Here is a 137,964-nt window from a genome sequence, read left to right on the forward strand (position 1 = left end):
CCAAATTATATTTGTAATTCTGGACTGAAATCTTTGTTTTTGGACTTATTTCTAGGCCTGGGCAAAATTGAGTGTCTACATCTACTCCTCTTTGCTCATTGCTGTGTAACAGGAATAGAGCAAAGACTATAAAAAGACCAATTTTTCCCGGTCTTGCCGAGTCTTGATTTCTTGATCTTCTTTAAATGGCCTCTTGACAGCTTCAATCTGCTTCTTGCAAACTCATGACTGTCATGTTGATATCTTCGATCTGCTCTCCATCGAACACAGAGACGCCAAACCTGCTTCTTCAATTTGTTCTCTGACAATACAGAGATGTCAAATCATCTTAGATGAGATGTCAAATCATCTTAGATTTGCTTCAGTGTAAACACGCGAAAGCCAAATCAGCTATGTCTTCGATTTGCTCCTTGTAAGCACAAGGATACCAAACTATCTTGGATCTGCTTCAGTCTAATCATCTGAAGGTTAGATCTGATATATGTCTCTCCTCCATCGAATATGGAAACGATAAACTTCGATTTGTTCTCTGACAATACAGAGATGCCAAATCATCTTAGACTTGCTTCAACATAAACACGTGAAAGCCAAATCAGCTATGTCTTCAATTTGTTCCTTGTAAGCACAAGGATGCCAAACCATCTTGGATCTTGCTTCAGTATAAACATCTGAAGGCTAGATTTGCTATGTGTCTGCCCTCCATCGAATATGGAGACACCAAACTTTGATTTGTTCTCTGACAATATAGAGATGCCAAATCATCTTAGACTTGCTTCAACGTAAACACGTGAAAGCCAAATCAGCTATGTCTTCGATTTGTTCCTTGTAACCACAAGGATGCCAAACCATCTTGGATCTTGCTTGAAGATAAACATCCGAAGGCGGATCGCTATGTGTCCGCCTCCGTCGAATATGGAGACGCCAAACTTCGATTTGTTCTCTGACAATACAGAGATGCCAAATCATCTTAGACTTGCTTCAACGTAAACACGTGAAAGCCAAATCAGCTATGTCTTTGATTTGTTCCTTGTAACCACAAGGATGCCAAACCATCTTGGATCTTGCTTCAGTATAAACATCTGAAGGCCAAATCTACTATGTGTCTGCCCTCCGTTGAATATGGAGACGCCAAACTTCAATTTGTTCTCTGACAATACAGAGATGCCAAAGCATCTTAGATTTGCTTCATCATAAGCACATGAAAGCCAAATCAGCTATGTTTTCGATTTGCTCTCCGTCGAATATGGAGATGCCAAATCTGTTTCTTCGATTTGTTCTCTGACAATACAGAGACGCCAAATCATCTTGGATCTGCTTCAGCATGAACACCTGAAGGTCAGATCTACTATACTTTAACCTATTACCCTACTGCTTAGGGGGTTGAGGCGCATCTTCGATCTGCTCCACTACTGCTTAGGGAGATAAGATCTGCAATTTTGACCTGTTACCCTACTGCTTAGAGGGTTAAGGCTATTCGTCGTTGATCTGCTCTGCTACTACTTAGGGAGATAAGATCTGTGAACCTGTTACCCTACTACTTAGGGGGTTAAGGCGCTGAATTTTGAAATTTTCAATCAATCTTGCTACATTGTCCACTGGGGAATCAACTTGTAGAATTGATTTCCTGGAATTTATGCTTATGCCAAATAATTAAGATGCCATAATCGAAATGAGTCAAATGCTCCTAATTAGACATATTATGATGCAAAATGTTTATGAAAATAACTCCTATTTCGGACGTCATCACTCATTCATCTATCGAGCTTTCCACCTCATTCTTCTCGACATATCAATCATACTCTGCTCGTATGCCTCGACTCTTCTCCATCAATTTGGTCTACTGTACCATTCCCCAAATGTTACGATGCATTGAAGATGTTTATGAAATGATCCTTTCTTAAGATCAATATTGCTTAAAACGTGTAACCACCTTTTGGACTGAAGAAGAAAATCTCTCGAGTATCTCCAACCCATACATATGAGAATTCCTTAAACAATTGTCTTGTTTCAGTTTCTTATATTATCTAGAAATTCCAAGAGTAATATGCAAAATTTCATTTGTAAAGATATTTTAGTTCATCCATCATTATTTCAATGCAACATGCTTTATGAATAATGGGAGACAAATAAATGGATCCTGAGGATAATTAGATTTGGACAAATTATTGGAAGGAATACGAAAAGATTAACCTGAGAACATATCTTTGCGAAGAAAAGGAATCCAAAGATAGTAAATAGGATGTAAATCGATGCCCCAGATATCGCCGCTTGGCGTCTATACACCACTCCATGAAGACTTTTTGAGTTCAACATGTGTTTAAAAGATCCAAAGTAATTCGTTGATGCCTCGATAAGTAACATACATCACTTCTCGTCGAATCCAGTATAGCAAGGTCATTGCATGACTTTCCAAATTTGAGCTGCCCTTTCGGGTTTTCAACTCAAAACCCCTTTGGTCTCAAGCCGCCCTTTGCTGGTTTTCACCTTGGCCTCTCCATTTTTCTTTTTTTCTTTTTTCTCTTTTTTCTTTTTTCTTTTTTTTTATTTTTTTCTTTTTTTTTTCTTTTTTGTTTGAAATAGAAGTCCCAAAGTGCCCTTTGCGGGTTTTCACCTTGGCTTCCCTTCTCTTTCAGACAAAGCACTCAGTGCACCTCTAGAGAAAGCCCTCTTCGCAACATATGGCCCTTCCCAATTCGGCATCCTTTTACATGGGAAGGATCTCTTTCAGCACAAGGTTTCCTTTATGAAATCCTTTTGGACGAACCTTCTTCGTTATAAGTCTGTGTCATCCATTCTTGGTACGTTTGCTTAGGATGAGTACTTTCAAGTTAAGTTTACTAGAGGTATTCAATTCTTGACTCCATCAAAGCTTGGAGGAAAAATCTTGATTCATAAACCCATGAGCAGCCCTGGCTGTTGTTTGTCAAACCCTACAAAAAGATGGTTCAATGATTCTCAACAGACAAGAATGAAGTTGCTGACTTTATCCTTCAACCTGGAAAGCTAAGGTACAGAGATTACTCTCGGAGCATACATCCCACCATGACTCGATGATGTTTCTGGAAAGCTAAGCCCCCAACTGTGAAGCTGCCAAATGAGCGTAGAAAATAGGAGCCACAACAAATATGGCTGTGGTACTCCTTTGATACATATAGGATAGAGAATGAATAAACTCTTGCAGATCATCAGCCGAAAACCCAGCCTGGTCTAAGAGAACATGATAGTGGGTCTACCTCGTGATTCCAATCATTCCAGCAAGGGCACCAAGGTAAAAAAATCATTGTTCTTTGGATGGCATACTTTGTTGTCAATGATAGTATCATGTAGCACATTGTCAGGAGATCCCTGCTGAAAAAAATTGGTATGATGGTTTTTCGTACAACAATAACCACAATCTTTAGGGTTCCACTTCTCGTCAAGGAACTTGCAAACCTCAATAACTTGATCAAAACTTGATTGAATTGAGACTCGCTAACCCCATCCTTGAAAATAATGATTTGATCAGGTTTCCTCTTCCTTAAACTTGTATAGAAGTCTAAGAGAGCTTCCTTCATGATACCGTCATCCACTTTGTTAGAAACTGGTTTTGAAGAAAGAATCTATCCTTTTAAGCTTCAGAGACTATGTACGGCCTGATGCCCCATTGCTGGAAATCAATGGCCACCGCTTGGAGCTAACCATCGCAGCTATTGACGGCACATCAAACTGCTCAGGAAAGCCAAACAATGCACCCATTCCAAGGATAATGGTTGGAACCTTTGAAATAACTGGAATTGAAGGTGTTTGCCCCAGCGTAAGCATAGAGAGTAGGTGGTAGTTTTTTATGCCAATTTTTACCAGTCTCGGTCATCTTCTGTAATTTGTTTTTTTCTTTTTCTTTTCTTTTGGCAACCTTTGTTGTACTGTGGTATGGCGCATTATCTTTGAAAAGACTGCAAACTTTTGGCATTGTGCATTTATATATAATCTTTTTTTCTTTTTTTCTTTTTTTTAAATGGATGACTTTTGACTTTGTAATATTGGCATATGAAGCCATCTCCCCTCCTCATGGAGCAGTTAACGTCCACAAAGATGAGTCATTGTCAGCTTGAAACTTTTGACGAGCTCGGGCCCATAACATACATGTCCCATAAGTCTTGACTCCCTTAAATTTTGCATTTATTGTACAACTGATGCGATCCCTTTTCATGGTGGACCAACAGTGCCCCAAAACCTCATGTTTATTCTGGCAATTGCAAATCCTCCTGCATGCATTTTTGGACCACATTTTTGAATTCCCATAATAGTCTCAACAAGGTCTTGTCTTGTCTCCTCAGCTAATTCCTATTTCACAATCTTTCCTTCCTCTAAAGCTATATTTCCTACCACCACTTCACGGGGTAAAAACCATTTTCAACAAATTCGAAACAAGTCACAATTTCATCACCTTCAAAATCTTGAGATTCCTCTAAACACATATCGCACTCAAAAGGAACTCGAATCAGAGTATCGTTGCTCGTGTCATTGATATCTAAGGATCTATGATAGGCACACAAAAAATATACAAGGAATAAATGAATTCAAAAATGACTATTTACATGAAATGAAAATTTATAAAGAATGTCAAAGGTCAAAAGAATATTTACTCGGATGAATAATAAAAGTATGTTTTATTGAAAATAAAAATGTCTGAACATGAGCCCACTTCTAAAAAGAAATATCATTACTCCTAAGCTTTAGAGCAACAAGAGTGTTCTGAATATTACTCCATAAATTTCCTAAAGATTACAGGAAGTTCTTCTGTAGTCCAATTGTTTAAAAAAATTCTCGGTTCGTAAGGGTGAATGCCCTCAAGGTTTCTTTGTTCAGTCCCTTCCTCATGTATGACATTGATGGGATGATTTTCATTTCCAAACACCCCCTTCTCCGGGTAAGCTATCCCTCCTGACACAAAAGTCGAGGATATGTAAGGGAACATTGTTAATTCCCTTCAACTTCTTTTTCACTCAACCGTGACCCTTTTTTCTCTCTCTCTCTTTTTCTTTCTCTTTTTAATAACTTTAACTAATTAGGATCTTTTAATAGATTTAAATGCATTTGATGTGATGCAATGCAAATGCATGAATGCAAAAGAAAAGGAGATGTTGATCTTGAATTCAATTCTATTAGAATAACTTTTCTAGAAAACAGATTTCTTTACATGAAAATAGATTACATATGCGTTCTTTCCGTTCATAGTCCAAGTAAACACTGATTTTTTCTTCATGGTCGAATCCTGTAAATTCTCCAAAAGATGTCTTTGCTAGCTCCTTGCTGCTTAATCTGAGCCTCGATCTCTTGCTCGCTTTTCTTCATGATATTCATCAAAAAGTGCCGGCTCTTGGATAATCTTCGTTGGCAATTAAATCAAGTCATGTATTTCTTCGTGGACTTTCGGCTTTCTCTCGTCATGCTCTTGGATAACCTTTGTTGGCTTGAATCTCTAGCAATTACATCATGTATTCCTCCGTGGACTACCAGCTTTCTCTCGTCGTGTTTACTTGGACTATATTCAGACGACCGCACTATAATCTAATTTATCAAGAAATTTGTTTCCTTATGACAAACTATTCTATTTAGGAATCGAATTTTGAATCAACACCTTCTTTTCTTTGATGTAATGTAATACAAATGCATGAATGCAAAAAGGTATCGATCTCGATTCAGTTTTATTTTAGAAAACGTTATTTAAGGAACAAAAATCTTTTCATAAAACAGATTACAAATACGCTTTCGCTCGTAGGCCCAGAGTCTTAACCCTATCTAATAACAAAGCTAACTTTCGACCACGATCTGACTGTAGCTCATATTAGTGCTCAACGTGCTTGCCCTTTCTACCAGTATCTGTAAATGATCAGCTATCTTTTGAATTTGAATTACGGCTTCACCTATGAAGTAAGCTTTACAGCCAAAGACATATCCTCCAATGTCTGTGAAGTTGCTCTGATTACCTTGAAAGAAAGATTGGCGAACAAGTAGGCATTCCAGCTCCGCAGCATACTGCTTTAAAATTATATCAAACATCCTCAGTGCTTCTTGAGTGTAACATCCCAAAATAGGGCCTAAACGGAATAGTGGTTGCGAAACCACAAATTTGAAGTAGAAAAATTTATTTTATTATTATTTTAAGGTTCATGGTATGATTTCATGATTGTGTGAAAATTTCGTGATGAAATTCCATGCATAAAGTGCTTAAGTTGAGGTTAGGGACTAAATTGAATAATTTACAAAACTTGCATTCTAGAAGTTTTTAGTATGAAATTACTTTGGAATATTAATTAGGAGGGTTTAAATAACAATTTGACCAATTTTAAGTTCATGGACAAAAATTAAGACATGGAAGGAATTTTTGAAAGTTTAGTAAGGAGGGGTAATTTGGTCATTTGGATATTAAATGAATTAAATAGGGAAAAATAACACAAAAATGGTCATCTTCTCAATTAGTTTCTGCCGATTTTTGCTCTCCTCCATAGCTGGGGTTTCTTCAACTTTCAAGCTTCATAGTAAGTGATTCCAAGCCCTGTTTTTAATGATCTTTACGTTTTTGGAGTCCCGTTAACTTGATTAAGCTTATTCTAGAAATAATTCAGCCTAGAGTTCATATTTGGAAAAATACCCATGGCTGAAATTTGTGTATTTTGGTATTTTATGATAGAATATGAGGTTTCAAATTATGTTAAACAACTTATGCTACTCGGTTTTAAGTGAAAACGAGTAAAAGGGCTTAAATTGGAAAAAAATACCAATAGTCATAAGTATATGTTAGAGTGTGATTTTGATATTGCCATAGAAGGGAAAAATGATCAGCATGTCATAAAACATAAGAAAATAGGATGAAGTTTAATTTACGAGCCTTGGGGAAAAAGTGCAAATATGTGAAAGTTTAGGGGTAAAAATATAATTTTGCAAAAGTTTGGGTCAAGGACTGTTTTAATAAATGTGAATATTAAATAAGTTAAATTTTCTATTATAGATCAAGAAGAACGAAATTCGGGAGTAGATCGGGGAAAAGAAAAAGTAAAGGACTAAATTGTAAAGTTTAGTCACATTTTGTATCAAGGTAAGTTCTGAGAAATAAATGCAATATTCTTTTATTTTACATTATTATTGTCAATTTCAGCATTTATATACTTATGTTATGAAAATATGTAAAGTCGAATTTAAGGTGGAGTAGACAGAGGAAAAGTGTTAGAAAGCCGGTTGAACCCTAGGAATGTTAGGATATTAGGGTTGTGAGACGAACGAAATGAGCCATGTAAGTCCATATTAGAAATATGGCTTTGGAGACAGATTGAGCCATGTAAGTCCATATTATATATGGCATTGGAGACAGGAATAATTCATGTAAGTCCATGTAAAGACATGGCATTGGCGGGATATTGATAGACAGAGCGACCCTAGTATCCTTAGTATTCCGAGTGGTTCAACCGGTCGATCTGAGTTAAATTACAGTGAATTAACAGCAAAGGAAAAGTAGATTATACTTATGAAAAGGAAAGGTCGTAAGAAAGAAGGTAAGGGAATAAAGAAGAAGATAGAAATTGAGAAGTAAAGAAATTTATGATGTTAGATGATATTATGCATAATTATCCATTATGTTGAATGTTGTGATTTATTTGCTTGTAAGCTTACTAAGCCTAGTGCTTAATCTCTTTATTTTCTTCTTCTTATAGTACTTATCTAGTCACTCGGGATCGAAGGAAGCGTCGGAGGCCGATCACACTATCAAAGAAATAACTCGGTATAACTAGGCGTTTTGTTTTGGGTATGGCATGTATAGAAACTTAGCTACTTTTGGTATAATATGAACAATGAATGATGTGTAAATACTTGCTAGTGATTAGCTAATAAAATAGCCGATGATATACATATTTATTAATATGTATGATTGATTGATGATTATCACATGAAAATTATGAAAAATGTGAAAGTAACCTAAAAGCAGATTCAAGTAATGTAAATGACATAAATTTTAAAAATCACTAAAAATTGTAGAAAAATATTTTGAAGATGAATAATATATTAAATTAAATCTTATTATGTATATTTTCTTATGGAATAAGCAAAACATGTAAAGGTATTATATTTTATGAGATATCTGAGTTTTAGTGAAACAGGGTCAGAGCGATTTCTGGATCCCCTGTTTCAACTTTGGAAATTCACCATAAATTGTACAAAACTAATTAGAAGGTGTAATTTATATGGTTAGAATCCTTGTTGAATCTAGTTTTGAGAGAAACAAACAGCTTAGTCATATAAATTGTTTATAGGAAGAAACATGGCTCGTAGTAAGAAGAGGTCAGTGTAGTTGAGTTTTGAAACAGGGGAAACTTTAACTAATAAACTGTACTAATTGGCCAATTCAAAAATTCTAGAAAAAAATTAGTAGATTGATATATGAGTCTAGTTTCAGGAAAAATTTACGGATCTAAATTTTGAGTTTTGAAACTCGAGAAATGAATTTTTAAGCAACCATGACGCAGAAAAATAGTTTATTCCAAAAATTAAAATAAGTGGTTTAGAGTTGTTTAAAAGGTAAGATAAGTTTAGTAACACCTCAAGCTTTACTCCGGTGACGGTTTCGGGTGTGGGGGTGTTACATTATTGGTATCAGAGCAGGTTTAGTCGGTTCTCGGAATAGTTAGTGTGAGAAAAAGTCTAGCTATACATGCCATACTTGTATTTTGATAGTGTGACAACTCCTGGCGATTTTTAAATATTTTGTTTTATAGTAATAGATCCCGGACGAGCTGGTGATGATGATGTAGAAAGTAATGCGCCTGCTCCTACAGAAGGGGCAGCGCCATCTGAGAATAGGCCAGTAATAGTTGATCAGGGAGGAGTGACTCGAGAAGCTCTCTTCCGAGCTTTGAATGATTTGTTTGCCGAGTTCGTTCGCATTTAATCCGGCAGCTAGACCTCCACCCCTCATGATTCTCGGGCTACCTATGTAGCTCAAGCTTCCCCAGTTACAGGTACAGTGGTAAGAGAAAAGCCACCAGTTGATAGAATCAGGAAACAAGGGGCAGAAGAGTTTCGAGCAACAAAAGATGATGATGTAGAAAGAGCAGAATTTTGGTTAGAAAATACAATCAGAGTCTTTGACGAATTATCTTGTACACCCGAGGAATGTATGAAATGTGTAGTATCACTTCTTAGAGACTCACCTACTCTTGGTGGAAGACACTTGTATCAGGTTGTACCAAAGGAGAGGGTCACTTGGGATTTCTTTCAGGAGGAATTTCGTAAAAAGTACATCAGTCAGAGGTTTATTGACCAGAAGAGAAAGGAATTCTTGGAATTGAAACAAGGTACTATGACAGTGACCGATTATGAGCGCGAATTTGTCAGGCTTAGAAAATATGCTCGAGAATGTGTGTCCACAAAGGCTATCATGTGTAAAAGGTTTGAGGATGGGTTAAATGATGATATCCGACTGTCAGTGGGTGTCTAGAAATAAAAGAGTTCGTTATTTTAGTTGAGAGAGCCTGTAAGGCAGAGGAGCTGTTAAAAAGAAAAGGCAAAGTTGAGATAGAGACACAAGATACAAAGAAGAGACAGATGAGTAGATCATTTCAGGCTACATCCAAGAGGCCCAAAGAGTTTTCTACCAGATCTAGCTTTTCGGCAGGACAATCTAGTCAGAATAGAGGTAGCAGAGTTAAGGATCCGAAGGCTCGGACCACCTCGACTACGAGTGTAGGTAATGTCGAGACGAGGTAGATCGTGGTGTCCACGGTGTGGTAGACTTCATTATGGTCCTTGTCGGGCAAAAGAAAATGTTTGCTATAAATGTGGTGCTCCAGATCATTTTGTACGAGAATGTCCAGAAGTGGCTAGCCGAGAAGTAACACAGAGTGCTAGATCCGGAAATGCTCCTACTAGAGGCGATTACCGAGGCAACCGGAGTAGGAGCAAATGTGAGAGGTACCTTTAGAGATTCGGTTTGTGAGACCGGATGTTAGAGCCCTGCAAGGACTTATGCTATTCGTGCACGCCAAGAGGCATCCTCCCCGATGTGATTACGGTACATTTTCTCTACATGATATTAATGTCATTGCTCTGATTGATCCGGGTTCGACTCATTCTTATGTTTGTATGAAATTGATGCCTAGTATAAGTATGCCTATAGAATCTCTGAATTTGTGATTAAAGTATCGAATCCATTAGGCAAGCATGTATTAGTAGATAAAGTATGTAGAAATTGTCCTTTAATGATTAGAGGCTACTGTTTTTCGGCTGATCTCATGCTATTGCCATTTGATAAGTATGATGTAATTCTTGGTATGGATTGGTTGACTACACATGATGTGATAGTGAATTGTGGAAAGAAATTCATTGAGTTGAAGTGTGAAAATGGTGAAATTCTTGGGTTAATTCGGAAGAGTCGATAGTTTATTTCCATAATTTCATTATGTCCGCCGTAAATGTTTGAGAAAAGGGTATGAAGCTTATCTTACTTTTGTGTTAAACACTAAAGATCCGAAATTGAAAATTGAATCGATGCCTATGGTATGTGAGTTTCCGATGTGTTTCCTAAGAACTACCGTGTTTGCCTCTGTTAGAGAAGTTGAGTTTGGTATTGAGTTGATTCCGGTACCACGCCCATTGCTATTGCTCCTTATAGAATGGCTCGTTGGAATTGAAAGAATTGAAAGCTTAGTTGCAGGAATTAACAGATAAAGGCTTGGTAAGACCCAAGAGTTCACTATGGGGTGCACCAGTGCTATTTGTGAAAAAGAAAGACGGATCGATGAGATTATGCATAGATTATCGGCAACTTAAGAAGGTAACAGTAAAGAACAAGTATCCATTTCCTAGAATTGATGATTTGTTTGATCAATTGAAGGGAGCTACTGTGTTTTCCAAGATAGATTTGAGATCCGGATACTATCAGTTGCGAGTTAAAGAGTCAGATGTCCTGAAGACTGCTTTTCAGACTAGGTATGGTCATTATGAGTTCCTTGTGATGCCATTTGGCTTGACTAATGCTCCTGCCATTTTCATGAACTTAATGAATCGAATTTTCAGATCGTATTTAGATAAGTTTGTAGTTGTGTTCATTGATGATATTTTGATTTATTCTCATGATGAGACTGAGCATGTAGAGCATTTGAGAACAATTTTACAAATTCTAAGAGATAATCAGTTGTATGCCAAGTTCAGCAAAAGTGAGTTCTGGTTACGACAAGTTGGTTTTCTTGGACATATTGTCTCAGGTGAAGGTATTAAGGTTGATACGAGCAAGATTTTAGCCATTGTTGATTGGAAACCTCCTAGAAATGTATCAGAAGTTAGAAGTTTTCTTGGTCTTGCCGGATATTATAGACGATTTGTGGAGGGATTTTCCATGATAGCTACCTCGTTGACGAGACTGCTACGGAAGGATGTTAAGTTTGAATGGACTGAGAAGTGCCAACAAAGTTTTGACAAGTTAAAGGCATTGTTGATGAAGCTCCTATCTTAGTACAAATAGGACCGAGTAAAGAATTTGTGATTTACATGATGCATCCTTGAATGGGCTCGGTTGTGTACTCATGCAGGAAGGAAAGGTAATTGCTTATGCCTCTAGACAATTGAAGCCACATGAGAAAAATTATCCGACACATGATTTAGAGCTAGCTACTATTGTATTTGCATTGAAGATTTGGAGACATTATTTGTATGGTGAAAGGTGCCGGATATTTACCGATCATAAAAGCTTGAAATACTTGATGACTCAAAAAGATTTGAATTTGAGGCAAAGAAGATGGTTGGAATTGCTTAAAGATAATGAGTTAGTGATTGATTATCACCCAGGTAAGGCAAATGTAGTTGCTGATGCTTTAAGTAGGAAACTTTTATTTACATTGCAAACTTTGAATACCAATTTAGCCATGTCAGATGATGGTTCTATTTTAGCTGAATTGAGAGCTAAACCGGTATTTCTTGAAGAGATTTGTGAAGCTCAGAAAGATGATAATGAGTTACAAGCTAAAAGAGCTCAATGTGAGTCAGGCATAGAATCAGATTTCTGGATTGGTTCTGATGGTTGTTTGATGTTTAGAGAAAAATATGTGTACCAAAGAATGATGACCTTATTCGGAAGATTTTACAAGAAGCACATAGCAATCCTTTATCTATTCATCCAGGCAGTACAAAAATGTATAATGATTTGAAAAAATTGTATTGGTGGGTAGGAATGAAAAGAGATATTTCAGAGTTTGTTTCAAGATGCTTGATTTGTCAACAGGTAAAGGCCGAACATCAGGTACCCTCAGGATTATTGCAGCCTGTGCTAGTTCCGAAATGAAAATGGGATCGAGTTACTATGGATTTTGTGACAGGATTACCGTTTACACCGAGAAAGAAAGATGCAGTATGGGTTGTGATTGATAAGTTAACGAAGTCGGCTCATTTTATCCCAGTTCGTATGGATTATTCACTTGACAAGTTGGCGGAGTTGTATATTTCAGAGATAGTCAGGCTACATGGGGTACCATTATCGATCATTTCGACGAGATCCAAGATTTACTTCACGGTTTTGGAAGAAATTACAAGAGGCTTTGGGCACAAAGTTGAGTTTTAGTCTGACTTTCCATCCTCAAACCGACGGTCAGTCAGAGAGAGTTATTCAGGTACTTGAAGATATGCTTAGATGTTGTGTATTAGAATTTAAAGGTAGTTGGGAAAAATACTTACCATTGGTAGAGTTTGCCTATAATAATAGTTACCAGTCAAGTTTGAAGATGACACCTTATGAAGCTTTGTATGGACGTAAATGCCGTACACCTTTATATTGGACAGAGCTTAAAGAAAGCTAGATTTACGGGGTTGATCTAGTTAAAGAAACAGAAGAAAAAGTGAAAGTTATCAGAAATTGTTTAAAAGTAGCTTCAGACAGGCAGAAGTCGTATGCAGATTTAAAAAGAAAAGAGATCGAATATCAAGTTGGTGACAAAGTTTTTTTGAAAGTATCCCCGTGGAAGAAAGTTCTCAGATTTGGCAAGAAAGGCAAACTAAGTCCACGTTTTATTGGACCGTTTGAAGTAATTGAGAGAGTCGGACCATTAGCATATCGGTTAGCTTTGCCGATTGAGTTAGAGAAGATTCATAATGTATTTCATGTGTCTATGCTACGTTGTTATCGTTCAGATCCGTCACATGTGATTTCTCAGACAGAGGTTGAGATTCAGTCAGACATGACTTACGGTGAAGAACCGATAAAGATTCTAGCTCGAGAGGTAAAGCAATTAAGGAATAAAAGTATTGCACTTGTGAAAGTACTATGGAATAGACACGGGGTAGATGAGGCTACATGGGAACCCGAAGAGGATATGCGAAAACAGTACCCAAATCTCTTCACAGGTAGATTTTCGGGACGAAAATCCCTAAAAGGGGGGAGAAATGTAACATCCCAAAATAGGGCCTAAACGGAATAGTGGTTGCGCAACCACAAATTCGAAGTAGAAAAATTTATTTTATTATTATTTTAAGGTTCATGGTATGATTGCATGATTGTGTGAAAATTTCATGATGAAATTCCATGCATAAAGTGCTTAAGTTGAGGTTAGGGACTAAATTGAATAATTTACAAAACTTGCATTCTAGAAGTTTTTAGTATGAAATTACTTTGGAATATTAATTAGGAGGGTTTAAATAACAATTTGACCAATTTTAAGTTCATGGAAAAAAATTAGGACATGGAAGGAATTTTTGAAAGTTTAGTAAGGAGGGGTAATTTGGTCATTTGGATATTAAATGAATTAAATAGGGAAAAATAACACAAAAATGGTCATCTTCTCAATTAGTTTCTGCCGATTTTTGCTCTCCTCCATAGCTGGGGTTTCTTCAACTTTCAAGCTTCATAGTAAGTGATTCCAAGCCCTGTTTTTAATGATCTTTACGTTTTTGGAGTCCCGTTAACTTGATTAAGCTTATTCTAGAAATAATTCAGCCTAGAGTTCATATTTGGAAAAATACCCATGGCTGAAATTTGTGTATTTTGGTATTTTATGATAGAATATGAGGTTTTAAATTATGTTAAACAACTTATGCTACTCGGTTTTAAGTGAAAACGAGTAAAAGGGCTTAAATTGGAAAAAAATACCAATAGTCATAAGTATATGTTAGAGTGTGATTTTGATATTGCCATAGAAGGGAAAAATGATCAGCATGTCATAAAACATAAGAAAATAGGATGAAGTTTAATTTACGAGCCTTGGGGAAAAAGTGCAAATATGTGAAAGTTTAGGGGTAAAAATATAATTTTGCAAAAGTTTGGGTCAAGGACTGTTTTAATAAATGTGAATATTAAATAAGTTAAATTTTCTATTATAGATCAAGAAGAACGAAATTGGGAGTAGATCGGGAAAAGAAAAGTAAAGGACTAAATTGTAAAGTTTAGTCACATTTTGTATCAAGGTAAGTTACAGTAAATAAATGCAATATTCTTTTATTTTACATTATTATTGTCAATTTCCAGCATTTATATACTTATGTTATGAAAATATGTAAAGTCGAATTTAAGGTGGAGTGACAGAGGAAAAGTGTTAGAAAGCCCCGGTTGAACCCTAGGAATGTTAGGATATTAGGGTTGACAGACGTAATGAAATGAGCCATGTAAGTCCATATTAGAAATATGGCTTTGGAGACAGGATTGAGCCATGTAAGTCCATATTATATATGGCATTGGAGACAGGAATAATTCATGTAAGTCCATGTCAAAGACATGGCATTGGCGAGATATTGATAGACAGAGAGCGACCCTAGTATCCTTAGTATTCCGAGTGGTTCAACGGGTCGAGGATACGAGTTAAATTACAGTGAATTAACAGCAAAGGAAAAGTAGATTATACTTATGAAAAGGAAAGGTCGGGTAAGAAAGAAGGTAAGGAATAAAGAAGAAGATAGAAATTGAGAAGTAAAGAAATTTATGATGTTAGATGATATTATGCATAATTATCCATTATGTTGAATGTTGTGATTTATTTGCTTGTAAGCTTACTAAGCCTAGTGCTTAATCTCTTTATTTTCTTCTTCTTATAGTACTTATCTAGTCACTCGGGGATCGAAGGAAGCGTCGGAGGCCGATCACACTATCAAAGAAATAACTCGGTATAACTAGACGTTTTGTTTTGGGTATGGCATGTATAGAAACTTAGCTACTTTTGGTATAATATGAACAATGAATGATGTGTAAATACTTGCTAGTGATTAGCTAATAAAATAGCCGATGATATACATATTTATTAATATGTATGATTGATTGATGATTATCACATGAAAATTATGAAAATGTGAAAGTAACCTAAAAACAGATTCAAGTAATGAAATGATGTAAATTTTAAAATCACTAAAATTGTAGAAAAATATTTTGAAGATGAATAATATATGAAATTAAAGCTTATTATGTATATTTTCTTATGGAATAAGCAAAACAGGTAAAGGTATTATATTTTATGAGATATCTGAGTTTTAGTGAAACAGGTCGAGGGATTTTGGATCCCTGTTTCAACTTTGGAAATTCACCATAAATTGTACAAAACTAATTAGAAGGTGTAATTTATATGGTTAGAATCCTTGTTGAATCTAGTTTTAAGAGAAACAAACAGCTTAGTCATATGAATTGTTTACAGGAAGAAACATGGCTCGTAGTAAGAAGAGGTCAGTGTAGTTGAGTTTTGAAACAGGGGAAACTTTAACTAATAAACTGTACTAATTGGCCAAGTCAAAAATTCTAGAAAAAAATCAGTAGATAGATATATGAGTCTAGTTTCAGGAAAAATTTACAGATCTAAATTTTGAGTTTTTAAACTCGAGAAATGAATTTTTAAGCAACCATGACTCAGAAAAATAGTTTATTCCAAAAATTAAAATAAGTGGTTTAGAGTTGTTTAAAAGGTAAGATAAGTTTAGTAACACCTCAAGCTTTACTCCGGTGACGGTTTCGGGCGTGGGGGTGTTACATTGAGAGTCTTCAAATTTCTGTCCCCACAGAACATTTTGAATTGCTTGCATGGGTATCTTCGCAGCATAGCTAATCTCAACTTTAAAAGTCTTTAAACAATACGATCTTCTTTAACCTCTTTCTTTCATGCTCATTTGGGTTGTCCCGATCATCAGGGCTTGCATTTCCATTATTTCTGATAAGTACAACATGCTAAAGTACCACAGTAAATTCTAGCTTGTTGTTTGGTCCTATAGTAAGTGAGCCTTTCTACCATCATAAGCAAAATTCTTTCCATCTAATTCAATTTTTTAGGTCTTAAACCCTTACCATCAACGAGGTGACTATCTTCATCTGAAATGGTAGAAGTGTCCATCAGTACTCCCCACGCTCACCTTGAATTGTTCATCTATCTTCATGTCAAGCAAATACTGCAATTCCCCATAACTGTTGTAGAACAACTGCTTGGCTTCGTTACTCCATTAATCCCATATTTCCTTTAACTCTTGGAGGTTCTTTTGCATCATACTAATGAGAGTGTAGTCCCATAATTCTGATGTGTATCCTTCGATGACACTATTTCCTTTTTCTATCTGGGTTTTCTCTGACCAAGCACAAACGAAAGAGTTGTCCTCCACTTTATTATGATATTCGTTCCCCATTACAAAACTTTCTAACTCAAAAATCGAACCTTGAATCGACACCTTTTAATGATAAATGACATGCAATGATAGCAAAATAAGAAAAACAAGTCAGTGTCACATATATAAAAAAATATAATAAATAAGAACTTATAAAGGTAGGCACTAAAGGTCATCATCATACTACCTGGGGCAAGCACTTAAAGTTCACTATATGTAGTTCGGTTCTAAAGCAAGGGTACCTAAACCAGCAGATTCCTCGATCCTCACCAATTATAGGCTCATATGGACCAAGTTCGGTTCAGGGGGACACATTTCCCTATGGCCATGCGGAGATGAAAATCTCACGAAGACATAGGTATGGATGTATCCCGGAAGCAATCCACTAGCCCATGCGGAGGTGAAAACCTCACGAAAGCATAGCTTCTCACTCCCACTTAAGGGTGTGACCACAACGGTCATGCAAATGCAATGTGTGCGTAAACAATAACAAACATATGCAACAAACACATGTAAAAAATGACGTATTTTAAAAATTTTCCAAATTTCCGACATTAAGACAGAAAATAATCAATTTTCGGCTTGACTCTCTTATAGGTCCCCAGTGGAGTCGCCAAGCTGTCGAAACTATTTTTTAACGGGATGTTTGAAAAACGGGGTTCGACTTTTTGAAAAGTGAAAATGGGAGTCGCCACCAACCTTTTTAGGTGTGATTGGATCACCTTTATAAAACATTTTGGTCTACAAAATTCAAGAAAACAGGTTCGGGAGTTGGTTATGCACAAGGAAGGATTAGCACCCTCGTAACACCCAAAATTGGTACTGAATTGATTATTTATTTCCTAATGTCGAAAATTTGAAAAGATTTTAAAACTTGAATAATTTAAAGTTGAAACTTGAGATTCCTTTGTTCCGAAAGTATACAAACATCACATCCAGCATGTTAGGACACGATGTTTTAAATCCTCGTAACTAAAATTATCTCATGATTTAGAAAATTTATTAAAAAGGATATTTGGTTATTTAGTCAAACGAAAAAAATCGCAACCCAGCGTGTTAGGGCACTATTTTCCGAATTTCTAAACACCAAACATTGCCTTATTTAAGAAAAAACTTTTTTCAATTAAATGAAATATATTTTTTTAAAACAATGAATAATATAGAATTTAATAAAAAATAATTTGATATAATATTAAAATTATTAAAAAATAAAATATAAAAGAGAATTAAAAAAATCAAGGAGATAGGGATTAAATAAAAAAAGGTTGAAAATGAAGATGAACAAAGAATAAATAAGAACAAACCGTAGAAAATAAGAACGCAAGAGGGAGAGAAATTTGAGTGAATGCTCTCAAGAATTCTTATTGCTTCCCAAAACTCAAGTGTAGTCAAGTTGTTTTACAATGAGGGGAGAGGCCTCTATTTATAGTTGAGCCTCCCCAAATCTAACGGTACAGATCAATTACATCAACGGTTAAGATTAAAGGATATCTACAAATTAAATCTCCAAGATTACAAAATAATATCTTTTAAGATTGTATATCATATCTAAGATTACAATCATATCTAAGATTGTATCATATCTAAGATTGCAATCATATCTAAGATTGTATCATATCAAAGATTGCAATCATATCTAAGATTGTATCATATCTAAGATTGCATATCACATCTAAGATTGCATATCATTGAAGATTATATTTCCATATGAGTCAAACTTGTAGATGGACCTTAAATCTTTTCAAGTAATGGGTCATTCTGATCGGGCCAAATTATATTTGTAATTCTGGACTGAAATCTTTGTTTTTGGACTTATTTCTGGGCCCGGGCAAAATTGAGTGTCTACACCGATAAGCCATTGATACTGTTTTGAGAATTCCATGGGATGCGTACTTGGTCAGCATGATGAGTCAGGAAGGAAAGAAAAAGCTATTTACTATCTTAGTAAAAATTTCACTGAATGTGAGACAAGATATCCGCCGATAGAAAAGTTGTGTTGTGCCCTGGTTTGGACAACCCGAAGATTGAGGCAGTATATGTTGTATCACACTACTTGGCTTATCTCAAAACTGGTCCCTTTAAAGTACATGATGGAGTCAACAGCTTTGAATGGAAGGATGGCCTGATGGTAAATTCTGGTCTCTGAATTCGACATAGTCTATGTGAACCAAAAAGCAGTAAAAGGGAGTGCAATAGCAGATTTTCTGGCCAGTAGAACTTTGGAAGATTACGAGCCCTTGAACTTCGATTTCTCGAATGAAGACCTGATGTGTGTTGCGACCACTGAAGAAGGTGCTCTGGAAGAACTTCCCTGGAAACTAAACTTCGATGGAGCATCAAATGCTGTGGGTAATGGAATCGGGCAGTTTTGGTATCTCCAAATGGAAATCATTATCCATTTACTAGTAAATTGGATTTTGATTGTACAAATAACATGGCAGAATATGAAGCGTGCATCATGGGTATCCGTGCAGCCATAGAACGCAAGATTAAAGTGCTAAAGGTTATGGAGATTCTGCGTTGGTGATTTAACAACTCAAGGGAGAATGGGAGACCACAGACCCCAAGTTGATCGATTATCAAAAACTGGTCCTTGAATTGGTTAAAGAGTTCGATGACATTACCTTCTGCTACCTTCCATGGGACGAAAATCAGATGGCCGATGCTTTGGCCACATTAGCTTCTATGATAAAGGTGAACAAACAAGAAGATGTCAAACCCATCCGGATGAGCATTTATGAAACTCTGGCTCACTGTTAAAATATTGAAGAAGATGAAGAAAAAGATGATCACCCTTGGTATCACGATATATTGCAATACATGAGGAATCGTGAGTACCTGGGCCAGGCAAGCGAGAATGACAAAAGGACGCTAAGAAGATTGGCCATTGACTATGTCTTGGATGGGGAGATCCTATACAAAAGAAGAAAGGATCAAGTGCTATTAAGATACGTAGACGCTGTAGAGGCTAAGAAAATCTTGGAAGAAGTCCATGAGGGCGTCTGTGGGACACACGCTAATGGCTTTACAATGGCCAGGAAAATTATGAGATTCGGGTATTATTGGTCCACTATGGAAGGGGACTGTGTCAATTACGCCAAGAGATCTCATAAATGCCAAATCTATGGAGACAAAATTCATGTGCCTCCTTCACCGCTACATGTCATGACTTCCCCATGGCTTTTCTCTATGTGGGGTATGGATGTGATTGGACCAATATCATCGAAAGCTTCCAATGGGCATCGGTTCATCTTTGTGGTTATCGACTACTTCACCAAATGGGTAGAAGACGCTTCATATACCAATGTTACAAAGTCGACAGTGAGCAAATTCCTGAAAAAAGAGATCATATGTCGATATGGAATGCCAAAGAGGATCATATCTGACAATGCATTAAACTTGAATAATAGTACGATAGCGGAAGTCTGCAGTTAATTCAAGATCAAACACCACAAATCGTCACCATACCGCCCGAAAATGAATGGGGGAGTGGAAGCGGCCAATAAAAATATTAAGAAAATTGTGGGGAAGATGACTGAGACCTACAAAGATTGGCATGAGAAGTTACAATTTGCCCTCTTTGCTTATTGAACATCAATTAGAACCTCAACTGGGGCAACGCCTTTCTCTTTGGTCTATGGAATGGAAGCGATTTAGCCAATCGAAGTCGATATCCCGTCCCTTCGAGTGTTGTTGGAGCTAAAGTTAGATGAAGTAGAGTGGATCCAATCTCGATACGATCAATTGAACTTGATTGAAGAAAAAAGGCTAAGAGCTATCTGTCATGGTCAGATGTACCAAAATTGAATGATGCGAGCTTATAACAAAAAGGTTCGCCCAAGAGAGTTTCATGAGGGAGATCTGGTTCTGAAAAAGATCCTTCCTATACAGAAGGATTTTAGAGGAAAATGGATGCCCAATTGGGAGGGGCCTTACGTGGTGAAGAAAGCTTTCTCCGGAGGAGCATTAATTCTAGCTGAAATGGATGGGAAAAACCTGCCCAATCCTGTGAAATCGAATTCCATCAAGAAGTACTACACTTAAAGAGGGAAAGAGGCCAAATTGAAAACCCACAGAGGGCGCTTTGTGACCTTCCCTAAAAAAAATGGAGAGGCCAAGGTGAAAACCCGCAAAGGGCACTTTGAGACCAAAGGGGTTTTTGAGTTAAAAACCCAAAAATGGGCAGCTCAAATTTTGAATATAGGGCATGTGGTAGCCTTGTCCTCCCAAATTAATAAGAGGGAAGAACAGTACATCTTGGAGCATCAACAAAATACGCGGGGATCTCCTAAACACATATTTAGCTTGAAATGGCCTTTGAAGAAGTTGGAATAGTGAAGCTCGTGCTACGATATCTGGGGCACCTTTTTCTCATCTTATTTTGTACCTTAGCAGATTTGCTATCCTGTTTAATTTATTCACTCTAAGTTTTGATCTCAATAAAATTCCATCTTGTGCATTATGGTAATCTCTTTCGAGCATTTTTTGTTGAAATTACGATTTTTTGACTTATAATATTCACACAAAAGAAGTTATGCATAATACTTTGGAAGCTTCTAAATAATACAAGAACCTGAAACAGGACTATTGTTTAGAACTCACCAAGCCTAAGGGTTGAAAATATTAGAGAAAGATGATTATCTCTTTGGACTTTTTTTGGTTGAACAAAAAGACAAAACATTTCGTCGGTGATACAACTTCGACAAATAACGAGCAATGAAAACCCAAGTGTAAAAGGGGATCATTCTCGAGAAAAGAAAAATGATACTCTACATTCATGCAAATATCATGCATATACATCTGGTCATTACACCTAGAGAATGGTGTAATAGATCAAATGGATTGAAGATGATACAAATCTTATACCTCTGAGTTGCAGCAGGATGGATGGAAGAAACCAAATGTTATTCCCCCGAAGTAGCAGTGGGAGGTACAAACTTTATGTCCTAGAAGGTACAATGGAAGGGACTCTGAAATTACAACGGTGCAAGCTTGCTGAGCAGAATGTGATTGTTTCTTTGGGTTTTCTGTCAAGAATACCGACTGAACAAGATGGCAGCGTAATACGTCAAAGATAAGGCCCTAATGAACAATGAGCAATAATGCCTTAAGCCTTTTAAAAAAGACCATTTTCATTTCTGCATTCATATATCATTCATAATACATCTAGTTAGGAGCATTTGATTCATTTTGATCATAGCATCCTAATTATTTGGCATAAGCATGGATACATGAAACCGATTCTACATATCATGTCTCTAGAGGACGGTGTAGCAACATCGTCAAATTCACAGCCTTATCTCTCTGAGGTAGCAAAAGAGCAGGTTAAAGATTAAAGTCTTATCTTCTCGAGGTAGCAAGGAAGCAGACTAAGGATTGAAGATCTTATCTCCCAAAGTAATAATGGAGCAGATCGAAGATGGTGAATCTTATCTTCCTGAGGTAGTAGGGGAGCAGATTTTAGCCACCAGCTTTATTTCTTTGAGGTAGCAAGAGAGCAGGTTGAAGATTGAAGTCTTATCTTCCTAAGGTAGTAGGGGAGTAGATTTTAGCCACCAGCCTTATCTCTCTAAGGTAGCGAGAGAACAAGTTGAAGATTGAAGTCTTATCTTCTTGAGGTAGCAAGGAAGCAGACTGAAGATTGTAGATCTTGTCTCCCTAAGCAGTAGTGGAGCAGATCGAAGACGGTGAGCCTTAACCCCCTAAACAGTAGGGTAACAGGCTGAAAATTGTGGATCTTGTCTCCCTAAGTAGTAGTGGAGCAGATCGAGGGCGGTGAGCCTTAACCCCCTAAGCAATAAGGTAACAGGCTAAAAATTATAGATCTTGTCTCCCTAAAGTTGCAGTAGGCAGATCGAAGCCATAATCCTTATCTCTCTAAAGTTGTAATAGAGCAGGATAAAAATACGCGAATCGTATCTCCCTGAGGTTGCAGTGGAGCAGTTGCGATAGAGCAGAATAAAAGCAACAAGGCTAGTCTCTCTAGAGTTATAGTGGAGCAGATAGGAGCAACAATTCCTATATCTATGAAGTTATAGAGGATTGGAACAATGCTACCTCGAAGAAGAAGAGCTTCAAATAAGTCATGATTCGGCGAGACCAGACAAAATTGGTCCTCTTTGAGATCTTTGCTCTATTCTCGTTACACGACAATGAGCAAAGAAGGACAAGATCTTGAAGGGGAAGGGGATACTTTGGACAAACTTGCGGCAACAATTACTTGGAGCAAAGCAGCAGCTAAATAGAGCACAACGACAGTAGCAAATAGATGGCAAAGATTTGAAGGATTTTGGTTGCTAATACTTGAGACTATCGGTTCGACAGATTGGCAATGAAAAATTATCCAATTTGGTTGCCACAAGGAGATTACAACAAGTTGCAATAGTACCTAATCGAAGCAACAAAGCTTCAATGAAGAACATGTGGTAGCGGTAATGCTTTGGCAGTTAAGGCAATCGGTGCAAGGCGAGTTGGTTCAATGATTGGAGAAGCAAATCGGTGCCCTTTGGACAACATGGCAAATTGAGTTTGGCAGTAGCAAGTTGAGGGAATCGTGGTGGCTAATTTCGTAATTGATTACAAAGCTAATTTGGTTGCGACAGCTATGGACGGTAATGATTTGTAAGCTTGTAACAATTGGAATGGTCAGCCAAAGAAAGAAAAACTAGGCTTCAAATACTTCTTATTGAATTCTAAAGAATGAAAAAGACTAGTTTGACGTAATTTCCACTTCTAATTATCAATAAAATCAAATTAACTTTAATAATAAAAATAAACTCTAATCATTCTTATAACATATCCCTAATACAACTTTAATGAAAATACTAATCAAATTAAACTAAATAATAATAACAACACCAACAACACAGAGTGACTTTACATTGTAATTTGAAATAAAAGAAACAGATTAACTACAAGAGTAGTTACACATTACTTCTTTTTTCTTAGCAATAAAACATATTTTATTAGAAAATAGAAGGCACAAATCTTTCAGAAATAGTTCGTTTACACCCCAAAGAAGAAAGAGACTACAATTAGAATAAAAACACATCTAGGACAGAACCAAAACACAGAAACTGTCGACATAAAACACCAGCCAACATAGTGTAGAGGCAACATCAGCCAACACAATCCATGTCTTCTCACCAAAATGAGCACTCCCAAACAGACAGCTCTCTTAAAATCACCCCAACATAGGCATTTAAAATGATTATTCAAGATGCAATAAGATGAGGTTGACCTTTGGGTCGTTTTTCCCTTCAAAAAAAATGAAACAAATTCGATAACAAAAAATTGAAACCACACGTTCAAATTGAACCTTCCACCAAGGCTCTTTCACAAGCCCAGTCTTCATGGATTAACTCCAAGGCCTTCAATGATAATTATATACCAATCTTTTACATCACAATACTTGCACAAGAATGTTTTTCTTTTTTCTTTTTTAACTAATCCCGGTTATTTTGGCTTGTTTCTTACTTTCTTTTCGATGCACCAATTCATCCGCCTCACCGTAGAACTTCCATTTCAGGTGATTATTCTCTTTCTTTTCTTTTTGATTCCATGCGTGCATTCTCCTTCTGTTTAGAGTTATCCTTCCCTAACTCAATCGGAACTTCCATGGAGTTATTCACCATAACAAATTCTTATATTAATTTAAAATTCTTGGATTTAACCATTGATAGAGCGTCATTCATCAAATCTCCAAAAGTATCTCCAAGCTGTACACCACTGTTAGCCCCACTTGTCCTATTTGGGAGACTAACCACTTTTCATACCTATTCTCATGAGCATTCACACCATGCAATAAACCATCTCCCATGTCACAGTTTCCTCTTTTCTGATCTCTTATATAGTTGGTCATTGTTATGCATGCTACTATTTTCGGCTCTACACTTGGAGTCGATATAAGTTTTATTCCATAATGCCACCATTCTAATTCAGCCCATCCACTTCCTTTAACTGTTGATCAGCCAACTTTTGATTAGCAGATTCATTTAGTGTATTGTTGCCCATTCTAGCTATCACAACTTCGTTTTCTTTCTTGTTCTTTGTGGAACTACCATCCCTGCAATTTCTTCAAGAGTTTAACAAAAACTGCATTTCATTATAAGAATTCACACAAAACATTTCTACACGCCACCCTATCCACAATATCCATGATACAGAATTTAGCAAGAGGCTCACATAATCCCACTAACACCATTGATTCACGTGATTAAACGCACTTAATAAGTTTTAAATCTAATCGTCTACAGTGTTCTAGTTCAATTCGATCTAGGTCTCAACTAAACCCCAACATGACTATCTAAGTCATCAAGCACTAAATACAGAAACAAATCTATCAGAACTACAATCTTAATGAGTTGGCTCAAGACATCTAGAGTGGGCGGATACTTAGCAGAAGAGTCCACAAAACCCTAGAGTTCGCCAAAACTTTGTGTTCTCGAAATGGCGAATCCCACAGAGTTCACCACTAAGCCAAAACAAATACTTTACTTACTCAATTCTACCATTGACTTTACCAACTAATACGCTAAACAGTATCTTGATATTAAGCCTCCGCCGAGCGGGCTGTTACAGAGAGGCTTTTGACAGTGAAGCGTAAAGGCAATATCTTGATGTACGGGATGGTTTTGACTCTTTGCTACAATGGTTTTCTCAGTATTTATCTCTGATTGTTGAGTCTGTTGTTTCTATTAAGCTTGGTGTCTTTTTTTCTACTTTAAGGTCATTTTGATGTTTATTTTCTGAGTTCTGAGATATATTCGGGAGTTCTCTTGTTGGGTGTTGGGGTGTATTCGAGTATGATTGCTGTGTTTTGGGAGTCCTTTTTATCTTTGAGCCTCTTTTCTTCCAGTTTCCAGGGCTTTTCTCTTTTTGATACAACATTTTAAGGCTGAGCAAAAGAATAAAAAATTATATGAGTTGATTTATGTTTTTTAAAATTAAATTATTTTTTTTGGTGTATTGAACTTTTTTCTTTTGAAGTTATAACAGTAATAATGCATTCAACCATTATAAACAATAAATAACTCAATAACTAATAACCTAGACATTTTACATCAGGTGGGACACGAACTTGAGACCTCAACTTTGCCATTGTCATTGAGCCAATACCTCGTTGAAGTTTTCATCGCATTGAATCGAAAGGAAAAACAAACAAACAAGTGTTTGATAATTATAAGGATTTAAATATACTTATCCTTTCATAATAAAGCTTTCGATAAATTTATAAATTTATTTTATTGACTTGGCTCAAGTTAAATAAGTGTCTCAGTCAATGCATAAGCTCCTCATCACAAGTATATAAACCTAAATTTAAGAAAAAAATGAATTCAAAAATTTTAGCATAAAAAAAAATTATAGTTGGGTAATCAAAATAGAAACACTCTCACATTTGGGTGAGCATTCATTTAATTTCCACCATAATCTAATATTACAGAAGTTAGATTTTTCTCGAGCAAAGTTGGAGAAACTTCACTAATTCATTATTAACGAAAAGGTACTAATGTTACAAATTTACCAGAACTTTGTGCAAGTTAGGCTACCAACATGGTTATGTAGGCTCAACTCGGCTTGAGTTGAACTTTGAATAAGGGGCATTGGTATAAAGGGCGCATTGGTCACATACCTGTCGTACATATGAGAATTTGGTGAAACTTTATCAAGTATCCATTAAAAATATGGAAAGAATATGGAAACAAATTTTATATCCAAAATGATGAAATGGAAGCAAAAGATGAGGATATTCACTAAGAAAACTAAAACTTACCATGCCTACAAAGGTGATCAATTTCATGACCTTCATAATATAACTCACCTAAATGTGGTAGATTTATCAAATAAAACTTGTAAGTACCCAAATTTACCCGGGCCCAAAACCATTAACCAGCCCAAACAATTAAAAATATATATATAAAAACAAAAAAAAATAATTAAAAGTCCAAGTCCGATTTCAGCCAATATAAGCCCAATGACAAACCCAAATACCCATTTACAACGGGGCCCAAGTGGCCCAAAATCAAAACATTTTCAGAAACCCTAGGTTCCTTAGGTGCGCCACAGCCAACACCCCCGCGTACGACCTCTGTGCGCCCATAGCCTGGCACTGTACCATCCGTGTCACAGCGCACCACATCACCTCCTCCGTACGCCACAGCTGGCCAAGCACTTGCAAGCAAATGCAAAAACAACAACACAGCAAAGAGAAAAAAAAAACAAAGGAATTTGTATTTTCTTTTCATTTTTTCTGTTTTCAGCTATAAAAGCCATGTAATAATCAATGTATTTTTTTCTACGCACACTGAAATAAAAATACCAAAAAAAAAAGAAAAAACAACCAAATTAGCAAAAGGTGATTTCGAATGCCTCATACTTTTCTCTCTTTCAAATTTCATTCATCTTTCTTGATTTTGCATGTGATTTCTTAGCATAATAAAATCAAAACGAAGACTTACTTTCATGTACGAGCCACTGGAATCTATCATCTTCGATGGCATTGAAGTTTGAGACAATTTCAAGGCTGAAATTGCCAAACCGTTGCGCTAGATTTTGAACAAGGGAAAAAGGGGCATCATCGGAGATCATCATTCATCGTTCGTAATGATGAAATGATGGCTGAGCGGCGTAAAATATTTAGGGTTCCCTTTCCTCATTGTTTAGGCCGAAATATTGAAGTTTTAGAGGCTTTGCCCTCTTTTAATTAGTGACGTAAAACGCTGACGTTTAAGGCATGTATCTATAGCCATGAAACGGTGTCGTGTAGGCCTGTCTGACCCGATCTGTTTCCTTTACCCTTGGGATTCATGTGTTCCTATGGGGAGGGATAATTTCGCATTAGGTCCTTCCCTTTTGCACATGTCTGCAATTGTGCCTTATGTATTTTGCTGTGTTTTTAATTTGACACTGTAATTTGCATGCGTTTGCAATTTGGCCCACGTTTTAACACTGCGTTTTGGGATCTGGATTATTTCTAGCTTTGGTCCCTTAGCATTTGCGCGCATTGCACATTAGTCCTCAATTTAAATTTCAAAGATTCTTAAATTCTCCCTTCTATTTAAACCTTATTTTAATTAAGTTTTTTTTTTATCATTTCTTTAAAATTCATTTCATAGTCGTTTTTTAGTTCTTGTTTAATTATTTTTATATTTTGAGTAACATCGATGATTGTATTTTGCTTTAAAATCATTGTAATAGCCCATTTTTGCCCGGCCCATTCTAGTATTTAAAATAATAAACACCCAAAAAATAAAAATAAAACAAAGTCCAAGTCCAGTACAAAATTACAAACATATAATTTGGCCCAATCAGAATGGCCCATTACTTGAAAAGATTTAAGGTCCATCTATAAGCTTGACTCATATGGAAATATAATCTTTAAGGATATGCAATCTTAGATATGATATGCAGTCTTACATATGATACAATCTTAGATATGATATGCAATCTTAGATATGATATGCAATCTTGAAGATATGATCTTGTAATCTTGGAGATTTAATTTGTAGAGATCCTTTAATCTTAACCGTTGATGTAATTGATCTGTACCGTAGGATTTGGGGAGGTCAACTATAAATAGAGGCCTCTCCATTCATAGTAACACACTTGAGTTTTGGGAAGCAATAAGAATTCTTGAGAGCATTTACTCAAATTTCTCTCCCTCTTGCGTTCTTACTCTCTGTGGTTTGTTCTTATTTTATTCTTCGTCTATCTTAGTTTTTCAACCCTTTTTATATTTGAATTTCTTCATTTTTCAAATATGTATATTTATTCCTATCTTTTATACATTTGATTATGTATTTTATATATTATAATATTTAACCTTTTATATAGTTTATTTTCAAATATATATTTTCTATGCATGTATATATATTATATTATCATTTCATGTATTTTGAACTATTGCATTATATTTTTATAATTTGTAAATGTTCTATTTATTCATTTTTTAGTGTATGTCATCTATCTTATTTGTGCATAGTTTCATTTTTTATATGCTATGTTTAATTATTTCTTTTATGTGCTATTTTATGATATATATTGTTGTATATTTTTGCATGTATTATGTTTTTCTTTTAGTTTACTCATGTTTTTATTTGTTTATTATCTTATATTTACCCTAGTATGATTTTTTCATTAAACGTATGTTCATGTTATTTAGTTTTGTCTTAATGATATTATTTATGTTTGTATGGAAATGTTAGAATATTTTGTACATCTATGCTTCATGATGCATTAATATGTCATCCTAAAACGTCATTTAAAATAATATTCCAAGGTTTTTTTTAGGCAATGCTTGATGTTTGGAAACTTCGAGAAAGGTAGTGCCCTAACTTACTAGGTTGAGACTTTTCTCGTTGAATTCGAATAGTCAAGCACCTTTCTAAGTGATTTTGAGTTTTCAAAACTTAAACAATTATTTCGAGATTTCAAAACATAGTGTTCTAACTTACTGGATATGGCGTTTTGTTGTTTCAAGATAGAAATTTTCGAAAGATGAGCTTAGTTTCGAAGGTTTTAAAATGTTGCGTCCTAACTTACTGGATATGATGTTTTGACTCGTTTAAAATAAGTGAGCCTTAATTTTCAAAATTGAGACATTCTAATTAAAAGAGGTTTGCATCTTAAAACTTTCAAATTTCCGACATTAAAGGCACTTGATAATCAATTAGGTACCAAATTTTGGGCGTTACGAGGGTGCTAACCCTTTCTCGTACGTAACCGACTCCCGAATCCGTTTTCTCGACTTTCGTAGACCAAAATTAATGTTTTGAAACAAAACATTTTATAAGGTGATCTAATCACACCTAAAAATATTGGTGGCGACTCCCGTTTTTGTTTTTCATAAAGTCAATTCCCATTTTCCAAAACTCGATTTAAAAAAATAGTTTCAACAGCTTGGCGACTCCACTGGTGACTAATAAGAGAGTCAAGCCGTGTAATTGATTATCTCCTGTCTTAATGTCAGAAATTAAAAATTTTAAAATTTAATCCTCTTTGCATTACATGTGTTTGTATTATTACATGTGTTGCTATATTCTGATACGCATTGCATTTGCATGACCGTTGTGGTCACACCCTTAAGTGGGAGTGAGAAGCTACGCCTTCGTGAGGTTTTCGCCTCCGTGCAGGATAATGGATCACTTTCAGGATACATCTGTACCTATGGTTTCGCGAGATTTTCATCTCCGTGTAGCCGTAGGGAAATGTATTCCCCTGAACTAAACCCAATTCAAATGAGCCTATAATGGGTGAGGACCGAGGAATCTGCTGGTTTGGGTACCTCAAACATTAGAAACAAACCACACATAGAAAAACTGTAAGAGCTCAATATAGATAGAATTATACTTAGGTTATCTTTGTGTTTATTAATATCATATGATACTGACTGTTTTCTTTCTTTTGTGCATGTCATTTTGCATTTAAAAGGTATCGATTTACGGTCAGTTTCTAAGTTAAAAAGTTTTATTATGGAGAATGGACTTCTTGATAGAATGGAGGGCAACGCTAACGTCCATAAATGGTCAAAGGAAACATTGAAGGATACACATCAGAATTATGGGGTTACACTCGCATCAGCGTGGCGCAAAATAATCTCCAGGAGTCAAAGGAAATATGGGATCAATAGAGTAATGAAGCCAAACAGTTGTTCTACAATAACTAATGAGACTTGCAGTATTTGCTTGACAAGAGGATAGATGAGCAATTCAAAGTGGGTGTGGGAGTATTGATGGACATTCCTACCATTATAGCATTTCTCTTTCATATGAAGACGATTGCCATGTGGATGGTAAGGTTATTGGAAGGAAAGTGATTGATAGAGTGCGTGAGACCTACAAAAATGAGTTGGATGGAAAGAATTTTTCCTATGATGGTAAAAAGCTCGTTTACTATAGGACCGCTACCAAACAACAAGCTTGAGTTTACTGTTGTACTTATCAGAAACAATGGAAATGCAAGCCCCGATGGCGTGAAAGAAAGCGATTAAAGAAGACCATATCATACAAAGACCTTTAGAGATTAGCTATGCTGCGAAGGTACCGAGGCAGGATGCTCTGCGTGGGTAGAAATCTGAAAGCTCTTAAGAAACATTGAGGATATAGGATATTATTTTAAGGTAGCACATTGCAGGACGGGATACCTACCTGTTCGCTAATCTATCTCAAAATAATCAGAACAACTTCACAGGTATTGGAGGAGGTGCCCTTAGCTGCACGGATTACCCCAAAGGTGAGGTCGTAGCTCAAACTCAGGAGGCAGCTGATTATTTACAGACATTGGCGGCACAGGCTGACATATTGAGCACCAATATGAGCTACAATCTAATCGTGGCCAAGAGTTTGTTTTGTTGTTAAAACTTTAGGCATTAGCGAAAGCGTATTTGTAATCCATTTATATGTAAAGATATTCTTTTTCTAAATAAAGTTTTCTAAATGAGATTGAATCGAGATCGATACCTTTTGCATTCATTTGTATCTTATAGCATTTCATTGCATCATTTGCATTCAAAATTATAAAAAGACCCTAATTAGTTAAAGTTATTAAAAAGAGAAAGAAAAAGAGAGAGAGAGAAGAGAGTCACAGCTAAGTGAAAAAAAAGTTGAATGGGAATTAATGACGTTCCCTTACGTATCCCCGACTTTTGTGTCAGCAGGGATAACTTACCTGGAGAAGGAGGTTTGGAAATGAAAATCATCCCATCAATGTCATACATGAGGAAGGGACTGAACAAAGAAACCTTGAGGGCATTCGCCCTTATGAACCGGGAAGTTCTTTAAACAATTGGACTACAGAAGAACTTCCTGTAATCTTTAGGAATTTTACGGAGTAATATTCAGAACACTCTTGTTGCTCTAAAGCCTAGGAGTAATGAGATTTCTTTTGAGAAGTGGGCTCATGTTCAGACATTTTTATTTTCAATAAAACATACATTTATTATTTATGCGAGTAAATATTCTTTCATTCTGATTCTTTTGACCTTTGACATTCTTTATAAATTCTCATTTCCTGTAAATAATCATTCTTGAATTCATTTATTCCTTGTATATTCTTTTGTGTGCCTATCATAGATCCCTAGATATCAATGACACGAACAACGATACTCTGATTGATTTCCTTTTGAGCTAAATATGTGTTTAGAGGAATCTCAGTATTTTGAAGGTGACAGAAATTGTGACTTGTTTCTGAATTTGTTGAAAATGGTTTTTACCCCATGAAGTGGTGGTAGGAAATATAGCCTTAGAGGAAGGAAAGATTGTGAAATTAGAATTAGCTGAGGAGACAAAACAAGACTATTATGGGAAATCAAAAATGTGGTCCAAAGACGCATGCAGGAGGATTTGTAATTGCCAGGATAAACATGAGGTTTTGGGGCACTGTTGGTCCACCATGGAAAGGGATCGCATCAGTTGTACAATGAATGCCAAATTTAAAGGAGTCAAGACTTATGAAATTTAAAGGAGTCAAGACTTATGGGGCATGTATGTTATGGGCCCGAGCTCGTCAAAAGTTTCAAGCTGACAATGACTCATCTTTGTGTACGTCAACTACTCCATTAAGAGGGGGAGATAGCTTCATATGCCAATATTACAAAGTCAAAAGTCATCCATTTTAAAAAAAAGATTATATATAACTGCACAATGCCAAAAGTTTACAGTCTTTTCAAAGATAATGCGCCATACCACAGTACAACAAAGGTTCCTAAAAGAAAAGAAAAAGAAGAAAAAAAAACAAATTACAGAATATGACCGAGACTGGTAAAAATTGGCATAAGAAACTACCGCCTACTCTCTATGCTTATGCTGGGGCAAACACCTTCAATTCCAGTTGTTTCAAAGGTTCCAACCATCATCCTTGGAATGGGTGCATTGTTTAGCTTTCCTGAGCAGTCTGATGTGCCGTCAATAGCTGCAATGGTTAGCTCTAGGCGGTGGCCATTGATTTCCAGCTATGGGGCATCAGGCCGTACACAGTCTCTGAAGCTTAAAATGATAGATTCTTTCTTCAAAACCAGTTTCTGACAAAGTGGGTGACGGTATCATGAAAGAAGCTCTCTTAGACTTCTATACAAGTTTAGGGAAGAGGAAACCTGATCAAATTATTATTTTCAGGGATGGGGTTAGTGAGTCTCAATTCAATCAAGTTTTGATCAAGTTATTGAGGTTTGCAAGTTCCTTGACGAGAAGTGGAACCCTAAAGATTGTGGTTATTGTTGTACGAAAAACCATCATACCAAGTTTTTTCAACAGGGATCTCCTGACAATGTGCTACATGGTACTGTCATTGACAACAAAGCATGCCATTCAAAGAATAATGATTTTTACCTTGGTACCCATGCTGGAATGATCGGAATCATGAGGCAGACCCACTATCATGTTCTCTTAGACCAGGTTGGGTTTTCAGCTGATGATCTGCAAGAGTTTGTTCATTCTCTATCCTATATGTATCAAAGGAGCACCACAGCCATATTTGTTGAGGCTCCTATTTGCTACGCTCATTTGGCAGCTTCACAGTTGGGGGAAATTTATGAAGATTAGGGATGCTTCAGAAACATCATCGAGTCATGGTGGGATGTATGCTCTGGGAATAATCTCTGTACCTTAGCTTTCCAAGTTGAAGGATAAAGTCAGTAACTTCATTCTTGTCTGCTAAAAATCATTGAACCATCTTTTTGTAGGGTTTGACAAACAACAGCCAGGACTGCTGCTGGGACAATCCCTTTCTCAGGGTTTATGAATCAAGATTTTTCCTCCAAGCTTTGATCGAGTCAAGAATTGAATACCTCTAGTAAACTTAACTTGAAAGTATTCATCCTAAGCAAATGTACAAAGAATGGATGACACAGACTTATGACAAAGAAGGTTCGTCCAAAAGAATTTCATAAAGAAAACCTTGTACTGAAAGAGATCCTTCCCATGCAAAAGGATGCCGAATTGGGAAGGGCCATATGTTGCGAAGAGGGCATTCTCTAGAGGTGCACTGATTTTGACAAGAAATGGATAGGAAGAATTTATTTGATCCAGTGAATTCAGACTCGGTCAAGGAGTACTTTGTCTGAAGGAGAAGGGAAGCCAAGGTGAAAACCCGCAAAGGGCACTTTGGGACTTCTATTTCAAAAAAAAGGAAAAAAAGAGAAAAAAAGAGAAAAAAATAAAAAGAAAAAAAAAAGAGAAAAAAGAAAAAATGGAGAGGCCAAGGTGAAAACCCACAAAGGGCGCTTTGAGATCAAAGGGGTTTTGAGTTGAAAACCCGAAAGGGCAGCTCAAATTTGGAAAGTCATGCAGTGACCTTGCTATACCGGATTCGACGAGAAGTGAAGTATGTTACATATCGAGGCATCAATGAATTACTTCGGATATTTTATACACATGTTGAACTCAAGAATGTCTTTATGGAGCTAGTGTATAGACGCTCGAGCGGCGATATCTGGGGCATCTGATTTCTGTTCTATTTACTATCTTTGGATTCTTTTTCTTCACAAAGATATGTTCTCAGGTTAATCTTTTTGCATTCCTTCCAATAATTTGTCCAAATCTAATTATCCTCAGGATCAATTTATTTGTCTCCCATTATTCATAAAGCATGTAGCATTGAAATAATGATAGATGAACTAAAATATCTTCACAAACGAAGTTTTGCATATTACTCTGGAAATTTCTAGATAATACAAGAAACTGAAACAAGACAATTGTTTAAGGAATTCTTATATGTATGGGTTGGAGATACTCGAGAGATTTTCGTCTTCAGTCCAAAAGGTGGTTGGACGTTTTAAGCAATATTGATCTTAAGAAAGGATCATTTCATAAACATCTTCAGTGGGTTGTAACATTCGGGGAATGGTACGGTAGACCAAATTGATGGAGAAGATTCGAGGCATACGAGCAGAGTATGATTGATATGTCGAGAAGAACGAGGTGGAAAGCTCGATAGATGAATGAGTGATGACATCCGAAATAGGAGTTATTTTCATAAACATTTTGCATCATAATATGTCTAATTAGGAGCATTTGACTCATTTCGATCATGGCATCTTAATTATTTGGCATAAGCATAAATTCCAAGAAATCAATTCTACAGGTGGATTCCCCAGTGGACAATGTAGCAATATTGATTGAAAATTACAAAATTCAGCGCCTTAATCCCTTAAGTAGTAGGGTAACAGGTTAAATTTGCAGATCTTATCTCCCCTAAGTAGTAGGGTAACAGGTCAAAATTGCGGATCTTATCTCCCTAAGCAGTAGTGGAGCAGATGGAAGATGTGCCTTAACCCCCTAAGCAGTAGGGTAACAGGTTAAAGTATAGCAGATCTGGCCTTCAGGTGTTCACGCTGAAGTAGATCCAAGATGATTTGGCATCTCTGTATTGTCAGATAATAAATCGAAGAAAAAGATTTGGCATCTCCATATTCGACGGAGCAGATCGAAGACATAGTGGATCTGACCTTTGGATGTTTTCACATCGAAGCAGATCCAAGATGATTTGGTATTCTTGTGTTTACAAGGAGCAAATCAAAGACATAGCAGATCTGACCTTCAGGTGTTTACAATGAAGCAGATCCAAGATGATTTGGCATCTCTGTATTGTCAGAGAACAAATCGAAGAAACAGATTTGGCATCTCCATATTCGACGGAGAGAAGATCGAAGGCATAACAGATCTGACCTTTGGATATTTTCACATCGAAGCATATCCAAGATAATTTGGCATTCTTGTGTTTACAAGGAGCAAATTGAAGACATAGTAGATCTGACCTTCAGTTGTTTACACTGAAACAGATCCAAGATGATTTGGCATCTCTGTATTGTCAGAGAACAAATCGAAGAAACAGATTTGGCATCTCCATATTCGACGGAGAGCAAATCGAAGACATAGCAGATCTGACCTTTGGATGTTTTCACATCAAAGCAGATCCAAGATGATTTGGCATTCTTGTGTTTACAAGGAGCAAATCGAAGACATAGCAGATCTGACCTTCAGTTGTTTACACTGAAGCAGATCCAAGATGATTTGACATCTCTGTATTGTCAAAGAACAAATTGAATAAACAGATTTGGCATCTCCATATTCGACAGAGAGCAGATCGAAGACATAGCAGATCTGACCTTCGGATATTTTCACATTGAAGCAGATCCAAGATGATTTAGCATCCTTGTGTTTACAAGGAGCAAATCGAAGACATAGCAGATCTGACCTTCAGGTGTTTACGCTGAAGCAGATCCAAGATGATTTGACATATCTATATTGTCAAGGAACGAATCGAAGGTAGTAGATTTGACATCTCTGTATTCGATGGAGAGAAGATCGAAAACATCAACATGACAATCCTGAGTTTGCAAGGAGCAGATAGAGGACCATGAAGTCTGAAGCTGATGAGACCAGGCAAAATGGGTCCTTTTATAGTCTTTGCTCTATTCTCGTTACACGACAATGAGTAAAGAGGGGCAACTGTAATAGCCCATTTTTGCCCGGCTCATTCCAGTATTTAAAATAATAAACCCCCAAAAAATAAAAATAAAACAAAGTCCAAGTCCAGTACAAAATTACAAACATATAATTTGGCCCAATCGGAATGGCCCATTACTTGAAAAGATTTAAGGTCCATCTATAAGCTTGACTCATATGGAAATATAATCTTTAAGGATATGCAATCTTAGATATGATATGCAGTCTTAGATATGATATGCAATCTTGAAGATATGATCTTGTAATCTTAGAGATTTATTTTGTAGATATCCTTTAATCTTAACCGTTGATGTAATTGATCTGTACCGTTGGATTTGGGGAGGCTCAACTATAAATAAAGGCCTCTCCCTTCATTGTAACACACTTGTGTTTTGGGAAGCAATAAGAATTCTTGAGAGCATTCACTCAAATTTCTCTCCCTCTTGCGTTCTTACTCTCTGTGGTTTGTTCTTATTTTATTCTTCGTCTATCTTAGTTTTTCAACCCTTTTTTTATTTTAATTTCTTCATTTTTCAAATATGTATATTTATTCCTATCTTTTATACATTTGATTATGTATTTTATATATTATAATATTTAACTTTTTATATAGTTTATTTTCAAATATATATTTTCTATGCATGTATATATATTATATTATCATTTCATGTATTTTGAACTATTGCATTATATTTTTATAATTTGTAAATGTTCTATTTATTCATTTTTTAGTGTACGTCATTTATCTTATTTGTGCATAGTTTCATTTTTTATATGCTATGTTTAATTATTTCTTTTATGTGCTATTTTATGATATATATTATTGTATAATTTTTGCATGTATTATGTTTTTCTTTTAGTTTACTCATGTTTTTATTTGCTTATTATCTTATTTTTACTCATGTTATTTAGTTTTGTCTTAATGATATTATTTATGTTTGTATGGAAATGTTAGAATATTTTGTACATCTATGCTTCATGATGCATTAATATGTCATCCTAAAACGTCATTTAAAATAATATTCCAAGGTTTTTTTTAAAAATAAAAAAATAAAAGGCAATGCTTGATGTTTGGAAACTTCGAGAAAGGTAGTGCCCTAACTTACTGGGTTGTGACTTTTCTCGTTGAATTCAAATAGTCAAGCACCCTTATAAGTGATTTTGAGTTTTCAAAACTTAAACAATTATTTCGAGATTTCAAAACATAGTGTCCTAACTTACTGGATATGGCGTTTTGTTGTTTCGAGATAGAAATTTTCGAAAGACGAGCTTAGTTTCGAAGGTTTTAAAATGTTGCGTCCTAACTTACTGGATGTGATGTTTTGACTCGTTTAAAATAAGTGAGCCTTAATTTTCAAAATTGAGACATTCTAATTAAAAGAGGTTTGCATCTTAAAACTTTCAAATTTCTGACATTAAAGGCACTTGATAATCAATTAGGTACCAATTTTTGGGCGTTACGAGGGTGCTAACCCTTCCTCGTACGTAACTGACTCCCGAATCCATTTTCTCGACTTTCGTAGACCAAAATTAATGTTTTAAAACAAAACATTTTATAAGGTGATCTAATCACACCTAAAAATATTGGTGGCGACTCCCGTTTTTGTTTTTCTTAAAGTCAATTCCCGTTTTCCAAAACTCGATTTAAAAAAATGGTTTCGACAATCATTATTGTAATTTTTTTATATAGCGTATCATTTTGACCATTTGTAATATTTTTACAAACGTTTCTTTTGTACATTATTATACATATACAATTCATGATTAAAGTTAATTTTATTTCATGTATATTATTAATCTTATATTATTTTATACATATAATTTCTTTTAAATTTATTCTTATATTTTATTATATAATCCTACATAATATATCTTTTAAATTATTATTATATATGTATATATTTATTGATACCTATGTTTAATCTATATACATCACTAGATTCATGTATTTTATATACAATTTTTCTCTTTGTATACCTAATTATATTTTTAAATCTTTTACATATACGATTTATGAAAAAAAGTAATTTAATTTTATATACATTATTAATCTCATGATATTTTTTACCAATAATTGCTTCTAAATCTATTTATGCATATATATGTTATGTATGTGTATTTCCTAAGATTATATTTTATTATGTCTTCTTGCTATTCTTTTATATTTTATATATTATTCAAATTTTCCTTTATCGAATGTATTTTAATAAATGTTTTTAACATTTTATATATTATGTAATTCAAAAATATTCATCTGTAATACATATTTTAATGATTGCATATATATCTTTAGTTTGTTTTACAAATAGTTTCTAATTTATCAATTCATCAATGCATATATTATGTTCATCATTATTTTAAAGTTGTCTTATACCATAGTTTTTTTTAATTATTTTTTTGGATATTTTGTATTGATTGTAATGTATTAGGCTATGTATATTATCGTTGTGCTAATTTTTTGCGTTTTCTTTATTGTTATCTCGATTGTTCTCCATACATGTTTAGAAAGTTGGTTTCATCTTGCTTAAATTAGCTAGATTCAATTGTTTGATTAGATTGATTAAGTAAGGTTATGTTATCTTCATTCATCAATTATTGTATTTTATGCATGCATGTTATCCTATGTTTTCATTTTTTTTGTTGATTTACAAATGTCGCTTTATAATTTCTAACTCTTAAAAATCAATTATTTCATTCTATTTCAAGTAAAATTAATGCGTTTTGAGCTATTTCTACAATTGTTTATTTGAAAATCACTAAAACAAAGGTAATAATTGATGTTTGGGAACTCGAGGAATCGTGCCCTACTGTGCTGGGTTTCTATTTTCCGTTTGTCCAAATAATCAAATATTCCTTTGAAATTTCATCCGTACTTTCTAAATTCTAAAACAAGGCAATGTTCAATGTTTGGAAATTCGAGAAAGCGTGCCCTACCGTGCTGGGTTTCATTTTTTTTTTCGTTGGACTAAATAAGCGAACATCCTTTTGTAATTTTCAAATGTATGGGCTTTTAGAAATCAAAATTGATCGTAGTTTCGAGCGTTTAAAGGATCGTGTCCTAACGTGCTGGATGTGATACTGTATTCGTTTGAAACAAGCGAATCTTGACGTCCAATTTGAGTCATTCAAGTGTTTTAAAAGAAATCGTATTTCAAAATATCTTTTAGAAATAAGGACATTATTTAATCAATTCGGTACCAATTTTGGGCGTAGCGAGAGTGCTAATCCTTCTTCGTACGTAACCAACTCCCAAACCCGTTTTCTCGACTTTCGTAGGCCAAAATTCATTTAAATGGAATAAAATATTTTAGTAGGTGATCCGAATCACACCTAAATAAAAAGATTGGTGGCGACTCCACATTTAGTTTTAAAAAGTCGATCCCCGTTATTTTCAAATCCAAAAATGGTTTCGACAAAACTCACTTAATAATTTATACTAGCTCCCTAGATTAGGTCGGATAGTATTGGAATGTAATTAATAAATATATTTTGAAATCCATCAAATATGAACAATGATTAATAGTTGTAATCTTAACCATGTCAAGATTTAGTGAAAATCTTACACAAAATTAAGAATGCTGCTAACCATGTTGTATATTGAAATTCTAGTCACGATATTTAAAAATGACATTGATTGTATAAACTTGGGTGGGAGGGTGGGGGAGGAGATCCACCTTAATGAGTTGATCATTTCGATGCAATGAACTTGAAAAAGAAAAAGACAAAGGTTTGATGGTTATAGGGATGTGAATGCCATTTTACCCTTTTCTTTTTCTATAGATAGGAGGGCAGCTTACTTATATGAATAGATTTATGTGATAGAAAAAGTATATTATTTGTTTTCGGGACAATGAATTGAAAGAAAAGGAAAAGTAAGGACAAAAGTTTTATAGTTATAAGGATATAAATATAGTTAGAACTTTCGATGAAGTCATAACCTTGGTTAATTAATAAAATCTTATTGACTTGGCTCAAGCTAAATAATTATAAGCTCCTTGACTTGATTATTTTATGCTATAAACCTGTGTATAAATATGTGTGTATGGAACCCTGCATGAAGCACAACACAAGCAAATAAAAAATCAGACTCAGTATATAGCTGAAATTTGTATAAACCAACTACAAATGGCTTCTACTGCTACCACTGAGTGCACTATTACAAATGATGCTGGCCAGAATCTAGTATTGGCTTTGTCGAACTACGAAACTGCTGCGGAAACGATCCAGAATACAGAAACAGCAACTTTTACGCTGACTATGCCAGCCATCTATCTGAACGGAGCTCTTGTGTACGAAGTCGGTCATAGCCTCAGGTGGATCATTTTTTGGACCACTGATAATCAGGTACATATTAATCTCTCAGTTTCTAATTAATTCTTTCCCATGGTATAGCATCAGACTGACTTCACTTTTTCAAATGGTAATTATATTAAAGCTTAACTATTTCTTTTAAAAAATAAAATATATTATAGCATATATGATAATCCATTCATTTATCAATTGTAGGTCTCTACTAAGATGTTCAAAATTAATGACCCCATTGATTGGAAACAAGTTGCAAACAATCTTAAATACGGCCACAAGAGCGAAGATCGGATTATTTATGCCGATTCTGAATACACCGCATGGGCAAGTATTGAACCAAATTCCAAAGGTCAAGTATTAACCGCCAATATCTATGCCAGTTCCGTGCCTAAATAATCTAGCTTTGCTTTGATTAATTGCTCTCTATCGTATCTAGGCAATTTATGAGTGGTGATGAGGCTGTCCAAACAAAATAAAATAGTTTGCACTACTACTATTTTCTTTTATATTATGTAATACTATATTTAAATAAATTTGACAGCCAGCAATAAAAGATTGCCATGTGTGCTTAGTTTGTTTCCTTTTTCGTTGGTGATAAAATCATTATTTCTATGATTGATAAAAGAAAAAGCAAATTAAAAAATATATGCATCTTCTCTTAATTAATTTATTTTATATATGTCATAGCTCTAAAACAAAACAACTTTGATAAGCCAAATTTAAAAATAAAAAGAGTTTACCTCTCCAAACTTCTTGACAAGAAATGGATTCTACTCTATTTACTCTTTTTTCTCCGCCTAATCTCCTCTCAAATTATACACAACTCTTCATTCTATTTAATTTAATCTAATATAATTTGTTCTGATCAAGCCATTAATAATTAAAGAGTCTGACCGGCCAGTGACAATGGAGTCCATCAATTTGAAAGTTTTGCTAACAAATGAGTCTAGAAGTCAAACCTATTCCCTTGTTGGAGGTGTAATAGCCCAAATTTACCCGGGTTTGCAAGAATTAAATTAATTAAAAAATAAAATTAAACAGTTCCTTGATAGTCCATTTATAATAGCCCGTAGGCCCAAAATTAGAACTACCCAGCAGACCCATTTACACCCTACCCCTGATACTCTAAACCCAAGATTTAATCGGCCCAATTGGCCCAATCTGCCTTCAGCTTCAGGGAACCCTAGTTAGGGTTTGCGCCGCAAGTATTCCAAGCGATGTGACCCTTCAACTCGTGACGTTTCAGTAGCCCTCCATCAGCGCCACATCGCGCCATCATCGGCGCATCTTCTGTCGGGATTTCTTCACTCACCTGCAAAAGGAAACAAAAAGGGACAGTACCAACAACATATGGCAAGAAATCGAGCAAATAGGAACATACCAAAGATTTATGTTGTAAACAGTGGCTATAAAAGCCTGAATCAGAACAATGTAAAGGGACGGTTTTTTTTTATAGATACAAAATATATAAAAAAGGGAAATCAAAGAGTTAACGGAAGAACAGAGGTGACACTCTTTATCTTCTTTTCATTACATATTTTTTGATACAAGCATTTAGTGAAAATACATTAGAAAGATGGTAAAGAAATTACCTTTTCGATTTGCTGTTAAAAAAGGGAGCTGTAAAAAACTCTAACCATCGGGCAAGGTGGCTCAGATGGTGGCGCGTGAAGAGCGTGTGGCCGAAGGCGGTGGTGCTCTGGGACGAGCCAAGACGGCCACTGGCCAGAGCTCTGAGAGAGTTTTAGAGCTCTCTTTTTTCCTCTTTTTTTTTTTTCTGAAATGGTTTCTAAAATGATTTTTGAAACAAAAAAATGATTTATATAGTGCAATATGGATACGGCGTCATTTTGGTTTAGTTCAATAAACATTTAAACGGCGTCGTTTCAACAGAGGATCCGCGCGTTGACCTGATGACCCGAGGGAGATCCGCGCGTTTTTGATAAATGGGTAAATTTCCCAATTGATCCTTCCAGTTTATTAAATTTTATAATTTCATTTTATTTTATTTTTAATTCGGTCCTAATATTCTATATTAGTTTTAATTTAATCCTAACGACCTTTAAGATCCATTCTGGAAACGGTGTCGTTTTGGGATTAGGGTTTAATTACCCAATGAGTCCCTCAACTTTTAGCTGGAGTTTTAATTAGGCCCATTATTTTATTATTTTGGCATTTAGCCCCAAATTCTTTAATTAAATTCAATTTTAATCCTTTTTATTTTAAATATTTTTTATATTATTTATTTTTATAAATATTAGTTATTATTTTATTTATATATATTATCCATTATATTATATTATTGTATATTTTATCTATAAATTATATTTTATTATATATTTCATTATATATATATATATATATATATATATATCTTATGCATATAATCCCATTTTAATATCATCTATTATATTTCTATTCTCTTAAAAATCTTAATGTTTTGTATTACTTATTTAAAATATTTAATATGTATGATATTTCTAATTGTTTTAATAATAAAGTTTTTTAAAAAAAACATTTTCCTATGTATATTAAATTTATATATTATTATATCCTTTTCTTTTATTTTTTACTTACTTAAATATGTTAATTATTATATATATGTTTTTAAATATTATCATTTTTCCTCCGCTTCATAAATATTGATTTGGTGTTTTAATCATTCGTATTTATTTTTTTAAGTGTTATTTTGTCACTCCTTATTGTTATAAATTTTGATTTCCACTTCTACTTTTATATTCTTTAATTTATTATGAATTGTTTTGTATTTCTATTTACTAATATTGTATAGGTTTATCTTTTAGCATAATCATCTTATGATGTGTATATTTCGATATTTTAGGTTATTTCTTATTTGCCTATATTATTATGAATTATAACATGTTGTAATTTATTACCTTTGGTATATTTGTCTTGTGATATATATTAACACCATTCTTCTGCATGAGTAAACGTTAAATAAAGAAATTCATTTTTGCCAAATTACTCAAAAGTTTTCAAAAATAAAAAGGCAATGCTTGGTATTTGGAAGCCTCAAGAAAGGTAGTGCCCTAACTTACTGGATTGCGACTTTTCTCGTTGAGTTCGAATAGTCAAGTACCCTTCTAAGTTTTTAAGGTTTTGAAAATACGAGCAACTGTCTTGGAATTTCAAAGTGTTATGTCCTAACTTACTGGATATAGTGTTTTGTCGTTTTAAGATAGGGATTTTCAAAAGGGCTGTCTTAGCTCCGAATGTCTTTAAAATATTGCTTCTTAACTTGTTGGATGTAATATTTTGATTCATTTGATATAAGTGAACCCTAAATTTTCAAAATTAAAATATTTTGAAGAGGATCAGATCTTAAAAATTTTAAATCTCCGACATTAAAGACACTTGATAATCAATTAGGTACCAATTTTTGGGCGTTTTGAGGGTGATAACCCTTCCTCGTATGTAACCGACTCCCGAATCCATTTTCTCGACTTTCGTAGACCAAAATTAATGTTTTAAAACAAAACATTTTATAAGGTGATCCAATCACACTTAAAAAGATTGGTGGCGACTCCCGTTTTCGTTTTTCTTAAAGTCGATTCCCATTTTCCAAAACTCGATTTAAAAATAGTCTCGACAGCTTGGCGATTCCGCTGGGGACTAATAAGAGAGTCAAGCCGTATAATTGATTACCTTCTGTCTTAATGTCGAAAATTTGAAAAATTTTAAAATTCAATCATCTTTGCATTACATGTGTTTGTATTATTGCATATGTTATATATTCTGATACACATTGCATGACCGTTGTGGTCACATCCTTAAGTGGGAGTGAGAAACTACGCCTTCGTGAGGTTTTTAGCTCCGTGCAGGATAGTGGATCACTTTCGGGATACATCCGTACCTATGGTTTCGTGAGATTTTCATCTCCGTGTAGCCATAGGGAAATGTATTCCCCTAAACTGAACTCGATTCAAATGAGCCTATAATGGGTGAGAATCGAGGAATCTGCTGGTTCAAGTACCTCTACTTTAGAACTAAAACCTCATATAGAAAAACCGTAAGAGCTCAACTTAGTTAGAATTATACTTTAGATATTACATTTACATATCATTCTTGAGTTTATTAATATTATGTGATATGGACTGTTTCTTTTTTTTCATTGCATGTCATTTCGCATTTAAAAGGTATCGATTCACGGTCAGTTTCTAAGTTAGAAAGTTTTATTATGGAGAATGGACTTCTTGATAGAGTGGGGGGCAACGCTAACGTCTATAGATGGTCTGAGCAAACTCAGCTAGGAAAAGGGGATAGCATAACTGTGGGATATATTTCGGAGTTGTCAGACTACACTCGCATCAGTGTCACACAGAATAATCTGCAAGAGCTTAAGGCGATTTGGGATCAATGGGGCAATGAGACCAAGCAATCATTCTATGGTAAGTACAGACATTTTCCATATTTTTTTTGATATTCAGGTTGATGAGAACTTGTTTCGAGCTCTCACTCAGTTTTGGACCCCAACATACAGTTGTTTTACCTTTGGGGAGGTAGATTTAGTGCCTACTGTGGAGGAATACACAGCTTTACTTCGGTGTCCTAGATTTCAGTGTGATAGGATTTATTCTCGAGCTGCTTGTGTCCCAACCTTTGGTAAGAAGTTGATGACCATTACGGGGATGAGCGAGCAGTGGACCATGGCTAGAATTAAGGAAAAGGGTGAGAGTAAGTGCATTCCGTGGGGAGCTTTGAAAGATCTGATCCAGACGCATCCAGACGAGGCAAAGAAGGTAGACATTTTTGCCTTAAGCTTATACGGATTGATGGTTTTCCCCAGGGCCTTGGGATATGTGGATGAGGCGACTACAGATCTCTTCCATCGACTTAGCAAACGAGTCACTTCTATTCCTACGATTTTGGCAGAGACATTCAGGTCCTTGAATGCATGTAGGAAGACCAGTGCAGGCAGGTTTGATGGTTGTGCTCAGTTACTTTTAGCTTGGCTCTACAGTCATTTCTGATTGATAGATAGGGTGGTTTGTCGGGTCTTCTTCGAGGATTACTCCCCGTTGAAGGACATAGTAGCTTCAACTAGGAGAGTTGATATTCCTGAAAAGAATTGGATAGCGCTACTTCAGAACCTTCAGTCGAAAGATGTTGAGTGGAGGACTCCGTGGATTATTTCCGGTGAGATTCTTTACCGATGCGACAATTTTGATTGGGTTCCTCTGTTGGGAATTTGGGGTGCCATCGGTTATGCCCTTTTGCTGGTGTTGAGGCAACATGGTTTGAGGCAGTTCGTACCAGCAACTTATGGATTGGCTCAAAGTGAGTTCTTATATAGAGGAGATGATTACAAGACGAAGGTTAGTGAGATCTCTAGTGCTTGGAACCAGACTTGTAGATTGAAAGGAGTAGCCATTAACCCTGCTACGACCCCTGAGTACATTGAGTGGAAGAGTAGAAGGATTAATGACAATATCCTTAGGCCAAGCACGGAAGGAGCTCGACCGATGGAGGAATATTTGCAAGTAATGCCCTCGGAATTAGAGATCATGAAGCAAGAGTTCGAGAGAAAGAACTTGGAGTTCGAGAAGAGGATAGTAAAGCTTGAAGAAGAAAAGATGTACTTGAGCCTAGATGCTGACATTCAAAAAATAGAGGTCAAGAAAGAGAGGAAAGAAAAAAGAAAGATCGAGGAGGATCGAGACGATTTAAAAGAGCACTACAAAAGGGTACAAGTAGCTTTGAAAAGAACAGGGCTAGGAAGGTTTTCATTTCAGGGACAGAAAGAGGTCCAAGAGGAAAAAGCTAAGGCCGAATATTAGGAAAAGAAGTTCCAAGAGATACAATCACGGAATTTGACCTTAGAAAAAGAAAATTAGGGTTTAAAGACTAAAGTAACTGAGCTCGGGCGATCCTTTTATCTATATCAAAGTCATGACTCTACGGTTGAAGTAAAGAAATTAAAAGACAAGGTTGAGGAGTTGGAATCAACATTGCAGGATAGGAGGCTCCTAATCAAGCAGCTTGGGGTACGAGAAGATCACTTGAAGGGAGAGCTTCATCAGTCTAGAGGACAGGTCAGAGAAAGGGATCACGTCATTGGAGAAGCTGTAGCCCAGATTCGAGAGGTCGCTGAGCACGTGCCAGACTTGGCAATACGAGCTGATGTATTGAGTTTGATGTATGAATCATCGTCGGATAAAGGACGAAAGTTAGCCCTTTTATTAGATAGAGTTAAAACTTTGGGCATTAGGGCGAAAGTGTATTTGTAATCCTCTCATATGTAAAGATATTCTTTTTCTAAATAAAGTTTTCTAAATGAGATTGAATAAGAATCGATATCCTTTTTGCATTCATTTGCATCTCATAGCATTTCATCGCATCGTTTACATTCAAAGTTATAGAAAGACTCTAATTAGTTAAAATTACCAGAAGGAGAGAAGTAGAAAAGAAAATCTAGAAATCACGCATCAGTACGGAACTCATGCAAAATCTAGGAATATGGATCAAAGGTTTGAACAGCTACAAAAGGACATGCAGGACCAATTGCAAGAGCAATTGGAAAAAATGCAAAACGACATGAGGGAGCAAATGTTGGAAGCTCAGAGGAACATGATGGCTGAGATGGCTCAACTACTGAGGGCCACTGACAAGGGAAAGGCTCCCATGGCAATCACTGAAGAGGAGAATGAGGGTCATCCTCCTGGTTTCACTCCACCTCACGCACAAACTCAACCTGAGGCATATCCTCAAGGGCCGTTTGTCACAATAAGGCCTCAACAAGGTCAAGTTGATGTTGGGATCCCCATAAATTTCCCAACTGGCTCGGGATTCAATTTAGGTGACAATCCTGCAAATCCTCTCATTCCTGACTTAGACATGGCTGAAAAAGAGGATTTAAGAATTAAGGCTGCAAGACTGTTGGAAAAACGCTACAAATGGCTGGAGGAAAAGTTCAAGGCTTTAGAGAATGCTAATGGACATCATAGGGTTGATGACAAAGATCTAAGCTTGGTACCAGACTTGATGCTTCCTCACAAATTCAAGATGCCAGAATTTGAGAAGTACAACGGGACTACTTGCCCTGAAACCCATATCACGATGTTCTGTAGGAGAATGACTGGGTATGTGAACAATGATCAGTTGTTGATCCATTGTTCCCAAGAAAGTTTAATTGGAGCAGCAGCCAAGTGGTACAATCAGTTGAGCCGGGCCAGAATAAGTTCATGGCAGGACCTTGCCCAAGCCTTTATGCAGCAGTACAATCATGTGACTGACATGACGCCAGATAGAATCACGTTGCAAAATATGGAGAAAAAGCCTAATGAAAACTTTAGGCAATACGCACAAAGATAGAGAGAGGTGGCGATGCAAGTTCAACCACCATTGTTGGAGAAGGAAACTATCATGTTGTTCATCAACACTTTGAAGGCTCCATTCATTACCCATATGATTGGGAGTACTACTAAAAGCTTTATGGATATAGTTATGGCGGGAGAGATGATCGCGAATGCCATAAGAGGTGGCAAAATCGAGGAGGAAACAGTCAAAAGATCGGCCCCAAGGAGAAAGGATAGGGAAGTGAATAATACAAGCATCTATAACATGAGGGCAATCACAATTGGTCAGTCTAAAATGGCTGCGGTTGAGCAACAAATTTCTCAAAAGAAAGAGTTTAAAACCAGGCAGAACACTGAAAAGATGCAATTCACACTTATTCCTGTGATATATCGTGACCTCTATCAAAGCTTATACGATGCACATGTTATTTCTCCTTTCCATTTAAAACCATTGCAGCCCCCATATCCTAAATGGTATGACGTAAATGCCAGATGTGAATATCATGCTGGAAACCGAGGCATTCGATCGAAAATTATACCAGTTTCAAGAAAGCCGTGGAGAGGCTTATTGTGGTGGGGGTAGTAAAGTTCAACAATACCCCTAGTACTGAAAACCCGCTGCCAAATCATGGTGATCAAGGAGTGAATGCCATTGGCGAAACCAGTGAAAGAAGAGTGAAGGAAGATGTTGCTGAGGTGAGGATGCTTATGAAGGTGATCTGGGAGGAGATGATGAAGAGAGGTATGTTAACCTCTAAAAACGAGAAAGGAGAAATAAGGAACTATGGTGAGTTCCATGAGAAAGAAGGATATGAAACTCAAGACTGTAAAGAATTCAAGGCCTTGGTGCAAGGCTTTATAGACAATAAAGAGCTACAGATTTTTGAAGGTAGCTCTAGTAAAAAACAAGTATGTGTGCTAGAGGATGAACAGCAAAGAACCAGTCGGCCAAAGATTATTATTTCCTTGCAGGGGAATAATGAAGTAAGGGCACAAGTGGTGCCTAAGGTCATAATCCATAAACCTGTGTTCTTTCCTTATAAGGATAATAAGAGGGTACCATGGAGTTATAACTGCCATGTTTCATTGCCAGAAAAAGAGGATGTAGCCAGTACGTCCAAGGATGTACAAATTGAAAGTTCCCATAGACGGAGTGAGAAGCGGTATGATACAGTGGGCATCAAAGAAGAACCCATAAAAATAATAAATGCTAGTGTGGAGAAGGAAAAAAAAGCTGAAGTACCTGTCAAGGAGCCAATAAAGGAGGAGGAGGCTAAGGAATTTCTAAAGTTCCTTAAGCATAGCGAGTATAGCGTGGTCGAGCAATTGTATAAGCAGCCAGCTCACATATCAGTGTTGGCTCTACTTCTGAGTTCCGAGGCGCATAGGGGGCATTGATGAAGGTGCTTAACGAGACATATGTCACCCATGACATATCCGTTAACAAGCTGGACCGGTTGGTGAACAACATTAGCGCGGATAATTCCATCTACTTTAATGATGATGAAATCCCACCAGGGGGCAGGGGGTCAACTAAGGCCTTGCACATTACCACTCGATGCAAAGGGTACACACTCCCAAGTGTGCTTGTTGATAATGGATCAGCTCTGAATGTTCTACCATTGTCTACATTGAACAGATTACCTATTGATGATTCTCACATGAAAACGTGTCAAAATGTGGTAAGAGCATTTGATGGTACAGAAAGAAAGGTGATGGGAAGGATTGACATCTCCTTGAAAATTGGGCCGAACATATATGAAGTAGACTTCTTGGTGATGGATATCAAGCCTTTCTACAATTGCTTGCTAGGCAGGCCATGGATACACTTAGCAGGAGCGGTGCCCTCGTCATTGTACCAGAAATTAAAGTTAGTGACGGATGGACGATTAGTAACCATCAATGCAGAGGAGGATATTATAGCCGCAGTCACTAGTAAGGCCCCTTATGTCGAGACAAACGAAGAATCTATTGAGTGTTCTTTTCGCTCTTTAGAATTTGTAAATATGACTTTCATTTCAGAAGGGAGTGAGCTACTGGTACCAAGAATAGCAAGAGCTACGAGGATGGCTCTACAAATGATGGCAGGAAAAGGAGCCTTACCAGGAAGAGGTTTAGGAAAGTATCTGCAAAGAGGGACTCAGATCCCAAAGTTGATTGAGAAGAAAGACCGCTTTGTTTTGGGCTTCAAGCCAGATTATAAGCAAAGAATGAAAGACATAGAGAAGCACCAAGAAAGGAGAAGGACGCGTTTAGATGGAAGAGAAGTGGGGTGGGAATCGATGATGTTCCCTCCTATATCCAAAACCTTCATATCAAGAGGGTTACTTGTAGAGAAGAGTCATCAGATTAATGCTGCACACAATAAAGGATCGGAGCAAAGGAACCTTGAGGGCATTCGCCCTTACGAATCGGGAAGCTCTTTGAACAATTGGACTGTGGAGGAACTTCCTGTAGTCTTTAGGAATTCTTCAGAGTAATTCTCAAAACATTCTTGTTACTTTAAAGCCTAGGAGTAATAGGACTACATTTGTGAAAATAGGCTTACGTTCATCTATTATTATTTAAATAAAACATAACTTTTATCAATTTCAATGAGTATTGTTTTATTTTTATCAACCAATATTCCGTTAAAATTTTAATTATTATTCTTTCATTCATAGTACATAAATAATCATTTTTCAATTCATTCATTCTTTGTATATTCTTTATACCTCACAGGTCCCTAGATATCAATGACATGAGCATTGATATTACAAATCCTGATTTCTCTCGCGAGCAAGACATGTGTCAAGAGGAATCTCAGGATTTTGAAGATGTCCAGGATTGTGATGTGTCTCCAAGTCTATTGAGAATGGTAAAACAGGAAGAGAAACAAATTATGCTCCAAGAGAAAGAGGCAATAGAGAATGTGGCTCTTGAGGAAGGAAAAGAGGTGAAAATTGGGACATTTATTACCAAGGACACAAGGCAAGGACTGATTGAGTTGCTAAGTGAATTCAAGGATATCTTTGCATGGTCCTATCAGGATATGCCAGGGTTAAACACTGATATTATGGTGCATCGTCTTCCAATAAAATAAGATTGTAAGCCAGTCCAACAGAAGTTGCGGAGAATGAGGCCAGATATTGTTTTGAAAATAAAGGACGAAGTTAAGAAGCAGTTCGATGCGGGTTTCTTACAAGAGGTAAAGTACTCGGAATGGGTAGCTAACATTGTGTCTGTTCCTAAGAAAGATGGAAAGGTACGAATGTGCGTTGATTACTGAGATCTGAACAAAGCTAGCCCAAAGGAAAATTTTCCTTTGTCACACATCGATACTTTAGTAGACAACACGGCAAGATATTCGTTGTTCTCTTTCATGGATGGTTTCTCGGGGTACAATCAGATAAAGATGCATCCAGAGGACATGGATAAAACTACCTTTATAACCTTGTAGGGTACCTTTTGCTGCAAAGTGATGCCGTTTGGATTAAAGAATGCGGGGGCAACATACTAATGGGCTATGGTGAATTTGTTCCATGACATGATACATAAGAATATTGAGGTGTATGTTGATGATATGATTGCCAAGTCGCGAACAGAAAAAGAGCACATTGAGGTTTTGAGAAGATTGTTTTTGAGATTGAGAAAGTTTCAGTTGAAGCTCAATCCAGCAAAGTGTACCTTTGGAGCTAGATCAGGAAAATTATTAGGCTTCGTAGTTAGTGAAAAGGGAATTGAAGTTGACTCAGACAAGGTCAGAGCCATACGAGAATTACTTCCACCACAAACTCAGAAGAAAGTTCGAGGATTTCTAGGAAGACTGAATTACATTGCTCGGTTTATTTCACAACTAACTGAGAAGTGTGATCCCATCTTTCGCCTCCTTAGAAAGCACAATCAAGGTACATGGGATGAGGAATGCCAGAATGCTTTTGAAAAGGTCAAATAGTACTTGTTGAATGCTCTAGTGTTACCTCCGCCCAGTCCATATAGACTACTAATATTATACTTATCAATATTCAGCAATTCCATGGGATGTGTGCTTGGTCAACATGACGAGTCGGGAAGAAAGGAGAAGGCGATATACTACCTCAGTAAAAAATTTACAGAGTGTGAGATGAAATATTCGCCAATTGAGAAATTGTGTTGTGCTTTAATCTGGACGACTCGAAGGTTAAGACAGTACATGCTATATCATACTACGTGGCTTATTTCAAAACTTGACCCTTTGAAGTATATGATGGAGTCAACAGCGTTGAATGGGAGAATGGCGAGATGGAAAATTCTGCTTTCAGAGTTTAACATAGTCTATGTGAGCCAGAAGGCTATAAAAGGAAGTGCGATAGCAAATTTTCTAGCTAGTAGAGCTCTAGAAGACTATGAGCCGTTGAATTGCGATTTCCCAAATCAGGAGTTTATGTGTGTAGCAACCACAGAGAATTGTCCTTAGAAGTTGAGCTTTGATGGGGCATCCAATGCAGTGGGAAATGGAATTGGGGCAGTCCTCATATCCCCAGATGGCGATTATTATCCATTCACATGCAAGTTGGATTTTGATTGTACAAACAATATAGCCTAGTATGAAGCATGCATTATGGGACTCCGAGAGGCTATAGAGCAAGGAATAAGAATCTTGGAAGTATATGGAGACTCTGCGTTGGTAATTTACCAGCTTAAAGGTGAATGGGAGACAAGAGATCCTAAACTGATCAATTATCGAAAGGTATTTTTGGGGTTATATGAGGAGTTCGATGTCATCACTTTCAATTATATCCCATGAGACGAAAATCAGATGGTAGATGCTCTAGCAACCTTGGCTTCAATGATCAAAGTGAATAAAGAAGAGGAGATGAGACCCATTCAGATGAGTATTTTTGAGGCTCTAGCTAGTTGTTGTAACATCGAGGAAAAAGAAAATGATGATAATCCTTGGTATTTGGATATATTGCGATATGTGAGAGATCGTAAATACCTAGAACAGGCAACTGAAAATGATAAGCGAACTTTAAGGAGATTAGCTTGTGATTATGTTTTGGACGGGAACATCTTGTACAAAAGAAGAAAGGACCAAGTACTATTGATATGTGTTGACGCCGTGGAAGCTAAGTTAATCTTGGAAGAAGTTCACGAGGGTGTTTGTAGGACGCACGCTAATGATTTCACGATGGCTAGAAAAATCATGAGATTTGGATATTATTGGTCTACTATGGGAGGGGATTGTATCAATTACGCCAAGAAATGCCATAAATGTCAGATTTATGGAGACAAGATTCATGTACCACCTTCACCTCTACATGTTATGACTTCTCCATGGCCTTTTTCTATGTGGGGCATGGATGTCATTGGGCCAATATCACCAAAAGCTTCAAATGGACACCGCTTTATTTTTATGGTCATTGATTACTTCACGAAGTGGGTAGAGGCTGCTTCTTATGCAAATGTTACTAAGTCAGCTATAAGTCGTTTCTTAAAGAAAGAGATGATTTGTTGGTATGGGATGCCTGAGAGGATCATATCAGACAATGCATTGAACTTGAACAACAAAATGATAGCAGAGATTTGTAGTCAGTTCAAGATTAAGCATTATAATTCGTCTCCATATCGCCCAAAGATGAATGGGGCAGTGGAAGCTGCTAACAAAAACATCAAGAAGATAGTGGGGAAAATGACTGAAACCTACAGAGATTGGCATGAGAAGTTATCATTTTCACTCTTAACCTATCGAACATCCATCAGAACTTCTACTGGGGCAACTCTTTTTTCGCTGGTTTACGGGATGGAAGCAGTGTTACTTATTGAAGTTGAAATACCTTCTCTTCGAATTTTGTCAGAGATAAAACTAGATGAGGCAGAATGGATTGAATCGCGATACGACCAGTTGAACTTGATCGAAGAAAAGAGGTTAAAAGCTATTCTCCATGGTCAGATGTATCAGAAGCGTATGATGCGAGCTTATGATAAGAAGGTTCGTCCAAGAGAATTCCATGAGGGGGACTTTGTACTAAAAAAGATCCTTCCCATTCAGAAGGAATTTAGAGAAAAATGGATGCCAAATTGGGAAGGGCCGTATGTAGTGAAGAAGGCTTTCTCTGGAGGTGCATTGATTTTGATAGAAATGGATGGGAAGAGTTTACCCAATCCAATGAATTCAGACTCAGTCAAAAAGTACTTTGTCTAAAGGAGAGGAGAATCCAAGGAGAAAACCCGCAAAGGGCGCCTTAAATTTTCGACAAAATAATAATAATAATAATAATAATAATAATAATAATAATAATAATAATAATAATAATAATAATAATGGAGAGGCCAAGGTGAAAACCCGCAAAGGGTGCCTTGTGACCAAAGGGGTTTTGAGTTGAAAACCCGAAGGGGCAGCTCAAATTTTGAAAAGCACACGGTAATCTTGCTATATTTGATTCAACGAAGAGTGAAGCGCGTTGCATATTGGGGCATCAACAAAGTACTTTGGATCTTTTAAACACATGTTGAATTCAAGAAAGTCTTCATGGAGTTGGCATATAAATGCTCAAGCGGCGATATCTAGGGCATCTAACTTTTGTCCTGTTTGCTATCTTTAGATTCTTTTTCTTATCAAAGATAGGCTTTCAGATTAATTTCCTTTGTATTTTTGACAAATTTATTCAAATCTAATTATTCTCAAGATTAAATTCATCTTCCAATATTCTCAAAGTATGTTGCATTAATATAATGAACTAAACAATTTTCACAAATGAAGTTTTGATCATTACTCTGTAAGTTTCTAGAAAATACAAGAAACTAAAACAGAACAATTGTTCAAGGAATTCACGTAGGTGAGATTTGAAAGAACTTGAGGGAATTCTTTATTTGGTCCAAAATGATGGTTGGACAAATCAAACGATTCGATCCTAAGAGAGGATTATCTTACAAATATCTTTGATGGGTCATAGCATTTGAAGAATGGTACAAACCCATGGGCTGAGTAAAGAATGATATTTCGAGAGAAATAAGGATGAGCTTGGATGAAAGAATGAGTAGTGACATCTGAATAGGGGTCATATTCATAAACATTTTGCATTATAACAGGTTTAATTAGGAGCATTTGGCCCATTTTAATCATAAGCATCCTAATCAATAGGCATGAATTCATACACATTATACAGGTTGTGTCCTTCAAGGGACAATGAAGATTGGTGCGCCTTAACCCCCTAAGCAGTAGGGTAATAGGCTAAAGCATAGCAGATCTGACCTTCAAGTATTTACACTGAAACAGATCCAAGATGATTTGGAGTCTCTGTATTGTCAGTGAGCAGATCGAAGAAGATGATTTGGCGTCTCTGTATTGGCAGAGAGTAGATCGAAGACAGAGCTGATCTGGCTTTTACGTGTTTACGTTGAAGCAAATCTAAGATGATTTGGCGTCTCTGTATTGGCAGGGAGAAGATCGAAGACATAGCTGATTTGGCTTTCACGTGTTTACATTGAAGCAAATCTAAGATGATTTGGCGTCTCTGCATTGTCAGAGAGCAGATTGAAGATAACAGATTTGGCATCTCCATTTCGACGGAGAGCAGATACATAGCAGATCTAACCTTCAGATGATTTTACTGAAGCAGATCCAAGATGATTTGGCATCCTTGTGTTCACAAGGAGCAAATCGAAGACACAGCAGATTTAGCTTTCACGGGTTTACGCTGAAGTAGATATAAGATGATTTGGCATCTCTGTACTGTCAGAAAACAAATCGAAGAAGTAGATTTGGCGTCTCTGTGTTCGACGGAGAGCAGATCGAAGATATAAACATGACAGTCTTGAGTTTGCAATGAGCAGATTGAGGACCATGATCCGTTAAAACCTGGAAAATTTGGTCTTTCTATGAGTCTTTGCTCGATTCCTGTTACACAGCAATGAGCAAAGAGGGGCAGCTATAATAGCCCAAATTTACCCGGGCTTGCAAGAATTAAATTAATTAAAAAATAAAATTAAACAGTTCCTTGATAGTCCATTTACAATAGCCCGTAGGCCCAAAATTAGAACTACCCAGCAGACCCATTTACACCCTACCTCTGATACTCTAAACCCAAGATTTAATAGGCCCAATTAGCCCAATCTGCCTTCAGCTTCAGGGAACCCTAGTTAGGCTTCAAAAGTACCAACTAAGTGATCAATAGTGTGATGAAGTTTCCCAACGATCTCCGAGTCCGAGCTAGCTTTGATTATCTATAAAACAGGGAAGGAATACACAAAGTAAGCTTTTAAAAGCTTAGTAACCTCGTATGAAATAAATCTAATCCAATCACATAAATATAATTCAATTTATTAAAACACCAACACATAGCTCATTAGCTAACAAACCTTCCAAGTGCTCAGTCATAAAATTATATGCTTTCATCCTCGTTTTTCTTGATTCAATGCTCAAATAGCTCTTTCACATATCTTTATCATCTCGTACGAATGCCATACACATTCTCATCTTTCTTTTACCTGTTGAACCATTCAGAATAGAATTCGGATACACAGAGATCTCACACAATAAGTACCTATACCATGGTCTGAAACCAAATCAAGGTAACTTATCCATAATTTTGATATCATGGCCCGTAGCCAAATCAACTGATATGCATGACCCGAAGCCAAATCGGATTATCTCACACCCGTAGTGCTATATCATGGCCCAAATCCAACTCAAATGTCCCTAATGACATTTCACTAGCATCCTAAACCATTCCTAAGGTTTAATCGGGCTTCCAACTGTCGAATCATCCTTGACTCACTTTCAAACTTATTCATAATCACATAATCACAATTCATGCTATAGCAAAGTAGATAAAATGCATACGTAATGAATTTATAACATACAAACTTACCTCGCACTCGAAATTGACAAATAGGATCGATTACTCGACAACTTTCGATTTCCCCTGATCTAAATCTGATTTCTTTCTTTTTTGATCTATATACATTCAAAATTGACTCATTTAATCACCTATTCATTCAATTTCATCCAAAAATACCTATTTTTAAATTTTTACACTTTATCCCCTAAAGTTCCACATTTATTCAATTTAGTCCTTATTTCACAAAAACACAAATTACACTAAATTTGAAAAAACACATGCTTAGATGATTTATACTTGAGTCCCTAGAACCCAAAAATTTCATTTATTTCACATTTCAACCCCTCAATTTATACTTTTCACAATTAAATCCCTAATAGACATTTTTACTCAAAATCACTTAACAAAACTTGATAATCTATCATTTATCTTTCATTTTTAATCATAAACATTCAAAAACATCAATCTATCATCAATGGAAACTCACAAGTTCATCAACCAATTCAAAAATTAGGGTAGGGCTAGCTAGAATACGAAGCAACGATTACAAAAACATAGAAATCATCAAAAACCGAGCTCAAACATACCTTAATCAAGCTATATGCTAGCCGAACCCTAAAACACCAAAAATGGATTCTTCTTATTCAATAATCGGTGGTGGAAAATGATAATAAGGCTTGTTTTTGTTTTGTTTTATTAATATTAACCTTATTAACCAATTTACCATTTTAACCTTAATTTAAAACAGTTTAAAAACACCTAATACAAGCCCATTTATGTCAAGTTCCACTAAAAATGGTCTAATATCATCATAAGGACCTTTCATTTAATAATCCATAGTAATTAGACACCTTTATCAAATAGAATGCAACTTTTACATTTTATGCGATTTAGTCCTTTTCTCAAATTAAGCATCCAAACGATAAAATTATTTCACGAAACTTTCAAACATATATAATCAAATTCTGTAAACACAAAAAATAATATTAAAATAATTTTTCGACCTCAGATTTATGGTTCCAAAGCTACTATTTCGATTTAGCTAAAAATCGGGCTGTTACAATTTACATATGGTGTAATGATGCAAACTTAGTTAGAAGTTAATAAATTATTTTGGCCAAATTGAATACATGGTTATACATATTTTAATGTTGTCATTTGAGGTGCCTTTGGGCATATTGGTTGGATGTTATTGTACCATATGTGTTTGGCTTGATTATGCATGGTTTTGGTGCCTTTTGAGGACTTAGGTATATGTACAAAAGGGATTATAGGTACATGTTGAAAAAAGTGAGGAAAATGGCTTGTAAAATAGCCTATTTTCATCCACACAAGTAGAAACACAGGCGTGTATCTCAGCCGTGTGTCCCCTGTAGTTTTCAAAGGGTTTCAAGTCAAGTTTTACACGGCCTAGCACACGGTCTGGCCACATGCCGTGTGACCGCTACAGTTTGTAAATTTTCATCTTTTCCCTGAAATTTCTATATGTTTCTGATTTAGTCCCGATTTGTTTCTAATGTGTTTTTATGGCCTCAAGGGCTTGTATAAGGGACAATATGTATGCTATTGATTGGTTTTGTTGTGATTGGTTATATGAATTAAATGTACTAATTTTTTTTATAGTTCTGATATGTGAACTCTGGGGCATCGTAACCCTATTCGGACAATGGATACGGGTTAGGGTGTTATATGCATTCTTCTTCTATTCAGAGTTATCCTTCCCTAACTCAATTAGAACTTTCATGGAGATATTCACCATAACAAGTTCTTCTATTAATTTAAAATTCTTGGATTTAACTATTGACAGAGTGTCATTCATTAAATCTCAAAAAGTATCTCCAAGCTGTACACCATTGTTAGCCCCACTCGTCCCATTTGGGACACCAACCACTTTTCATACCTATTCTCATAAGTATTCGCATCATGCAATAAACCATCTCCCATGTCACAGTTTCCTCTTTTCTGATCTCTTACACAGATGATCATTGTTATGCATGCTATTGTTTTCAGCTCTACATTTGGAGTCGATATAAGTTTTTTTTCCATAACGCCACCATTCTAATTCAACCCATCCACTTCCTGCAACTATTGATCAGCCAACTATTGATTAGCAGATTCATTTAGTGTCTTATCGCCCATTCTAGCTATCACAACTCCATTTTCTTTCTTGTTCATTGTGGAACTACCCATCCCTACAATTTCTTCAAGAGTCTTTCATCTGACAAATTCAGTCTATTCACTTCCATTCTTCAATTTTCAACTCTTCTCATTGATTTTATTAGGCATTTATGTTCTCTCGCCTTCTGTCGTCATACCTTTTTCTAGCGACTTTTCAACTTAGCCTATATCTTGCATATTCGACTCAGAAACAACTATTTCTAGACACCGTTCTAACGCTAAAGCCCAATGGCGTTGATTTGGTTCATTCCTTGTAACTAGACCTGTGATTTCAGTAACTCTAACATGATAACTTTCTTCACAAAACTAGAGAATAACGACCTCATCCACTCTCTGCAATTGTTTGGACAAGATTGCTAGAGCCATTTTACTATAACCTTTCATAGAACATATATTTTAACCCAACGAAACTGAAGAACCCCAACTCTCTGCAATTCTCTTAAATATGATATAATTCCACATATTAATTGGTACTCCAAGTACCTCAACCCAAGTGATTCTGTTTGAAGCACAAAAAAAGTTGGACCACCGAATGATCTCCTTATGCCATAACTAATACACAACCTATCCTTATGCCAGTCATGTACCCAGATTTCAGGACCAAAAGCATATCAAACAATCATATTCATATTCATACACCCCATTAATTCCACATATCATTTTTTGTTCATTTAAGTGTGTTTTCTCGTGATCTTCCAATTTGATTTGCAATATAGCTGCCCTACCGAAGGCATCACAAACATATTCCCTTTCTTCATCTCCACATGTCACACCTCGCATATCACACGTAGATGATACTAGCTTGAGCATGAAAGATGGTATTTACTTCATAATAAAGACAAGTTATACTCACACTGATGACATTGAATTGTCACCACCAACACAAACACCATTCATACAAAATTGAGAGACATTACTTACCTCATACAGTTTATACAACGATAAAAATAACAACATGTGGAAGTAAGGAGAAACTTATTAGAATTTCTAGTACAGTTCTCTACATAGAAGATCCTTTTCCATTATCGTTGGTACCTTCGTTAATTTCTTGGGCTAAAAGAAATATACAAATCTCTATGAGATTATCAAACTATCGAAACTTAACATGCATGCAAGAATCGATATCAAACAACCCAGAATCAAGAATTTTTCTTCCTCACGAATAGTTTTAACGTCTTTGCATGCAATATAATAAACACGTGAATTTCTTTGATGATAACCTAAGGGTTTACCAAAAATTGACAGTAAGTTGGTCTAAATATAGGTGTTAACCAAACACCACAAACCCTCTTCGATGAAGATCTCTACACTAAGGTTTTTTAGAAAGTTACAAAGTAATTCAGGGAAGAAGAAGATGTTAAGGTGACTCATGATGGCCAACGATATCCTTATATACTCATGCAACGAATATAAGGTTTAATGGGAAAATCAAATAATCCCACTAACACCTTTGATTCTCATGATTGAACGTACTTAACAAGTTTTAAATCTAATCATCTACAGTATTCTAGTTCAATTCTAACTAGGTCTTAACTAAACTCCAACATGGCTAGCTAAGTCATCAAGCACTAAATACAGAAACAAATTTGTCAAAAGTGAAAACTTAACAAGTTCCTCCAAAACATCTGGGGTAGGCAGACACTTAGCAGAAGAGTATACAAAACCATAGAGTACGCCAAATGAAAAACCCACAAAGTTCACCACTAAGCCAAAACAAATACTTTACTTACTCAATTTTACCCTTGACTTTACCAACTAATACGCCAAAGAGTATCTTGATATTGAGTCTCTGCCGAGCGGGTTGTTATAAAGAGACTTTTGATAGTGAAGTGTAGAGGTAATTTCTTTATGTACGAAATGGTTTGGACTATTTGCTACAATGATTGTCTGAGTCTTTATCTCTGATTGTTGAGTCTGTTGTTTCTATTAAGCTTGGTGTCTTGCTTTCTACTTTGAGGTTGTTTTGATGTTTTTTTTCTGAGTTCTTAGATATATTCGGGTATTAGGGTGTATTCGAGTATGATTTGTGTTTTTGGAGTTTTTTTATTATCTTTGAGCCTTTTTTCTTCCTGTTGTCAAGGTTTTTCTCTTTTTGATACTATAACAGCCCGTTTTTAGTGGTGTCGAAAATAGTGGTTTCGGGACCACAATTTCGACGAGTGAGTAAACATGTTAATTTTCATTTATTGTTTATAGGGTTAAATTAGAGTCATATTAAATTTTCGTTACGAAATTTTAAAGTTTAAATGGTTAATTAGGTAAAAAGGACTAAATTAAAAAAGTGCAAAAGTTAAATTCTAATATTTAAATGGATTGAATGGCCTTGGAAATGTAAGTTCGTAGATCTATAAGGTAATTATGCCATTTGTATTGGTGGTGGACAATGATGGACATGGGTTGTTTACTTTATAAGTTTTAATTAAAGGGTAAAGTAGTAAAACAATAAATAAAAGCATGTACAAGTAAAATAATGCTATCATCTTTTTCCATTTCTTGTGTTTGCTAAAATCACCATTGTTGAGCTTGAGAAAATTCAGCCAAGTTTCCTTTGGTGCATGATGAGGTTTTTGAACCCCGTTTTTATTATTTTTATGTTTTTGAACTAGTTTTAGCTTAATCTACCTAGCTTAGGGTTGAATTGTAAAGTTATAAAAATTTTAGGGTTTGCGATGAATTATTTAATAATATTTTCGAATTTTTTTGATAGATTATTAAGTTTAATTGTTAGATAAACATGTTTTGTTAAGTAATTTTTGATGAATTTAAAGTTTAAGGACTTAATGGAGGAAATAGTAAAATTCATGGTTAATTTTGTGAATTAGAGAAAGTTAGGGGCTATTTGGAACCTTAAGAATATTTGGGTATTATGATATTTTATTTTATTGGTTAAATTATAAGATTTAGATTTAGGGGCTAAGCGATAAAAGTTAAAATATTAGGGGTAATTTTGTAATTTCACGTTAATATGGATTATAGTTTTGAATTGGATAATTGTAGTCAATTAAAATATTTAATTGAGTTGAATTATTATTTAGATCAAGAAAAGAATCAACCAGACTTGAATCGAGGAAAAACAAAAGTCTCAGATTAATTCTCGATTTTTGTTGATACAGTTGCTGTGGTCAAGGTAAGTTCGTATGAATTTTATATTTATTAAATGTTGTTTTGGTTGATTATTTGTTAATATTATATTATTTACAATTGATTTGATAATAATTCGATAATTGAATACTTGACGACAAAAGTCTCGTTTGAACCTAGAGAATGCTTAGGATACAAATGACATGTCATTAGGGATTATATGTTTGGGTGATGGTCTTGGATGTCCTACGGATGGCTGAGGTCCTGCATTTGTTGCGGATTCTCCACAGCTCATGTGAGCAGCATCGTGTAGCTAACATCCCGACCCACAGCTCATGTGAGCATTATTGAAAAGGTTATGGTTATATGAAAAGGTGTTCCCAAGTATCCGATGTTATTCTATACGGTTCAATGGGTAAGTAAAATAATGGAAAGGTTTAGATATGAAATTATGGATATCGATGATTTTATGAAATGGTAAAATGAGATATGAAAACGAATGAATAAGGGCATTAATCACATATGTGAAGTAATGTGAGTAAATGTAACTCGTTTCATGTTGCATCTTATGTTTCATAGATGATGAATTGTTAAGTTATTTACTAATGATGTGAATTGTGGTGTTTAGGAAAGTCAAGTACTATATGATTTAATGAGCATGATTGAATGATTAAATATTAAAGAACGACAAGTTTAAGTTTCTCTTATACGAACTTACTAAGCATTAAATGGTTACGTAGTTGTTTTCCTCTGTTCTATAGATCATCGAAAAGCTTAATTGGTTAGAAACCTATCGGAGCCTATCACACTATCCGCTGATCATTTTAGTAGTTTTTGAACATTTTGGTTACGGTTATAAATGGCATGTATAAGGCTCATATGTAATAGGTGTACTTGTATATTCTTGGATACTTATTACAAATTTTATGTATTAAGCTTGGTATAAACTTACTTGTGTTTGTGCCTTTAATCTTGGTGTGAATATGTTTATATAAAGTTGTTTTGGTCTTTTGATATAAATCTTATTCAAATATTTGAATCATAGTAGGAATGAATGTGAATGAAAAAGAAGAAATTATAAGCTTGATATGAATTTTATATATTAACTTATAAATTTGAATGCAAATTAGTTGATGTGTCATGTGAATTGAGGCTGATAATTGAATTGTGGTGTCAATGAGGACACATTGATTAGGCACTTAGATTGATTGTTTTGGCATGTTTTAGGCTTGTTTAAATGTGTTTTTAAAGTATAGAAATGGTTTTTTTTTATTTGGTTTAGTACTAAGTTTTGAATGAAAGCATGCCGTGTTTTTGAAGCTTTTTAAGATGCACACAGCTTGGGCTTATCCACATGGCCGTGTGTGACACACAGCTGAGCAATATGCATGTTTATCATATGTCCTGCTTCAAAGAACCTGCTACTGTATGTAACTTTTATTGGAATGGTGAAAATGCTGAAAGGAGGGACTGGTTATGTAGCCCAAAGGGGCCCTTAAGAAAGCCAGGCTTATGAATCAAGCCTAACGTATTTTAATGGAACAAGTTAAATTGTTCAAAACACTATGGTACAGCAAATATAATTTTGATAGGGTTGAATCCAAAAAGTCAAGCCTCTTAAGTTTGGAGGAGTATACTACATGGAAGGGACGTGTAGATATGGCACCAATTGGCAGTTATGATGTCAGATGGGCACCTAAGAGAATGGGACAAGACAGTTGCGAATAAGATTAGTAATGCTACAGGTTTGAGTGTACTAATAAAAGGTGGAATATAAGTAGACTGTCAAACATTGTGAACATTCAGAAATAGCTTTGGGTATGAATGGAGTTGATACTTCCAGGAAAACCAGGAAGAAACACACATCATCTTTTTTATTACTCGTCAATTGCTACGACATTGGAAACTTCATTCTTTGAATGATTGTTAGATGAGCTATAAACCCAATTATGGCACAAGGGCCTGAGATGGATGCATGTGATGTATAAGGCTGCTTAGGTGGGCGAGTGTGGGAAGGAGACTTTAGGCAAATCAACTTGGACAAACAGCCGGAGCATAATGTGTTTGAACCAGCATACCATAATTGTGTTGCTTTCATTTCATATCTAGGGAAACAGGTAATATGCGACGGCATAACATGGTATAATTCAACAGGTTGCTAACTGCACAATTGCAATACCTTGCAACACACTTCACAATTACAGAGCTCCTCTTATATGCGAAGCTAGTGAAGAAAAGTTTTGACACAGACACGATCCTTCAACCATTGATCCAAGGTATTAAAAAGGAGGCTGAACAATGCAACACTAAATTTATGAATATTGCAAATATACCATCACATCCATCACCTATAAGCGAGGAGTTTTACAAAAGCTATAAAACCAAGTTAACATCATAAGTTAGCCCTATAGTCGCAAAAACTACATGTTCCTAATACGTACATAGGTTGACCAAAGTCATATATTCAGGAAACTGGTCCTAAGTAGTCACCTTCCAAACTCACCAACGCCTGAAATTCCCTCTCGGCCTCCATCCATTTGGTCCCAATCACGATAAATCTAACGATCACATCTTTATCAATCTTTGAGTGTTTGTCGTTCATGAATATACCATTCTCCCCGGGCACATATTGGTAGTCGGGCATTTTTATGTGAGACAAATATATGTTTTGGACTGGGCCACACCTCAAAAACACTCCATGTTTTAGTATCTTATGTACAACCCCTTGCAGAATCTCTCCTCTGTACATCTTGAATGTAATTCCGCTGAAGACAACAGGGAAAAGCACATCTCCTGAGTTCTGTCTAACTCTGCCCTCGCCAATGCTCTCTAGGGTTGTTACAGCCATGAAATATCCGAGATCCTTGGTGGCCTTCTTGCAAGCAAATTCATCCATAAGGCGGATCACTATTGCCTTTTTGAGCATCAAGCCTTTGGCATCCAAGCTGTCAGCAGGAATTATGACATTCCATGGCATCTGCACCTTGAGAAACATTCTGCAGAAAACAACATTAAAAACAAAAAAAAAAAAAACCGAAACTCACAATGAAATTAATGTCCTTCAGAGCCAAAAAATGGTATACCAATCTAGAAGAATTCAAAAACTGAAAAAGGTTCACCTACAACTTAGTTTTCAACCACTTAAAACATTACCCAATTGTAATGAATAAACCCAACAATGCCCGTTTCACATGATCACTAATTCTCGATTCCATAAATACTGATAACACCAAACCGATAATCAAACATGAAGCAACAGAAAACAGATACTATGAATGGAAAACCATGCCATTTCCTTCAAAAGAAATTGAAATTTTCTAAACAAAACAAGGTGAGCAGATTCAGTAGGCTCAACGAACCACAACTCATAACTAAATTTTCATAGTCATTGACAAATCGGAACATTACCATTGAAATTCTTAACAAAACAAGGGAAACCCTTTTAAAAGCAAAGTAGTTCCAAACGAATGTGTATGATTAACAAACTCCCAGAGGTGTTATACCTACGCTGCTCTGACTCATCTCTTTTTTTGTTTGTGTGAATTATCCATGTTTGCCATACATCCGAACAAGGGTATGGGATCATAACCTCAAATGATCCTCCAAATGCAAGGGAAAAAATAAGAAAAAAAAGTGAATATATCATGCATATATGGGTGTGGGGTTCTGAACCTCCAATGGTCCTCCAAATGCATGAAATATTTGAACATACTGTCTTGGACACGTACCATATCCGGCTATCACACTCGAGTCCAAGTAACATTGATCTAAACTATCATCATTACATTACATGCCCGATTAAACAACAACAATAGTGATAATCCATAAACACAAACGAAGGCAATTCTCTGATCCGCATCCACACATACTACCAGGCAGAATTCGTGATTAAATCCTGAATATAGAATCTCACCCAACTAATCAATCTTCTCTAAAGAAAAACATCAACTTAATTCAATACAGAAACCAAAACATAAACTCCATGTTAACATCCTCTTAATATTAAAACCCACAATTTTATCATTAAAAAATTCAAGAAATGCAAAAAAAGAGAACTCAACTAGTCGAAATCACAAGCCATTCGGAAAACAATCAAAGAACAAGAAGAGAACCACCTTGAAAAACTTTTCATCTGTTCAATCGAACATGCAATACAATCAGTCAAACAAAAGCCCAATGGAAATCATATATCTCGAACTAAAAATGAAATACTTTAAAAAGAATCAAAATTAGGAGAACAAAAGATTCAGATCAAGACAAGGTAAGTGGATGAGGTTTATTTTGGTGAATAATATAACAAATATTGCAGATTAGAGGTGAAGCAAAACTAACCTGTAAAATAAACAAGGAAAGAGTGTGAGCTGCTAAAGAGTGAAACTGGTAATGACCTGTCAGGCTGCTGTGGACTTAAGAGTAGAAAGAAAAGAAAAAATGATCTTCCCTGCCCTAAAGCTCTAAATTGTTCGCCTAAAATTGGGTTTAATTTGTAAAACCGATAATGGACCTTGGACATGGGCCCTTTTTTAAAAGAATGTCACAAATTCCGGTCTACTGTATTTCTCTCTTTTTTTCTTTTTAGTCTGTAATTTTTTGTTTTTTATCGATTTAAAGCTTTTTGCTTTTTCCTTTGAAAATTCAAGTTAGAACTATAATTCAATCAGTTTATTCTTGATTCAACCCTACTATACGTAGATGTATAGTTACTCACGTATAGTTACCCATCAAAAAGTAATGAGGGTGTAATCAAAAGGTGACGTAAACATCTTATTCTTGATGGGATTTGAATCCCTAACTTATATTATTGTTAAGGTAAATGATACCATTTGAGCTCCTTGAAAATGCCAGCCTGATTCCTCAACAAATCCATCTATGATTTGACAAAAAGAAATTGCCTATAATTTTTTTTCTATATTGCCAAGCAATAATTTAAATAATAAAAATTAAATTTCAATAAAAATAATGAGATGATTATTTCTTAATTTTCCTTTTTAACGTGTAGCTAATATTTTTAAGTTAAAAGGTATTAGATAGAAAGAAGGGTAAGTCTAAATTGCAACCGCAAATTTATTTATAGAAACGATGGGAAGTGTCACATGCATAACAAATAATACTGTGAACTATTTTGTAGCTGTTTTTTTCATCATGTCTATCGTATTTAAAAGAGTATAATCAAGAGATTTGTGCAAAGTCTACTAAAGCTTAATACTTTAATCAAATAATGTACAAGCCAACTAAATTTTTTATTTATAATATATTTTTATTTTTAATTAGTATTAAAAATTCTCAATTACACCTCAACTTTAAATATAAATAGTTTAAATATGAAAATTAAGTTAATTTTTATTAGGTAAAAAGTAAGACCCAAGTTGAATTTTTAACTGAAATAGAGCTTAAGTTCTAGAAACAAAACTTGAATTTAAATTTAAATTCAAGTTTTACTCGAGTTTTTAGTGATTACAATTATCAACTTTTAATCAAATAAAAATTTCCGATAAATATCATAACTATCATAATAATATTCATTATATACCTTACAAAAAAGATTACATTCATAACCACAATCTAAATCATTTATTAGCATTCTACTTTATTCGCAAGGTCAACATAAAGGTTAATATAATTTTGAACCCTAAATTTAATTACTAGATTCATTTTAATATATATATATTGATTTTAGTACTCAAACTTGTCAATTACGCTCACTTAATTCTAAAATATTTAAAATATATATAAAATTTAATAATGTGATACTTTAAAATTATGCCACATCATTACTTAAAAAGATTGAATCTAATGACATAACACAATTTTAAAATATCACGTTATCAAACTTTTACACTCTTTCAAATTTAATAATCAAAATAGATCCAAATACCAAAGTATCAAAATAAACTAAAAAAAAAAGGTAAATATCAAAGTGGGCCAAAATTCTACTGAGGAAGCCACATGCTACTTACCAGAGCACTTTTAACTCGTTCCAAATCCATAACTGTCGAATACAAATGAGTCCGTACACGTATGCAATTTTTTTTTCCTTTTAAAAAAAAAATCTATATATTTGAAAGCTAAAAATCTCAAACTCAAGTTTGAATGTATGGCGAGTATCTTAGGAAAAATGAAAGCCAGGTAACATAGCTCCAAAGGCTCAAAACAGCTGTACTTGGCCATGGTATGGTTTCCATCTCATATACACAACTCAAATGTGATTATGTAAACATACAAAGAGAACAGAGTGATTTAAAGATGCCATAAAGAAGGATGAAAGAAAATCCAGTTGTTTTCTCTTACAAGGGAGTGATGAACTTATATTTCACACAAACCGGCTGATGCATATTTGCCATTTTCTCCTACGTCAAGCCAGATTTCAAGTCAACGCTTTCTCCTACTTCAAGCCGATTCTGAGTCGAACTACAGCCTATGCAGAAGACTTGGGTATCTTATACTGCTTCTTGACAAACTGGGATGCCTCTGAATCAGCCCTGTGGCATAGTATTCTCAGTAGAGTCTGGTTATCAGCACCTAGTTTGCCACCTGAAGATCTCAAGTCCTCGACCAATTCTCGAGTCTGCAAATGATAAAGTCCAAAAATAAATAACATCATATCTCCAATAAATTTGAAAAATACTCGTTTGCAGGAAATCTAAAAGATAGTCCTTTGCAGGAAAAAGAAATGGATTAAAAATAAATAAACACTGAAACAGGAGATAAATGTAGTCACATGGTCAGAATATTTTTATTTGTTATTAAACTACCAGGTAAGAATTTCTCATTTTCTTAGTCTTTCACCATAGTACTGGTAGCCTATGTTTCTAAATTTTTTCATTTTTCTTTAAGACCCTTGTCCGACATCTGTGCTCAACGGATATTGGACATGAATATGGGAAATATAACCCTCCAAAGACCATCCAAACACATGGAATGACTTCAAAAAAGTAAAACATACTCGTATGGGATACATGCTCGTATCAGGCACTCACCCGATATTAAGATAGCTAGTAGCAAATGTACCTCCCACCATTTTGAAAAGGGAGATTTGAGACAATAATAGTCAAAGGCTGCATATCTTACCTCCAATCCGTGCAACTTTACAACAAGCCGAACACGAGCAACTTGATTTTCAACGACTCCTCGAGGAAGTCCATCACCTCCAGAAATAAAGAATTCCTAAGTAAACCAACATTAATGTGAATAGATCAGTGTCAAATTGCACAGAATAGAAAATGAAATTGAAGTAGTAAGTCCAATCAGTTTATAGCACCTTTCGCCAAAATTATTGTGATGGGAGGATTTTATTGCCAACATAAAAATGGTTCATCTAAAGGTCTAAGTTTTTCTAAACAAAAAAAGGCACTCAAATCAGGGGAGAAAAATATACAAACTTCTAATACTGCAAAATCTATGTTCAATATCATTAAAATCACATCACCATAACATTGTTAATTTGATTTAAGCAGCCAGTCTGATGATCACCTTTAAGATTTCCAGATCCTCTTCCAATAGCTTAGCATCAGTTGGGTAGAAAACTCGTGATGGGCCTCCGTCTAACAAAACCCTGAGTAAGCCTTCCTAAAAAAGAAACCATTTCAATAAATAGAAATTCAAGGAGCAGTTAAATTTTTTGGGAAGAAGCAGGTTTTGGGAAAGACCAGTGATGCTTGAAGAAGACTTGTCACTACCCGATCCCTAAGTGGCTCCACAATAATATCACATAGTTGGTTTAGCTCCTGCAGAAGTTTCAGCGATATTTCATCATCAATTATCATACATATTTAATAAACCTATATTATCACATCAATAAAACTATATAACAATTTCATAAAGAGCAAAACAAGCTGTTTCACTCACTCAAGCAATTTTTTTTTTTTATTTTGAGGGAAAAAAGGACTTACCACATCAAGTGGTTCAATAACTGCTTCCAACCTAGATTGAGAAACACTAGGTTTATACAAGTTCTCAATAAATGGCTCCCTTAGATCCCAGAAAATAATTTTAGTTCCTGCAACAGGCAGAAAGCACTTAATCAGTGATTAATTCTGTGCCTTAAAAAAAAAAAAAATAGGTATTACCAGTAAACTCCCGAATGCGGTCAATAGCAGCATTTATATCTTTCCTGCTTCCATCAAAGGTGCCTTTTTGGGTTGAACTTTTAGATTTATCATCCATGGATTTCCCTACACAAAAAGTGGGTAATTTCAGTCTGACAAGCAAAAGGTCAAACTGCTTCATTACTGAACAGTTAGACCAATTGAACATGTACAGATGGCAATTTTATATATAGCATGCAGATCTGTAAGAATTACAGTGGAAAAACTCCACCATGTGAGATATGGACGCTGGTCTATCCCCAAACAATAGCCAAAATCAAGAATTTCAACCATTTGAAAAACATTCCAATTTAGGCAGTAAGAAAATGCTTGTCAACTATTTGGGGAAGCAATCAATTCTCCAGATCATGTTTAGCCTACTATTTTTCTTTTCCATTTCCATTAGCTTTGAAAGTCAAAGCAGGCTAACCATTTCAACAAAATATATTAGTTGCACAAGGTAAAGATGCAAGAGCAACATGCATAGTCTTATTACTGAAATGGATGAAAATAGATCATGTTACTATGGACTTCAGATACATACTGATATAGATTTTTTCAATGGGCATTTTCCTTGTCCAGTGTTCCCAGATGCTATCTTCCAACTTGTTCAGTTGATTAATAGCATACTGCCAATAGCAAAAATTCAAGTCAGAACATATTCTGATAACAACACCAGCAAATAAGTCCCAAAATCAGACAGTACATGAAGAGAAACAGAGGGACCACGAGATTATGATTTTAGCACAACTTAAGGGATGACTTGGAAGGACATGATTATTGGTCAGGAAGAACATCTGATTTTGTTGGAGAAAAGCATCTTTCTAAAGCAAGACTTGAAAGATTGTGTTTTAAGCTCTCATTATTCTCTTTTTTCGGTCATGTTATCCATACTCTTGTTTTTTTGCTGAACAGAATTTTGTAATAATATTATAACACTATAATGTACATACATCGACATAGCCAGGAAAAAAATTAAAATTTAAAATCAGTGGCATATATAGACATATATCAATCCACATTATCATTTTTATACATTGTATTATTAAAGAAGCTCCAAATGTTTTAAATATTCAAAAATTGAGTATATTATTTCAAGACTTCAAATAAAGAAAAAAAAAATCTGGCTACAAGATAGTATTTCCTGCAATCATGCCTAAAAAATAATCATCCATGAAATTTTCAAGTTAATTGTGTATCATCTGAAAGCTACTTTTTCTAATTACGAATCACTTCCGAAAGCAAAAAGCAGAAAGCATAAGATGCATATGGATTTTGAACATAATAGGCAAATATTTTTGATAAGTTAGAAATAACAAATAATAACATACATACTAGAATGCCTGATTTTCTTTATTGCTGCAATTCACATTTTAATCAAAGTCACATGCATTTTCCTTTCTTTCTTTTTGTTTCCCTTCGGACAAAGTACGACCATATTCACAATACAAAGTACAAAGACCTTTGAAGGTTTTCTTGAAATCTACATATTTACTCATTGTTATAATATCAATAGGAAGGTGAAAAATATACTTATTTGACCCCTTCTTTTAGCTTTTTCTTAAGTCTAATGCGGATGATATGGGAAAATAATAAAAACTCTTCCCTAACATCTATATATAAAATTAACTTTTCAAGAGTTGACCCCACTCAACACATTGTAGCTACGCTGTTAGTATCACTTAAATTTCTACTCAAACTAGTTCATATGTTTCCCACTTATGGGTATCCAGTTCAACTGCTTTTCTATAGAAGGCTAGGAAGGGTGACTGCAAATCAACAGATTAATGAGCTGCTTAAGACTTCTTGGAGATATTATAATATTATTACTTATCAATATACCACAACTTAGCTTTTCTGGTTTGATAAAAAATTAAATTGGCAGAGTACATAAAGTAGGCCTTACAAACACGAGGAAAATTTAAATGATTCTTCCACCAGTTATAATGAATCATAGGAAGATTATTTCGACCATGGAACAAGCAGTAGCAACTACTGAAACAGGAATATTAATTAATCAATATTGATAAAAATAAAAAACCACTTCAACCAATCCTATGGACGCCCCTCCCTCCCTCCCCTACCCCCCAAAGTAGAAAAAGTAGGAGAAATAAATAAAATCATCCACACACATGTTAAGCACAAAATGAAGCTTGAACTCACATATAAAGTGTTTAACTGAACACATAGGGTTGGCGTTGTCAGGACATTAATATTGATGGACCTTCTCTGATCTGGCAGCCGAGAGTCAAATAGCTCCTTCTTCACAAACGCCTTTATTCCAGCTTCTCTTCTATATCGGGTGAGAACAGGTAAAGGTGGAATTAGATCATCTTTGCTAGCTGCATTTGTGAAACTGACACATCAAGGTCTGCATTGGAGGGAATGCAAAGAAAAAACAGCAGAAAAAAGGATAGAAACAGATTGACGCCTCAAAAAGAACTCAAAATATCAACAGCAGCAAAAGAGATGCAAAAGAACAATGCCATACGGATTTCATTGTTGTTGAGGGCACAAGGTGAAAGAAAGAGCTCGCCAAAATGAAGCAAGGTGCAAAATGCATTTCTATTCTGTATTTATGGATGTCTGTTTGTGTGTGTGCGCACGCATATATAATAAGCTTAGGATATATGATGATAATAAAATCTAAGGAGTGGTCTAATTTATCTACAAAACATGAAAAAAAATTGTTAGCCAATATTCTTTTTTTATGCCTTTCACCTTATAGAAAATTTGAGCTGCCGTGATGTAATTAATATAATCAAGCAATTAATAACCTAGAAATAAACAGAGAAACAAGCACACATAAACCAGAGATTTTAGATTAAGCAATTTTCCCAGAGTAGAGAATGGAAGAAAAAGAAAAGAGAGGAATATAGCTTTCTAGCCTACCCTTTTTTATGTTTTATTGCTTTCTTAAATAGAAGAGACAGAAAATAGATAGAACAGAATCTAGGGAATTTTGTTTTCTTTATTTGACAGTATCAGACCAATAACCAAAGAGAGCTTGTACTTCATCAGCGAGGAAAAATAAAGGACACAGCACTATAATGTAGGAATCTGAGGATGTCCACTGAAATCAATCAAGTTGAAGATTACAGCACCGAAGTATAGTCAGATAGTCAACCAACAACATATAATGTTGCCAAGATACAAGGATTAACTGATTTAAGAGTATTTCGTTTGATAATAATTTCTGGATTTATCCAAGACTACCATCCATGTTAAGAAGGGATGGTCCAAAAGCACTAAAAAGTACCGACAATGCTCATTCCACAATAAACTTGCAGAATCCAGATGGCAGAAGATATTATCAACAGTGAATATATCATAAATCTTCCATCAACCTCTTTAGGTCCAACTTTTCACTCAAACTGAGATACAATGCTTATTCACAAGTTTTATGCAACAGTTGTCAAATTGAAGCATGATATCTAGAGCCCAATTTTTAGCTTCAGGTCATGATCATCTAGCTGCTGAAACTTACCTAGTATATAATGTCATTCAAGCCCCTTTCAAGGGGACATTAGAGGTTGGTCCTAAATTGTTCCATGTTTTTAACCAGTCTAATAAGGCTAACAGATCTAAAGAAACATTCAAGGTCACTGATGTAACTCCAGTGATTATTTTTTCAGTTCTATTTTACAACAAAATAGAGGGAAAATTATATTGACTACCACCAATGCAATAGTTTCTTTCATATTAATGACAATGAAGTCCATCAACTTAGAATATTATCATAAGGGATACTGACCTAAATTATCCACAATATGATTTGCATATACTTGAAATGCATTATCAATGCCACGAAACAAAGCATTCAGTTCTGTAAGCCTCATTGGAACTTTAATGCCAAAAAACTGATCCACTGTCTGCACCCAAAAACAGAAAGAAAGTAGAATATACTATTAATATCTCCAGAATGAAATAAACATCTATATGGAGAAAAAAGATATAAAAGATACAAATCTTTTTTCAAAATTATGAGATTCCAGATTCCAAGAGCCTGTGAAAAATGTTCCCTAACTGATAGCAGTCAAATATTTGTTAGAGATATTAACCAATGTCTCCCATTTCAATAATATCAAACTCCAAATAAATAAATAAATAAAACTAGTGAATCATCAAAATCCATACCATTACCATTTACCATATTAACAACCAGTTATGAGCTAATACTGAACACAAACAAGACATTGATTCAAGTCTGGAACAAAACCACTCATCTTTGGTAGTAAAATATTCAATGGATCAATAAGTTGAAACAGATAAAGCAGAGAACATAGCTGGAGCTAATACTTTGGAGAGATAAAAGCAAACATGTCAGTGTAAATGACAATAAATTTAGATAATTTTCCAATTTCCTTTTGCTTACTACCATTGTAGTTCCTAAGTAACAGACAGAGTTCGCTGAGAGCATATAATCAAATTATTCAAATCTATTATATCTTGAGACGGTCCAAGTAGGCTGGTACTAAGCAAACCTTATAGATTCCAAGAGGATTAAAAGCCATCTTATAAGGCAAAATCATAACAGCTACACCTGTTGTCCAAGGACTGTGATACAGACTCTAAATGGATAATGAATTCCAAATTTGACACCACATAATAAAACCACCTATAGCAAATGTCTATAAGTTTCAGAATTTTATTCATAGATTCTTTTTCTTTTACTAATTAGCAAATAGTAGAAGAAGAAAATGCACAAGGGATGAATGACTGCAAGTAGACAGACAATATAAGGAGGATACACAAGAACTATCCAGAATCTGGTGATTAAAATGTATAGTTACAAACAAACTAAAGGATGATTGCAAGTGTAAAAGTTTGGGACATGTGTAGAATTGTTCCAAGTTATTAGTTCTGATAACTTTTTTCTAGACAGAGTGAAAAGGTTTTCCATTGTTTTCTAACAGAAAAATAGGTTTTGAATGGTTAAAACTGAAAACATGTTAAAGAGAGGGAAAATAATGGAATATGACGAAAACAACAAAAGCTGTTCTCACTTCTCCGAGGCAAAAGGGTTATGGAGAATAGTTTCCCTGAGATTATTTTAACAAATAGTGAACCACACAATGTTCAGAGCACTGAAAAATAGCAACCTAGAGGAGGAATCCTGATAAATATCATTCATCAAATAATCAACTGCTTCAATTAAAGAGATTGGGAATCTATTGAAAAAGCAACTTGAATGTTCATACCTCCTCAACAATCCTATAAACTTCCACAATCGAACTCCCATGCCGCTGTTGAGGTGATATGGGGTCCCATCGCTGAAAAGAGAAAATAAGCTTTATCAACACTGAAAGAATCAACCAAGATAAAAAAAATCTGGAGAATATACATTTAGCTAATTCTAACAAAAACTTCCTATGAATTATGGAAACAATAAACTTCTAACAAAATCAGGTCAAAGGAACTCAACTTGAGGACAACTACCCTTCTGCAAAACATCACAACTAAATCTACATTGCAACCATTTCAGTTTGTTACCACACTCACATATTTTGTCAATTCTTAAATACTTTTTCAACTTTATTAGATCTACCCTGGATTGGGTTCATGAAACATTATGTACCACAAGGGTCCATGTTCATTAACAACATACCATGCCTGAATACACTAGCTTTACGCTTTTACCTCAATCAATTGTTAACCCCATCCCACCATTAGAACAGTAAATAGAAAAAGCTGTTAAATATATATATGTTGCAACAACAGAAGCAAGAAGGACAATAAAGAAGAATATTCATTTCTAAATCAAAGAGGTGAGAGAGAGACAGGTGGCAAAACAACAAAAGAAAGGGAAAGACATGGCTTTTGAAGAGAATAAAGAAAATTTTGTTTACCTCTTGTTGAAGGGTTCGCTCCACCCAACCAACAATTCGTCCTAACTGTGAATTAATCCATCGCATCACCACTGTTCCAGAAACAGATTCAATCTGAAAAAGGAAAAAGAATATGGATCTTAGGAGGGGAAATATGTACGCACTATTCTGACCGGAATCTTTTTCCTATCAATATTAACAGACAATTCTTTCAAGATGATCTGGTGGTAATGAAAGAAAAAACTACTTCAATCATATAGTCCCGACGGAGAAGCAACATCATTATGTACTCAAAACAGCAACAATGATGGCTGCCCAAGCATGAACAAACACCTATATTTAGCCTTGAAGTAGCCAAATGAAAACCTATAAACAAAGTTGAAACTATTCCTTCCATAATTTCTAACTAATTAGTTATTCAACCACATTAAAGAATAAGAATCAATTGCAGCTTTTATAGATACCTGAAGAGACATGAATGAAATACTTTCAAGTTCAACAAAACTCATCTCCAAGGACCAAAACAGCAGTCACTACCATAATAAGTCTTTATTATGTTAGGAATATTTCAGTCAATCAATCAAAAAATACATATCAGGCTCTAATTAATTGCTGTTTCTGTTATTTTTCTTCATGAGAAGAAAAAAGGGGTGATACAAAAGCAAACAAGTTTTTAAATAATTAAAAGAATTCTTTAAAAAATGATAAAAGGAATAATTTTCTTTCCTTTAATACCGAACAGTTAACTGCAATTACTTTTAGACAAATTTTTAATAAAAAATGTCATGTTGAAATCATATTATTTTGTGCTTTAATTAATAAACTACATATTCTTTTCTTAAAAATTTTGCGAGCAAAAAACAGCAACCAAACAAAATCTGAATGACATCACCGGAACAACTAAGTATAGGAATTTCACCATGTGAAAGGTATTTCTTTTATCAGTTTCAGTTCTAAAGACTCAAAGTCTCTCCTAGCTATAGAAAGCTATTCATCTTGTTATTATTAGAATAAAAAATTCGGGCAATAAAATCCAGCTATCTCACCTGGTATGGGTTTAGCTTCCTGAAATGGATCTCCACATTCTCACCTTCACAAGCAGACTTTATGAGGTCCAGTATATACTGCTCAAGGTTATCAGCAGCAGGAAATACAGATACAACATCCTCAGTCAAATGTTCAGCACTATCAACAAAAGGTTTCTGGACAAGATAAGTCTCATTAAGAACTCTAAGATAAAAGTAACAAATAATCAAGCTTATGAAGTACTACAATTGAGCTAGATAAACTAAAACATATATAGAGTTGGTATGTATCAGCTTACCAACTTGTTCCCATAAAACTTGTGTAGAAGTGAAGCTGAAACAATAGTTGCATGTGGATGCCTCCGACATAATATTGGCATAAACATCGTTGAATCTTTTTTCAGAAGTTTCTTGACCTCCTCTGCAAGCAATGCCAAAGGATGTTCGTCCATTGTGTCTGATTTATCAACAGCTTGCAATATCTGTCCAAAGCAAACAAAAATGCTCAAACTTGTCATGCCTTCATGGGATGGAAACAAAGATAGCATGAAATTTTGAAAACCTGTGGGTTTAATTTACTTGTAAGAAAAGGCTTCAGGAAATACAAAAGCAAACACGGCAGTTGCTCATGAAGTTAAAGTTGAAACATTGTCATTAAAACTTTAGCTTCTTGAGCATGGACTTGAAGTTTTGGAAAAATATCTTAGGGTTGGTTTTCTGACTAAGGTATAGTTTGATAAACTGAAAAATTAAGAACTGAAATTTTAGTGCTGAAATTTACTATCGAATTTATATTAGAAAGAAGTTTGGTAAATTAGAAAAAGCTAAGTACTAAACATGATTATGTTGTTCGATAAAAGTAAATCTTAATTTTGAAAATTATTAATTTCTTAATTTTAATCTGATTAATAAAATATTTTATATTATTTTGGATAGTTTTGGATAAAAGTTAAATATGGTAATTTGAATGTCATTTAAAAAAAGAGAGAGTTTTTTGAAATATATTTTTAAAGATAATAAAATCGACTAGACATTTTCTAACAATTAAGTGATAAGTAGCTATTACATACTTTATCTTATTCAGCACTTTTTTTGAAATTTTTATATTAAGTAAAAATTAAAATGATTATCAAACACATTTGAAATATTGAATGTTCAAAATTTTCATTGGTTTATCGAACATACCCTAACTTAATTTTGACTCTCAAAATAGGAAATGCACATGGATAAATGATTTATGAATTAAGTTGGATTATGTGCACAGGAGGGATGATTAGTTTTGTTCGAATATGATATGCTCAAATTATTTGTATGGGTCAATCAAGTAAGCTATTATGGAATCAGATTTTCAGATGCTTAGATGTTAATGCTTGCATCAAGAGAAATAAATTATATAAACTAGTTTGCTACAGTGCAAAATTTCAGCATGATTTATCAACGAAAAATAATTTATTTTGGTCAGTCTTTAATGTTTATCACGCACTTGTCTTGATTTTAAGTCATATATATTCCATTATTCTGGTTGTTTCACTTACGTGCTATGTTACAGCAGTTTATACATATGGTCACCTTGAAAAGAACAGGTATTTGAGTTTCATCCTACAAAATTATAAAACTAAGATGCATTTGAACGTGCTCACGCTGTCTTCGATGCCAGAACCCTAGTTTGGGCAATAAACATGTACAGTAGTAAATCCGTTTACTATAGGGGTTATACAAGCCATGCAGGCATAAAATTTATCAAGGTTAACATATGATTCCTATGGTAGGAGGAAATCAGATGCAGACAAAAAGGAAAACTCTTGTGAACCATAACGGATTTCATGTTTTAAGTGCACTATCATATTTATCCTGTTATTCAAAATATTCTGAGCCTTTGCAGTTATCTTTGTCTCTCTTTGGCATCTAGATTATGATAGGTATAGAAATATATGAGTTAGAAAAATATAAACATTGGGCTAGAACACTTACCCTAGCAAATGAATTCTTAACTGAAGAAGATATATATAATTCTATTTGATCTCTATCTGAGACAGTGGAAGATTGCACAGGCTGCAGAAAATATTGAAAGGTAATTCTCAATACTCAACAGATAAAAGGAAACAACAACATAAGAGAACTGGATACAAAACACAGGGTATCTTGGACTTGCTCATATGAAGTGAAAATGCAAATTAAAGAGTAGGTGTACAACATACAATATCAGATTCTTCCAAAAGAAGTCTTCTAACAATCATTGCAACTGTTACTATATCCTCCATTATCATTGATCCCTACAAATCAAATGATAAGTATTACAATACCAACATATCCAAAAAGTTCTATAAGAAATAAGGATAAGGATAATAAAATATCATTATAAAGATACATCATGAAGCAACAATCAGACTTAAATTCAGAATAGCTAAGAAAACAAATGTCAAGTTGCTTGTATATATGTACCCAAGTTTGCACGTGTGCACGCATACAGATATTATTGACATTATCGGCACAAGGTCTTAAAGCATTTTAAAAAAAGAAATATAGACTTTGAGCGCTTCCCATATCTTGCCTAATTTTTAAACAAATACATTACTATTTCCCTAAAAGATATAAGCAGGGCCGCATAAACACACCAATTGCTGTTGAGCTAAATGAAAATTGACAAATGTTTGCCCAACCATACTTAGCATTAAGCCTAAGGTCAAAAGCTAGAAGCAAAAGTCATATGGGAAATAAGTTATATGATATCCACACAAAGCTCCTTGTTGACCCCTTTTAAAGCATGCTAAACGCTTAAATAGCAAAAGATGATTCTAGACAAGTTAATATGGTAGTTACACCAGAGTAGACAATTTATAACATGATTGATTATTAGAAGCAAAGAAATTTCAGTTAAAGAATTCAGTAAGTTAATAAACATTATCTCCAAGTATAGTTTTCATTACAAACCATCAATTAGCATATATTTTTGTAATATGCTGTAAAAATTTTGGATCCAATGTAAGATTCACAATGTGCCCAAAATACAAGAAAATCAGAAAGAAATTGTGAATGCAACATGAAGAAATGCTGCAAATAAGAGAATCAAAAGGAAACAAAAGTTATGACAAGACATGTACAAAAGTTTTAATGTATAAAATTGCATCATACAACAAATAACATATACACAAAACAAGCATTAAAAAGAAATTTTCTTATGAAGAACAACTAATATAAATCGCATTGTTATCTAGGTGTATCTCCATGAAGAATTAACCAAACCTCAGCAAAGTTCAAGTGGTAGTCTCCTAGTTGCTTATCAGCCCATTTCTGGATGGGAGATAAAAAGGATTGTAAGAAAGAAACATCGCGAGAGCCCTCTTCGCCATCAACTCTGACATGCAAGCTTTTTAAGTGTAACCTCTCCTGTGGGCCTCGTTGTTCTTTCAACGGTATTTTCTTCAACTGGTCAATGGCATGTCGCAAAATCCCTTGCTCACTTGTGATAACATACTGTGATCACAAAATCAATATCTAACACAATATCAATAGAAATTCTAAAACATGGGATGAAGTAAGTCAATCAGTGGTACCTGACGAAATAAAATCCATGCATAGCAAGTGTAGTGGATGGTCTCTGTTATTCCCAAAACACGCCAGGTTGACTTTAAAAGCTCAAGAATTTCTTCCACTTCCTACAGTACAATAGGCGAAAGTCGGTTCCACTGTGAACATATTTTAGCTACAACAAATGATGTTATCCTTTTCAAAGAAAACTTTTCGAATCATGATCATTATTTTATTAATATCCTTACAGTATATATACGAATCCTACAGATTACAAGATTCCAGTCAAACACTGACACCTTTGTCCAGATAGGTACTTTATAAAAATTAGCCAAAGATAAAAGGGAAAGGGAGGCAGGACAACACATCAAACTTATCAATCAGTAAATTTTAAATTGAATGAAAGAAACAAGACAAACAAGCTGGAAACTTCAGACAACAGCTTCTGTGGTATATTGTCAAAATTGGTAACCAATAAAGTACCAACCTCAGTCAGCTTTCCCTCATCTAAAACATCAAACACGCTGACAAGCAATTTCTCATAAAGTCTGACATTCAGATGATAACCATCTACCCAGTGGCATACTTCTCCAGTTAAGTCACCTCGGGCCGGCCTCTCAGCAAGAGGAATGGCAATATCTCTTAGAGATTTCAAACTTTCTGTCCTTTGGACTTCACCAGTAGAAGGTGGAAAAGCCTAACAAGGGAAGGAAAAATTCAAACCAAGATGATAATGAACATAAGTAATAGGAATACCAAACCAAGTGAGCTAGCTCAAAATAACATAAACTGAAATATGGTTAACCACCGAAGCTAAGTAGAGATATTATACACATAGTTTTTTTTAAGAATAATACCAGGGAAAGGAAAAGTACAGTCAAATCATTAGAGAAACCAATGCTAACAGGTTAAATAAGTCAACTACATTATAATGCCACATAATATCACAATATACAGCATAATAAACCATCTCAATGCTGAGACAATAAAAATTACCTCAGATTCCTCAACCTTTGCCAAAAGAATCCTAAACTCACTGGTTTTGCGTCCAGATTCCCCAAATCCAACAGCGGGGTGATTAACAAGACCCTCTGCCAACATGTTCAACTACAAGCCAATCGCTCAAAACATTATTTGCCAAATATAGACTCATATCAATAACATTGCATTTTGATGTAGAAGAAAGCTTGAAAGGCCAAGAAGGAAAAAGAAAAGGACACAAAATGGGAAAATATTTACCTGCCTTTTTTGCCACCTTATATATGCTTTCTTGTCAGAAAATTCTGTTCGTGAAATACAACACAATAATTCCAGGGGAATCAGTAGTGTGTCCATCCTTTTTCCAACTTTCCCAGAAAGAGCATTAAGCAATCCTTGTCTTGTCCTAATGTCCATTGCCTCAGAAATCTGTATAAATCAATATTGAAATGGAATAACTATTAGGCACATAATCAGTTGGTAAAGCGTTGGACTTTTAGTCCAATGACCAAGGATCAAACCCTGGTAATCTCAGGGATCCCAAAAAAATCAAAGAATTATAATATAAAAATAGTGCAGCTTAATGTTACATAGACGTTAGCATAAGAAAAAGTAACTGTAGAAGCATTTTATTTAATCCATTGAAAGATATCTAGAAAACAGTTTGCATCTTACAAATCAGAATTACAATCTTTGAGCAGAAAAGAGAGAATGCATTACAAAGGAGGTCAAACAAGGCTACTGAAAAATGTATCATAATAAATCATCTACTCAAAAACTAAGCTGAGAAGATTATTATAGAAATCTTATGCTGCTAAGAAAATGTGTACTCACAAAGATATTGTTATGCATATGTACAGATTACAGAATTTCCAAATCAAAGCCTTTGATCCGAATCTAATGGTAAAGACGCCAATCGTGATCCTAGTCTTTTACTTTGAAAGATTAAATAGACCCCCCCCCCCAAAAAAAAAATTCCATTGAATCTCAAAAAATGAAAAGGTGTAAACAAAGACTTCAGGAAAATATTCAATGCAAAATAAAGGTGACCTGCCTCCACATGCAAAGTTCTAATAACATCTAATGCTTCGACAAAAAACCTTCCACTTCCTTAAACTCATGGGAGTATTTCTTTTTCGTTTTTTTTTTTTTTTTTGGGGGGGGGGGATACTGTTTTGAATGCCAGATGGATTTTCTCACCGGTGTACACCGTTAATACTACTCACAAGGTCAATACTAATACACAACATCCACCACCTCTACAATCGTTCATATGTTTGAAAGCCCCTGAAGATGTACAGTACATCCTCACAATACTACTCCAGGAAGGAGAGGAGATATTAAGGTGAAGGCCAGAAAACTTTTAGAAATAACTGTACAGGTTGGACCGAATGAAAGTCATTGTGGCTTAAGTGTATGGAAAAGCAAGTTAATACTTTCCAGAATCACTTACAGCCACATATACCTTATGCCAGCAAACAAAAGAAATGGATTATCTTTAAAGGAAGAACAACAACGTTATGACTTCTGCAATTGCACCTTTGGGTGAATAAAGTTATGTTGTCACTAATTTCTACTTTCAAATTGTTTTACACAACAAATGTGTATTGAATCATAGAACTTTATTCATGCATCTCCAAATGACAGCTAGAAAATTCTGCATAGGATATCCCAATGTAGAAGAGATATTGATAAATGCAACAATACGATTGAATTAAGTTTTAAATACCTCCATCTGGACACGCATCGTTTCCAATAAACCAACCAGTCCAGATGCATTTTGAGACTGCGCCACAATATTCTCATTTTTACTCCGCCCAAGCTTCTTCATCAACTTGGACCGCTTATCTTTCTTCTTCTCTCTTGATGGTACAATGAGACCCCTGATTTATAGGTGAATTTTGAAGAAAGTGAACACCAAGAAAAAAGAAATTAAAATAAGGTAAAAAATATTTAGGAACTTCGTATAAAAGAACATCAACAAGTCCAAAAAGGGAAACCTACCCAGAAGCACCAGCACAAGCTAAAAGAATTTCATATGCCGTTTCACGGAGATCATCATCTGTTATACCTGAAACAACAAAGTCCTCCAAATTAATTGCATTCTTATTGATAAAATAACACAAGAATTGCAACTAGATAAGAATACGCATATTGATCATAATATTAAAAACTCAGAAATACTTCTCATTTGACATGGAACCCCCAACAATAGTCATCATAGTATAGCAGCAAAAGAACATTTTTATTAACAAGGAGATGCAGATCTACGGAAGTGACATCCATATGCATGCTCCAGCTATTGGCTGGGCCATGCATGTTTTCAGAACCATCATTACCTGTAGCAAAAGAAGGCAACTTCAGCATAAGATCTCCAACATCATTTGGATTCCGCCTTGAAATTTTGAGACTATTAACTTCCTCAAGATCATCATCATCCTCAAAATCTTCAATGTCATCCACAGTTAACTCTTGAACTTGTGTGGAATCAAAAGACTCTGATCTTGATACAGTTGAAACAACAGGCGATGGAGCAAAAACAGGTGCTGATGGTGTTGGCATTGATATTGAATCAGGGATAGGTGGCGGTGCCCTTCTTGGAGGTGAACCTGAGAATTCAGGATTTGTAACCAAAAAGAATTCACCAGCAGAATCACCACTATTCTGAAAGAAAAAAAGAGACTGAGATGTAAAAGATAAGCAACCAAAAGAAAATGTATTATTGCGTTTTAAAACCATCCAACAATATCTAGCAGACAATTTATAGTTAGATTTATGTTGCTCTGACTCTTCATTTTTCTCTAAGTCCTTGTACCCAACACTCATGTCCGATGCATATTTGGACATGGGTGTTAGCATATACCTCCAAGACCCTTCAAATACATGGAAAAACTTTAAAAATAAAAATAAACCTAAACATACTCATGCCAAACCCATATCCAACACTCATCCTCAAGTTCAAGTAAGAAGTAAGATAGATTATATTATTACATTTTATTCATATCAAACATCTTTATTTTCCAAAAATGGGTCACTCCAAATAGCAAATGAATATGGTCCCATTTGTAATCAAAATATTGACAAATGGAGTAAACCAACAAATGAAGAAACTAGTAGCAAAATCAATGCATGCCCTTGTGTCTGTCCACACTTGTTTCAACAAAACTGTAGCCATTATTTTAGATCATGAATACCATGTTTGCCTCGATCTTAAACTTGAATACCCTAGATCAAACTCCAAGCCAAGGCTCATCTTGTTGCTACTTACTAATTTCCTATTCGCGTTCTGCTCCCTAAAACTTGTCAGTATAGATTATATTATCATATTTTATTCATATCAAACATCTTTATTTTCCAAAAATGGGTCACTCCAAATAGCAAATGAATATGGTCCCATTTTTAATCAAAATATTGACAAATGGAGTAAACCAACAAATGAAGAAACTAGTAGCAAAATAAATGCATGCCCTTGTGTCTTTCCACACTTGTTTCGACAAAACACTAGCCATTATTTTAGATCACGAATACCATGTTTGCCTCAATCTTAAACTTGAATACCCTAGATCAAACTCCAAACCAAGGCTCATCTTGTTGCTACTTACTAATTTCCTATTTGCATTCTGCTCCCTAAAACTTGTTAGTATAGATTAACAAAAAATGATGAAATAAATAATTAACTAAAATACAACATCAATCTCAACCACGTCCTTAACTTTTATAACTCTTCCAACTATTATGTACCTCTATTTGCTTTCTGCTTTGCTCAGCAAAAGACAAGTAACGAAATCAATAACAAAACAACACCATAAATAGTGCAAAATATATGATGCAACAGAAGTAAATTATTACCATTTGGGGTAACCCCGTATGATCATGGTAATCTCTAATAGCTTCAGAGAGCTCCAACGTTCCACCTAAACTTAACAAAATAGTTAGCATCAAAATTAAAAAAAAAAAAAAAAAAAGAACTAATCTCATATTGCATTACAAGAATCCAACAGAAACAGAAAGAAATTTTTGCTCCAAACAAACCTTTTTTAATGCAACTTAGCACGTAATCAATACTAACTTGATCCAAATCTACATCATCCAGCGTAACAGCACCGGGAGGCATTACCACTTTCTTAATTAAGCTACCGGAAAGTATAAAATCTAACAGTATTCGCCTGTCACGCCTGTAACGCTGTAGAAGCTCCACAGCACTTTCCCTATTTCCAACGAAAACACAAATTTCAGTAAACAAACTGCATATTAACTATATTTCCTATAAAATGTGGTACAACGTGAAAGCAAATCCGGAAAACAACACTAGTTCTAACAAGATTGCATTACATAAAGAATCAAAATCATGTCTCTTATTTATTCAAATAAATTTCAACTTCCATTAAGAAAAAGAAAGAAACGTTGATATTTTTTAGACTAAAATTAGGGAATGAACTAGAAGAAAAGATACTTACTCTTCCATGGTTCAGGAACTAACAATCTCTACAGAATCTAATAGCAATGTAATTGCAATTTAGAGCAATCCAAATAAAAATGATTACCAGGTATAAGATCCTGGTAAATCAGCTTATGTTTAATAAAAAGAAGATTAAACTGAACCAAATCCAAAAAGAAAAATGCAGGAAAAGTAAGAGTAAATCGAAGAAAATTTTTGTTACTTAGAATGAAATTGAAGAGATCTGGAAGAGTCAAAGAGAAGGGGTATTAAAGAGAAGTAAAAAATGAGGAAATGAATTGAATTTGAAATGGTCAGTATATAGGGCGAATGTTGATTCCTTAAAAGAGCGAAGCGAAGAGCGAATGGTGGGCGAAGTAAATCTGAAGTTCAGCTATTTTCTTTCGTCTTCGAGGTTGGTGAGATGAAATGTCGAAAATGACCTTATGATTTTATCTTAATTAATAAACACTTCGGCTTTTAATTATTATTTTTATTATTTTTTAAGATAATTATGACATTGATACTCTGTGGTGCAAGAACTTTGATTTGTATTTATTTCTCACTTGTATTTATATGTAAAATATGGGTTTTTACTGAAATAATTTAAAAAGAATTATTTACTAAAATAAGTTATCAGTTGGGTTATTTATTAAAATGGGTTATTTTTTCATTCTTTATATTAAAAAATTATTTTTAAATAAAATATTATTTTTTATTTTTATTAAAATATTTAAATATATATACAAGTAAAAATACGGTCAACAGTGTCAAAATATGGATAAAACGGATCACACTGTCAAATAGGCGTGATTAATCGAGCTGACAGTTGTAGGCTCGAATGGGCGCCCATGACATCCTCCTCCTGCAGCAGACAGACCGCCCACCTACGCCCCTTCCGCCCACACAGAGATCTCCTGCACCTCTGTTGTTGCATGCATCTAATTTTTTGTTATTAATTATTAATTATAAAATATTTATGTTTAGTATTTATAGTTTTGGATTAATATTTTATATGAATGTAATTTTTTTGTTTTTATAATTATTTTAAAATTAATTTGTTAGTAATTTAGGACTATGTTAAAATTTTCTATGTTTGTAATTATTTTAAAATTAATTTAAATACTTATACCTAATAAAACCGAGTATTAAAATAACTTTATAATATTACCAACTTTCATCAACTATATAATCCACAAGTTTGCCTTAAATATAAATGTCCACATCTTTCATATGTTATTAAAATGCATACTTTATCCGGATGAAGTATGTATTAGCAGATTCACTAATATGATTATATATATATATATATATTTACGCATGTATCACATTACAAAAACAAAAATTTAAATACTTATACCTAATAAAACATGTATGTCATTACAATAATAGTTATTTTCCAAATAACATATTGTTTTATAATTTTATTTCTTATTTAATATTTTAATTTAATTTTAATAATGCATACTTTATCCGGATGAAGTATGTATTAGCAGATTCAGTAATATTTCTAGTGTTTTGTATTTTAAGCAACAGAAGTTCCTGTGGACCCAACCATTTTCCGCCTCTGAGATAGGCACGATTAGTCGCGCCTCTGAGAAAGGCTCAACTAGTCGCACCTCTGACATAGGCACAATTTATATTCGTATCTATACGCGGGTCATACTGATCCGAAAATAAAAAAAATCATATTTTATTTAAAAAACAAAAAAAAATTAATATAAAAAATTGAATCGCGCCTGTCAGATAGGCGCAAATGAGAAAAACAACCCATTTTAGTAAATAATCAGTGACAACTTATTTTAGTAAATAATTTTTTAAACTATTTCAAAAAAACTCAGTAAAATATTATTTAATTAAGTAGAAAGTGAAGGTATAAATTATGATTTGTTGTATTTTAAAGGAAAATTAGGTTTAAATATGGGAATCAATATTGTTAGAAAAGTTAGTCACACCTCATCCCTCAAAATAAAAAATTTTCATTTAATTCCTTCATAATTTATAAAATTTTAAACTAATAATAGTAAAATTTCACTTTAACCTCTCAAAAATGATAAAATTTTAATTTAATCCTCTAAAATTATAAAGATATAAACTATTAAATGATAAAATTCCTTTTAGAGATTTATCACGAAATTTAATTTTCCATTATGATATGATATTATCTTAACCATGATATGTATAAATATTAAAATTAAGTTGTGAGTTGTAACTTTACACGCTTTTCTTGACATGAAATTGTACCCAAAATCTCAAACATTTCAATTAACCCTACACCATTTTCAGTTAAACTTTAACCAAAGCGAACCCAACACAATCTTATGTGAATTAAAGAAATTACAAATAGTAAAAGATTATATTCATGTTAAAGATGGCATTCCATAAGCATTAAAAATATTCTGAAGTAACCTTAATTAGAGAAAGTACAAATAGTAAATGATTAGTTTCGTGTTTAAGCATTCTCTATAATGCAATGCTTGAACACTTACGGAATATTCTTGAACATTAACCAAATCATCTATGATTTATTCCTTCTATAAATCCTATAGAACATAATTGGATCAACTGCAGTTAAAGTTTAATTAAAATAGTTGAAATTTTTTATCTGACAATGAATTAAAGCTTCGCTATGGTAGAGAAAAATAACTTCGTACGTTGACTTTTAATTGAATTAGTCTAGAAGATTTTTTTTCTTATATGGGCAACGCTTACATGTTTTGTTAAAGACTAAGATTGAATATGAATCTAATTATTTATGATTTATACCTTCTCTCATTCTTACGAGATAAGATTAAGTTAGCTTCAGTTGAAGTTTGATTGAAAGGGTTGGAGTTTGAAAGTGGTGAACAAAAATACTTTATATATAATATAAGATTGATTCAATTCTTAAAAAACTGGTTTCAGCCAGCTACTAACAAGTTTGTTTGATGTTGTAAGCTAGTGTACAGTATTTGTATCAACGAAAGATTAACAATTTCATATTCTACAATTTTCTCTCTGTTGTTATTATTATTGTTATTATTCTTTTAGATTTTACTTTGTTCTTTCATGGTTGTATATATAGAGAGCTTTTCTGGTACATTTAACTAAGGAGAAAATAAATAAGAAAATTAATGAATTTATATCAAACAGATGAAGAACGCTAAAAATAACTAGAAACAGTAAAATCGGTTCTTAAAAATGTTGTAAAATTATGGGAAATTAAGGAGCACGATATTTGAATTCTAATGAACCACAAATCACAGTTTTTTTTTAAAAAAAAATTCTGTTCGTAATCTATAAAAGAATCTAAAAACTTTTATAAATGAACCCAGAGACAATCCGCTTCGCTACTGGGTTCCTTTCTTGTTTGGAGTACTTGTAACCAACATTGTGAACGGAGGACGAAGAAGAAAAATTGGCTTCTTTATTGGTTAAGTTTTGAAAAGAGTTTCTGTTTAAGTTATTTACTAATGATAATGGAACCCTTGAGTCTGGAATAATGAAAAATGTACAATTTGTTGAAGTTTATTTGCATTTTCTTAGTTAGTAAACAAACAAGATGAAAGAATGAAAAAAATATATATGTTTTTGAAAGTTTTATTGTTACAAATATATGTTTGGTCAATTATAATGTAGAGTAAAATTAAATGAATAATCAAATAAAACTCATACATTGCATTCACACACGATGGGATTGCAAATCCAAGTATTATTGTTGTGTATAATGGGACTCGAACCTAAGTGCTTAAAGAACAAGACTTCTTACTTAACAAACAAGCCAATGCCTCGTTGGCAAATAAAATAGTTGAATAGAAAAAAAAAAGATAAAATTTGAGAAGGAGATTCAAAGTTATACGATGTGTGCTTATTTGATTTTGGTTTTAAAAATTAGACAAAATAACTTTTAATCCTCATGTGTGACATAAGTGTTTATTGGCATGCCGTGACAAAATTTTTACGTACCATATTGTGATTTGTCATCTTTCACACCTTTAACATTGTTAGGTTCAAATACCACAGAAATAATCTCTAAATGTTAAAATCAATATTTTAAAAGTGCATGTATCACAGCAGAACATTTGCAAAAGTACAAGGATCTTATTGTATCATATTATTCAACTTAATTAATAATTTTAAAATATAAACATATTTATACAAACACATTTATGATATATTTACATATACTAGTTATATATATAATATATTTTATTAAAACTAAAATTTTATTTATAAATATATAAAAATTTAAAAATATCAACAAACTTAAAATAGAGCACATACTAATGTTTGAATAAAAAATAAAATTTTAATATTAATTAGAACTTGTTCATAAACAGGACCAGATCCACTCCATACCAAAAAACTTTTTAAGCACAATCTTGTTTTCTCACTGTCTCATAAGCTGTTTTCATTGTTGAAAAAATTAAATAAAATTTCAAAAAATTTTGTTAATATTTTTATAATTAAATTTGAATCTAAAAATATTTTCTATTAATTAAATTAGTTTAGTATCAGATCAGCTTAAGACATAAAAAAATCATTGTCTAAGACCAGCCCAAATTGAGCCGGGCCTCCCATGGACAGCTGTACAATTTACCTCACAAACAAGGTAGGGCTTGGGCCGTATGTCTCAAGAAAAGAGGCCCCTATCGTATCTAAAGGCAGACAGGTTTTGTTAGGGTTTCTGTTTTTCCGGCACAGGGTTTAAGGTTTCTCGCTTTCTCTGTCTTTCTATTTTCAGTAATTGAAGAAACTAATGTCGAAGAACCTGATGGAAACCGAAGAAACCAATCGATTAACTCGAGCAGAAGAGGAAGAAGAAGAAGATGATGATGAAGACAGTAGGGAAGCTTGGACTGAAGAAGAAAATGAAGAAGATGGTGATGAAAATGACGAAGATTTAGAGTTCCTCTGTTTGTTCTGTGATTTCAAGTACAGTTCATGCGATTCCCTGTTCGACCATTGTCGTTTAACTCATTTCTTCGACTTCAATGGAATCAGAAAAGATTTGGGATTGGATTTTTATGGTTCATTCAAGCTAATCAATTGTGTTCGTTCTCAGGTCAAATCCTAATCTCGGTTACTTTTTCTTTATTTTTTCTCCATGTATGATTTTTTGAATAATTGTTAATTTTATTATTTACATTCTGTTATCGGGAAAAATTAGAAAATGAATATTTAAATATTTTTAGAGGATAAAAAACGATACATTTGCTTCTATATAGAATAATAATTAGGTTAGAATTGGTTTTATGTTTTAGTTTAATCAACTATATTTTTTGCTTTCTGCAGATTTCTTTTATTATAGCCAGGGTGAAGCCAGAACAATTTTTTTAGGAGCCCAATGAAATTTTAATTTTGTAAGGATTAAATCGAATTTTTATAACTTTAGGGGGCCAAAGTGTAATTTTACCTTTATTAATTTAAAATTTTAAAAAAATTTCAAGGGGGTAAATAATAATTTTCCATTTTAGGGGGCCAGTGCCCCTGTCACCCCCTAGATTCGCCTCTGATTATAGGAAATTAGCCATTGTTAGAAATAGCAAAAGAAAGAACTGCATTATTTTTTGCCTTAGTTCGAGATTCTGTTAGGCAGCCAAGAAATTTGTTGGAAACACAGAATATAGAGAAAACGGAAGTTAACTGATTTGGTTATCATTTGATAGATGGTACATATATACTCAATTTCTTTTTTAAAAAGAAAATAATTGTCTTTTCAATTATAATTTAATGAGAAATCCAGTATTCCAGTTTCTAGGATGTTAGGTTCAGCAAAATCTTTACGCTGTGGTATTGTTTTTATTATGAAAAACAAGTTTGTGGGAACCCAGTTATGTTTTATTCAGATTGGGCGCCAGACTACTTTTTCTATCATCAAAGGATCCCTCTCATAATTTTTTAAGAGTTCAGATGGGGGTGATATGATGTGTAGCTGTTTCAGCAAGCTAATATTTAGCGGGTCGTATATATATTGTTTTACATTTCTTTTGACTGACTTACCAGGTAGCAGATAATAGATGTTGGAGTTGCGGAGTCCGCTGCCAGTCTAAGCAAGATCTACAAAGTCATTTGCATCCATCTGTCAATACAAAAGATGTTAAGCTTCTTTTGGAAGACGATAAGTATCTCAATCCTTTCATGCAAGAAGATTCACTGCTTTACAGTTTTGACGGAGGTGAAGAAGATGAAGATGAATGTAACACATCATTTGAAAAAGAGGATATTGTTAAGGATTTTGGTAGTGTCTGCATTGATGACGACGATACTGCAGAAGAGACTGAGTTAAATGCCGAGACCTATAACAAAGATAAAAAATTTGTTATGGCATGTCCCAATGGTCATTTGAGCTTGGCAAGTTCTTCTAAGAGAATAACAGAAAATGGAATGGATTATGGAGAAAGTGCTAGGTCAGTAGAAAGTGAGCCGAAGGATAAGCAATCTAGAGTTTATATTGCAGATGTTGTTGAAAAGGATATTAAAAAGGTCAACGATAGTTATTTTGGGTCATACAGTTCATTTGCAATCCATAGAGATATGATAAGTGACAAGGTATAAAGATTACTTCTTTTACTTCAATTGAAGCTTTGGAAGGTTTGACTAGCAATTTGATGCACATATCTTTTGGTGCTACAGATAAGAACAGATGCTTATAGGCAAGCTTTATTGAAAAATCCTTCTCTCCTGAATGGTGCAGTTGTTATGGATGTAGGCTGTGGTACTGGCATACTAAGGTAACATTTTCCATCCAGTTTCCTTCTAAGTTTTATTTAACTATAAATGTTTATTTTATTTGTTCAAATCAAATGTTTAAACTATGTCATGTGCAGTCATGGACCACCCCACTGTAGCATTTGATATTAGTCTATACCATTGAATCCTCTACCATGTCTTATGCTTATAGCTTCCATTTTATTTTAGAAAAGTTGTCCATTTTCCTATTATATGAGTATCCATGGATCATTGTGATGAAAATTTATTGTTTCTGCTTTGATGGTTGTGGTTCATACTATATATGGCTTCAACAGATAGACTCTTCTTTAGAAATAGTAAACATACCAATGTTGCCAGGTTTCTGATTTTCAAGTTCTCTCTTTTATCAGTCTCTTTGCAGCTCAAGCAGGAGCATCAAGGGTAATTTCCATTGAAGCTAGCGAGAAGATGGCTACAGTGGCAACTCAGGTGAATTTATTTAGGCTGGTAGTGTTGAAAAGGCCGTGTGATTAGCTTCTTTTAATTTTTTATTTTGTTAATTGCAGATTGCAAAGGACAATGGCCTTTGGCGGAGTAAAACTGACAGTGAAGGTAATAAAAGTTGTACCGGTGTAATTGAAGTGGTTAATCGTATGGTTGAGGATCTCGATAAATCCATACAAATTCAACCTCATAGTGTTGACATATTAGTAAGTGAATGGATGGGATACTGCCTCTTATATGAGTCCATGCTCAGTTCAGTGCTCTTTGCAAGAGACCGATGGTTGAAGCCTGGAGGGGCAATACTTCCTGATACAGCAACTATTGTGAGTCGTTTACAATATTTCACTTGTCCGTATAGATTATAACTTCTTTGTTAGTCAGCTTGGGTGTGAATACCGGGTACAGTCATGTGTTTGACATGGGAATTTTCATTTTTCTGTGTTTTTACATGTATGTGGAGGATCTTTGGAAGGTTATATCCCTTCACCTGTTTTTGGATATGCATTGGACATGGGTACTTAATGAAAATTGAATAGTTGGAGTGACATAGACTAACTTTGTTTACATTTTTTCCTCTTTTATTTCCATTTTAGTTTGTTGCTGGATTTGGAAAGGGTGGTACCAGTCTTCCGTTCTGGGAGAATGTTTATGGCTTCAATATGTCTTATATTGGAAAGGAAGTTGTTGAAGACGCCGCTAAATTTCCTATTGTTGACATTATTAATCATCATGATCTAGTAACCAATGCTGCTGTGCTTCAGGTTAGTGACTTCTATAGTCTTATGTTTGTGCCTTTACAATTCTTTTGAAAAATAAGTAAATAAAAATATGCAGGTCTTAGTAGGTTGTACCTGTACAAGGCAATTCTTCTTTTGTTTCTTTAGCAAGAAGTTTTAGTAGACTAGTCTGCTGTAGAGTAGTTCCTAGCTAAAAGGAAAAATAATAAAGTTGCTTATATATTGCTTCTGTCTTGACAAATAGGTGGACAGTTTCATATCTGGTTTTTATATCGTTGAAGTGATTTGTCTAATTCCTAGTCTTGAATCGACTTGGAATTCGTTATTGACAAGTTCTGCATGTATCTTGTGTTAGGGTCAACATATAAAAGGATTCCTGAAGTTTCAGCTATAATTTTTTTTTCCTTCAATATTTTGACAATTTAAGCGGCTTGACTTTTGCTAATGATCCGTGGTAGGAGCATGTGACCAAGCTTCTATATGGTTGGCCAATCCACCTTTACTGAAAATTTGTCTGTCTTTTACTTAGATAGGCCAGGGTAGAAGCATATTAGTTAATTCAGAAGGAATGTTAATTCAGTTGATTAATCCAAGATTTTCCAAGTTTTCCTGTGAAATGTTTTATGCATGCATAAGTTTGTTAGTGCTGTGCCCAACCTGTCTTAACAACAACTTTTTTATAAAATCTGTCTTACCTTTCCCACCATTTTCTTTTCATTCTTTTCCTGATCCCCATATTAATTAATTCGGTTTAAGAAGTTCTGCTTTGCATTTTTACCTCTTTTCTTTTTAAGTGTTTTAGGGGCTTGTCTGGAACAACATGCTTTGGCATTGAGCCGAGAGTTTCATTACATGTACATTATGATGGCTAACCATAAATGCTGTCAGCTAATATTTTGCGACTTATTGTTATAAGATTGGGATAATATATTGATACTGACTATAAAAACCAAGCAGCCTTAGCTCATGTCCACTTTGTATCCTTTTTGGTATTATCCTAGATTTCATTGAGTATGATATATGTATTTGGGTTGTGACTGACTGTGTTTTACTTCAGAGCTTTGACCTTGCAACCATGAAGCCTGATGAAGTAGATTTCACTGCAACTGCTGAGTTGGAAGCAAAGAATGATACTTTGGATCATAAGGCAACCGCATGTTATGGGGTTGTTTTGTGGTTCGAGACAGGATTCACCAGCCGATTCTGCAAAGAAATGCCAACTGTTCTATCTACATCGCCATATACCCCTAAAACCCACTGGTCACAGACGATCCTCACTTTTCGAGAACCAATTTCAGTGGCATCAAGCAAGTTCACTGCAGATGGATCTGCAGCTGTTGGAACAGATGCTTGTCCGGCTTCAAAAATTCTTTTGCGAATCAGCATTGCCCGTGCAACACAGCATCGGTGCATTGACATATCCCTCGAAACTGCTGGAGTTGGCTCCGATGGTCTGAAACGCAGTTGGCCAGTGCAAATGTTTAATTTAACATAATAAGTTATCATAGAAAGCGTATTTTCCTACGTTTATTTTTGGTGGAAGAATGTAGAGTTAGCTAAGAATTCAGGCTAATGCTAGTAATATTGCTTCATTTATTTCCTGAGAATCATTTTTATCCCTTTTATGGTGAAAGTTTGAAAGTTCAGTATCTTAAGCATACGATACCAAGCTCTTCTAAATTCGTGCTTTGCATTCAATTATTAGTCACTTCACCCATCTGTTGTCTAATGAACGGGCTACTCACTTAGGCCCGACTTGTTTGAGCTAACCCTTGTACTAAGATTGTTTTCAACTAGGGCTGACCCGAATTATTATTTTAATAATTTTAATAATTTTAATAATTTATGTTTTTGTAATAGTGAAAATGGGCTCCTTGAGTCGCCTTGGTTTTTTTTTCTCCTCAAATTCACTTATTCCTCATTGTGTAAATAAACTATAAGCAATAACCAATGTCTAACTGTGTAGCGGATTCGTCCACAGACAGGAAAAGACTGTTAAACATCTCATCGGATATCTCGCCAGACCATACCAGAGCTCTGCCTAAGACCACGATTATGCCAAGCTCAAGCGTTATCATTTATCATTAATATATCAAGTCATATAATTAACTCAAACAACTTCATCATATCAAGTCATATAATTAACTTAACGGGATACTTATAATTGAATGATAGCCTGGAAACTAAGGGAGGATACTTGGCTTACACATGTCTCTCTTAAATACTTCTTAACGTCAATGTCTCTCTTAAATACTTCTTGACAAAGGATATCAATATTAATAATCTCTCTAACTTCTTCGACTATTCAAACACTCTTTTTCCTTCTCCATATTTAATCCATCCTATGGCTTGATTCATTGAACCTTCTTCAGGAGTTAGTTGGTAAGTTTGGATTGAACATAACTTATAATGCCCTATAAGCTTTAAGGCAAGGATTCAAGTCTAATCATGTGTAATGCGAATTGTTTGTCTTTTTAGGCACCCGATGAGGTGCTACCATTTTGTGAACATATTGCTTTCTTAGGCTCTTAGTAAAGTTAGGAGACAAAACCCCCCATTAAAATTAATATTGACTCTTGAGGGGTTTATTAACTTTCGATGGATATGTCCTTTGCAAATTTTTCCAACAAAGTCGATCTTCTCTCAATAAAAATTCAAATTTAAGTATGATACTACCTTGTCTATTAAAAGAGATTAAAATATTGAAAATATTTTTATATTTATAATTATACTTTAATTAGAAAAGAATGTAATTGTTAAATATAAAAGAAACTATCCTATTTAATTTTATTTTAAGTACGCATTTTCAAGTTTTTCTTAAATGGGATTGTTTTAATGGTTTACCTTTTGACATAGCACAATAAGTTCTAGTTTTATTTGATTCAAAAGGAAAAAGAACTGTAATATCAATATCAATATATTTTAATTGTTAATGTTTTGTTACTTTGCATTAATAATTAATTTTATGGTTTAAATCATAGTTGAAGTGATACGTTGCTAAGTTTTTGTTGAAAATTATTAAAGATTATTAGTGCTAATTACAATTCACAACTATAATATCAGTTGCAATTTAAGGAAAAATTGTCAGAATATAATTTCACTTATTAGATTCGCTTTGTTTGACCGGAAATTTAATTGTTGATGTTTCAAGAATTTTTAGCCCCACATGTGTGTGAGAAGAGGTACTCATTGGTCGGCCCATGTAATGTATTTAGACAAATTTTTTAAGCTTAGATTTTATCTGAAAAATGAGTTTTTTTTTCTAAACTTAACCCAAATTAAGAAAAGTAATTTTGGACCCTACTTGGCCCACCTATATTTGATCTTTTAGATTAATTTTATTTAATTTTTAAAATATAATACATAAAATGCAATAAAAACATTAAAATAAAAGTTTTTTAACACATTAAAATTATTTATATTAAAAACATTACCATAATATTTTATTATATTAAAAACACAAATAAATATAATAAATATTTAGTGTATTAAATATAATTTTAAAATTTTATATTTTGAGTTGGGTTATTTAGTTGGGTAAGTTTTTTTTTTTTTAAGTTTTGGGTAATGAGTTTAATTGTTATCGGATTAGTGATTTAATATAAATATATATAATTAATATAATATTGTCTTATAACATAATATTCAGGTCGAGTTGGGTCAGACTCGAGCCAAAAAATCTTGAACAATGCTCGATTCATATAGAAACGGGCCTTAAGCTTTACTCAAGTTATTTTTTAGGCCTCGTATTTTATCCAAATCTTTCTATATTTTAGATAGACCTTCGAGCTTGGACGGATAGCTCAGTCCATGAGCTAAGAATGAAATACGCCATGCAACACCATTTTTTTTATTAAGTATATATCTATTTCATAATACTAAGTAATGAGAATTTTGAAAAGATAAAAAGAATGGCGACGTGGTGTAAATAAAGAAAAAGGAATGAAAGAACATTGAATATCAATGTCTAAAATAATTGTGTAATAGGTTGTTTAAGACATATTGCATTCATAAGTTAGACCTTGAGGAAATCTTTTAGGGTGGATTCAAATGGACGGTGCGTTTACTTGTAGTTAATATAAAAATAGTGATGGCGATAGGATTAGATGTTGTAACAATACTGTAGTGTGAGACAAAAAGTAAGCTAAACGCACCCCACTGCACATCCAACCTCACCCTTAATGTCATTGCAGTAGTTGTAGATCATGTAGTTTTTCTACACCCATTGCAACCTTTGCTGAATCCATCTCTTGAGAGAACCATCCATTGTTTATTGAACCTTCCAAACCCCTTGTGGTTCGGTGGTCAGCATTCCACAAGCTAGAGTAAATTCTCATGGGTTGGTTCTTAGGAAATGGGACACCATGTTTTTGAACTCTCTAACAGGAAGGAACATACCAATATAAAACACTTGGTCAACCAATCAATCAATCAACTTGAAAACAGAAATCTAGTGGGGGGTTTGTTGTATGACACTTAGATGATACGTTGGGGATTCCAGAGGATGGAATTATGGAAATCTGCAGTTGGGTCAAACCAGAGATAGAATTGTTGTTCTCTGTTACCCTTGCCTTGACTGACCACATTTGTGTGAAGAATGTAATGGTCACCACGTAGATTTCCCAGGACTCCGAAATCAATTTCATCCCATATTGATCCTTTCGAAGATAGCTGCAATTCCAAACAGTTAACGTAAAAGCCACTGCATGCGGTCTGTTAATTATGAATTCCATTAAAAAACATAGGAGGATTATTATTATTTATATATATTACTGATTTTCAAAAACAGAAAAAAAATTACTATCACAAATATTTGATTTATCCGTTAAACAATTGCCGGAATTTTTTAATAAATAATAAGAAAGTATTTTATCATTTTAAATTATATAAAATTTATAAAAATACACTTAATTAAATTTGAATTTCTCAAATAAAATTATAATTAATTTTAACTAATTTATTACATAATTTTTTCATACATATCATAAATACGCCATAATATAGAATTTATTACTTATTTTCAAAAAAGTGTATATATAAAATATATATATATTACTAAAGTATGCTTACTCTTTAGTCTTTACACTTCATAAAAAAACATATTAAAATTTTAAATATTATATATGATATATATAATTATTTAATTCTCAAATAAATAATTTTAAATTTTAAATTTTAAATTATTTGAAAAAATATGCAAACATGAAAATTGAAATATGATAGAAAAATCAAATAATTAAAAATTATCATGTCACAAAGAAACATAATATATATATATAAACATATAAAAATATTTAAAATGAATTATTAACATAAAAATAATCAGTTAATATTTTTAGTACTTACAATGTACTTTTTTATTCCATAAGAAGTCTTAAAAACTATCATATATCTCTTATTTTTAAAATATTTTTTAATATATTATTATATTCTTATAAGACATTTATTTACTTGTGACTCTATTTATGAAGTCTAAAACTTCACTAATAGTATACCAAATTTTTTCCTAAATAATTATGTAAATTTATAATACTTTACACATGAAAATATAATGAGAACACGATATGAACACTTAATTTTTAAAATTGAATTAACATATTAAATCGTGCATAATTATGTTATGAATTAAAACATGAAAAAACAAATCAAATATTATCAAAATTAAAAATACAATAATAAACTAAGATAAAACACAGAAAAAGTAACGGAACTATTACTCACATGCACGAAAGTGCCAAAATTTACAAAAAATAATATATAAACATTTATATAAATTTATAATCTTCTATATTTAAGAATTATAATAGACAAAGAATTATAACATAAGTTATAATGTTTTAGATAAAAAAAAGGCATAATTTAAAAAAAAACACTTAACGTTTGGGGGCTTTTGGTTTTGTGCCCTTAACATTTTTATTTTTTGATTGATACCCTCAACGTTACGATTTTTTAAGAAATTAGCCCAATTTTAACGGTCAACGTGAGTTGACCGTTAATCAAACAGTTGGTCAACATAATAACCCATGTGGCATGCCACATAATTGCATGACATCATAGATGACGTCATCTATTTAACAAAAAAATTTCTCTCATTTTCTCTCTTGCCAAACACATGATTGCTGCCATTTTTTTCTCTCATTTTCTCTCTTGCCAAACACTATTTTTCTTCTTCAAAATATATGGTTGGCAACCTACTAAGTTCCTGCTCTTTCAACCTTTCAACTTGCTTAAAGACATCCCATTGAAACCAGGTGATGGTATCTTCATCTGTAAACACTCTAACCCTACCAAACCCCCCACTTCTGATGGAAACAAATTAATTTCATTTGCAAAAAACTTCAAATTCCTTAACCAACTTAACGCCCCAACCGATTTCGGAATCAAATTGAATACATTCTTGTACAAATAAAGCCCGTCCACGGACTCCTTCAAGTCCCCCAATATAGAAAACTCCATGCTTTTCCCGGAAACATCGAGAACCAAGTCTCCATCGATACAATCATTGCTACGGTCGTTGTTTTCATCGTTGCCATCGACGGCGACGGTTTCGGTTGTGCTATTAGAGTCATTATCGTCGGTGTTGTTTTCGTCTTTAGGTTGGTTGGGTTTTTGGTCAAAATTCTCTAGGAGGTTGTCAATGATATCGGTGGAACCGGGGAGCTGCATTGAGGTTGGGACGCTAAAGCTATAATTTTAGAGATGAGGAATTGAAAAAGAGAAGAAGAAAAGAGGGGATTGGGCGAGAGAAAAAGGGTTGGAGACAGGAGTATGAAGAAGGGATCTGTTTGGTAGGAGGGAAAAGCATAGGGCAATTGGCGAGAAAGTTGAAGGAAATTGAAGGGAAGGGAGTAGAGAGAGAAAACAAGTTGGAAGGAACTGCTTCCTTGGCTTTTTTAGTAGAAAATGAAAGCGAAACCCAAGAATTTAGAGGAACTAGTACTTCTATAGTTCAATTTGTTCTTTCTTATCTGTTTAATAATTCTTTTTATTTTATTCCTCATTCGTCAAATGCAAATTTATTTATATTTTTGTTGTTATGCTAAGGGATCTATTTTTGTGTTTTTATGTTCAAAAATGGTGTTTGGCAAGAGAGAAAATGAGAGAGAAATTTTTTTCTTAAATAGATGACGTCATCTATGATGTCATGCGCTTATGTGGCATGCCACATGGGGTATTATGTTGACCAACTGTTTGATTAAAGGTCAACTCATGTTGACCGTTAAAACTGGGCTAATTTCTTAAAAAATTGTAACGTTGAGGGTTCCAATCAAAAAATAAAAAGGTCAAGGGCACAAAACCAAAAGCCTCCAAACGTTGAGGGTTTTTTTTGCAATTATGCCAAAAAAAAACTCAAACATCATACAAAATATTATGTAAGATATAGATGGAAAAAAAAGTGTTTTTTCCTATTTTTCCAATTTAATATTGGTCAAAATAAAATAATAAACAAATAACAGTGGATTGAGTCTTAGTTCGATTAATATCGGCATTCTTGCTAATGTAGGAGGATGTGTGCTAAAGTACGTTGAAGCGTATTATCCTCCTATTTATGAGTTGGGGAGGGACTATGGATATTTCTAGGCATTGTGTCAAAAGAGTAAATATGATCAGAACCTATAACGAGATACTTATTAAAAAAATCACAAAATATTTAAGATAACCTTAGCCCTAAGTTTGATAACCATATTAACTTTTACTTAATATAAAATTTTAACAAAAAATGTTGAATTTGATAAATAGATAACTGCTTAAAAATATTAAGTTGATTTTATTTTTAAAATCTTATTTTGAAATAAATAATTTTCTCATTTTATTAAAAATTAAACTATTTAAAATTTATCTTTAATTACTTTTATACAAAACTAGTAATATCATATTAATAATATTAAAATTATGAAATAATGAATTTTCAAGAATCAAATAAAATAATTATATTCTTTGCATAATTTTACAAATATATCAAATAATTTTATAATATAAATTTAGTGCTTATAAAATTTAGTACTTTCAACAGTTAATTTTTGGTTTATCAAATACATTCTAAATCAATGACTTATGTTTGCTTGATTGTGAAATAAAATTTCCTATGTTTCGATTTTGATAAATTGAAATAAACTTTTTTACCACAATTAGATTTGTGATAAAATAAAAAATAAAAACTTTTTTTTACTTATATGTCTATCAAATCAAGAATGAATTTTCATGTAATTTATTAATTTAAATTCCATTTCATAAAAATGCAAAGTAATTAAAGACAAGGGCTTTTATGAATATAAATTAAAGAAAAGATGCTTATTTAGGTATAAAAACACTATTAGGGCTTATTTAAATAGGTCATTATAGTTTAAGGGATTTTAAATAAATAAACCTATTATTTATAATAATATAGAAGCCACAGTTTTATGAAGCAAATGATCTTAATAAAAATATATATTTATAACGGAAAACTATTGAAATCTCCGGGTTTGAAAAAAAAAAACTATTTAAAATACTCACTTACCTTTAAGGTTTACTGAAAATCTACTAATTCGCCAAGGTTTATCTATAAAATGAATTTTTTAAAAATAACTTTGCTTTTTATTAATTATTATATTATTATTTTTGTTAAATCTAATTAGTTTTTAAAGAAACACCTTCTATAGTTTTCATCCATTAATTTAGTATAATGTCTCATCCATAATAATTTACGTTAATTACATTTTTATTAATGGATAATACTATACTAAAAATATAGAATAATGTTTAATATAATTTAGTATTGAATTTATCCATTGCAAAACAGGAATTGATGTAGTAAATTAATGGAAAATTTATATTAAATTATTAAGTTATATTCAATATTAAATTTTAAAATTTTTATTCGAACATATTATTAACATATTTTGAATATTTAAAATTTTACACTTTTTTTTAATTTGCCATCTAAGCTTTTTTAATCCATTTTAATACTTGGACTTAACACTTTTTCTAATTTGATAACAATTTTTTTTCAATTTGGTACCTGATCTTGACACTTTTTACCTAATTTGGTACCTAACCTTTTTTATCCAATTTGACTCCTAAATTTGTAAACTGTTATACAAATTACTCCAATATACTACTAATGTTTTTTTATGAGGTAGTAAAAAATAATGTATGACCAACATGTAGTAGACAATATAATGAATTTTTAATTTAATTTTTAAATGTATTTTAAATGTTCAATTCCTTTTAATTTAATTTAATTTTTTAATTTAATATAATGAATTTTTTTTATTTTGAATTTTTAAGACTATTGTTTTTTTCTTCAATATCTATTCCTTAAGCATATCTCAAAGCACAATTCTTGAACATGGATTTCCTATGATACTAAAGAAAATTTTGCGGAATTGAGGGAGTTGTGAAGACCAGGACATGTTTTAAGCATTTGGTCCCTTTTGAATCATTCGCATCACTAACAGTCAAGGTAAAAATAAAATTTGAGCATATTGTTTAGCAGAGCATAAGAAACCTCAAATAAATGCAAACATTCTTGCAATTAAATTCAACCTTATGTGTCACATGTTGGTCATACATTAACTATTCATGTTCTCTCATAAAAAATTAACCATTCCACATAGTGCTATGGAGTAATTTGTATAATATTTGATAAGTTTAAGCACCAAATTGGACAAAAAAAATCTTAAGTACCAAATTAAAAAAAGTGTCAAATTTAGTGCTAAATTAAATAAAAAAGCTTAACCACCAGATTAAAAAAAAAACCTTAAATACCAAGAAAAAAAATCAAATTGGAATAACAAATGTTATACTATCACTTCTAAAACCAATGATAAAGCTTTTCTACCTATAAAAAGAAAAGAAAAATAAAAATCAATGCAATTAGAAAATTTTAAAGAAAATTAATTTTGGTTTTACTTGGATAAAAATCAAATTGCATACTAAATGGGAGATTACATGAAACATTAATTCTTGCTAAAAGAGTAAGTTTCTTCCTGAGTAGTCAAAATATTAATGCAAAGTTTAAAGGAACAGAAAAGAAAAAGAAAGGCATTTAATAATTAAGCAACATTATCTAATATATGGTGAATATATCAACATGCTTAGAGAATTGCTAATTATCCTTTAAAAATATATTAAAAGGCAAAATATTCATTTAATACTCTAAAAATAAAATATTAGTCAAATAATAAATAAAATAAATAAAGATTTAACAGTACTTATTTCATTAATTAATATTAAACATTATATCACACGTGGTGAAAAAAATACAATTTTAATAATGTGAAAAACACAAATATTAGAATACGTGAAAATTAATATAATATGAATTATTAATGTATTAAAATTTATATAAATACATAATATATTAAATACAATTATAATTTATAGAAACATTTAAATACGAAAATACACAAATCGACACATTTTAGTTTACAAATTCCAAATTCTCCAAAGTTCGATAATCAAGTTTTTTATTACATAAAGATTATTAGTGATTGAAGGGAAGGTCCAAGAGCCTTCCTTGAGGAACCCATGAAGGAACCCAAGCAACAGCAATACAAAGACATTGAATTGGAGATGGCTCCCTTCCACAATTATTAAGATGGTGAGCGAAATTGGAAGGTTGATATCGATGATCCCTGTAATACCCTGAAAATCTTTACAGTAATATATTATCCTTGATATAATAAAATAAGGAAATAAAGTGATAAAAAGGGAAGTTTTGAGTTATGGCAACATTGGGAAGTAAATTATGATATCTTGATTCAGGAAAGGACTAAATTGTAAAAGTTAGAAAAGTTTTGTTGCCTAAGAGTAAATACTCAAGACTTAAAGGGTTAAAGTGTAAATATGAAAAAGTTGAAGGACCAATAGTGTAAATATTTTAAGGGTAGAATGATCTAGAAACTAAGGAAAATGGATGAATTAGGACCAAATTGAATAAGTGAAGAACTATGAGGGACTAAATTGCAATTTTACCAAATTAAATGATGACTCAAGGATGGAATTCTAAAAGATCATGAAGGGCAAAATGGTCAATTAGTAAGAGAGAGAATTCTAGAATGTAATGATTATGTTAATGATATTTTAAATTAATTAATTAGATAAATATTATTTTATTAATATTTTATGAGATATTTAATATTATTTTATTATTATTTATTTAGTATATAAGGAAAGAAAGATGAAGAATTTTCATCATCTTTCCTTTCCATGCAAACTAACGTGAGAGAAAGAGAGGAATAAAGAAAGTTTTACTTTCTTTACAATTTGGTCCTTTACCAAAAATTCACCATTTTCACCCAAAATCAAATGAATTTCCATAGCTACCAAGAGAGAAAAATGTTAAGGAGAACATGGGGAGTTATAATATCAAGTTGGATTCAAGAAATAGAAGCTGGAGGAGAGAGAAAATCAAGTTAAAGATTGGTATCAAGAGAATAAGGTAAGTACATCAAGATTTCAATATGTTTTTAAGTTTGTTATTGTTGATAAATCATGGAAATAATGTTATAGTAGAGTTTTATTACATAAGGTCCTATGTTCTTGATATGTTAGTGAAGAGAAAATAAGAGAAAGTGATGAGAAATGGTGTAGAAAAAGAAAATAAGGGTGTTATAACATGGTAATTAATATCTTGCACTAAAACAGTTATGGACAGCAGCAGTAGTCTAACTTTGAAAAATCACCATAAATTTTATAAATTGAATTAGAAGATGAAAAAAATATGGAATTAAATCTTAATGAGTCTAGTTTCTCATAGAAGAAACAGTGTAAGCAATGAATTTGTAAATTTTGATATATAATGAATTTTGTGAGACAAGGTCAGAATGAATTTAGGTTCCCTGTTCAGACTTTGAAAAATAATAAAAAATGAAGAAAAATAATTAGAGGCTTAAATTTATATTTATAGAATCCTGAATGAGTCTAGTTTTATTAGAAACAAACTAGAACATCATTTGAATTCTGTAAAAGGAGATAACTAATTTTTAGTGAAGAAGGGTCAGAATTGTCAGACAGCAGAACAGGGTGACTTTAATGAATAAACTGTACTAATTGGCTAAACCAAAATTCTGAAAATTTTATGATAAGAATAAATGTGAGTCTAGTTTCAGGAAAAATTAACGGATATTAATTTAGAGTTCTGTAGCTTAATATATAAATAATTTAATGACTATGACGCAAATGGACAGTTTTGAATGTACATATAAGTAAATAGTGAAATTATTGATAATGTTACTTGTTGTATGTTATATAAATTAAGGATGTGGAATGGAGAGGAGGAGGAGGAAAATATGTATGAATATTCATCTAGCATGGCTAATTTGCATGTTTTAGGCTCAGAACTAAATTGAATAAAAGTAAAATTTTATGGGCAATTTTGTAAAAATGTAGAAATGACTAAATTGCATGAAATAGATTATTTTATTATTTAAATTACAAAAATTTAACGAAATTATCAATTTAGTTCAAGATCGGGGGAAAACATGTTTTAGGGATTAAATTGAAAAGTGTTGAAATTATGGAAAATTTTGATATTTTATAGAATTCATGGACTGTTATCAATATATATGAGAATAATAGTTGGAAATAAGGATTAAATTGCAAGAATTTTACTTTCCTGTCCCTAAGGATGAAATCGTCATTAATTAAAAGTTTAGGAGCAAAATGGTAATTTTGCCTAGAGCATTAATTAAATGTATTAGAATATGAAATGAATGAAAATGATGATCAAATTTATTTATAAAGATCCGGACGACACAAATATGAGACTTGATCATGGAAAAGAAAATATATCAGAATAATGAAATAATAAACACGAGCAATCAATGAGGTAAGTTCGTGTAACTTGAATTATATTCTTAAATTACTTGAGATTGTATGTTTTTGATATGAATATGATTTGAATGTTCATTGTATGAAAATTTATGAAACATTGATATATTTGATAAAATGGGAAGAAATCCCGTTTGAATGAAAGGAAAATTCGATGGATCTCGAAAAAGGAATTGACATAAAAGGATCTAGCCGGACGGGTGATCCTATCTGATATAGCCCTCCAGAAGAATATGTGTAAAATGGATTTAGCCGGACGGGTAATCCGAATTAGGGTCTGAATTGCTTTGGATGGTAATTCAGATCCAAGCTCATTAGAGTAATTGTCGTTGCGAGGATTTAGCCTTGGACTGGTAATCCCGACAATACTCTATGAGTTTATATTGAGGATTTAGCTGGACCGGTAATCCCGCCGCAAGGATGAGGTTCATGGAGTGTGCTCCACGATATAAAATGTGTAAGACCATGGTTGAAAGATACCATGGCAACTGATATAAAATGTGTAAGACCATGGTTGAAAGATACCATGGCAACCTGATATAAAATGTGTAAGACCATGGTTGAAAGATACCATGGCAACCTGATATGAAATGTGTAAGACCATGGTTGAAAGATACCATGGCAACGTGATATGAAATGAACAAGACCATGGTTGAAAGATACCGTGGCAACATGACGAAAATGAGTAAGACCATAGTTGAAAGACACTATGGCATCATGTCAAAGATAAATAAGACCGTGGATGGGAGACGCTCTAGCATCTGTTGAACAATTGATATTCAGGTAATATGTATCAGATGACGAATGGTTATATGAAATAATTATGAAGATAGATAAACGAAATAAGTATAAGTACATGAAATATAATTTATGTTAAGTTTGATATAAACTATTACCTAATAAATATACATAAAATATATGGAAATGATGGAGCATGAAATATTGATATAATGAAATGAATGATATATGCTTATGAAGAAACGGTAAGAGCATGATATGTTTCATGACATGTACATATATGATTATCTTTGATATGTTGATACAAGGAAATTATGTAATTGAGACTATTATTAAACTCAAGTGCGATATGTCGAGAAAATAGGTATATCAGTGTTGAATTTATATGAGATATGTGCAAGTATACTAACAATGTTGCTGTTTGATGCTTATACAACTGTCAAACTGTTGATTGAATGGTAATATATTTATTTATATGATGCATTGAATCGGTAAGTATTTAAATTTTTTTTTTAGTCATCTGTAAATGGTAGTAATGCTCCGAAACCCTGTTCTGGCAGCGGATACGGGTTAGGGGTGTTACAATCCCCAACACATTAGCTCTTATCCCATTACAAATACAAAGGGCAGCTTCAAGATCAGCCAACCCTCGAATCAGACTACAACATGGTTCGGTGGGCACACTACCGATCTCGACATTCACTAAATTAACATTATCTAATTGCTTACCTGTTCAAAATATAATTCAAAGATAAGTTTTGTCCACAAAAAATTAATTCAAAGATAACAATTATTTATTTATAAGAAACATATGAATTTTATAAGATTATGAAAGAGATAAATCTCAAACTATACATTAAATTTGATAGATTGTGCAATTTGATGTATGAACTTTAATTCAATGCAATTATATTCATGTACTATGTTCTGCCTTTCCAGTATTTTACTGGAGGCTACACCATGAATGGTTCCAAATCATACCAAGTTGTCATGGGTCTCTACCTCATGGTCTTATACCCATTTCCAATCAGTAATGTGTTAGTCTGGTTTACATTATAACTGTCCTACTAAAGGCTTCACAATGGTACAATTCTTATTACTTACTTACCCAGACGTGATTATATTCCTGATTGACATTCTTTTCATATCACAACTATACTTGCATTCTTACCAATCAATATTCTTCTCAACAAAATCATACATAGATAATCATAACACCTTTTTCATCATCACCATGATCATGCATTTACTGATCACTATAGATTTCATTACCCTTTATATATAAATAGTTCTACTTGAAGAGTTTATACAAGAGAGTTAGGGTAGAGACTCACTTGATTCTCACCTACTATAGTTCTAAACTCCAAACCAGATATCTCTCTCAAACTAGCAGCAACCACTGCTTACAGAACATAAGGTCACTATTACAACTCAATTACATACGATTTGTTATCATCTTAATCACTGATAACCCTTATGCAAAACCTTATCATTACAATCTTACTGTTCACATAACCTATTCAAACTTATTCTTTCAGAAGCATGCAGAGTTGAAATACTTACCCTGAGATGGAATAATCACTGATTAAACCCAGAATCATAGCTTTTAGTTTAGCGAGGAAGAGATAAAAAAGAATTAGAAAATAGTATTTTTGGAAGAAGAAGAAGAAGAACCTCCTTCAGAACCCATTTTACACACATATATATAACCCAACTAACTTAGTGGAGCTAAACAAGTGTTACACGTTTCAGAATTTGCCTTCTTAATAATCTACAATTTCGAGGGAAACATAACTAAGTTCCTTATATTCACAGTTATCAAGTTAGTCTATTCAGTTGATTTCTAACTAGATTACTTATAATCTAATTAACACAGCATTTCAGGCAAACCAGGCATACTATACCTTTAGCAAATACTTATTCCATATTTACCCTTTATCACTTAACACGAACTTTTCCTTAATATAGCAGAATGTCATGAAATCAAATCCTTATTTTTCTATGTAGCAGATATTGAACACCCACACGAGTACGCCAAAATAATCACTTGGATGGATAACACTTCGCGAGACAAACCGTTTACTACTACACGCCAAAACTTTAGACCTACTGGACCTCGGGTATTACATTTTATTTAGAGGAAAAAGTAAGTTTTAATATGTACATCTTGTGTATTTATAATCTACTAACTATAACTAACTTAACTACTCAACTAACTTGTTAGGCTCGAAAATACGAAAAGGGAGGTGAATAAGTATTTTAAAATTATTTGCAAACTTTTCTAAATGATAAGGAAATGGAAGAAATTTTGAACACTTCGATTCATAGTGGTTCAGCCCCAATTGGCTACCTCTACTACCTTGATATACCTCAACCAAGTATTTCTCAATTCATTATACTTGAATCATTAGCTTTCAAGGAAAATGTATAACCTTTACAATCCCTATCTTTTCACAAGGCTAAGATAAAATATTCCCCCTAGTTTTTATGGCCTAACTAGAACCCTTCCTAGTTTTGTAGCTCAACTAAAACCCTTTACAAATTACTTTAGGTTTTATACCTCAATAACCTTAAGCAACCTTTTGTAGGTACAAGAAAATATGTAAACAATAAAAGCCTCTTAAAGGTGTGTGTTTACAAGCGTTTAGCTCTCTCAAGGAGTTGAAATGAGAATGATAAAAAGATCTAACAATAAACGCCTAAGAGATATGTACAAGAGAAAATGAAGGAATAAATAATCTGATGCTTTTCTCTTAATTTTTATGCTTGGATGTTCATCTTTTCTGTTTTCAAGTGTTCTTGACTTGAATATATACTCTTTAACTGATTTTTGGACATTTGGAGCTGTTGGAGGGAGTTTTTAGCTATTGGGAGCATTTATTTCATGCATTTAATGTAGCCTACAGTTAGAGACATATAACCGTTGTCTCGAGATAGGAAGAACAAATATGATCATTGGAGCTTGAGGTCTCGAGACACAATAGGCTTGTCTCGAGACAATCAATCGATACAAAGCTCCCTTGAAGCATACCTTAGCTTCGATGTTGGCTGGTCTCAAGACAATATGCCTTTTGTCTCGAGACAAGGTTCCTTTGAAGCATTTTTAGCTTTTATGTTGGTCTGTCTCAAGACATACATGCTTGTGTCTCAAGACAAGACCGTGAACCTTAAAAAAATGTGGCTTAAAAACATTTTAAAGGAATGGGGTTTCTCAAAAACTCTTGTAAAAATTTTAAGTCATTTAGAAGCTTTGTTTTTGAGTTTGTAATACTTGAAAATATATTTGGATAAGATTGAAATAATTTATACAAATTTGATTAAGGAATTTTATAATTAAGTTTGTTATATCAAAACAATTGAAAATTAAAGCTAACATAACTATAACTAACTTTCTAACATATCATTTATTAACTTCAACATATACACATGCAATTCCACCGTCAGTATCACAAATTTTGGTTATAATTTGAAACCATAATTTTCTTCAACTAGCCATGAACAAATTTGTTTTCTTTATAGTCTTTCTTTTATTTTTCTTTGTTTTCATCTCATCATCTAATGGTGATAGTGATTTAATGTTTTAAAATTATACTCAAATCAATCTTAATCATGTTATTGGACTAGAAAATATTGTCTTTGATTGCAAATGTGAAGGTTCATATGCCAGTATATTTGACAGAAGAATATTAAAATGGAATGGGCCGAAATTTGGTTGGCCAGAATTTGTTATTCCTTCACATTTAGGAATATTCACACATTATTCGTTTTTATCTATTTTTCATCAAAATATTTTTAATTTTTAATTTCTTTGTTGGACGAGAGAAAGGAAATTATGTGATGGCAAAAGAGATTCAAACCTTGAAGCTATGGTGCCCCAAACCCAGCCGAGACGGTCCGACTCGAATTCCGAATATCACATTAGCCACTAAAGAGACTCTCCATTAAAACCCTCACAAAGCACACTGACAACCAAACACACCTTATATAATTATTCATGGAATATTTGATAACCTAAAGTCATGCTTCCGTTGGACTACTTTGATCATCAAGTTATCAGCATAATTCGTAATTTATGTTAGAGTTGTGTGGCAAGTCAAGTTAAACAAAATATATTTTCTTTCTAAAAGATTTAGTATTTATGAGTATAATATATTTAGCATTTATTAGCATAATATATTTGACTTTGATTAGAATTAGGTTTTTTCAACCTATAAATAGATGTAGTTGAAACTCCTTTTGTAATCATTCGAATTCGACATAGTGAATTTTCGTCTCCTCTGCCCGTGGTTTTTTTCTCGAAAGGGTTTCCACGTAAAATCTATGTTTTTTTATTTTATTTTATTTTTCACAAATTGCTATCAAAGTTTCTGGGTTGTTCATCTCAATCACAGTAATGGCGTCTTTGAAGTATGAAATTCTGCTGTTGGATTGCAACACCAGATTTGCGTTGTGGCGGATTAAGATGCAAGCAATTGCGCAGATGGATCTGGAGGATACCCTGCTAGGGATAGATAAGATGCCTTCAACATTAACAGATGAAGAGAAGAAGTGTAAGGATCGAAAGGTGTTAACACAATTACATCTGTATTTGTCCAACGAAATTTTGCAGGATGTGATGAAAGAGAAAACCACCGCTGCATTATGGAAGAGGCTAAAAAAAATATGTATGTCGAAATCTCTAACAAGCAAGTTGCATATGAAGCAGTATCTTTATGCTCATCGTTTGGAGGAAGGTGCGTCTGTACACGAACACTTAACAGTGTTTAAAGAAATTCTCTCAAACTTGGAGGCCATGGAGGTTCAGTATGATAAGGAAGATCTAGGGTTGATTCTACTTTATTCGTTGCCCCCGTCTTATTCAACCTCAGAGACACGATTTTATATAGCCGCGAGTCTCTCACAGTTGATGAGGTTTATGATTCTTTGACCTCGTATGATAAGATGAAGCATCTTGAAGTTAAACCCGACTCTTAGGGGGAGGGTTTCATTGTTCTTAGGAGACAAGATCGGAATGCTGATGATGATCGTGGAAGGACACAGGAACGGAATCCTAGCGGTAAATTTAACGGTAGATCAAAGTCTTCAAACAGAGGTAAAACTTGTAACTTCTGCAGGAAAAAAAGGGCACATTAAATCTGAGTGTTATAAGCTCCAGAACAAGATTAAAAGGGAGGCTGCGAATCAAAAGGAAAAAGAACAAAAAATTTTTGGTGAAGCTGATGTTGTAGAAGACTACAGCGATGGTGAACTTCTAGTCGCTTCTGTCAATGATTCTAAAGTAAGAGAGGAGTGGATACTTGATTCAGGCTGCACTTTCCATATGAGTCCTAATCGGGATTGGTTTACAACTTACGAAACAGTGTCTGAAGGTGTTGTTTTGATGGGAAATAATACTTCGTGTAAAATCGCAGGTGTTGGAACAATTAAAGTTAAGATATTTGATGGAGTTGTTAGAACACTTAGTGACGTATGACATGTTCCAGAATTGAAGAGATATTTAATTTCGTTAAGTACTCTTAATTCAAAAGGGTACAGATATACAACTGGAAGTGGAGTTTTAAAGATTTTCAAAGGTTCCCTTGTTGTGATGAAAGGGTAGAGAAAGACTACTAAGTTATATGTTTTGCAGGGTTCTACTGTTACTAGTGATGCAGCTGTTGCTTCCTCTTCCTTGTCAAATAATGATATTACTAAACTTTGGCATATGTGCCTAGGGCATATGAGTGAGAATGACATGGCAGAATTAAGCAAAAGAGGACTTCTTGATGGGCAAGGAATTTGCAAACTGAATTTCTGTGAGCACTGTGTTTTAGGAAAGCAAAAGAGAGTTCGATTCACTAGATAAATCCATAACACGAAGGGAACGTTGGAGTATATTCATTTTGATCTATAGGGGCCATCTGGAGTGCCTTCGAGAGGTGGAGCTAATTATATGCTAACCTTTATTGATGATTTTTCCAGAAAAGTTTGGGCGTTCTTCTTGAAGTAGAAAAGCGATGTGTTTTCCGCATTTAAGTCTTGGAAAATTGTGATTGAAAAATAGATAGGAAAACAAATAAAATACCTCCGTACAGACAATGACTTAGAGTTCTGTTCTGATGAGTTTAATAAATTGTGCAAGTTAGAAGGGATCGTGAGACACTTGACAATTCGCCATACTCTACAGCAAAATGGCATTGCAGAACGAATGAACAGAACGATCATGGAGAAGGTTTGATGTATTTTTTTCAAATTCCAACTTACCAAAGTCGTTTTGGGCTGAAGCAGCCTCTACTGAATATTTTTTTATCAACAGATCCCCATCCGTTTCCATTGAGAAAAAGACTCTACAAGAGGTATGATCTGGTAATCGTGCTAATTATTCTGACTTAAATATCTTTGGATGTCCTATGTATGCTCATGTTGATAATGGAAAATTGGAATTAAGATCTATTAAATATGTTTTTCTTGGTAATAAAGCCGGAATAAAAGGGTATAAGCTATGGTGTCCTGAAAATAGAAAAATTGTGATTAGCAGAGATGTCGTTTTTTATGAAACTGCTATGCTGCCTAACTTATCTCTTAAAGAATCTTTCAATAAAGAAAATCAAAAGTAGGTGGAGCATCAGATTAATACAGAGTTGACTCCTCAAGCCAGTACAAAAATTGAGAATAGAGTTGCTTCTTCACCACAATACTCTATTGCTAAAAACAGAACTAGAAGAGAAATTAAACCTCAAAAGAAGTATGTCGAGGCTGATCTAGTTACTTATGCTTTAAATGTGGCTAAAGATATAGATTCAAATTGAGAGCCATCTAATTATTCTGAGGCAGTTAGCAGTGAAGACTCAGAAAAGTAGATGTTTGCTATGCAAGAGAAGATGAAATCACTCTACAAAAATAGAACATGAGATCTTGTGAAACTTCCTAAAGGTAAAAAGGATGTTCGTTGTAAATGGGTGTTTAAAAAGAAAGAAGAGACTCCAGGAGTTGAAGAACCCAGATATAAAGCAAGGCTTGTTGCAAAGGGCTATAGTCAAATTCCAGGAGTGGACTTCACAGATGTGTTCTCCCCAATTGTGACGCATAGTTTGATTTGAGCTTTGATTGGTATTATGCCCATGCATGATTTGGAGCTTGAATAGTTAGATGTAAAAACTGCATTTTTGCATAGAGAACTTGAGAAGGACATTTACATGCAACAACCAGAGGGTTTTACAATCTCAGAAAAAGAGGACTATGTTTGCTTGCTAAAAAAGTCCCTTTACGGTTTGAAACAATCACCAAGACAGTGGTATACGAGGTTTGATTCCTTTATGACTTCTCATCATTTCAAAAGAAGTAGTTTTGACAGTTGTGTTTACTTTAAGAAAAACAGTGATGGTTCTTTCGTGTGTCTACTTCTTTATGTTGATGACATGTTGATAGCAGCAAAAGATAATAGAGAGATAAGAAAAGTCAAAGCCCAACTAAGTGAAGAATTTGAGATGAAAGGTTTGGGACCAGCAAAGAAGATACTTGGTATAGAGATTCTCAGAGATAGAAAAGCAAGTAAATTGTACCTAAGTTAGAAGGGGTACATTCAGAAAGTTCTTTGCAGGTTCAATATGCAGAGTGCTAAGCCTGTTAGTACTCCTTTAGCAGCCCATTTCATACTTTCATCGGCTTTGTCTCCATAATCAAATAATGAGATTGAGTACATATCACATGTTCCATACTCTAGTGCAACGGGATCTCTCATGTATGCTATGATTTATTCACGTCCAGATTTATCATATGCACTCAGTGCAGTTAGCAGATACATGGCGAATCCCAGTAAAGAACACTGGAAAGTAGTTCAGTGGATTTTAAGATACTTATGAGGTACTACTGATGTCTACTTACAGTTTGGAAGAACTAGAGATGGAGTCATTGGTTATGTTGATGCTGATTTTGCTAGAGACCCTGATAGAAGAAAATCTCTCACAGGTTATGTCTTTACAATCGGAGGTTGTGCAATCAGTTAGAAAGTAACTTGCAAACTACAGTCGCTTTGTCTACCACTGAAGCTGAATACATGGCGATTATTGAGGCTTGTAAAGAAGCTATTTGGTTGAAGAGACTCTTTAGTGAACTCAATGAAGACCTTCAAATCAGTATTGTATTTTGTGACAGTCAGAGTGCAATCTTCCTTACAAAAGATCAAATGTTTCATGAGAGAACAAAACACATTGAAGTTCAGTATCATTTTGTTCGTGATATTTTTGCTCGTGGTGATATTATTGTGAGCAAAATTAGTACTCATGAAAATCCTGCAGATATGATGACTAAGTCACTTTCTATAACCAAGTTTGAGCATTGCTTAGACTTGGTTGGTGTTCATTGTTGAAGTTAAACCCTTAAGGGGTTTTATGGAAGAGGTGGAGAACTTGTTCATTGAGAGTTCGCGATGAAGAACTTGTTCATTGAGAATTCGTGTCAAGGTGGAGATTGTTAAAGTTGTGTGACCCAAATTCTAAGAGATTGCTTGCAAGTCAAGTTAAACAAAATATATTTTCTTTCTAAAAGATTTAGTATTTATGAGTATAATATATTTAGCATTTATTAGTATAATATATTTAACTTTGATTAGAATTAGGTTTTTTCAACCTATAAATAGATGTAGTTGAAACTCCTCTTGTAATCATTCGAATTCGACATAGTGAATTTTCTTCTCCTTTGTCCGTGTTTTTTTTTTCCCGAAAGGGTTTCGACATAAAATCTGTGTGTTTTTTATTTTGTTTTGTTTTGTTTTTCACAAATTAAATTTTTAACAAGAAAATATTTTAAAAACTTCAATTGAACATTCATGCAGGTGATAGAGTATTTAAAATGTTATATTTGAAAGGATTTTAGAAACCGTCTTATTTAAAAACAAATGATTAGATCTAAATCGTAATGTAGTAAAATGTTGAAAAACATCATTTCATAAGGTTGAAAACAGTATAGCAGAGTGGTACGTATAAATCTTGTTTATGAAGATTCATTAAAACATCATGCATTTCTTCATAAAATCATCATCATTTAATTAGTTAATAGGTCACCTACTATTTACGTAATTTGTCCAATTTTATATTTCATGCATGCTAAACTCATGATTAATTTCCAAATCATACATAAAACATACAAGACTTAGCTTAATAATCAACGACTCTTCAACCTGCACTTACAAGTTAGTCGAACAATTAGTCACTTTTCCTCCTCGTTTTAGCTATATCCTTGCATTGTTAAACATAGTGTGAGATTTTTCAAGCTCAGTGAGTGCTCAAAGATTGCTATAAGGCCTAATTTTGGCCCGGGATAAACAGTACAATTATTAACAGTCCTTTTTACAACTTAAAACCCAAACTTAAAACCCAATTACAAATCCCTAAACCAAGCCCAACAATGCAGCCCAAAATCAGCAAAAAAAAACTAAATCTTAGGTGTGTCGCACCTAGGGTCTTCTGATCAGCCGCCACTGGCCACCGCCCTTTGCCATTCTGACACCGCCACTGCAGCACCGTCAGCACCGCCCATTTACCTGTAAAAAAAAAAAGCAGAATAATCATTTTAGTTAAAGCAAGTTGTAAATGGCTATAAAGCCATATGAACCCAATGTATTTTGATTCGATTTGGGACAAAAATACAACAAAAAAAAACACAGATTCAAACACACCAACAAAGAAAAACAACAAGTATTTGAAGAAGAATAAACAAAGTTAGAAGCGTGCTACGGTCCTTCTTTTTTCCTTGTTTTTCTTTTTTACGAAACTGTTTTTATACACATACATTTTTCCTTTTTTCTTTTTTTTTAAAAACTACATATATATATATATATATGAGTAAAAAAATAAAAAAAGAAACTTACCTTTTTTGATTTCGCAAGAAAATAGGGCGACTTTTGGCCTTCTACCATTGTAGCCAGTGGCGCCGTCATCGGCGGCCGGCGCAGTGGTTGGTGGCCGGACCCCTGGCCGGATTCTGGAGAGGGAGAGAGGGTTGAGAGGTTTTCTTTGCTTTTTTTTTAGGAGTGTTAAAAATAAAATAAAAAAATGCTGAAATTTTATCTTAAATAGCAACCACTAAAAGGCTACCAGACAGCCTAAATCATACAGCCTATACCAAAACCAAAATGAAATAACAAAATAAAAATCCAATATATGTCCATAGTCCAAATTTACATTTAACCCACATACAATTGAAGCCCAAATTTTTAACTCATAAGGCCCAATCTTAAAATGACCTAAATGGCCTGGGCAAATTGAAACTTCTGGAACCCTAGGGTTCCCTTGCACTGCAGCTTTCACGAGCGGCCTTGCCACATCGTACGTGCTGCTCCGTTCCTCCGTACACCCCCACAAACGGCCTCACCATGTCAGCAACTCCACGCCATACACACCTGCAATAGACTAACAAACAAAAAGGAAGCAGCAAATAACAGCAAGATGACAGCAGGAAAATTGGTTTTTTTTATTTTATTTTTTATTTTCTTTTCGGCTATAAAGCCAAGGGAAATCAAATGTAAAAGGGGGATACGAAATAAAAAGAATCAGCAAAAGAAATCTGAAGATGATTTTTGTTTAAATATCTTTAAATCTTTTGCATTTCCTGGCAATTTATTTTTCAAATCATTCGTTATTATGCGTTGAAAACAAAAGAAAAAGAGAGAGGGGAGCCTTATCTTGCAAATATGCCGAAGGTTTCTTCTCGCTTCTTTGCCATCAAAGTTGAAAAGAGATCTCAAGGCTGAAAGATCATCCATCCAGGCTTGAACGCACCAGTTTGCGGAGGTGAATCGGCAATCGAAGTGGGGGATTTGGGGCTTGACGAGTGAGAAAGAAAGGGATTAGGGACTTGTTTCATTTTCTGAAAAAAAAGGCAGAGTGCCATTCAAACGATTTTTTTTCTTTTAGGTTTAATTACTAATAAAACGACGTCGTTTAGTCTTTGGAATTTAGGTGCCGAAACAACACAGTTTTGTGTTGATCCGCGAATGAACCGACCCGACTTGGGGGAGGGTCCGCGCGTTTAGCTGTTAAAGGGATAATTACGCAATTCGTCCCTTCCTTTCGTGCTACCACATGATTAGCCCCAATTTGAATTTGCTTTATTTTTAATTTTTTCTGGGAATTTGCGCGTTGTTTCAAATTAGCCTGCGTTTAAACGCTTCGTTTTAGAATTTGGTCCATTTGCATTTTTAATCATTGATCATTTTAACGCATTTTGCTCATCCTAAATTCTGTTTTAAAAATCTGATTTATTTGTAATTATCCTTCTGATCTTGTTTTTATTCCAATTAAGTTTTTTAGTTCATATTTTTTGTATTTTTATGAATTATTCATCATGCATTTTTTTGACAGATTATCTTAGTATATTATTTTGAATTATTTTATTGATTTCACTGTTCGAGTTTCATCTCCTTTTGTACATTTTCGTTTTGTTTTATTATATAACTTGTTTATGTCAAAATTCTCTTTTATGAACATTCTTTGCTTCAAATATTATATTATTTTTGTATATGTTATTTATATTAAACTATTTGTATTTTATGAACATTATTTATTCATATATATATATTGTTTTGTATATCACTTATATTGTTTCATCACAAAATTATTTTTTACACTTATATATATCGTAAATGTTTCCTATATCATCAGTTTTGAATTGTTGTTCATTATGTTTTTTCTGTACATATTGTTGATTTTATATTCTTTTATGTAAATATTTTCTTTTAAATCTTTATGTATATATATATTTTCTTTTAAATATTTTTGTGTATCTAATCTATTTACTTATGTATATTTTTTTATATCAATCACTTTCACAAATTAGCATATTTGTATATACATTATTTACTTTAAGTTTTCAGTTTCATACATATCATTAGTTAAATCAATTTGTTTTATTTGAAATTATTCTATATATTATTATTTTGAATTTCTTTTTACACAATATATATTCTAATAATCATTTATATTTTACTAGTTTTACATATATATAAGTTATTTGAATTATTGCATGTGTTATTCCTTTGTATATGTTTCATATGATTTTTAAATTGTTTTGCAATATATTGGCTCCTAGTTTTCATATTGTTCTGCATATTATATATGTCATTTTTTAGTTTTTATGTTATTTCGCATATTATTGTTACATATTATTTATTCGTTTTTTATAATTATATTAATTGTTATTTATCTATGTTTGAAAATGTGGTTATATTTTTCTTAGATTAGTTATATTTAATTGTTTGTTTTGTTAGTTGATTAATTAAATTATATTATCTTCAATCATCAAGTATTGTATTTTATGCATGCATATTATCCCATGTTTTCATTTTTTTTCCTTTGGTTTACAAATGTCGCTTTATAATTTCCAACTCTTTAAAATAAACTATTCCATTGTATTTCAAGTAAAATTAATATGTTTTGAGTTTACAAATTTTTACAAAAATCCTAAAATAAGGCAATGTTCAGTATTTAGAAATTCGAGAAATCGTGCCCTAACGTGCTAGGTTTCGATTTTTCGTTGGACTAAATATGTGGACATCCTTTTGTAATTTTTGACCTAAGAGCTTTTGGAAGTCAAAACTCAATCGTGTTCTCAAAAGTATAAAGGATAATATCCTATCGTGCTGGATGTGATGTTTTATACCTTTGAAACGAGAAAGTTTTGACGACCAGCTTAAACTACTCAAATATTTTAAAAGGAACCATATTTCAAATTTTTTGAAAAAAACCCTAGACATAAGGACAGCACTTAATCAATCTGGTACCAGATTTTGGGCGTAGTGAGGGTGCTAACCCTTCTTCATACGTAACCGGCTCCCAAACTCATTTTTAAATTTACATAGACCAAAATTGAAAGAAAATGTTTTATTAGGTGATCCAATCACACCTAAACAGAAAGAATGGTGGCGACTCCACATTTGGTTTTAAAAATCGATCCCCATTTTTTCATTAAATAAAAAAATCATTTCGACAGACGCTGTTTCGAAAGTTGAGTTCAGAGGCCAAAACGATGTTGTTTTGGCCCCTGACCCGTGACCCAATCCATTTGCCCTCAAGATCCGCGTATTTTTAATCGGAAAGGCTAATTGTGCTTTTAGCCCTTCTGTTTTTTTTATTGTTTTACAATCAAGTTTCTTTTATTTTAATTTTTGCCCTTTAATTTATTTCGTTTACAATTCGGTCCACCTTGAAGCTGTGCGTTTTGGGGGGTGAGGATTATTTCCCATTATGGTCCCTCCTTTTTATTTGTGCGTTCAATTTAGTCCTTGACCTTTTTTTATTTTCGATTTTATCCAAAATTCTGTTTAAAATTTCAATTTAGTCCCTCTTTTGTTATTATTATATTTTTAGATTAATTAATTTAATATTATTATTCTAATTATTATTTTCCTTTTTTTGCATTTCCTTATTTGTTATTATTATCTTTTGTTAAATTAATTAATTTTACATTATCACTATTATTATTATATTTCTTTTTGTGTTTACTTACCCAACATTTTCTTTAAATATATTTATCTTATCATTTTATTATTTATTTACTTATATCCTTTTATAATTTCAAACTTAGATTATTTACTTATTACTAATATTATTATTAGTTATTTATATCCTTTACAATTTCAAACTCTTTTTTTCTTTTTTATTATTAATATTATTTTTTAGCCGTTTACATTCCATTTATTTTTGTATTTGTTTACTATTATTTTTAGTTTGCTTATTATTCTTTTTCTTATTTGTAATCAGTATATTAGTTTTGTTTATTTACTTATTCTCGTCCTTTTATTATCATTATTACATTTATTTTGTTATGCATACTAGCACCATAATTTATTTTTACACTTTACTACAATTTTGTGTTACATTAATTTTTTTCCGACATATGTGATTTTGTTTTTATTTAAATAAGCAAGATTCCATATTTTGAAATTCGAAAAGTCGTTCTCTAACTTACGGGGTTTTAATTTTCTCGATAAATCTGAATAAACGAACGTTTTTAAAGTATAATTTTTTTTAAATAATCTCGGGAATTACATGATAAACATGTTAATTTGCATATTTTTTGTGTTTAATTTGGTTTATTTTTGAACTGAACCCTGCTAATTAGTCAAAAACAAGCTAAAAATGGCCAATTTGAAAGACAATCATTGAAATAGGGCCAAATCAAAAAGGTGGAGGAAGCCAAGGACACATCAAATATTTTGACTTTGTAGAAGCCAAAAATAGGAAAATCCTATTTTATTTTATTTTATTTATTTTTATTTTTATTTTTGATTTTATATTAAATTAGTTTAGGCTAAATTTAGTAAACACCATGTATATAAATAACGGCCTTATGTTTTTAGAAAATCATCAATTAATTCTACTTTCCTACTACAATTTGGAATAGAATTGTTCTTTCTTTTTCTTTGGAATTGACGTGAGCTATTGCTATTTTCATTGGGATTTTGCTTGCTTTTATAAATTGAGCTAATTGTCTTTCAAGTCTTTCCATTCCCCAAATTCGTCCATTATCCTCAACCTACTTTTCAAAACATACAAAGCATGAATAATTTTATGCTTCACTAAATTTCATCTTAGCCTTGGGTCGGTGTTCTTTCCAGTTGGGAATCGTGAGATACGAATTCATGTTAAAAATCTATCCAATTGGTATTCATTTTTTTTCCTAAGTATTGGGATAGACCAATCATCCCTTAAAGTTAAATTCGATTTCAAGTCAAAGTGCATGTTGGGTTGGAGTCGTATTTGCTTACAGTTGGAGATTCGAGTTGGCCGTGCTGTATTCAGATCTCCGAGAACAAATCAAGGAAGAAGTGATTGGGTTTAAATGACCCACGCGGTTGAGGCCGTTAATTCGAGTTGGGTTCTTCAGAATGTAAGGATGCCGGAATCTTGAATCGAGAACACGTGTATCTCAGTTAGATAATCGGTAAGGGTTGGTTTGCAGGTCGTACAGGAACCAGCTATTAGAGGAGGAATTGGTGGTTAGGATGTTCTTAACTGCTATAATCAGCTTATTGTTTGGAGGAGAAGATTAATTTTCAAGGATCGATTCTTGATATGAAATTTACAAAGTCTAAGACTAAGGCTTATTTTATCTGTTTACACAAGTCTAAATTTATTTCCAATTTACATTTATTTTCAATAGTATTCAATCGTTTATTTAAGCTGATTAGATTATTTTGCTTTCTTATTCTCAAACTTCTCCGATTTAATTGTTTATTTTTGCAGGTACGTTTTAAGTAGTGGGCACGACTCGTGACACGACGCTTGACACGATAAACCATCTATTCATAAGTGAACACAGAAATTGATTATGATGTCCAATTCCTGTGGACTCGATCCTACTATCACTCTTACTACAATTTAGAGTTATTTTTGTAGGAATTATTTTTGGTGGTTTCAACGCCGATCAAATTTTGGCACCATTGGCAGGGATTAGAGATATTCCTCTAATTTCTGTTTGTTTTCCTTATGACCAGATCAGAACCGAGAACTTTAGAGTTTGAACCAGAAATTGAGAAATTCGCCTGACAACTGCAGAAAGAAGCCATTTGACACGGTAAACAGCCAAATCTCGGATTTGAAACTATATCATATACTGAAGAAATTTTCTTGTTTGACGAACCAAACGAGATGGCTGAACAGATGATATGCCAACTCACTGCGGCACTGGATGAACAACAACCCTTATGTATAACCTATCCAGCAGGAGGAACGCCATTCAAGTTAAAGTTGAGTTTGATCCATTTGCTACCTCCTTTCCGTGGATTACAGAATGAAAATCTGCACACCCACCTTAAAGAATTTTATATGGTGTGCACAAGTATGAAGGTTCAGGGAGTAATCAAAGACCAAATCAAACTTCGTGCTTTTCCTTTCTCACTAGCCGATTCTGCTAGAGAGTGGCTATTTTATTTACCTCCGGGATCTGTCAATACATTGTCTGACATGTCTCATTTGTTTCTTGACAGGTTTTTCCCTACAGCTTGAGCGAGCGAACTAAGGAGAGACGTTGTGGGAATCTATCAGAAAGAGACTGAACTGCTCTACGATTACTAGGAGCGATACAAAAAGTTGTGTGCAAGTTACTCACAACATGGATTGACTAAACAGTCACTCTTGCAGTATTTTTATGAGGGATTGGCCCCGATGGAAATGAAAATGATAGATGCTGCAAGTGGGGGGCACTCATTGATATGACACCTCAAAAACTGAGAGAGTTGATTTCAACCATGGCTACTAACTCTCAACAAGTTCGACCGGCCATAGAACCCACGAGACGAGTTTATGGGTTAAGTTCTCTATCTGTAGAAGATAAATTTGATAAACTGACTAACATTGTTCAAACTTTGCTTACAAATAAAACGGGCCCAGCACGATTGTGCAGAATTTACGCTAAGCCAGATCATCCGATGGACTCCTATCCAATTCTATATGAGGACTCGACAGAACAAGCGAATGTTTTCGGGAACTTTTTAGGACTGCCCCAGAGGCGGTATGACCCCTACTCAAACTCGTATAATATGGGGTAGAAATATCACCCAAATCTAAGTTATGGGTTGAATCCTCAGTTCAATCAACCTTACCAACAAAGCCTACCTCCGAATCAACAATTACCGCCCCCAAAGTCATCTTTGGAAGCCATAGTGGAAAGGCTAGTCAATATTACTGAGAAGTTCCAGCTAAAAATTGAAATGTATTTGTAGGAGTTAGATAAGCAAGTGAGCAAGCTTACGCTCAAAGTTATCCGTTTGGAGTCTCAAGGTAAGCTACCGTCCCAAACTAAGCCTAATCCAAGACACAATGTAAGTGCTATGATGTTAAGGAGTGGGAAGGTTTTGGAGCCCGTACCTGGCATGAGTCGTGCCCACAACACTGGTCGAGATGAGAAGAAAATTGACACAGAGGCTTCAGTAGAGTTAGCACCAAAAAATTCATTTACAGTACCACCTCTGTTTCCTGGAAGACTTGTCTAATACAAGAAGGAGCAAGAAAATAAGGAGATCTTTGACACCTTTCGAAAGGTAGAAATCAACATACCTCTTCTTGATGCAATTAAACAAATTTCACGGTATGTAAAATTCTTAAAAGAATTATGCACAAGTAAGAGAGAGCTCTTGGGCAATGAAAAGGTGAGTGTCGGAGAAAATGTCTCTGCCATTTTACAAAGGAAAATACCACCTAAATATAATGACCAATGTATGTTTTTCATATCTTGCAAAATAGATAGTGTCGATATTAAAAAAGCCATGTGTGACTTAGGTGCATCAATTAATGTTATGCCTCTGTCAATTTATAAACAACTTAATGCTGGTCCTTTGAAGGAAACATGTATAATTATTCAACTTGCAGATAGATCTGTAGTGCATCCGGAAGAATTGCTGGAAGACGTTCTTGTTAAGGTAAATGAGCTAATATTTCTTACAAACTTCTACATTATTGACATGGAGGATAACAATTTAGCCAATTCATCTGAGATACTTCTTGGGGGACCATTCTTGAGTACCGGGCGAATGAAAATTGATGTTTGGAGTGGAACACTCACCATGGAATTTGACGGTGAAGTGGTTAGGTTTAGTGTTTATGAAGATATGGGACATCCCAATGATAAGCTACAAATCGTACCTTACAGGAATGTAGATCTCAATGTGAAGCAAGAGGAATTATCGATGATCCAAAAACCAATACGTAAAGCTATCATGAAAGCCTCGAAATTAGATCTGAAACCATTCCCAGAACGTACAAGGATTCCGATAGAGAATAATAAAAACTTGAACGGAGAAGCACAAAGACACCTTAATCCATTAATGATAGGGGAATCTGGAAAGGGCTTCAAGAATAGTGGGTAAAGGTCAAAACTTTTCTGCAAGAACATCCAAGTGCACGAGATGGAAAATTATTTCTCAATGAGCCAAACGGATAACATTTATGGTCATTGAGCTAACGACGTTAAATAAAAGCGCTTTTTGGGCACTTTTTGGAAGGCAACCCAAAATTATTTTCATTTATTTAATTTTGACTTTTAGTAAGATTTAGCCTGTAAATAAATAAATTTTTATTTAATCCAGTGAATTTTTTGTTTTTAGGAACGTAATAGAGTCTATAAATTTTTCCAAAAGTCGGATAATGATGGTGGCTCGAGCACGCCGTGCTAAATGCTAACAATTATTTCCCATCACCGACAATATCGTTAGAAACACATGGGGAGTATTTTTAACTTTCTCTTTGCTTGTTGTTTGAGTTTGAACTTTATTGTATATAAAACATGCTTGAGGACAAGCATAGAGTAAGTAGGGGGATCGAAAATTATAAATATGCACGGATGATTGATTGATTTTTGCTGCATGTTTTTCTTTTGCATATGTCCAATCTTAAGCTAGATTTATTCGATAGTTTATTTCAACATTGAGCCTATAATCTCATTACTTAGTCAATTTGGACAATTGGCCAATTTTTGAATTAAAGTGTTAAAAGTATCTAGATTAGTCGACATTTGTGTTTTAAGGTTGATTTATGTAACTAGACTTTTCATATAAATTGGTTGTTTGAAAAAATGTTTACTTGTACATAAATAATTTGATTGCACATAAGTAAATAAATAAAATGAATAAATAAATAAAGGCTCAAGTTATGAGTGAAAGTTTCAAAAACGTAAAAAGGTTTGAGTGACAAGTCGATAACTTGCAAACATTCCACTAACCAAGCCTTAAAAAAAAGACTGTTTAAACTGAGTAACCAGGATAAGGTGCTTGGGTTGTCATCCTAGTTCGTGTAAAAATGTTTGACCATGTCTATATTTTTTTAATTAATAATGGCTTGCAACTTTTGGATTCAAACTCAATTTAGTGAAATTATTTAGTTCACAAATTTCAATTTTATGACACTTGTTGATTAAACTATATATTAAGTTTAGAAAGGTTGTGGTCTAACTTAGGGAATATGATTTCTTTCTAAAAACTGAGATCAAAATAAATAATTTTAAGTGTTTATTCTCGTTTCGGAGATTTAAGATATTGTGTCCTAACTTACAGGACATAATTTTTTTCCTCGATTAATATGGAATACTCCTTTTTCTCAATTTTTTTAATATTTTAACAAAGGATTTGTATTTTAAAAATCTTTTCAAATTTTCAATTCTCGACACTAAGGCATTAATTAATCAACTAGGTGCCAATTTTGGGCGTTACGAGGGTGTTAATCCTTCCTCGTACGTAACCGACTCCCGAACCCATTTTTTTGAATTTCGTAGACTAAAATCATCGTTTTAATAAATTGAACTTCTTATTAAAATGATCAAATTGGGAGGTGATCCGATCACACATCATAAAAAAATGATTGGTAGCAACTCTCATTTTTCATTTACATTTTCAAAATAAAAGTCGACCCCTGTTTCAAAAAAAATGGTTTCGACAGCTTGGCGACTCCATTGGGGACCCAAATTAAGAGAGTCAAGCCATGAGTTGATTACTTTTTGTCCTTTTGTCGAAGATTGAAAACTTGGTTTAAATTTACGATCCTTTCGTTACATTTCATCTGTCTTTGTTGCAATCTTCATCATTTTGGTTTATTTGCTTTATTGGGTTGAGTTTTTGATATATTTCTGCACATTGCATGGCATAAGCGGTCGATTTTACTCTTTAAGTGAGAGTGAGAAACTATTCCTTTGTGAGGTCTTCACTTCTGTACAGGATAATGAATTGCTTTTGGGATACATTCGTACTTATATCTTCCTGAGATTTTCATCTCCGTATAGCCATAGGAAAATGTATTCCCCTGAACTAAACTCGGTCTGTATGGGCCTATAATGGGTGAGGATCGAAGTATCTGCTGGTTCAGGTACCCTTATTTTAGAACTAAATCACATATAGTGAGCCTTAAAAGCCTACCCTAGGTAGAACTGCACCAAACCCTAGTGGTTACCCAAGTAGGTGCTTTACTTATTATTCTTCGCTTACTTTAAACTGGGTATGAAGTACTAACTTGTTTTATTTTATTTTTATTGTAATTGCATGGCATTTTCATCACAAAAAAAGGTGTTGATTCACATTCGATTGCTAAATAGATAACTTGTCATGGAAAATAGGTTTCTTAAAAAAATGGAGGATAATGCGGCCGTCTGGATATAGGCCGAGACAACGCAACAAGAGAAGGGTGATAGTCTTACAGAGGGGTATGTACCAGAGTTATGGGATTTCACTCGTATCAGCGCAACCCAAAATAGTCTTCAAGAGATGAAAGAAATATGTGATCAATGGGATGACGAGATCATGCAACTATTCTACTATAATTACGGTGATTTGCCCTATCTACTCGATATCAAAGTGGATAAGCACCTATTTTAAACTCTCACCCAGTTTTGGAACCCTACTTATAGTTGCTTTACTTTTGGAAAGGTGGATTTGGTACCTACTATGGAAGAGTACACGGCCTTGCTCCGTTGCCCGAAGATTAAAATTGACAAGGCTTATTCCAGAGCTGCTAATGTCTCAGCATTCTTAAAAAAGCTTATGAACATTACAGGAATAAGCGAACAGTGGGTTGCAGCCCGAATCAAGCAGAAAGGTAGCGGTAAGTGCATTCATTGGAAAAATTTGAGAGATTTGATCCTAGCACATCCTGATATAAAAAAAAGGTTGATGTCTTGGCGTTAAGCATTTACGGACTGGTTATCTTCCCTAAGGCCTTGGGGCATATAGACGAGGCTGTCTCTGATTTATTTGACCGACTTGATAAAAGGGTCACACGCATTCCCGCAATTTTGGCCGAAACTTTTAGATCCTTGAACGCATACCGAAGAGCGAGCGAAGGAAGATTTATCGAATGTGTAGAACTCTTACTAACATGGTTCCACAGCCTTTTTTAGAAAGTGGAAAATGTCTCATATCAAAATCTTTTCCGAAGACTATTCTCAACTGAAAGAGTTAGTGGCTATGCTAATACGAGATGATATTATGGAGGAGAAATGGATGATGATTCTCCAAAATCTGCAAAAGGAGAACGTCGAATGGAGAGACCCTTAGATGGTCATTGATGAGATTTTATATCGGTGTGGTGATTTTGATTGGGTTCCCTTTTTTGGAATATGGAGGGCTATCGGGTATGCTTCTCTACTCGTATTAAGACAATATAGGTCAAGATAGTTTGTGCCAACAACACAAGGGTTAGTTTAGTATGAGTTTCTATACAAAGGAGATAATTACAAAAAAAAAAGTTCGTGAAATATTGAACGCATGTAATCAAACTCGCAAAATGAAATGGTTTGCTGCCAACCTGATGACTACCCCTGAGTATGACCGGTGGTGGGTTCAGAAAATCAACAACAACATCCTTACGTTAGACTAAAAAAACACTCGATCAATGGAAGAACACTTACAGGTGATCCCATCTGAGCTAGAGATCATCAAACAAGATTTTGAGAGAAAGAGTTTGGAACTAGAAAAAAGGATAGAGCAATTGAAGGAGGAGAAAATACAACTGGGACTGGATGTCGACGTCTAAAAACTAAAAGAGGAGAAGTTAAGAAGAGGAAAGAGTAAGGCTGAAGAGGATTTGGACAGTTTGAAAATAGACTACAAAAAGCTGCAGAGGTCAATAAGAACCACTGGTCTGGGAAAAACGTCAAAACAATGGCGGTAAGAAATTAAAGAGGAAAAGAGTAGAGCCAGCCAGTGAGAAAGAAAATTCCAAGATGCTTAAACGCTAGAAGACGTTCTACAAGGGAGTTTGGTAGAAAGTCAAAATGAGAAGGTAGGGGTTAAAAACTCGGGTGTCAGAGTGAGAAAGATCCCTACATCAGTATCGTAGTCGTAACTCTGTAATCGAGTTGAAGGCTAGTTAGAGCAAAATTGAAATGCTAAAAGGAAAGATAGAAGAACTTGAAGCCGTACTACAAAACTGTAAACTTCAAATTGAACTCCTGGAAGTAAATAATGAGCAGTGGCAAGAGCAGCTTCATCGATCTCAGAATTAGGTTAGGGATAGGGATTACGTCATGGGTGCAGCTCTAGCTCAAGTACGAAAGGTGAATGATCATTTACAAACCTTAGTAGTCCAAGCTGATGTACTGAGTTTGAAATATAAGTCAAAGTTAGATTGAGGCTGGGAGTTAGCTTGGCTTCTTAGGAAGGTCAATGCCTTAAGTATTAGGGCGAGACCTTATATGTAATCCGTTTTATGTAAAGAAAATTGTTTTCTAGAAAAGTTAGTCTAATGAAATTGAATCAGAATCAATGTCTTTTTTTCATGCATTTCATGCAATAGCATTACATTGCATCACTTGCATTAAATCTCATAAAGATACCTTAAAATCATGGCAGTTACCCTGGAATATTGTTCCGGTACACGAAGAAAAACTAAAGCAATGGACCAAAGGTTGGAAAGATTAGAGCAAACGCAAAAAGAAATGCAAGATCAGCTGCAAATATAGATGCAAGAACAATTGGCCAAAATTCAACAAGACATGAGGGATCAGATGCTAGAATCCTAAAAGAATATGATAAGTCAATTAACCCAGTTGCCAACTAGAAGGCTAGAAAAAGGAAAAAACCCTATGGTCAATTCCGGGGATGATAACGAGGACCCTGCTTATCCTCCAGGCTTTACCCCAATAAACACCCAAACACAACCAAGCGCATATCCACAAAAGGTGTCCGTTAACATTAGGCCCCAATATTAGACCGGTACCTTGGCACCAACAAGCTTCCCGACAGGATCAAGCTCCAACTCAGGAGACCATCCAGTGAATCCTGTTGTCCCTAATCTTGATGATATAGCAGAAATAGAAAAGGCGAGAGTGGAGCTCCCAAAGTAACTTGAAGATCGATGCAGATGGCTAGAAGAAAAATTCAAGGCATTGGAAAGCGCTAATTACCATTATGGAATTGATGCTAAAGACTTGAGTCTGGTTCCAGATCTAGTACTCCCGCCCAAGTTTAAGACCCTGGTGTTTGAAAAATATAATGGGACTAGCTGCCCCGAAGCTCACATTACGATGTTCTGTCGGAAGATGACAGGATATGTCAATAATGATCAATTGCTAATTCACTGTTTCCAAGATAGCCTAACAGGGGTTGCGGTCAAATGGTATAATCAATTAAGTCGTGTCCAAATCAATTCATGGAAAGACCTGGCACAGGCCTTCATGAAACAATATGGCCATGTAATAGATATGGCACCCAACAGAATCATACTATAAAACATGGAGAAAAAGCCAAGCGAGAGCTTCAGGCAATATGCTCAAAGGTGGATGGAAGTTGCCACGCAAGTCCAACCACCTCTGTTAGAAAAGGAAATGACAATGCTCTTTATTAATACCCTGAAGGCTCCATTCATTAATCATATGTTTGGAAGTGCACCTACAAGTTTCTCGGACATAGTAATATCCAGTGAAGTGATAGAAAATGGAATAAGGTATGGAAAAATAGAAGCCGAGGAAAACGCCAGGAGAACTGCCCCAAAAAAGAAGGAAAATGAGGTAAATAATACGAGTACGTACGACAAGGGTTATGCAAAGGCGATTACTATAAGTCAGCCAAGGGCAGTGGCTACTAGCCATCAAGTCCTCTCAAAGCAAGAATCCAACACAAGGTAAAATATGGAGAAGCTTCAATTTACGCTCATCCCAATAACATATAGGGAGTTATACCAAAATTTGTTTAATACATATGTAGTATCCCCTTTCTACCTAAAACCTAATGGTACGACACAAACGCTCAATACAAATACCAGGTGAGAATCACGGGACACTCGATCGAGAACCGCACCGCTTTTAAAAAGTTAATCGAAAGACTCATCAAAATCGACATTGTGAGATTCAATGATCCATCTGGTACAGAAAATTCGTTACCCGACCATTCTGATAAAGGGGTAAATGCGATAATCGAGAATGTAAAGAAGAGAATCAAGATGAATATAGTAGAAGTGAAAACTCCACTGAAAGGGGTTTAAAAAAAATAGTAGAAAGTTGATTAATCATACAGGATTTAGGGGGGAAATCCCGAAAAGCAAGGAACTACTGCGAGTTCCATGATGATGAGGGTCATAAGATTCAAAGATGCAGTGAATTCAGGGCCCTAGTACAAGGTCTAGTGGACAATAAAGAGCTAGAATTCTTTGAGTATACCGAAGGCCCAAAAGGAGAAGATGTATACGTCTCAGAAGAAGGGTCAACAGAGAAGATCTATAAAGTCAACCACCCAGTGGTTATCATTTCACGACCAAGAAGTAATGAAACCGGAGTACAAATTGCACCAAAAGTCATAATCCAAAAACCTGTAGCCTTTCCCTACAAGGATAGCAAGAAGGTTCCCTGGAATTATAACTGCAATGTAATGATCCTGGGAGAAGAGAACCCAATTAGTGATTTAGAAGAAGGTTAAGATGTAGGTTTCTACACGCGCAGTGGGAGGCACTACAATACATCAAATGCAAAAGCTGGGCCTACAAAAAGAAAAGCCTTGGTGGTTGAACAAAAGAAAGAAAAGATGGCTAGACTTGAATCATCTGTTAACGAGTCAGCAACTGAAGAGGAGGCTAAAGAGTTTTTGAAATTCTTAAAGCATAGCGAATATAGCGTTATGGAGCAACTGCATAAACAACTAGCTCGCATATCAGTGCTAGCTTTACTCTTAAGCTTGGAGGTACATCGTAGCGCATTGATGAAAGTATTAAATGAAACTTATGTCACTAATAATATCTCCGTCAACAAACTAGACCGTCTGGTTAGTAACATAAGCGCTAATAATTTTATCTTTTTTTAATGATGATGAAATACCGCTTGGAGGCATAGGATCAACCAAGGCTTTGTGCATCACCACCCGCTGCAAAGGATATATATTGTCAAGGGTATTAATTGATGACGGATCCACATTGAATGTCTTGTCCTTATCCACACTAAACAGATTACCAGTGGATGGCTCTCATATGAAGACTTGTCAAATCATAGTGAGAGCATTCGATGGTACCGAAAGAAAGGTGATGGGAAGGATTGAGATACCTCTTTTAATTGGTCCAAACACGTATGAAGTAGATTTTCTGGTGATAGACATCAAGCCTTCCTATAATTGCTTATTGGGGAGGCCTTGGATTCACTCGGCTGGGGCAATGCCGTCATCACTGCACCAAAAGCTAAAGTTAATAACTGAGGGTCGATTGGTAACAATAAATGCAGACATTATTACATCTGTAACCAGTAACACTCCATACATAGGGGCAGACAATAAAGCGATAAAATGTTCCTTTCAATCACTAGAATTTGTAAATGCAACCTTCATTATCAAAACGAATAAGATCCCTGTACCTAGAATATCCAAAGCTATAAGGATGAGCCTACGACTGATGGCCGAAAATAGAGCCATTTCGGGAAAAGAACTCAGAAAATATCTCCAAGGAAGAGTCAAGGTACCAATTCTGATGGATAAACGAGATCGCTTTGGCTTGGGATATAAGCCAAATGCGAAGCAAAAGAAGAAAGAGTTAGAAAAGAAGCAGGAGAGGAGAAGAGTACAATTAAGTAAGGAAGAAGTCAGATAGGAACCGATGACTTTTCCCTATATATATAGAACATTTGTGTCAGGAGGAATTATTCACCCTAAACGAAAGATGACAAAAAAAGAAACTGCTGAAGAAATGATGGGAAATCTGAACATCAAAGCCATATCTGAAGAGGGAATTTTGGAAGGAATTTTATCGGGCATTCCCCATTATATATCTGAAAGTGTTCTGAACAATAGGACTACAGAAGAGATTCCTGTAGTTTTTAGAGCTAATTCAGAGTAATGTTCAAAACACACTTGTTACTTTAAGCCTAGGGGCAATAAGAATCCTCTTGTGAAATAGGCCTATGTCCAACATCTTTAGTTCAATGAAATATATCTTTCTGTCTTATTCCGAGCAAATATTCTTCTATTCTTTCATTTCATTCATAATCATACTATACAGATAATTATTCTTAGATTCTTTTGTTCTTTGGATTTTTCTTTATCCCTATAACAGGTCTCCAGATATCAATGATATGAGTGACGCTGCTACTAACTCAGAATCTCCATTTGAGCTAGAAATGTGTTTAGAGGAACCCCAGGACTTTGAAGATGACAGAGATTGGAACCTATCTCCTGATTTGTTAATGATGGTAGAACAAGAGGAGAAACAAATTCTACCTCAGAAAGAGTCAGTAGAGATTGTGGTTTTAGAAGAAGGAAAAGAAGTAAAAATCAGAGCTTACATTACTGCAGAGACAAAGTGAGACCTCATTGAGTAACTCCAAGAATTCAGAGATATTTTCACATAGTCGTATCAAGATATGCCTAGACTAAGTAGTGATATTGTGGAACACCGGCTCCCCATAAAGAAAGAGTGCAAGCCAGTTCAACAGAAGCTCCGAAGGATGAGGCCTAATGTTTTGCTAAAAATACAAGAAGAGGTCAAGAAGCAATTTGATGTTGGTTTCTTACAAGTGGTCAAATACTTAGAATGGGTAGCCAATATCATCCCTGTCCTTAGAAAAAGATGGGAAAGTACGGATGTGTATAGATTACAAGGACCTTAACAAAGTTAGCCCGAAAGATAATTTCCCATTGCACCATATCGACACCTTAGTGGACAAGACGACAGGTTATTCATTATTCTCCTTCATGGATGGCTTCTCAGGATACAACTAGATAAAGATGCATCCTGAAGACATAGATAAGACCACATTTGTAACCATGTGGAGAACATTTTGCTATAAGGTGACGCCATTTAGACTGAAAAACAAAGGAGCGACATATCGGAGAGCCATGGTAACCCTGTTCCATGATATGATGCACAAAGAAATTGAAGTTTATGTTGATGATATGATCGCCAAATCCTGAGTAGATGAGGAGCAAGTGCAAGTCTTGAGGAAATTATTCTTGAGGTTGAGAAAATTCCAATTAAAGCTTAATCCAGCAAAATGTACCTTCAGGGCCAGGTTAGGAAAACTACTAGGATTCGTAGTCAGCAAAAAAAATGATTGAGATTGACCCGGATAAAGTCAAGGTTATACAAGAGTTGCCATCGTCACGCACTCAAAAAGAAGTTCGAGGATTCCTAGGAATACTAAATTACATTGCCCGATCATTTCACAACTAACTGAGAAATGCGACCCCATATTCCATCTCCTTAAGAAACACAATCCAGGTGTTTGGGATGAGGAGTGCCAGAAAATGTAACACCCTGATTTTCGGGTTTTTCGTAATTTTCGAGATTTTGGTAAATTTTGTAAAGTTTGGTATTTGGTTGTGAAATCCATAATTGGAGTATGTAAATGGGTTTATGGAAGGCCCATGTGTTGGCCAAAACCTGATAGAATTTTTAAATTTTAGACCTAAGGAGTTAGGGGCATTGGATAGGTGGCCTTATTAAAATATGTGAGTAAAATGTAACACAAAAGAGCCCCTGGCAAAGTGGTTAATTGAGGCCACTAGAGAGATAAAAAGGTGGCGTGTAAGTGGTTGGGGGAAGCCAAGTTCGATTCGCTAAGCTGGCAATTTTTTTGTTATTTTTATGCCTTGAACATACAGAAGTTTGAAGCCGAATGGAACTCTGTTGGAGAGAGTTTGAATCAGATGAATGCTTGAATTAAGGAGTGATAAGGGGAGAGATTTTAGGGGTTTGAAGGGAAGCATAGAGATGGCCGAATAGTGGGGATTAGGGAGGTGAAATCGGCTTGGGGAGTTTGAGGGTAGTATTTCGGCATTAGGGGCTGTAGTTGTGCCGATTTTCTTCTGTTAAACACCATAGAGTCATTCTTTTCTTCCCTTTCCCTCTCTAGCCGAAAACACTACTCTCTTTATCCAGTTTCTTTCTCTTTTATTGCCAAAACCAAACTAATACTCCTTTTCTTTTCATCTACTACTTCCTTTCTTTTCATCCCCCTTGCCGAATCGTCACAAGAACCGAAACCTTTGACGGTTGGTTGTGTCGTATGCTTTTGGACCAGCATCTTTCCTATTCTTCTTATTTGTGGTGACCGATCCCTTCATCTGGTAAGTACTCGTTTTCCAAACCGTTTTAGTGGTAAATGTTGAGAAAAGCTGAAACCCCCTATGGTTTAGGGAGGTTGTCAATTTGAAGCATAGGCCTTATGGGAGCCTTTTCTTTTGACCTGTATGGTTTGTGTAGTAAAATAGATAAATTTAGAGGAGCAGCAAGGCTTGGAGTATCAGTTTTGGATAAGCTTGAATCGAATCGTCGGACCCTGTGAAGGTAAGGAATCTATGGCTATTAGGGATTGCTTAGCCGAATATGGTAAGGTGGACTTTGGGGTTTGATTGCTTGAATTGTAAACTAAGTATGGTGATGTTTAATTGTAGGTTGTCGTGGGAGACTTTGTTAGCGAACGTCACAAAGCTAGTGTGTAATAACCCTCGTAAGATCTTAAACTAATATTCGCTGAAAAGTCGAAATGCTTAAATCTGGCATTTTGGATACTTGAGATTTTGCATGTGGTCTTAGATGCGATAGATACGACATAGTCGGTGTTGGGATCAATGGAACAGGTAAGAGCGCAAATTTTGTGCACGTTGGTAAGTTGGGCCTCAAGGGGCTGGAATTGGACCTAATGGGCTTTCGAGCCATTTGGGTAAAATTGATAGATAATGGAAATTGGAAAAAGTTGCATGTTAACACGGTGAGTACTGTTGTAAAATTTGGGTTAAGAGGGCTTAGTGGGCTAAATTGGCATTCGTAGGGCCCATTAGGGGTTTTGTGCCCAAAAGCCCGATTTTGTTAAAACGCGTTAAAATCATAGTTTAAACACTTGGAATTTGATAATTGTTAATGAACGTGGAAAACCTGTAATATTTGGCAAATTTACCGAATTACCCTTAAAATATAAAAAATGACTGTTTTGCCCTTAGGTAAAAATGACTATTATACCCCTAGGGTTTAATTATGAATATGATGCATGAGATTTTGATATACATGATTTGACATGATATACACATGATATGTTATGAGATGCACATGATACACTCATTATATGCATGGGTTGGGTTTGATATAAATGGAGGAAGTGCAAAAAGGGCTTTGCCCGAGTTTACCGAAAAGGCCTTTGCCCCAGTTTATCAAAAAGAGTTTTACCCCAGTTATTAAAAGAGGCTAGGCCTCCAGTTATGATAAACCAGCTATGCTGCCAGTGGAGAGTTTGGTTTGGTGGGTTGAGTTATTCCCCACATGGAGAGCTTGGTTGGTACGGGTGGAGAGTAGCGGATGGTGGGTTGAGTAGTCTTCCCAAATGGGCTTGCATACATTCATTAATATTACATGTGATATTGAAATGGGTCTATGGGCCATACCACTTACAGTAAAGGCTTCGGCCCAATGATATGAAACATGAAAGGCTTCAGCCCAGTATATGTTGAGACTGAATTTGGGCTTAGGCCTAGTATGCTGAGATTAGTTTGGGCTCTGAAAAGGGCTTGTTGCACACTGAGTTTCCAAACTCACCCCCTTTTCTTAACCTTGCAGGTGAGCCTTGATGTGGAGACTTGGAGCTAGAGGGGATTCAGAGTGGCCGTGCTGATCGTTTTCGAACTTTGCAATAAGTAACTGGTTTTTTTTCAAGTTTTATCGTAGTTATTATTATTTGGTTTTAGGTTGTAATAAGGCCTTTTTAATTATTCTTCTGGGATTGTTTTATTTTATACTCTATGTTTTACTGTTATTAATCTAAAATGGCTAGACTTATGGTGCGTTTTCAAAACGATACTTGTTTCCAAAATAACGCAATGATACAATCAATCGGTTAATCAAAACAACTATTCAAATGAATTACACCTCAATTTTCATACAAAACCTAATCTCGTGCCAAAGTGTGGCAATGGTTGTGAGCATGTCTAAGATTGGATCCAATTGAGAGCCTGGTACTTAAGTAGCCTTCATGGCTCACCTCTTCTGTTTCGGATACCTACCTGGTGCTCAGCTTCCATTCACTTGGGCAAAGACTATCTTTTAATACACTAAGAAGGGCATTGGAAGAGGATTGGGTTTTCTTAAAAACTTCAAAGTGACACATCGAATTCGGCCATAACGTCTGGGCCGGGTTTAGGGTGTTACAGAAAACTTTTGACAAGGTTAAACAATACCTATCAAATGCCCCAGTGCTAATGCCACCTAGTCCAGATAAGCCATTGATACTTTATTTGACAGTATTTGATAATTCTATAGGATGTGTGCTGGCCAACACAATAAGTCAGGAAGGAAAGAAAGGGCGATATACTACCTCAGTAAGAAGTTTATTGAAGGTGAAACGAGATACTCGCGAATTGAGATGTTGTGTTGCGCCTTAATCTGGGCAACCCAAAGATTGAAACAGTACATGTTATACCATACAGTGTAGCTCATCTCGAAACTAGACCCTCTAAAGTACATGATGAAGTCGACTGCTTTGAATGGAAGATGGCCCGATGGCAAATTCTGCTTTCCAAATTTGATATAGTCTATGTGAACCAGAAAGTTGTAAAAATGAGTGCAATAGCAAATTTTCTAGCCAGTAGAGCTCTAGAAAACTACGAGCGTCTGAACTTTGATTTCCTGAATGAAGATCTAATGTACGTGGCAACCACTGAAGAAGGCTCTCAAGAAGGTCATCTTTGGAAGCTAAATTTCGACGGAGCCTCAAATGCTGTAGGTAACGGAATCGAGGCAGTTCTGGTATCCCCAAATGGAGATCATTATCCCTTTACTAGTAAATTGGATTTTGATTACACGAATAATATGGCAGAATACGAGGCATGCATCATGGGTATCCGTGCAGCCATAGAACACAAAATCAAAGTGCTAGAGGTATATAGGGATTTTGTGCTAGTGATCTATTAACTCAAATGTGAGTGGGAGACAAGAGATACCAAGTTGATTGATTATCAAAGATTGGTTCTTCATAAAGAGTTTGATGATA

At 34.2% G+C, this 137,964-nt stretch overlaps 4 protein-coding genes and 2 long non-coding RNA genes across 9 annotated transcripts; 4 read left to right on the forward strand and 2 right to left on the reverse strand.

Annotated features, from left to right (window-relative positions):
- Positions 1 to 6,425: 6,425 nt before the first annotated feature.
- On the forward strand, positions 6,426 to 15,240 carry LOC128292660 (uncharacterized). 2 transcript variants are annotated; one of them, XR_008282621.1, is made up of 3 exons: positions 6,426 to 6,521; positions 6,992 to 7,078; positions 15,046 to 15,240. It is a non-coding gene; the product is annotated as an uncharacterized LOC128292660 (long non-coding RNA). The 2 variants fall into 2 exon arrangements; XR_008282622.1 differs by lacking the exon at positions 15,046 to 15,240 and adding an exon at positions 7,692 to 7,712.
- A 24,813-nt stretch (positions 15,241 to 40,053) lies between these two features.
- Positions 40,054 to 40,902, forward strand: LOC108452787 (uncharacterized). Its single transcript, XM_017750577.2, has 2 exons — positions 40,054 to 40,370; positions 40,533 to 40,902. Exons 1-2 carry the CDS (start codon positions 40,152 to 40,154, stop codon positions 40,725 to 40,727), a joined length of 414 nt encoding a protein of 137 aa, XP_017606066.1. The 5' UTR covers positions 40,054 to 40,151; the 3' UTR covers positions 40,728 to 40,902.
- Positions 40,903 to 64,018: 23,116 nt separating this feature from the next.
- Positions 64,019 to 66,199, reverse strand: LOC108450163 (DNA-directed RNA polymerase V subunit 7). The gene is made up of 2 exons (XM_017747672.2): positions 66,040 to 66,199; positions 64,019 to 64,703 (listed from the first exon to the last, which is right to left on the reverse strand). Exon 2 carries the CDS (start codon positions 64,700 to 64,702, stop codon positions 64,172 to 64,174), a length of 531 nt encoding a protein of 176 aa, XP_017603161.1. The 5' UTR covers position 64,703; positions 66,040 to 66,199; the 3' UTR covers positions 64,019 to 64,171.
- A 1,436-nt stretch (positions 66,200 to 67,635) lies between these two features.
- LOC108453087 (protein unc-13 homolog) lies at positions 67,636 to 86,016 on the reverse strand. 2 transcript variants are annotated; one of them, XM_017750998.2, is made up of 26 exons: positions 85,608 to 86,016; positions 85,183 to 85,358; positions 85,000 to 85,064; positions 83,490 to 83,814; positions 83,155 to 83,221; positions 82,880 to 83,033; positions 81,412 to 81,579; positions 81,169 to 81,279; positions 80,660 to 80,869; positions 80,199 to 80,300; positions 79,888 to 80,118; positions 78,843 to 78,917; positions 78,616 to 78,696; positions 76,944 to 77,126; positions 76,666 to 76,821; positions 75,641 to 75,733; positions 74,993 to 75,064; positions 73,546 to 73,663; positions 71,955 to 72,133; positions 70,336 to 70,420; positions 69,774 to 69,878; positions 69,597 to 69,703; positions 69,354 to 69,431; positions 69,178 to 69,273; positions 68,776 to 68,871; positions 67,636 to 68,272 (listed from the first exon to the last, which is right to left on the reverse strand). In XM_017750998.2, the coding sequence occupies exons 1-26, from the start codon at positions 85,613 to 85,615 to the stop codon at positions 68,123 to 68,125; spliced, it is 3,291 nt and encodes a 1,096-aa protein (XP_017606487.1). In that variant the 5' UTR covers positions 85,616 to 86,016; the 3' UTR covers positions 67,636 to 68,122. The 2 variants fall into 2 exon arrangements, 1 of the variants encoding a protein (XP_017606487.1); XR_008282832.1 differs by lacking the exon at positions 67,636 to 68,272 and having other exon boundaries at positions 69,178 to 69,269.
- Positions 72,129 to 72,870, forward strand: LOC128292869 (uncharacterized). The gene is made up of 2 exons (XR_008282833.1): positions 72,129 to 72,341; positions 72,813 to 72,870. It is a non-coding gene; the product is annotated as an uncharacterized LOC128292869 (long non-coding RNA).
- A 4,181-nt stretch (positions 86,017 to 90,197) lies between the features above and the next one.
- LOC108489882 (probable protein arginine N-methyltransferase 3) lies at positions 90,198 to 95,181 on the forward strand. 2 transcript variants are annotated; one of them, XM_017794600.2, is made up of 7 exons: positions 90,198 to 90,632; positions 91,574 to 92,119; positions 92,204 to 92,301; positions 92,671 to 92,749; positions 92,827 to 93,087; positions 93,358 to 93,525; positions 94,559 to 95,181. In XM_017794600.2, exons 1-7 carry the CDS (start codon positions 90,327 to 90,329, stop codon positions 94,994 to 94,996), a joined length of 1,896 nt encoding a protein of 631 aa, XP_017650089.1. In that variant the 5' UTR covers positions 90,198 to 90,326; the 3' UTR covers positions 94,997 to 95,181. The 2 variants fall into 2 exon arrangements, with proteins under 2 accessions (XP_017650089.1, XP_052885076.1); XM_053029116.1 differs by lacking the exon at positions 90,198 to 90,632 and adding an exon at positions 91,062 to 91,239.
- The last annotated feature ends 42,783 nt before the right edge of the window (positions 95,182 to 137,964 follow it).

Source organism: Gossypium arboreum, chromosome 5, assembly GCF_025698485.1.
Source record: "Gossypium arboreum isolate Shixiya-1 chromosome 5, ASM2569848v2, whole genome shotgun sequence".
NCBI classification, from domain to species: domain Eukaryota; kingdom Viridiplantae; phylum Streptophyta; class Magnoliopsida; order Malvales; family Malvaceae; genus Gossypium; species Gossypium arboreum.

What these genes read in the sequence shown, in the direction of transcription:
- LOC108452787 (XM_017750577.2), top strand. Translation starts at nt 40,152, where the DNA reads ATGGCTTCTACTGCTACCACTGAGTGCACTATTACAAATGATGCTGGC. An exon ending in TTTGGACCACTGATAATCAG is followed by an intron (nt 40,371 to 40,532) that starts GTACATATTAAT and finishes TATCAATTGTAG; the next exon opens with GTCTCTACTAAGATGTTCAA.
- LOC108450163 (XM_017747672.2), bottom strand. Translation starts at nt 64,702, where the DNA reads ATGTTTCTCAAGGTGCAGATGCCATGGAATGTCATAATTCCTGCTGAC.
- LOC108453087 (XM_017750998.2), bottom strand. An exon ending in GCTAAGTTGCATTAAAAAAG is followed by an intron (nt 85,065 to 85,182) that starts GTTTGTTTGGAG and finishes TGTTAAGTTTAG; the next exon opens with GTGGAACGTTGGAGCTCTCT. An exon ending in CATTGAAAAAATCTATATCA is followed by an intron (nt 69,879 to 70,335) that starts GTATGTATCTGA and finishes CTTTTTGTGTAG; the next exon opens with GGAAATCCATGGATGATAAA.
- LOC108489882 (XM_017794600.2), top strand. Translation starts at nt 90,327, where the DNA reads ATGTCGAAGAACCTGATGGAAACCGAAGAAACCAATCGATTAACTCGA. An exon ending in GAGATATGATAAGTGACAAG is followed by an intron (nt 92,120 to 92,203) that starts GTATAAAGATTA and finishes TTGGTGCTACAG; the next exon opens with ATAAGAACAGATGCTTATAG. An exon ending in CCAATGCTGCTGTGCTTCAG is followed by an intron (nt 93,526 to 94,558) that starts GTTAGTGACTTC and finishes GTTTTACTTCAG; the next exon opens with AGCTTTGACCTTGCAACCAT.